This window comes from Dendropsophus ebraccatus, chromosome 15 (genome assembly GCF_027789765.1).
Source record: "Dendropsophus ebraccatus isolate aDenEbr1 chromosome 15, aDenEbr1.pat, whole genome shotgun sequence".
NCBI lineage: Eukaryota > Metazoa > Chordata > Amphibia > Anura > Hylidae > Dendropsophus > Dendropsophus ebraccatus.
Window position 1 is genome coordinate 6,438,165 of NC_091468.1, and position 121,050 is coordinate 6,559,214.

The window sequence follows — 121,050 nt, forward strand, 5'->3', positions numbered from 1 at the left end:
TATATAGATATTATATGTGGATGAAAACTGAAAAGGAAAAGCTAAATCTCAAGCAAGAAATTAAATAATTGTCCGGCATGTGGTCCCCAAACAGTAAGCGGAGCTGTATTCTCCCACTATCATACCCAGCTAGGATGATGACTGCTGTACTATCCTATAGATAAATTACCATTAGTCGTATTATTGATTAAGCCATTTCAGAAGGAATAATTACCCTCATCTGTAATAATTACAGCTTCATTGACAAAAATATAAAGGGAATTCCTCCTCTGTATATATAGCATGCCCATATAGTGCAATTGTTAGGACTGTGCTTGCCGTTATCTCGGTGCATAAGGTGCAACGGAGACTGTGCGATTGGCCATGAGTTGGTGATTATTCTGTGTGTTACTTCCATTAGTCTTTGCTTTAGTTGTCCCTTCCATCTTTTTTAGTTCTTTCTGCACCTTTGCCTTTTGCCCAGTTACTACTTGTCTCTGCCGTGTTACCATCTCCGACATTGTCCTCTGTTTACCTTGTTACCATCTCCGGCTTTGTCCTCCATTTACCTTGTTACCATCTCCGGCTTTGTCCTCCATTTACCTTGTTACCATCTCCGGCTTTGTCCTCCATTTACCTTGTTACCATCTCCGGCTTTGTCCTCCATTTACCTTGTTACCATCTCCGGCTTTTTTCTCTATTTACCTTGTTACCATCTCCGGCTTTGTCCTCCGTTTACCTTGTTACCATCTCCGGCTTTGTCCTCCGTTTACCTTGTTACCATCTCCGGCTTTGTCCTCCGTTTACCTTGTTACCATCTCCGGCTTTGTCCTCTGTTTACCTTGTTACCATCTCCGGCTTTGTCCTCCGTTTACCTTGTTACCATCTCCGGCTTTGTCCTCCGTTTACCTTGTTACCATCTCCGGCTTTGTCCTCCGTTTACCTTGTTACCATCTCCGGCTTTGTCCTCCGTTTACCTTGTTACCATCTCCGGCTTTTTTCTCCATTTACCTTGTTACCATCTCCGGCTTTGTCCTCCGTTTACCTTGTTACCATCTCCGGCTTTGTCCTCCGTTTACCTTGTTACCATCTCTGGCTTTTTTCTCCATTTACCTTGTTACCATCTCCGGCTTTGTCCTCTGTTTACCTTGTTACCATCTCCGGCTTTGTCCTCCATTTACCTTGTTACCATCTCCGGCTTTTTTCTCTATTTACCTTGTTACCATCTCCGGCTTTGTCCTCCATTTACCTTGTTACCATCTCAGGCTTTGTCCTCCGTTTACCTTGTTACTATCTCAGGCTTTGTCCTCCGTTTACCTTGTTACTATCTCCGGCTTTGTCCTCCGTTTACCTTGTTACCATCTCCGGCTTTTTTCTCCATTTACCTTGTTACCATCTCTGGCTTTTTTCTCCATTTACCTTGTTACCATCTCCGGCTTTGTCCTCCATTTACCTTGTTACCATCTCCGGCTTTGTCCTCCATTTACCTTGTTACCATCTCCGGCTTTGTCCTCCATTTACCTTGTTACCATCTCCGGCTTTGTCCTCCGTTTACCTTGTTACCATCTCCGGCTTTGTCCTCCGTTTACCTTGTTACCATCTCCGGCTTTGTCCTCCGTTTACCTTGTTACCATCTCCGGCTTTGTCCTCCGTTTACCTTGTTACCATCTCCGGCTTTGTCCTTCGTTTACCTTGTTACCATCTCCGGCTTTGTCCTCCATTTACCTTGTTACCATCTCCGGCTTTCGTCCCCCGATTGACGGTTCCTGAATACCCGTTCTTTCTTACTTTGTACCTCGCTGCCCCCTTTGGTTCTGACCATCTGCCCGTTTTTGTGACCTCGCATTTGCCTGCCGTCAATATACCTTGCTCGCCCTCTCTGGTGCTGACCCGGCCTGTCCGATTATTATATTCCATGTCCCGTCTTTTGCCGGTGCTTTGTCTGTATTTTGTCTCCCGTATTTTCTCCAGTTTTTACACTTATTTTAGAGATGGGACTGTCGCCCAGTTGTTGAGGTTGCTTAGGACCTGCTCTGCAAGTAGGTAGGGACAGCATGGGGGATAATAGCTCTGGGGTCCAGCTGTCCTGTCTCTGTGCCCCCCTGGGCCCTTACAGCAATACAATTTCTACCGTACATATTTCCAAGTTTCTGCCTTCATTTGGATGGCACCATATGTGTTTGGGCCACATGTACCATGGTAATTGTATTGGCACCGGCACATAAGATTCTGTACACTGTGCAGAAAATAAAAGCCCTAAATCCATAGCCGTAATATGCTTAGGCTATGTGCACACACTGACAAAGGAGGGCAAAACTCTTATTGGGGTGTTTTCCGGGGATGGGATTCCATAGAGGTTTATATAAAAGTATACTTATTAGATGTTACAGTGCACCTTACCAATATCACATAGTGAGAATAAATCCTGGCACCACATGTCCCTAATGTCCACCGATAATAGAGCAATGAAATACCTGCATAGATAGAAGTGCAGTGACACCCCAGTAAACCACCCAGGACCCCTATAAAGTAAAACCACCGATAACCTCAACCATTCAATGTTCCCTAGAATAAAGGTAAAATACACAGTGATCTCGGGATCTCGCGCAGATGTTATATGGTAATAATCTGCTCTCACTGCCAGTTATAAAAAGCACGGCTTAAATTGCAATGAAATTGAAGAGTATTAGAGCGAGGTTATGTAACCTGGACCATTAGAATGAAAAACCCTAAAAAAAAAATACATAAAACAGATAAAAAAATATATAAAAAATACAAACTAAACCTTCCCTGGCGGTAATTATTTTTTCATTACACATTTAATTTGAGAGAAAGTAATGATTTATGTGCGGAGTCGGTCACGGCGGCCCAGCACGCGGCCACTAATAAGGGAACGCCTGAGTGTACAACAGCAATTACGTCCGTCCAGCCGCACACCGACCGGCGCTCAGGTGCAGCAAAGAAAACAAATGCACCCGCTTTAATTATCAGCATTGTGATCCCATCAAGAAGGCTGATGATTAACTCCACGCGGAATCCTGACGCTGTATCCGATAAATAAACCGGGGAACGTCACCACCTCTCTCCCCACCAGGGATGGGGTTTGTACAATCAATATATCGTATTATTATATGTTAGAAAAAAAATTTTTTAGCTATGTCTATGAACAATATTCTCTGTCCCTGTGAGGGTCACAATTTAAAGGGGATCCCAAAGAATTATATTTTAAGAATGTTATGTAACAGTGTTCAGGGTGCAGATACATTGAAAAAATCCTTCACTTACCGTCCTTGTTCCCCCACCCTCACCATCGTCACCATGTCGGACCCTGCATCTGTGTCATTGTCAGCCCAAGGACCTTCCCACTCAGCCAATCAGAGCCTGAGGCAGGATACTACTGCTGCCACTGATTGGCTAAGGGTGGTATTACACTGGACAATTTTTCGGCGAACGATCTTAAATTGTTCCCCCTATTACACAGGACGATCAACGATGAAAATAGGTCCAGATTCTATCAATCGATCAGCGATTTCTCGTTGGTCGTTTAATTGTTGCCTATTATTGTTTAAATCCGAACGATCTATCGATTTTTCGAACGATAAACATCCTATGTAATATGGTCCTAAGTGTGCAGGTCCTTGTTCTGACAACAAACAGAAGCGCTTCGCAGCAGGGGCTGACACTGTGACTCCGCACGAGATCCTGCCTCCAATCACTTTGCATGGGATTGCCTGCGCCCCTCCACTCTTCGTGCCTCTCCACTCAAAGAATTTACAGCAGAGAGCGGAGGGGCGCGAGCAATCCCATGCAAAGTGATTAAAGGCAGGATTTGGCGAGTCCGCACGGGGGGATGTATTCTGCACGGAATCTCAGCGCCAATTCCGTAGTGTGAACGGGGCCTTAGCTAGAAAACAAATTCTCTTTAATTTCTCTATGCAGAAAGCGTCTGCTTAGTGCTGTAAGGGAACGTCACTGACCATTATTATATCCCTGACCCCCCATTATTATTGTCCGGCACATCCAAGGTAGGTAGAGGTTCCTGGCCACATGCTTCTCCTCAGCAGGACTCCGGTATGATTCCTGAATAACATTCCCTGAATATAAATAATAAATTGCCAATCTACCAAAAAACTAAACAAAAAAACAGCCTTTTACACATAGTAATTATGGGCCAAATGGGCTGATTACTGCTCCATATAAAATGCCTAGTGATCAGCTGACAACGAAGCTGGCAAAGCATAGATTGTACAGCCCTTGTTGTCAGCGCCTCTCCCCATATAAACCGGAGGTGTATTCCCAACTATAACAGAAGTGTATAGCTGCAAAACTATCCGGCAATCACCTGTGCAGCCCGGCAGACCTCGGTAATTGTGCCAAAACTTTTGACATGTCTATGCTGGGAACACTTTAAATTCACAGTTACTCAAGCAGTGATGCAGGCAGACATGTGACCTGTGAGCTCTGTGATTGGCTGAAGCAGTCATGTGCTGACGGGCAGGGGACGCGGCAGCACTGGAGTGGACTGTAAAGGGCGATTGGTAATGTGCTTTATTATCATAGTGATAATGATGATGAGTGTCAGCTGTTCCAAATTACTGTTTTGTTTATTTTTTTTACTAATGTTTTACAAATAATTTTAAAGTGAATGTGTCGCCTAGATTTTTTTTAACTGATTGGACTCAAATACTGAAAATCTTTTTTTTTTTTTTTTTTTTTTTACCAAATCAGTTTTTATCTTGTATCAGCTGTTTTTAACAGCATTTGGTGACATGCTTTACAGCAAGACACACGGACATTTCCAGACTCTATACTTTGCATTGGACACATTTGTAAGCATGCTCTGTGACCTCTATGACCTGTACTAAGGCCATTCTACAGGGAGGAGAAGTCTGAGCTTTATTATTATTGTTATTATTTTACTGGTGTCACCTTTTGCTGTAATTCTGTACAGATCACTTTAGTGTCCAGAGCAGGAGAGGTTTTCTATGGGGATTTGCTGCTGCTTTGGACAGTTCCTGACATAAACAGAGGTGGCAGCAGAGAGCACTGTGTCAGACTGGAGAGAATACACCACTTCCTGCAGGACATACAGCAGCTGATAAGTACTGAAGACTGGAGATTTTTAAATAGAAGTAAATTCCAAATTCCAAATTCTGAACCCGGTTGATTTGAAAGAAAAAGATTTTTGCCAAAGTACCCCTTAAAAAAATGTTTAACATAAAAGCTTGACCTAAATATATTTTAGAAGATAAATTCCCTTTACGTACAGCCCCATCAGATCATCTTGTTGTATAAACCACTTCCATCCATATACTCTGAAGGGCATAAATAAATAAATACATATATATATATATGTGTGTCACCTCTAACCATCCACAATCACTGAGATGTAGTAATAGGAGTGGCCAGAAGAGGGCGCATGCTGTTCTCACTGCACCAACATATATGTATAAGTGACAGGTAAAATATATGACTTTATAAGTAGAGCAATAGAAAAGCAACATAAAATAATTGTTCATTGTAACAAGTGGCAATTTACACATGCATTAATTAGCTGCTTACGTAGCATGAAATTCCTGTAAAAGCGCATGCTGCATCTACACCGACGCCTCATTACTTCATCATGACTAATGGGATTGTAATCAACAACACATTCATTAGGCTGCTGTCCTCTATTACATTGCTACCTTTCTCTTCAATAAAACAAATTAACACTTGGTTTCATGGGGAGAATTTTAATGAGTTGTATTCTAGATTTGCATGTTCTAGAGTTCACCTCCATATACGTGAAGGTCCAATGGTGAGATCCCAGAATGCTATATATCCTCCACACTATGGGCTCATGGCTGGACAATTGCTTTCACTAACTAGACACTTGTCCTCGGTTTCCGCTTTGTATTACAATTTCTTGTATTTTGAGTGAAACTGAGCTGCACTACTTCACTGAGGACAAGAGGGGCGCTGTTTCTGGAGGAAAACAGCCTTCTGTTAAAAGTCTACACTATGTCTGGAGGATTTCCCTTTTTTTTTTTAACTAGAAGCTTCTACATAGAAATATGAAGTCTATTAAACTTTCATACAAAAAAAAAAAGAAAAAAAAAAGGTATAACGTTTTATAGCAGCCAGCCCAACAGGTATCAAAAATATGGCAAAATGGAACCCAATGGTTATGCTGGTGCTCCGCATAGTATACAGTCATGTTTAGTCTAATTTAGTTTATTGCTTTATGATCTTTTATACTTTCTATGTCTGGTAGATGCATCACTTGTCCAGTCTATAGTAACATCCCTATGTAATCCAGTCTTATCTGCAGTTCCATGGCTGTAGTCCTGAGGTTCATTTCCTGCTTGTACACTGAATATTATGTATTTCCCCTCCCCCTTCCCTATATTATGTCAGTATCATAGGCTTCTCACCTGTCCGCTCGTCCTGTTTCTGGAAGGATTTAACCAAAGTTCTGACCTTTCATAGCGACATATCAGAGGTTTGCGTTGGTGCGGCAGAACAAAGGGCAGAAGCGCTTTGCAGCAGTTTCCTTTTACATAGATATAAAAATCTATGAGTATGTACACTCAATGGGCTGTATACAGGACACCCAGCACACGTGGTAGAAGGAGGTAAGTGGTGATGCATAACACGTACTGTGTAGCCTCCTGTGTAGCTGTGTACTCTGCCATAACCTTGTGATATATCTTGAGTGAAGTGATACTCGTACTGTGTGGCGTCCTGCGTAGGGTCCCATGCGGTGTCCTGTGTAGGGTCTTGTATAGCATCCTGTGTATCATCCTAGGGTCCTGTGTGGCCTCCTGTGCGGGGTCCTGTGTGGCCTACTGTGTAGCGTCCTGAGTGGCCTCCTGTGTAGCGTCCTGTGTGGCCTCCTGTGTAGGGTCCTGTGTGGCCTCCTGTGTAGCTTCCTGTGTCGCCTCCTGTGTAGGGTCCTGTGTGGCCTCCTGTGCGGGGTCCTGTGTGGCCTACTGTGTAGCGTCCTGTGTCGCCTCCTGTGTAGGGTCCTGTGTAGCATCCTGTGTAGCCTCCTGTGTAGGGTCCTGTGTAGCCTCCTGTGTAGCGTCCTGTGTGGCCTCCTGTGTAGGGTCCTGTGTGGCCTCCTGTGTAGGGTCCTGTGAGGCCTCCTAAGTAGCGTCCTGTGTGGCCTCCTGTGTAGGGTCCTGTGTGGCCTCCTGTGTAGGGTCCTGTGAGGCCTCCATTCGGTACTGGAGAGTAAATTCCATGGAGCAGCAGGGGCCATAGAGTGAGCACAGAGAGATTTGCCTATGTCAGCTCTGCTAATGGAGACATCATGGATGCTACGTCAGAAAGTCTCATGCAGAGCTTGTGGTTCTTTATCTGTATCACGAATCCGCATCTATAAGTCATATTTTATAGTTGGCAATAAATCAGAGAGCAGTTTATTTTTTCCAGACTTTTATTTCTTGGGAGTCAAACATGGCAAACAGGATGACATCAATAATACTGCCACATAGTACTCAGGTTTCAGAAAGTTATACAGATTTGTAATTTACTACTATTAAAAAATCTCCAGTCTTCTAATACTTATCAGCTGCTGTTTGTCCTGCAGGAAGTGGTATATTCTCTCGGTGTCTTCTCTCCGGTGTATTCTCTCCGATGTCTTGTAGCTATTACCCTAACATATCCACAATAGAGAAGTAGCAGCACTCACCACTTTCTTGTGCAAACTGACAGGTGCTTTATTCCAAAGTTTCCATAGCTGCTCAGTAAGGCTGCGGGATGGACGCCAGTGCTACAGCATGGTTAACAAGTGACAGCTGTTTCACGCTACACGTGCTTCTTCAGACCTCTTACCCCAATATGTCATTCCACACAGTGTCTATTGGACTCTGAAGCCTTTATCTTGGTCCTTTACCTGCACTACTTGCTTTCATCATTCACCACTGTTCTGTTTGTTTCAGGAGATTTATGGCCAACGATCAATGTCCTGTATTGATTATTTTAACTGAAAACGCAAATCTACAATGACATGTCCTTTAAATCTATATATATAATATAAGGTGTGCAAATAACTATTCCCAATTTATAGTTTTGCCAAACGAGAAATGTATACATATTATGTGACTTTTGAACTGGAACTATATATTAAGGCATTGGCCTCCAACCTAGACTCTCTACATGTCACATAATTACAAGATATTTGTACTTTGGAGACTCATTTTATCCCAACTTTCTTCTGACAAGTCCTTTAGGTTTTGTTCACACACAGTAAAAACAAATTAATTGCCCCTCCCAAAAGATAAATCACTGGACAAAAAGTGAGAAGCTGAAAACTAAGGCAAAAATACAGCCGTATTTAGAACTGATTGTAAAAGTTGCAGTTTTTTACTATTATAAATATATTTTAAATTATGGCTGTTTTTATTTAAGGCCTTAAAGGGATTTCTCTATATTTCTAACATGATATGGGCAGAGCAGCCACTTGTACACTCCCTTTGATGTCCTATCACACCTGATACAGCTCACTCCATGTTTTGTTTGAACCGGCTTCCATCTGTGATTCCTCACAAGAGGCTTTTGTTTTCCAAATGAAAATGAATCTTAATCTCTCGTTTTGTTGCCGGTGATGTTTAATCCTTCAGGTATCCGGCAGCGCGAGCGTCACATCCACGTTCAGGGTTTATTGCTGTTCAGAAGAAAAGAAAGATTAGCGGCGGAGGTAAGAATCGCTGCGTTACACCCGGACCAGAACAAAGGCGAATACCGCGGAGATAGACAAAAGAAGAATCCAGAAGATTTTATTTATTAAATAAAAAGAAACCCATGAAACCGTATGTATTTATCCGGGACTGCTGTCATTGTACTGTGCTGCTGCTTCTTATATGTGATAGCCTAGATAGATCGCACAGAGGCCCAGATCCACTATTCCCGTATTGGATGGTCAGAAAAGTCCAACAGATTTGGGCAGGTAGGGAAATTACTGTAAGGTTTTTTGTTTTATTATTTTTTCATTGGTTCTTTTTCGTAAAAAAGTGTTTCACTTCCATATTACTGTGAATTCACTCATCTCTAGTCATTTCAAAGAATAGTTCTAGAGGATGTTCCGTTAATATGGAGGTCTCATGGTGAGCACTTCAATCCTGCCTGCTGTGGAACAACACACTGCTCCCTGCTGGTGTGATGATGTGGGGCGGACTCAGAGTCCCCTGCTGGTGTGATGATGTGGGGCGGACTCACAGTCCCCTGCTGGTGTGATGATTTGGGGTAGACACACTGACTTTTATATAAAAAAAAAAATATCTCTGCAATTTGAACTAAAGTCATCATTTTCCAATTTTCTGGATCCACAGAAAATACGGACGATCCTGCGGAGGCGCTATGGATGAATTTTTGCGGATTGCGGATAGAAAATACAGTCGGCAAAGATATACTGACAGAGCTCTGAATAAGGAATCGTCTATCAGATCACGATATTCACTATTTAGCGCTTTTGTGTGAAAATTCTATTTAAATACAACCAGAAATAATTGATGTGAACTGTGGCCTGCCCTAATCTATGCGAAATCCCAAGCACCACAGGTACCAGCTGTATCCTATAATATAAAGCAAAGGATTAGAGACCCCAAAGATAAGCGATAAAAGATATGACAACAAAAGAGAATTTGCTTGTACAGAACATCTCACAAGATTCCTATTACTAAGGACACAGCTGTGACTACATTGCGGCACAACACACGGGCCGCTGCCTGCCGAGAAGCAGAAATAATCCTTTGAACATCAATTGGACAAACCAAAAAATGTCATTAGCTTGTACCTGGTAGTCGCAGAACACCGGTAAACATCATTTACTGAATATTAATACTATTAAATCACATGCAGATGAAACACATAAAAGACTCCCTCTCTCTCTCTGACTTTTTTAGATTGTGATTATTTTTTTTTTCCATTATTTTTTTTAGTTTTTTTGAAAAATAAAATATGGACGGCTTGTCTTGTTTAGTAAAACCCTCTTCTGATCTCGCATTTCCTGAGAGACAAAGCGTATTGTAAAACTGCTCCTGTGTAATTGTAAACTTGGGTTTGAGATGCAAATGATGGCCGGGGCTTCTGCAGATTAGGAAATGAGGACTGCGCAAACAAAACAGCGCTGGATACTTACCAGGATCAATACCCGTCCCCAGCGTGGTTGCTCTATGGGAAATCAGTCGGAACCTTCTGTTTACCACTTCTCTCTTTTTTTGGGATATATTGACTTCATGGATGAGAATTGTAGAATTCTGTAGAGTGGTTTTCTATTGTTATGGTATTTATAACACCTCCGCGCCTTTTGTGTGGTTTTATATGCGGATTGTTGCGCGGCTGTAATGATTTGGCTGCTTTCCTCCACAGCGGTGCTGAAAACCTGCCACATTTATTCTCTCTTATTTGGAGACGAAGTGAAATTCTGATACGTCGACGTCTTAGAGATAGTCGTTAAAAAGTAAAGGCTTCCGAAGTATAGAAAACTATCGCCATCTTCACCGGTGATGATTTCGGAGAAGCAGACGGTCTTGTGGCTCTAAAGATCTTGCCGTTAACGTTATTTCAAACTGGCGCATATTAACCTTGGCAATTATATTTTACTACCTTGTGTTATCTCTGGTTACCAGATGGACCGTCTTTCTACCAAAACCATTCTGCTGCGAGTAAGGTGGTTTTAAACACCTCGTAATGACTGATAATAGACTTTGTCATCCACACGCAAAATCGGTGAATTAAATGTTATGATAATTATTAACCAGTCAGAGGGGCATAAACAGATGCTATTCATGTGTCTCATATTCCCGACTGCAATTAACACCTGTTACCGCTGCCTCTTATGAGCTACTGAACTGTATGGTAGCTAAAAACAAAAAGAAGCAGGACAAAAAAAGAAACAAAAACATAAAAGTAGGATTTTTTTCATCTTTCTTTCGAGGTAACACGTTAAAAAGTTGCAATGTTATAAGTTCTTGCTTTTAGCAACTCTATCACAAATATTACAGACTGTATAGAGTGCAGTGAACACTAAAAAGATCAGATCTGTTGGAGAAGACCACCCATGGTCTAGCCTATGCATACACATACAGAAAAGGCGACTAATGACAGGATAGGACCGCCTACTGGACTCCTAAACACAGAATTATAAGACATTTAACTTAATGTTGTTGTCAGGACAAGACAGTTTCCAGGTATGTGCCCAAGGGGGGGGGGGGTATATTTATATATGTAAAAAAAGACATGCACTCACCTTCCTGGCTCTAACATCACTGCCTGTAATATATCATTTCTTTTTTTTTAATTTTACAGGCTTAGATTGTGTTCCAACACAGTAAAATGCCCATAAAATTTCAAATTCATGAGCAGATCAGCAGGTTAAACAAAACTATTGCACAGTAGACACCGAGGAGGATGGGATGTCTCTTACCTTTCTCCTTGGTGCCATCATGGTGCAGTTAGTCGTGTGTTCCACGGTCCAGAGCACTGCCCGCCCCCATAGCGCCAATCCTTCCCCGGCCAGCTTGCCCGTTTCTAATGATATGGTATGGAGCAGGCTGGATTGGCGCTATGTGGGCGGGCAGTCCTCCTAACGCCCCCCCCCCCCTCTACTCAGTCTCACTGGACCATGGAGCACACGTACCTTACCTTTCTCCTCGGCTTTTCCCGTTCATTAGGGACACATCTGCAGGTTAGATTCATCTCACCTCCTGATAGTTCCTCTTTAATTGTCGTCAATGTAAACTCATCCATTACTGCACACAAGGGAGAACATCTGCCGTTCTAACAGCTGTTAAATTAGAGATACCAGGGCACTGAGAAGAGCTGGGTACATGCAGGCCCAGAAAATGATGCTGAGGTGTGGTGAACTGGCTTGGTGGGTATATAAGGTCGTCTGCACACATAGCTCATGCCGCCATCTTTGTTTAAAAGGGGCCATTTATCAGAATTGTGAAAAGATTATTGGCTTTCAAGGGTGGCGGTATTTCTGAAACTGACCAGTGCTGCGACGGTTAAAGTGTATTATGAGCGGACAATTGTGGCACCATTGTGGAAAAAACTGGTTGGAGAATGGCGGACCACCATAGTACAGCATGAACCAGGGGCTACAAGACGAGCCTAAACTTGGGGTATGTTCACACTAAGGAATAGGCGTGGGATTGCTTGAAATTTCCTCTCCTTCAGCTGTGGCGGAATAGATGCGGAATTCAAGCGGAAAGCAGGGATTAGTCAATTATTTGGGTGGAAAGCAGATTTGCGGCAGAACATTCCGCGTGTAAACAACAGAATGGAAGTTCCATTGAACACAATGGTACATTGCTCTGTACATATTTTACAGGTAGAATACGCACACAGATTGAGCTTGAAATTCTTCGCCTATTCCTCAATGTGAACATACCCTAAGAGCTCAGTGAACCCATTTTAGGAAGAACACAAGCTCTGGTGGTGGCAGCGTTATGGTCTGGCTTTGGTAGCATTCCTGGGGCCCCTTCATCACCATACATGCTGATTGTCTTCCCGGAGCAGATGGAACCTTCTAGCAATGCAAAGTGTCACACAGCTAGAAATGTCCAACATTGGCTTGAAACGCATCCCCAAGGCATCCACATGCGTAAACCATACTGAGCATCTGTGGGACCACCTTGATTGTTGTGTTTGCTCTATGGATTCCTTTCCCACATGAAAGGCTTTGCAGTCACTGTGACACCTACCGGGACGGTATTGCCTCCCTCCCTGCCTGTCTTGCTGCTGTCCGGGCTGCACACGGCAGTTAGTCTGCATAGAAGCTGGTGGCCATAATAATGTGACCTGACTATGTATAGGGCCTCTTTGTGTGTGTGTGTGTAAAGTTAACTGGAAGGGATATCAACATTTCTATTGCTTCTATGTCAGATATACTTGCTTTTTTTAAAGGGCCTTTCATCATAATAGGACACAAACACTTAGGCTAGGTTTGCACTGCGTTTTTGCAGTCCAATTAACGCATATGTTTTATGGGGGGGGGGGGCTGATGCAAACTCCTAACACATTTGTTAAATCACTTTACCAGACACAACCCCAAACACGATGTTCAAACACAGTAAAATAATACCAAAATATGGATGTAACTTTGAGGCAAAAATACTGCCCATTGGGATCAATGGGAGACTGTCTGGCAGTGCACACACCACATATAACAGCTGTAATTGATTACGACCATCCAAAGAATAAACCCGCCCATTAACTACCACCTGTTTTTGAAAAATACTGCTTACATTCTGTTCACACATTGTTTTATTTTTAGTCAACATTGCAACCGTATTTGGCTGTTACTTTACTGTGTGTTGCAGTGGAACATCCACTCTGGGACACTGCAACACACAGTAAAGTAACAGCCAAATACGTCCCAGAGCGGAAGTTCCACTGCTGTTTGGAGTGTGTCACTGTGTCTTATGTACTGTTTAGCACAGCTGTGGAGAGGTACTTGACGGGTTAACTGTCTAATTGTAACCAAGACAGGATCTTCAGTCAGTGGCTAGGAAAGTGCAAATAGCCGAAAACTCCACTGCTCTTGAAAGGTTCCCTTAGGGGTCCCTCTGACGGCTAGCTCTACTGACAAGGTGAAGCCTACATCACTGAACCTGTGTTACTCCATGCCTATAGATAGCAATAGGAAGAAGTTTATACCTGTGGGCATAGATACTCACTCTTAAGCCCCCACAACCGAGTACCTTAGGGTTTAGGTAGGGTTCGCTACTCTAACTAAGTCATGCTGAAGTAACCCAGAGACTATGCCAAGTATAATAAAGCTACTATTCCTTCAGCGAGAAGCCGAGTCTTATTTCTAATTCAACCAGCGAGAAGCTGCAAGTATTTGTCTACGACTATTACAGAGAAAACTGAAGTAGACTATCCCGTATATTGCATGGCATTTGAGAAAAGATTCTATTGTATTTTGCACTACAAAAAAGGATTCCTATAGTAAACTGCTCTTCCTGATTAAGTTAAACAGAGACTCTGTGGTTTCTTACACCTACACCTGCACTACAGAACCGTCCTATTTAAAAATAGTGTGTTGGTATACCCAGGGACCATACCACTCCTGGCCACCGTGACAGGCGCCTCATTGGTACATAACATCTTCCCCTAGCTAAGTCTACCAGGCTCCCGTGGGTCACCACAGTGTGAACATAGCCCAAAAGTCTAGGCCACTACTCTCTCACTGCCTGTTGTCGGTGCTATGTGCAGAGGAGAGAACCGGAAAGAGTCTGGGCTCTGCTTGATATAACTGTGCACCATTGGGGGGTGCTCTGCGGCTATACAGGGAATACACCTAAAAAAAACACAGTATCAGCACTGAAGGGTTAAACTACCAAAACCATGCAAGTTTTAAAGATCTTCTGAAAGGACAGGTAGAGAGAATCTAGAATATAAAAGGTAATATAAGATCCATTATTAGATCTGATCTACTCTCACAGTAATTCTGTATGTCAGCTCTCAGATATTTGTTTCCATCTACAGGAGAGGAGGAAGCATTATGGTCCATCTAGAATGACAGGTATATTAAAACATAAATAAATCAGACTATGGGGCCCGCAACGTCCTTCACATTAGAAGAAAACTGAACTAAGGAGGCGTCGGGAATCCACAACTACAAGAACGTCTCGTGCTTCTGCAATATGTGAAAACCTTAACGTCCATAAAGATACAAGAAGGTGACACAAGAACAATGTGTATGACAATGTATTTACAAGATATTTACACCTATGTCCTGTACATCGCAGATTTAGGCTATGTTCACGCAACGTTCACGCAACGTACAAACAATGGCCGTTGTTGCACTTAAAACTGCATTGATTTCAATGCACAACGACCGGAAATAAATTGACACGTTGATTATTTCCACATCGTACCAAACAATGGCCGTTGTTCAAGACATTGTGTGAACAATGGCCGCTTTTTGCATTGACTACAATGAAAACATTTTTCTATGACGAGAACAGCTGTTGTTTTAATTGCAAATAGGGTCCATACGTTGTGTGAACATAGCCTTACACAGCAGGTGGTTCCGGTCCAGGATGGTCGGGACATTTGCATATAACGCATAGAACCACACACTGTATTTAGTAGTAAAGTTCGGCCTGGAGCAGCGGCTCAATATCCTGTCGAGGTGACATACGGATCTCCATCAATCACTTGCTCGAGAGATATTTTCTAGGTTATCCTCGAGAGAATCGTCTTTTCTGGTAATACCATAGAGATGGAGCACATCGGAATACTGCAAATAATCCTGGAGGCAGACAGGAAGGGGCAGGCGAGATACGTAGTTATTAGACCGTAAATGTTCACTTTTCAAGAGGGAGCGGATCTGAAGCCGGCAAAGATGCATCAGTGATGGGAGGGAAGCTGTGCAAGGGGAACAAAGAAGAGAAAGGGATTCAGAGAGGCAAACAAAACTTTGAGTATTTCTGTAGGTTACAGGGTACGACTAGAGAAGAGCGAAGTCACATTACAAAGGAAGCTAATCGATTAGTTTGCTCGGCCCTCAGCTTATACCCCAGCTGCCTTTGATCTCTGTACCGCCCCAGGCTACTCCGGGTGCCTGGAAAAGCTGGTGACATTTTTGCAGGATGGGATCCAGCTTTTCCAGGCACCTGGGCAGGGAGCAGCACGGAGATCAAAGGCAGCCGGCGTATAAGCCGAGTGCCAAGCAAACAAAGCGATTAGCTACATTTGTAATGTAAGTTCGCTCTAGCCGAACAGGCAGAACTCCAAACCACAGCAAGGAATCGCGCACCGGTCCACCGACAAGGCAAAACACATTTGCAGGTTCCAAAAGCACCAACTGCAACGCGTTTCAATGACAGGGTGCTTGAAATGCGTGGTAGATGTGTTTTTTTTTTGTTTTTTTAGCCTACTAATTTATTTATACGTCTGGGATGAACACAGAGCACCATGTGCTTCACTCCTTTTTGTATGGTTTGGACGTTTACTGCTTGGCTACTCCACAAACCTTTCAGCCATCTTTAAATAAGAGTATGTCAAAGAGGGGAAGTGATGGACGGTTTTGTTTTTTTCTGTACTGCTATGAAACTATCCAACACCACATGAGAACATTCCAGAATTGTGCTGGTAACTTATCTGGGCACTAGAATCATGTAGGTCATACACCCCTAAAGACTAATTCCAATAACAAACAGTACATGTAGCCAACTACCAAAAAGTGAGATGCTATGATCATTGAATACCTGAGGGTGCTCGGATCACACAACTTTTTACAGCTCCTTGATATTCCCTTCTGTTACTGAGATACGTGGGTTTATACTTTGTCTGACAAAAGTTAATAGCCAGATGGGTGGAGCTTAATTTTAAAAATGGGAGCGAATATCAGATCATGGGCGGGATTATCCAGTAATGTATAATGTTTCATTGTCCACGTTACACAGGATATCTAGATTTCTTCTTTTCTTTTTGCCTTTGTTTATTCCTTCTCTTCTTTTTTCCCCACTATGTGATTTCTGGAGCTTTTGGACACTATTGTTATAGTATGTTTGTTCTTTTCTTTTTTCCACTTTGTTTCATTCCAGTATGTGATTTCTGGAGCTTTTGGACACTATTGTTATAGTATGTTTGTTCTTTTCTTTTTTCCACTTTGTTTCATTCCAGTATGTGATTTCTGGAGCTTTTCTTGGACCCTATTATTATATTCCTTTTGTTCTTTTTGCCATTTTTTTTTTTTTTTTTTTTTTTTACAGTATGTGATTTCTGGAGCTTTTTTTTACCCTATTATATTCCTTCTGTTCTTTTTGACAATTTTTTTTTTTTTTTTTACAGTATGTGATTTCTGGAGCTTTTTTTGACCCTATTATATTCCTTCTGTTCTTTTTGACTCTTTGTTTGTTTGTTTGTTTGATTTTTTATAGTATGTGATTTCTGGAGCTTTTTTACCCTATTATTATATTCCTTCTGTTCTTTTTGACTCTTTGGGTTTTGTTTTGTTTTTACAGTATGTGATTTCTGGAGCTTTTCTTGGACCCTATTATTATATTCCTTTTGTTCTTTTTGCCACTTTTTTTTTTTTTTTTACAGTATGTGATTTCTGGAGCTTTTTTTTACCCTATTATATTCCTTCTGTTCTTTTTGACAATTTTTTTTTTTTTCTTACAGTATGTGATTTCTGGAGCTTTTTTTGACCCTATTATATTCCTTCTGTTCTTTTTGACTCTTTGTTTGTTTGTTTGTTTGTTTTTTTATAGTATGTGATTTCTGGAGCTTTTTTACCCTATTATTATATTCCTTCTGTTCTTTTTGACTCTTTGTGTTTTGTTTTGTTTTTACAGTATGTGATTTCTGGAGCTTTTTTGGATGCTATTGTTATATTCCTTATGAATAAAACCTTGAGGTCATATTAATAGTTTACCTTTTAGGCAGAGAAACCATTACATCCCGGCTCTGGCTTTATGCGCTCTCTGCTTTGTCCAATTGATAATTTGGGATTTAACTAAATCTATTAACATTTTTATTGTAAAAACCATGGATGCCAAGTCCTGTACCCTGCTACTTTCAATTATCTCCAACGTTTGTGGTTGAGAAAGCACCGATGCCATTCTCCTCATTCACCTCTATCCTTGCATGACACCTCAGAGTACACATCAAGAAATCCAAAGCCTTTTGCTTCATCCATCACCTGTTCAATGGATATTTTACATAAGGATTATATTTCTCCCCCCCCCCTCCATCGGATTACAGTGTGAGCACATTTATAAAGTTTGGGCTGGATGTTTGCAAGTATTAGACAGTCTTAAACTGAGCAGTTACAGTGTGTTCTGATAGGAGCCAGGAGGTTTATGATTGTCAGGCTTGTTATACAAGCTCCAGCTCCTCGCTAACTTTATGTGCTGACAGGAAACATTGGAAATCATCATTTATAAAGTCTGTCAGTGCTGGACTGTAAAAAAATAAAAAATATATATATAAAATAAATAAAATATTTCTATGCATGCTATTTTTAACTTCAGCAGTTCTAAAACTTATAAGATTCTTGTTGGAAGTTTAAAATTTAAAGAGCACCGGTCACCTCCAGAGCCGGAACATGACTGCAGAGCAGCGGCAAGTCTCCTGTAGATCTTGTAGACGGTTCATAAGGATGTGTTGGGATTCCGTAGCTGCAGGGTGCCCACTATAGTGGCTGAGACATTGCAGGACCAGGTCTCTCAAGCTTATCATTGATTATGCAAAGGCCGTGGGAAGTTTACCAGGTTAGTGGTAAGATACAGGTACATGCCGTCTACGGATTCTGGTAGATCTGAATAAGATTACCAATGTGATTCCCACCATATTTGTAAAACACTTCATTTACCAAACATTACATCTTACCCTATATAAAAGGCTCTAATGTCTTGGCCACTAGATGTCTCACTTCCCTGCAATCTGCTGGTCAATGCCAGCTGTTAGAATTCTCTCTACCTACACAAGAAAGGGGGTGGGGGCTTAGCTAATCCTATGGTGGGAGAGGGTATGCTAATCCACAGGTTCGGAGCTTTCTGGACGTTGCCCATCCGCCTGGAGCACCCGCTCAGCCCGCCCACTATGCAGTCAGATATGTATAATTAGGCCACTTACGGGCTGCTTCTTGCACATGTGCGGTAACAAGCAGCCTAACTATGCATATATGAATAGTGGGCAGGCCAAGAGGGATGGACTAGGCGGCAATGCCCACAATGCTCCTAACCTGTTGATTAGCATATCCAAAATTATGACAAAAAAAAACAAAACAGTGCCACTGGAGTCCTAAGTTAAAAAGGGGCTGGGTGATATCAACAGGTTCATTGGCCCAAACATGCTGATAGTGACGCTTTGATGTAATCTTTTCCTTGCTGTGATCCTCTTAGCTCACAATGCACCCAGAACATCAATAACCAGATTCGGACTGGGCCACCAGGGAGACGGGAAAACCCCCAGGGGACCCCTCCTCATTGGTGGGCTCTGAACAGTGGGCTTACTGTCAGTGGTGTAGCTACAATAACAAGGACCCTCCTAGCTCCCCGCAGCTGCTGAAGTGACAGACTGCTCAGCCAATCCCCGGTCGCGGCAGTCCCATCCTGGTCATTGATTGGCTGAGCAGCCTGTCATTTCAGCAGCTGTGAGGAGCGAGAAGAAGTAAAGAGAACACTGGGATGCGTGGGGAGTTAATTTATGAACTTTATTTTTTTTACAGATTCATCAGCCATCGGTCGCACATTGCTATTACACGTAGCTATTACAAACAGCGATGCACACCCGGCGTCCGATGATTTAAGATCAGGAGCTAAAGACACGACTAGCCGAGAGGAGCTGCCCAGGTGATCGCTGATCGTCTGGGCAGCCCATAGACTATGGCGGCGGTTTCCACGGAGCGGCGGCAGCAGATCGCTGCTATATAAGTCGTTTGTCTTTCAACATACACAGCTTTATGCAAAGTCCCTGTACTAACATGAAAGGTTTGGCGCTGGTTATGTCTTTGTATGTAGGGTGGGCTCTTAGAATTAGTTTCCCTGGTTGGCTCAAGGTAGCCCAGTCCAACCCTGTCAATAACCCTTAAAATGCCGTCCACGGCACTGTGCTCTACATCCTCCCCAGCATGGTGCCATCCTGCTCAGGCGTACATGTCCAGAGGCGCTGACCCCACCAGCACAAAATTCATTCCGTGGCCAGAAGTTTGGGTATCCATAGACACCATGTGCAGCCCCCATTCTGATGTTATTGGGCTTGTGTACAGTACTCACCCAGCGTGGTCATATCAATGGACAGTTCCAGCTGTAGAATGGATTTCACGCTGATCGGGTCAGCATGCGATAAGACAGGTACACGTTATCCGGGATCTTCTCTCAGGTATGACCACAGGAAAGCCTCTTTAAGCTTATTTTGGCCTGAACCTCCCTTTCCTTTGCCCTCTTGACAATATATGGCGGCTTAGAGTTGGATTATCAGACCTTGATTTAGGTAACTTTCACAATGACAATCTATAATGTTACTGAGCTCATAAATGTCTGCAGGACTTCCCGGAGCACACATATCAATTGTTAGGAGGCAAAGCCGTTCCCTGCCACTCCATGGAGTCCTGGGAATAGATTGACAAGTTGCATTGTGTCTCCCCAGGAAAAGCCATTTCACGCTGTTACTTTAATGAGCGGCACAGTTTATAATCACAGCATCCGAGATACTTTCATGTAATTTATAGGAGTAGGGGGGATTCGAATCTCGCTAACAGCTGAGGAGGCAGGTACAACGTGGTGGGCTGGAGACCGCTGAAAACTGACTTATTGCTTTTTGAACACCAAGTCTGCTGAGATATCTGTGTAATAGAAACCCTCAGCTGCATCCAGCTATACCCAGATACCCATCTACCTATGTGACTCCCATCCTCCGGGACCTGCACCTATTCCCTGAAGGGGAATGGGAGTTGTACAGTGTAGCACCGCCCGCTATACATTCTCTGCCAGTAAGGAGTTAAGGAAACGGCACAGTTTGTGGTGCCATGTTGATCCCTACTAAGCAGATCCGTTTTTCCTGCTCTCACCACATCTACTTCAATAAGTGACTGTTCACACTTTCTGAGATTTGCTTAATCTGTCTGACAGACATCAACACTTAAAGAGGTATTCCAGGAAAAATCAAGTTTTCGAAAAGTAGTGGATTGCGGGAGCCCAACCTCTGTACTCCCTGCTGATCTTCATATCAGACCCCAGTATCTGGATTATGAATAGTACGGCACGTGATCTGCAGCTCTATTAATTTCTATGGAGCGAAGGAAAGTGGGTCACATGCAGTACCTGCAGCTCTATTCATCACACAAAATCTGGGGCCCAATATGGAGATCGGCGAGGGGTATGGAGGATGGACCTCCGCAATCTCCTATTTGATTCTTCCTGGAATACCCCTTTAAGACACATGACATCTCTGGCCCCTATTGATCCTTGCATGCTAATCCTCTATGAGCGATACATTGCACTTTTCATTTTTTTGTTTTTGTTTTTCTCCTTAAAAGGACAACTCCCACGAAACATTTTTTTTAGCTTATTTAACACACATTACAAAGGTCTGGCCCCCTTCCCCCACTTTCCGACCCGGGGGGCGGTCCTGTTCTTCTTCCTCCTCGGAGTCTTCTCCTGAAGTGAAAAGGAGAGGAAAAGGCTGCTGGTGCACTTGCGCACCAGCAGCCTATTCATTGGCTGGAGCACATCACATGGCTTCCAGCTTGCTCAGCCCTGATTGGCTGAGCTTGCTGGAAGCCATGTGATGAGCTCCAGCCAATAAAGAGGCGGCCGGTGCGCAAGCGCACTGGCAGCCTTTTCTCTCCCATGGACCCAGAAGTGAGGGAGATCGCAGGATGGCGGCCGGAGGTGACGGAGACGCGGACAGCGGGCAATTTAAGTGGCAATCGTCACCAGAGGGATGGTGAGTATGGTGTGTGTCTGTGTTTTTTGGGGGTTTTTTTGCAGGTCCCGTAGGCGTTGTCCTTTTAAGAACAAGTTTAAAGATGTTTAAGTGTGAAGCGTTGTCAATTTTGGTCCCTGTCCCCATTAGGGCTAACAATATAAATTCACCTATCTGTATGTTTTGGGTTTGGGAGGAAACTCGAGTACCTGGAGGAAACCCATGCTAACACAGAGAGAACATACAAACATGCAAGGCTACAGTGCTAACCACTGAGCCACCATGCTGCCCACTAGCGCTTAGCGGACCTATTTAACTGTTTGGATTTGGCAACGTTCTTCGAATCTCCATGGATTCCCTGCAGTTGCAGGAGTTGGATGCTGCCCTATAACCCATGGCTGTATCAAGGGTTTCCTGGTAACCCCAGGGTGCCATGCAACTTCTGCAGCCACCGGGAATGAAATGCAGACTCACTCAACAGTAATGGCCAGCTCTCTGTTTAGCCCTACGGGGCCACAAAACACTGCCTACTTATTAGGGCTGTTTTCAGGATAACCTCTTCAGGTGGGAATACCCCTTTAAGGCTACGGCTGATCGGTGTACGTCTTCATATACAAAACTACCATTTCAGCCACTGTTATCTCTGCAGCCAAATCGTGTTTAAATTTGCCTGGAAAAATAGAGAACTATTATTTTAGCTGAAAACAAACTTGAGCCGTCAGAGTTCACACGTGGTATTCCATCCTGTACTGTTGTAGATTTCAGTAAATGCCCTGAAGAGCTTTTCCCCCCTCTAATCCGAGGCACAAAGAATCCATCTGACAGTTGTTTGCCTACCGAAATGCTTGTGTGGAATCCAGGTGAAGTGTTCTGTGTGGGTGGACAAGAGCCGCTCCACGTCTGCACGAAGCCTCTTCCAATTAGTGAACTCCAGAGCAAAATTAACAACGTCGTTATTTACAGAAGCGATCCTGCACAAGGAAAATACGATAAGATGTAACACGGAGTCCTGAACGCACTTCATATCCCATCTCTATCCGAAACTGAACGGACAAATAAACATATGAACAAAAGCACTAGAGAGAATGTAATGGAAAGAAGTCATCATTAATACTAAACTTTTCGTCAGCATTGTCCCTGGAGTATCTGTGCTCCATTAAGTATCGGCAGGTTATAAAATCAAAACACTTGAAGCTTCAGGATTAAACTAGAATTTAGAAATTCAGTATTTGAGTTATCGGAGAAATGGTTTTGCATATTCGATTCTGAAAAATTCTTCCACCTCTCCCGTATCCTTTTCTCCTCGGCACCGTTCCTGTGCACTTAGTTGTGTGCTCCCCGGTCCAGTGAAACCATTAGGAGCACTGCCCGCCCCATAGTGGCAATCCGCCCCTGGTTGGCCCGCCCCTTCCTGTTGATAATGAATGAAGGGGGCCGGCCGGGGGCGGATCGGTGCTATGGGGGAGGCCAGTGCTTCTAACGGTCTCACTGGACTGTAGAGCACAAGGCTAACTGTTTTGTACAAAGCAGATGAGCAGAAATAATCAACAATTATTGGAAGTTTTTAGATGCAGTTATTGCTCCACAAGGGAATAATTTTAGATACTTCTACACACTACAGACAGGTCATACAAAATCACTTTCTCCAATAAATAAATTACCAAGTCTAATCATTGTATTTGGGGGATTTATCGTTTAGGACTCAAAACCTGATGTAGTCTTAGTTTAAAGGGAAAGTTTCACCAGAAAATGACTTAATGTATTAAAAATGTTTTTATGTTAAACTGATTTTTTAAGAACTTTTGGTGATTTTTTTCTAATTTTAAATTTTTCTATCTATATTATAAAATAATCTTCAGATCTTGCAGTAAAGCATGTCACTAAATGATGTTAAAACAGCCCAGGCAAGATGGGCATGCCCATAACAATGGACAAAAAGTGAAACAAGTAAAATCAGAAAATTGAAACAGAATAGAATAAAATATTCTAGAATTCTAGTCAGTAAAAGAAAATCTAGGCGACACATTCCCTTTAAATTCAAGCCCAACTGTATGTTGTATCATTTGTAGACTTGTATACTGTTCAGCATTTTGCAGCGGTCCAAAGAACACTTTGCACAAATCAGCCTTGACACCAGCAGTGCCCGAGGTCTAAGGGCTCTGTAGGTCCCTGGACTGGAGGACACTACAGAGAGACCCTCCGATGTGCACAGCTGGCTGGAACATACTTTATGTGTATGTAAAGAGTTTTCACTAACTTTGCAAGGATAAAGCCAACTTTTTAGCCCAAGGATTAGTGTTGAGGAACCACAGTGATTGGTTCATCAATGGGTCTCAGCTGATTTCCCAACCCAGTATCACTTGTCAGCTGTATAAACTATGGAAGCTGTAACTGTATGCGGAGGTGAGAAATGTCCGTCAAAACTTGGCTGTAGTCATGTCAGGATGCGGGAAGAGGTTAAAGAATCCGGAGTCACACATCCAGGTTCAGATTTCATAAATAAATACATGGTGACCTTTTCCAACAATACATTTCCGTGTCTTTTGGGGCTGATGTCTATGAGATTTTAACACTAACTAGAAGTGACATCTGTCCTTTCATCGAGGCAATTGCCTTTTCCTCGGAGATCTCGCGTACATTGTCTGAGAACCACAATTTCCAAGTAACCATCAACAATAACTACATAGAGGATATTGACTGGACCTCTGGAGAACGTTCACTTCTCATTTAGTCGCTCATACTGTGGTTTGATGGAGCTTGGGATTATAGATCTTAGAGAAACATTTTCCATAAAGCTTTAGATATTTAGGTAGCGTCACCTATTATTCTTTTACCACCATAAAGCTCAATAATTGTTACATCTATCAAACTTTGGCTCTTTGCAACTTGAAGTTCTAGCCTACAAATCCTCGAAATTTCAGAAGGTGTCATCCTAAGAGAGTATCCTAAATTTTTGTCTGATAACAGCAAGCTTGTTTACATGTGTAAAGTCTAATAGCCGTCCACTTTGTGTTTTATGATCCATTCTATGAAAACTTAAAAAAAAACAAAGTTCCAGCCTTTGATCCCTGTGAAATCATGGCATTCATGGACCAGGGAGACCCTCTACCACCAATACTGATCTGTTTCCTGGTTCTTGAACCGCACGCACTCCCCAAACATCCGTCCGGCCTCGCCATCACCTCGGCTGCAACGCTTCCGCTCCGACCCGTGCATTTCACCACCCTTCCTCCTAATCCTTTGCTTTCATCCACTCACTCAAGAAGTACGTGATGACGCGCAATAGGGGTCTGAACAGAGCGGGTTAAAAAGGAAAGGCTGCCCCACCGCAATGAATATATTACATGATGAATCCACAAAATGGCGCCGGGACGAGGATGTGTCAGGACGACAGTCAATAGGAAAGTAAAAGAATCCAAACTTCCGGCGGTGGGAAAAGCGAATCGGGATCTGCTGATAGAAGCTGAAATGGCTACACAAAGCTATTACACACAATGTTATTTTATGGGACATGTAAGTATTTACTAAAGCAGATATGTCGGGTCCACAAACCTCCGCCCATTCACCAGCACACTCTCTCCGCGATGTCTTGTACTAAAATGGCTATATACTAGTGTTGAGCGAGTTGCTTGGTTAAGCATAGTGCTCGATGAAGCAACAGGATGCTCGATGCTGGACAGAGCACATCGGGGTGCTTGGGTGAAAGTGGCCGTACGCCCTCAATAACGGACAGCCAAGTGATCAATTGTCAATACACCACCGGAGTTCTAACGTGTTCTGCAGAAACCTATCACTTTTTCTGCTCTCATTTCTGTGTATTTCATTTAAATATCTTCAAGGGACAAAATAAACAAACTAGAAAGCAAAAATGTAATAGGTGAACCAGACACCCTCCGCTCTGCCGGGCAGAGGGTACCTGATTAGATGCTCGAGTCTCCCATTGATTACAATTGAAATCCTTACTCGAATCGAGCACTCCAGTATTGAAAAATACCCGTCTCGAGAAATGAGCACTCGAGCACTTAAATACTTGCTCAGCACTACTAAATGCTTTCCTGTTCATAATGTCCACCTTCACTAAGGGCCCTATTCCACCGGACGATTATCGTTCGCATAATCGTTAACGATCTCAAACGACCGCTATTATGAAAGACCTGAAAACGTTCAATCATTTCCATGGAACGATAATCATTTCTTATGATCGTATTTGCCTTTTTTCTTCGCTATTGCGTTCGTATCTATTGCGGACGACCGAACGACGTCTTATTCAATGCGAACGATTTGCGAACGAGCAACGATAAAAATAGGTCCCGGTCTTATAAAGCGATCAACGATTTCCTGTTCGGTCGTTAATCATTAACTGCATTTCAACCGAACGATTATCGTTAAGATTCGAACGATTTAACGATAATCTGAACGATAATCGACCGGTGGAATAGGGCCCTAACTCTCACATTCTTGTAATCTCATGTCAGCATTATCTGGGGAATGATCCCTTTACCTATCGAGTAAAAACGAAGCTACTTTGAGGGTAAATTATTTCAAATGAATCATTTTAATGGGTCTGTAACAAGGTTTGGGAATGCAGTATGAATTCCGGGGCCTAAAGGTGACCATACATCTTAGACTTCAGACACCCGAACCTGCCGCACATGTCAAAGTCTTTCAAGCACAACAAACGCCATCTTAGTGCTGGGCCATTTACTCTGCAGAATATGAGAGGGGACCCTGTCATACTTGCCCCATGGTCCTGCTGTGATGACTCCTATAAGGGTGGGCAGGGATCAGCATGGACGCTCTGTAGCTACACAGTCCAGAACGCAGTAGATGCTACGCATCTTTCACGTCAAAATAAAGCTTTTTTGCATATTTGGGCTAGAGTAACTCTCCTGTACTATCGGACTAGACAGGCTTGCCTTGGTCCTCAATAGACTTTGGGCACCTGAAAGTCTTTCACTGGTTGTCCCTACTTGAACCAATTTTGGTAGGTACTAACCACCGCATAGTGGTATACCGGTAACAGTCTGTAAGGCCTATCTAAAAGATGTCTGACAAGGTCAAAATAGTGGTGATGGGTAGATGATTGGGTCAAAGTGCTTCACATTCTTACACTTGCCCATTTTTCCTGCTTGCAACAACCTCAAGAACGGATCGTTCCCTGTATCACATGCCTTCCCTTGCACTTCTTTCATTCACTTCCATTGTCAGAGGTTTTAAAGGGGTACTTGCTTCTGCTCTGGACAGTTCCTAACATGGACAGAGGTGGCAGCAGAAAGCACTGTGTCAGACTGAAGAGAATACACCACTTCCTGCAGGACATACGGCAGCTGATAAGTCCTGGAAGATTGAAGATTTTTAAATAGAAGTAAATTACAAATCTATATAACTTTCTGAAACCAGTTGATTTTGGTTGGAGTACTCCCTTAATGTTACAGCTGATCAGTGTATGTGATAAGTTATTAGTAATTATCACTTATCTGTTTAAAGATCCCAATATAAAATGTCACATTCACTAAAAGTGGCTATTTATCTTTCTTTCCCCAGGAGAGTCCAGTGTGGAGAGGGCTGTGACATACACCAGTCCTGAGGAGGGGGTCTAGGTGGTTTGTTGTCCAGAGCGGCTTCCTTTTTATGAAGCAGATAGTGATATCTTGGGCCCTGGGGAGACCGCGCTCCACATGACGCCTGAGCTGTTAATTCTTGATGCTTCCTGAAGCTTCCTCAGCTATATATATCGCTGCTCCAGTCTCTCACCATCTATGCCGCCACTAAAAAGAACTTTATCTGACTGGTATGGTTGCACAGAATGCGCAGATTTATATCATGAAGAGCTAATGACTTCCACACTGCTTCAATAAAATTATGTTACAACGAGAAACCTCAGCAAAGTGACTCCCACTGACTCCCATCCCCACACACACTACCCCACCTGACCCCCATCCCCACACACTACCTCACCTGACCCCCATCCACACACACTACCCCACCTGACCCCCATCCACACACACTACCCCACCTGACCCCCATCCCCACACACTACCTCACCTGACCCCCATCCACACACACTACCCCACCTGACCCCCATTCACACACACTACCCCACCTGACCCACATCCCCACACAAACATACACATTACCACAACTGACCACCATCCCCACACACACACTACCCCACCTGACCCCCATCCACACACACACCACCCCACCTAACCCCCATCCCCACACACTACCTCACCTGACCCCCATCCACACACACACACTCTACCACAACCGACCCCCATCCCCACACACACCACCCCACCTAACCCCCATCCCCACACACTACCTCACCTGACTCCCATCCACACACACACTACCCCACCTGACCCACATCCCCACACACTACCTCACCTGACCCCCATCCACACACACTACCCCACCTGACCCCCATCCACACACACTACCCCACCTGACCCCCATCCACACACACACCACCCCACCTAACCCCCATCCCCACACACTACCTCACCTGACCCCCATTCACACACACACACTCTACCACAACCGACCCCCATCCCCACACACACACAACCCCAACCTGACCCCCCCATCCCCACACACACACAACCCCCACCTGACCACCATGCCCACATACACACACTCCCCCACTTCGACACAAAGTACCCCACCTGACCCCCATCCCCACATACACACACTACCCCACCTGACCCCCCATCCCCACATACACACACTACCCCACCTGACCCCCATCCCCACATACACACAATACCCCACCTGACCCCCCCCATCCCCACATACACACACTACCCCACCTGACCCCCATCCCCACATACTACTACCCCTCCTGACCCCCATCCCCACACACACACAACCCCCACCTGACCACCATGCCCACATACACACACTCCCCCACTTCGACACAAAGTACCCCACCTGACCCCCATCCCCACATACACACACTACCCCACCTGACCCCCCATCCCCACATACACACACTACCCCACCTGACCCCCCATCCCCACATACACACACTACCCCACCTGACCCCCATCCCCACATACACACAATACCCCACCTGACCCCCCCCATCCCCACATACACACACTACCCCACCTGACCCCTATCCCCACATACTACTACCCCTCCTGACCCCCATCACCACACACACACTACCCCACCTGACCCATCCCCCTACTCCTTACCTCAGGCCTCCACACACACACTTACAATACTCATGCAACGGTCAAGGCTGCCTTTGGGAGGTGAAGGAGCGGGCTGTGGTGCCGGGAGACAACACTGGAGGGCGGGTCATGAAGAAGAAGCAAGGTGGGGCTGGAGCATGGCGGCACTGTGGACAGCCATGGCGCCAGCATCCAATGGACATGTGCCGGGTGACATCACAGTAGCTGCATCTAGGCGGTACGTGGGGCGGGGAATACATGGTGGAGTGCACCTGGCTACTGTAATCTCAGCACCGCCGGGGCTGTTCTGGAGCTGGCATGTGGCCGCATACTTTTATGCGGCCGTGTTTCAGCAACCATGGCTGCGCATGTCATAGGTTCACCATCATGGCCCTAAGTCAGTGCCTTGTATGTATTCCTTCAGAGATGTGTTTCAGAGGGTCATCATGTGTGCGCGGGAAACCACATCCACATGTGACGTCCAATAACAACTTACTGTCGCAGATGCTGCATGACTTGGAATCACAGGAAGCGAGCACTGGGGAGCAGGAGGTTTTAACTAACCTCTGCTACCTGGACGACCCCTTTATAACAATAATATACTGGGGCATGTTAGCCTGGATCAGGGGGAAAAAAAAAAAAGTAAACTTCTTTGTCTCTCCAATCTGACACAGTGTCTCAGACTGGAAAGAATACACCACTTCCTGCAGGACATACAGCAGCTGATAAGCACTGGAAGACTGGAGATTTTTCAACATAAGTAAATTACAAATCTGTTTAACTTTCTGACACCAGTTGATTTGAAAGAAAAAGATTTTCGCCGGAGTACCCCTTTAACCGCTCTTATGCACTCATGACAAGTACTATGTGGATGTGGGTGAACAATAGCGTTTCCACCACGAAAATACACGTCCTTCCATTACACCATAGAGAAAACGTCCGTAAACACCAGATACTTAACATTCCTATAGATCCTACGAGATAGAATCCCCCGCCGCAGGTTTTATTCGGTGTGTGTTTTTCTCACCGGCTTTGGCTGACTTGCCGGTATTGTATACATCACGCCTGTCTTAAGCCTTTGCACAATATCCAATTTGCAGACTGTATTGTGACAGGCAATTATTTCAGCGAGTAAATCTTTCCCACTTCAATCTCTAATTTTTCTGTGTGTATTGTGTCACGCTGGAAAATAATGAGAACAATCAGAAGTAAATGGCGCGTCTACCGCCAGCCGAAAATATTACACGGCTAAAAGGTTTATTACTCTGCGCTATTGTTACGCAGACTCCGGGCACAACCTCCAAATTATATGCTAAAAAAAAAAAAAAAAATCCCTCCGTCATCAGCTGAAATCATATTATTACATAACAAATCAGTAGGATATACTTCAATATGCAGATCCTGGGAATATAATACTCAACTCAACACAGTTAAAGGGGTAGTTCAGCAAAACTCAACTGGTGTCAGAAAGTTATATAGATTTGTAATTTACTTCTATTTAAAAATCTCCTGTCTTTCAGTACTTATCAGCTGCTGTATGTCCTGCAAGTCTAGAGAGCAGGAGAGGTCTTCTATGGGGATTTGCTGTTGCTCTGGACAGTTCCTGACATGGACAGAGGTGGCAGCAGAGAGCACGGTGTCAGATTGGAAAGAATAAATCACTTACTGCAGGACATACAGCAGCTGATAAGTACTGGAAGACTCGAGATTTTTAAATAGAATGAAATAACAAATCTCTGACACTTTCTGGTTCCAGTTGATTTGAAAGAATTTTTTTTTTGTTAACTACCCCTTTAAATGGGAACCATAAGCCGATGAAGATGAATCTAAGCTGCCATTCTCCTCCTGGTCTGTTTGGCCTCCCATTCCTCGGGCTCATTACTACAGTGATACCGGGAGGTCGGACAATTATACAGAATGTGTTGTATGCAAAGGATCGGGTAAAGGTCTGATCAGGGCTCAGGGAGCTCGGATAATAAGTAATGGGGCAGCTCATGCGGTTTGAGGTGTTATTAATGGAAAGGAAGATAATTTCCAAGAAGTCATTAAGAAACCAATCTATTCTACACCTCTCAGTGACTATAATATCCCTGCAAACGATACCATGGTGGCAGTGATGAGTACCGGAGACCACCCAGCCCATGTACTACAATTGTTCTTCTCTTCACCTCGGCCTCAATTCTCACCCTACCTTTATGTAAGTTCCAATGTAAAGATACATGGCGGGCAGTGATGCACTCCGCAGCATTTATATTACGATGCATTCAACATGAATTTCCCTGACAATTAGAGGGAGGAATGGAGGGTTGTCCAGGCTGGGGTGAAAACAATAGCAAACATGTACTCACCTGCCTCTATCCCTGATGATGCCTGCGCCCTCTGTGTAAGCACTTCCTGGTCACATGTACTCACCTGCCTCTATCCCTGATGATGCCTGCGACCTCTGTGTAAGCACTTCCTGGTCACATGTACTCACCTGCCTCTATCCCTGATGATGCCTGCGACCTCTGTGTAAGCACTTCCTGGTCACATGCACTCACCTGCTTCTATCCCTGATGATGTCCGCGCCCTCTGTGTAAGCACTTCCTGGTCACATGTACTCACCTGCTTCTATCCCTGATGATGCCTGCGACCTCTGTGTAAGCACTTCCTGGTCACATGTACTCACCTGCCTCTATCCCTGATGATGCCTGCGACCTCTGTGTAAGCACTTCCTGGTCACATGTACTCACCTGCCTCTATCCCTGATGATGCCTGCGACCTCTGTGTAAGCACTTCCTGGTCACATGTACTCACCTGCCTCTATCCCTGATGATGTCCGCGCCCTCTGTGTAAGCACTTCCTGGTCACATGTACTCACCTGCCTCTATCCATGATGATGCCTGCGACCTCTGTGTAAGCACTTCCTGGTCACATGTACTCACCTGCCTCTATCCATGATGATGCCTGCGACCTCTGTGTAAGCACTTCCTGGTCACATGCACTCACCTGCTTCTATCCCTGATGATGCCTGCGACCTCTGTGTAAGCACTTCCTGGTCACATGTACTCACCTGCTTCTATCCCTGATGATGCCTGCGCCCTCTGTGTAAGCACTTCCTGGTCACCACCGATTGGCTGTGCAGGCTCTTCTTTGTACTGCAACAAAGACTAGGAAGTGTTGTGCAGGGAGCGGGCACCGCCAGGGAAGAACATGTTATTGTTTTTACACCACGCTGGCTACATTTAATACTAAAACTATTCCCTGGACAAACCCTTTAACTAGTATTGCCCAGCTTCCAGAACTGGATTAACGGGGTAGTTCACCAAAAAAATGTTTCCTTTAATTTAACTGGTCCAGGGAAGTGCCAGAGATTTCAGTATCTCATGTCTTTCAGTACTTATCAGCTGCTGTGTGTCCTGCAGGAAGTGGTGTATTCTCTCCAGTCTAAGACAGTGCTTTCTGCTGCCACCTCTGTCCATCTCCTGTTCGCCTGACTGGAGAGAATACACCACTTCCTGCAGGACATACAGAAGCTGATAAGTACTGGAAGACTAGAGGATTTTTTACTAGAAGTAAATTACAAATCTGTATAACTTTCTGGCACAGTTGCTTTAAACTAGCCCTTTAAATATGTTTCCTATTAACAAACTGCCTGTATATTCTGTACAGACTGTGGGAGGAAATGACAGAAACGTAATATATATGAGAGCAAGAGACAAACATATAAAAGCGCTCACCATGCAGCATCCAGCAAAGGTGCGGGATCAAGTCCGGCCAGGAGCAGATAGGGCAGCCATTCTTTGTAATGGTTTTTAGATGACCGTTTAAATGCATCAAGTTCGTCCCCAGAAGGCAGCGGGCAATCGTGGCGGAGAAAGTAGCGAAATAAAGGAAAATTGTTGTATTCCAAACAACTCTGTAAATTACAGCTCGACAGCTGGAATCCATATCTGAGGAGAAGTGGAGCCATTACCGAGTGCCTAAAAGAGACCGGAGCAGGTCAGTGCTGGAGGAAAGATTTTTTTTTTACTTATTAATAATAAATCCTTTCTTTCTATACATAGCCCGGAGCCCCGCCCCCATTAGGGCTGACAACCTTATTTATATACAAAGCCCGGAGCCCCGCCCCCATTAAGGCTGACAACCTTATTTATATACATAGCCCCGCCCCCATTAGGGCTGAAAACCTTATTTATATACATAGCCCCGCCCCCATTAGGGCTGAAAACCTTATTTATATACATAGCCCGAAGCACCACCCCCATGAGGGCTCACAACCTTATTTATATACATAGCCCCGCCCCCATTAGGGCTGAAAACCTTATTTATATACATAGCCCGAAGCACCACCCCCATGAGGGCTCACAACCTTATTTATATACATAGCCCCGCCCCCATTAGGGCTGACAACCTTATTTATATACATAGCCCGGAGCACCACCCCCATGAGGGCTCACAACCTTATTTATATACATAGCCTGGAGCCCCGCCCCCATGAGGGCTCACAACCTTATTTATATACATAGCCTGGAGCCCCGCCTCCATTAGGGCTCACAACCTTATTTATATACATAGCCCGGAGCCCCGCCCCCATGAGGGCTCACAACCTTATTTATATACATAGCCCGGAGCCCCGCCCCCATGAGGGCTCACAACCTTATTTATATACATAGCCCGGAGCCCCGCCCCCATGAGGGCTCACAACCTTATTTATATACATAGCCCGGAGCCCCGCCCCCATGCTGCCAGACTCTGCTCATGTGACCAGAGTCTGGCAGCATGGATATATGCATCTCCTATATGTACAGTATATCCTATATTATACATGGAAGAAAGGGTCCATGGCAAATCCAATCCCATAAAACTATGTAATATATTTCCATCACTGCATGAATAAGACGTGTGAGACGTAGAAACATGTTGTATTTTGTACTGAAGTAATGAGGTTTTATGTGGATTGAAATAAAGGACACAGTTTTATAGGACTGGATTTGCCATGGACCCTTTCCTCCATGTATAATATACTGTTGCTCCAGTGAGTCCCTGGAAATCTTCGGCACCACCCAAACTCCAAGCATCAAATAGGGGAAGGTTCACATTCATATTCTCTTGGCACTTCAGGTTGCAGCGGTTCTTTGACCCTTTTTTCATATATTAGTATATCCTATATGTACAGTATATCCTATATCTGCGGTCCGGGTTCGGAGGCCAGCTGTCCGGGCCCCTGCCGCAGCTCAGTATACCTGTACACTGAGCTGCACTCTGCACAGTAACTATGAGCGCTCGTAACGAGCGCTGTTACGGTGAAGCAGCACTGACTGCCATTGGCTCCCTCCCTGTCAGTCACCCCTCACTGGCCACATCGGTCACAAGAGGCCGCTCTCTGCCTCTGGTTTCGGCACTCGAGTGAGGTCACTGCGCTCTAGTGACTGCTGCAGTGCGGCCACAAGAGCGAAGAGAAGACGCCCGGACCCAGGTGAGTATAAGTGTTTGTTTTTATTATGCTATATGGGAGATAGAGCACAGGGGGGGCTATATGGGAGGGGGAGAGCACACAGTGGGGGCTATATGGGAGGGGGAGAGCGCACAGGGGGGCTATATGGGAGGGGGAGAGCGCACAGGGGGGCTATATGGGAGGGGGAGAGCACACAGAGGGCTATATGGGAGGGGGAGAGCACACAGGGGGGGCTATATGGGAGGGGGAGAGCGCACAGGGGGGGCTATATGGGAGGGGGAGAGCACACAGGGGGGGCTATATGGGAGGGGGAGAGCGCACAGGGGGGCTATATGGGAGGGGGAGAGCGCACAGGGGGGCTATATGGGAGGGGGAGAGCACACAGAGGGCTATATGGGAGGGGGAGAGCACACAGGGGGGGCTATATGGGAGGGGGAGAGCGCACAGGGGGGGCTATATGGGAGGGGGAGAGCACACAGGGGGGGCTATATGGGAGGGGGAGAGCGCACAGGGGGGCTATATGGGAGGGGGAGAGCGCACAGGGGGGCTATATGGGAGGGGGGGAGCACACAGAGGGCTATATGGGAGGGGGAGAGCACACAGAGGGCTATATGGGAGAGGGAGAGCACACAGAGGGCTATATGGGAGGGGGAGAGCACACAGAGGGCTATATGGGAGGGGGAGAGCGCACAGGGGGAGCTATATGGGAGGGGGAGAGCGCACAGGGGGGCTATATGGGAGGGGCGAGAGCGCACAGGGGGGCTATATGGGAGGGGCAAGAGCGCACAGGGGGGCTATATGGGAGGGGCAAGAGCGCACAGGGGGGCTATATACTACTGAGGGAGCACACAGGGGGCTATATACTACTGGGGGAGCGCACGGGGGGGGCTATATTCTACTGGGGGAGCACACAGGGTGGCTTTATACTACTGGTGGAGAGCACAGGGGGGCTATATACTACTGGGGAAGCGCACAGGGGAGCTATATACTACTGAGGGAGCACACAGGGGGCTATATACTACTGGGGGAGTGCACAGGGGGCCTATATACTACTAAGGGAGCGCACAGGGTGGCTTTATACTACTGCGGGAGAGCACAGGGGGGCTATATACTACTGGGGAAGCGCACAGGGGGGCTATATACTACTGGGGGAGCAACAGGGGGGCTATATACTACTGGAGCAGTCACCACTTTGTACCTAATTTCAAAGGGCTGGTGAGAGGAAAAAAATGCCAGGTTTCCCGCTAATAAGCATCAATTCTGTATTTAAATAGTTCAACAACGTTTCTGAAAAGTAACAAAACACGTTTCCTACTGATGTTCAGCTCGGACCTTCCCCTGACAAAAGACCCCAGTAAGCGGACCTTCACTAAAAGCCGTTGAGTACCCCTGGCCTATATTTATACCCTATATGTACAGTATATCCTATATGTATATCCTATATGTACAGTATATCCTATATGTATATCCTATATGTACAGTATATCCTATATGTACAGTATATCCTATATGTATATCCTATATGTACAGTATATCCTATATGTATATCCTATATGTACAGTATATCCTATATGTATATCCTATATGTACAGTATATCCTATATGTATATCATGTATGTACAGTATATCCTATATGTACAGTATATCCTGTATGTATATCCTATATGTATATCATGTATGTACAGTATATCCTATATGTATATCCTATATGTACAGTATATCCTATATGTACAGTATATCCTATATGTACAGTATATCCTATATGCATCTGTACAGTCAGTTTCCCTTTAAACGAACCCACTCATAATACACAATGTAAGAATGGATCTTGCAGTCTCTGACACAACACAGAGGGGGATTTATAGAGAGGTGCACACATACTAAGAGGGGGGATTTATAGAGAGGTGCACACATACTAAGAGGGGGGATTTATAGAGAGGTGCACACATACTAAGAGGGGGGATTTATAGAGAGGTGCACACACACTAACACAGAGGGGGGATTTATAGAGAGGTGCACACATACTAACACAGAGGGGGGATTTATAGAGAGGTGCACACACACTAACACAGAGGGGGGATTTATAGAGAGGTGCACACACACTAACACAGAGGGGGGATTTATAGAGAGGTGCACACACACTAACACAGAGGGGGGATTTATATAGAGGTGCACACACACTAACAGAGGGGGGATTTATAGAGAGGTGCACACACACTAACAGAGGGGGGATTTATAGAGAGGTGCACACATACTAAAACAGAGGGGGGACTGTGTCATACTGGAGAGAATACATCACTTCCTGCAGGACATACAGCAGCTGATAAGTACTGGAAGACTGGAGATTTTTAAATAGATGTAAATTAGAAATCTGTATAACTTTCTGAAACCAGTATTCTTTGTTTGCCGGAGAACCCCTTTAAAAGGGAACCTGGCGGGGGGTTGGGCGGCCTTTACCCCGGCATGGGGGGTGACAGGTTCCCTTTAACTCAGATACAAGACACCAGTGCTGCAACACAACAAACCACTTCAACCATCAAGGGTTAAGTAATATTTTTCTTTTTTTATCTTAAAAGAAATTCTGGAAAACCCACTAATCCATCAGCAAGCCGGTCCCATGGTTGAATTATTTCTTATTTTGAAGTTTCATGTCCATTTAAATAACCTACAAACCTATTAGAAAAAGACATGACCCTAATCTGGTCCCCAAACTACATTAAAAGTTACCACAAGCCATTAAGATTTACTCACTAGCAATGGATTGGAGTTAAAAGCGGTCGGGCAGGAACTCACGTAGAATCACAATAAATTCTGACTCTGGTGTTTGTTATTCCGTTCACACGCCGCTCTGCCCTAAATAACAAAACGCCGCTAAGAAAACCGGCCACTGGCAGCCGATAGATTCCAGCAATCATACCTAATGGCGAAAAAACAAACAAGAACAATGACGCCCGGTGACAGGTGGGGAGACCAACCAGACCTCAACTCATTTCATTCCTCCGGTTTAAAATCATTGCGAGAAATGTGGCACATCCGGACGTCGTCTCTTCATTATTAAGTAAGAACTTGCGAAAAGATTTAGTGATGACTTGACAGCTTAGGATCTCGAAAAGTTGAGCGAACATTAGCGTCACAAAAAAATCCAAAAACATTAAAATAATCTCTATGTAGGCAGCATGCTGACCGGCTATCAAAAAGCACAGAAGACAACAACAACAACAACAGCAGCAGCAACAACAACAGCAACAACAACAACAACAGCAGCAGCAGCAGCAACAACAACAGTAACAACAACAGTAACAACAACAACAGCAGCAGCAGCAACAACAGTAACAACAACAGTAACAACAACAACAACAGCAGCAGCAGCAGCAACAACAACAGTAACAACAACAACAGCAACAACAACAGCAGCAGCAGCAGCAGCAACAACAACAGTAACAACAACAACAGCAACAACAACAGCAGCAGCAGCAGCAACAACAGTAACAACAACAGTAACAACAACAACAACAGCAGCAGCAGCAGCAACAACAACAGTAACAACAACAACAGCAACAACAACAGCAGCAGCAGCAGCAACAACAGTAACAACAACAGTAACAACAACAACAACAGCCTACTACTTATCTATCTTTATTAAGTCATTCACTGTAGACCAGAGAGAACACGCTAATGATGTGCGGGGATTCTGGGAGCCATGCTCCAGCTGATACACTGTAAAATACTATACAATAAACCTTAAGCAGTGCTTCATTGCAAAGCTCATGCATAATTTATACAGGGAGCTGCCAGAGAATACGCTGGCTATTATCCAGGCCTACGTGTTCACATGTGCAACCAAGGACTTGGATGAGTTCCTGCCTCGAGCAATTTCAAATCATCCACAGTCTGACCAGAGAAACATTAACTATAATAGGTTGGCTATAATGCAAATGCTTTCATTACGGGGGAGATCTCGCTTGTGCGCTTGCTTTTAGAAAGTGCACTTTTTTTAGGTACTCGCTAAGAATGTTTTTGACATTTTTTTTCTCCTAAATGTGAATAATAGAGTGAGGTAACTCAATGCATTCTTCTTATAAGTCAAGATGTAGCACGGCTAAGATAGGGGCCTATTCCGAAAAGCGATAATCGATTATCGCTCCGTGGAATAGAGACAATGATCGCCGATGATCGTGTTATCAGCTGATCGTTAATTTAGGTTCAAACCTAAAATCATCGGGCACTGACCGCGCATCGCTATGTGGAATAGTGGTGCGTGGCAGGCAACCGACGATTTCACAAGCACCATGCTTTACCTAAGCATGTTGCAGGTCTTCTCCTTCGCTCCTTCTTTCTCCCAGTCCCGCGCGCAGCAGCAGCTTCAAAGCAGCCTGTCTTAGCTGACAGACCGCTCAGCCAATCACTGGCCAGCACCAAAGCTGCTGCTGTGCGCGGGACTGGGAGAAAGAAGGAGCGAAGGAGAAGACCTGCAACATGCTTAGATAACAAGAGCTGCAAGGACATCAGTAACGATGTTTATTATTTCTGGTTGCTTTAATAAAAATTCAACATATCCCTTAGGGTTGTACTGAAGTTGTCACCGCTTATTTCGACCCCTGTCTCCAGGGAGGTTCCCAATCTAGTTTTACAAACTTACATACATAAGGGTTATTTTCCGCCAGTTAAAGGAGTATTCCAACATTTAAAAAATAAATTACCATATTACTGGGGCAGTCAAAAAAATAGAAAAACAAAATATTAACCTAACCCAGCTCACAGCTCCCATTGGGCTCCTAGTCTTTTCTGCCAGGACCGGAACTTGGGAGAAGAACCAATCTGCTCAGCCAATCACTGGCCAAAGTGATGTCCCGTCTTGGCCAGTGATTGGCCGAGCAGGCAGGTTCTGTTCTATGCTCATGGGGGACCAGAAAAAGCCTAACTGGAGCCCCACAGGGATGAGTCTGCAGGTAGGGAAGTTTATAAGCTGTTTTTCTATTTTTATACGGCTCCAGCAATGCAGAAATTTAGAAATAAATGCTGCAATATGTAAGGTTTAGTTCACACACAGTATTTTGGGCCTATTGAGACATAACACCACTGTATTACAGCTCAAAACCAAACGAAAAGCAAAAAAATGCTAAAAACAGACCAACTGGCTTTTGGTTTTATTTATTTTTTTTGAGTGGCTAAAAGACTTTGTGGTAACATAACGCTGAGCGCAGGGTGCGGAGTGTAAGGATACTTTGGGCTTTGACAACGCCACCTGCATCCCAGAGAAAAAAACTTTTGTTTGATCTCCTGGTGACTGCTCTGGCAGCGGCCCTCGTGGCCGGCTCTTCTCAGCACATTCCAGACTGATAGCCTCCCCGTCTCCTCCTCTCAGCTACGACTGACTGCTCTATTAGTCTCCTGACTAAGGGCCATATTCCACAGTAATGATATCGGCCGGATCTGCCCCATTTGGCCCGATTCGGCAGATTATCGTTCGGTGAAATAGAGAGAACGATCAGCCGATGATCGTGTCATCAACTGATCGTTCATTTAGGTCCAGACCTAAAATCATTGTTCCCCCATTGCGCATCGCTACGGTTGAATAGCGGTGCACGGCGGGGGAACGAAGATTTGACAGCAGCAGCATCATCATACATTACCTGTCCAGGCTTCTTCTCCGCGCTTCATCCCCGGGTCCCGCACGCTCTATCTTCAGAATGGCTGAGTGCTCTGTCAGCTGACCGGCCAATCACAGGCCGGGACCACCGCTGCCTGTGATTGGCTGAGTGTGGCCTGTCAGCTGACTGGCCATTCAGAAGATAGAGCGCACAGGACCCAGGGATGAAGACATTGCGGAGAAGAAGCCTGGACAGGTAATGTATGATGCTGCAAGGACATCGGTAACAATGTCGTTGCAGCCCTCGTTCAACGATCAGGCCGTGGAATAAGCCCAGTAAACGAGCAGCGATCTAGCAGATCGCCGCTCGTTTACATTGTTGATCGGGCCCTCCTCGGCCCGTGGAATAGGACCCTAAAAGCTGCAGCTGCCAATCATAGCTGAGAAGTCCGTGAAGCCCTCCTTATATAACACAAAGAGTCCACCTTCTGGGCACTTGCTGTAGGGCTGATCAGGACATTACACAACGTTTTTGTTAGTCATGTAGGTTCCATTATCATCACACTCCCTTGTCCTCCGTATAGAGTTGTTGGAAGTTTTGAGCGCTAAAAACTACTGATAGGCTTAAAGTATACCACGCTCCTGGTCCTCTCCCTGCTCGTTCTCCCTATTGGTATGGCTGTGAACACTCAGACCCGGACTGATCAAAACTTTTTAACATGTCTCTACAATGTCTCTCTGACATGTCATAAGTTTTTTGAAACAATAATGACACTTTAAAGTAATCTTAGGGAAGCTTCACACACACCGCAGCGGATTTTATACTGCAGATCCGCAGCAGATTTGATCTAAATAAATGAACACAGCATCAAATCTGCTTCAGATCTGCTGCAGATCCTGTACATGTGAATGCACCCATAGGGTGCCTTCACACCTACCGACTCGCAGCGTTAATAACGCTGCAAGTCGGCTAGGTCCTGGCAGATCACTGTCATTACATACACGCAGTGGTCTGAACGACCGCTGCGTGTATGTAAATCTGCCGGCCGCTTAACCCCTTCTGATGCCGGCCGCCTCCAGCTCCACTCTGTATACATTACATGTCCTCGCTCCACGGGGTCCCGGCGTCCTGCTCTCCCGCCCGGCCAATCAGTGTGTTGCCCTGCCGCAGCGACTGATTGGCCGGGCGTGAGAGCAGGACGCCGGGACCCCGTGGAGCGAGGAGGTATGTATACAGAGCGGAGCGGGAGGCAGCCGGCATCAGAAGGGGTTAAGCGGCCGGCAGATTTACAGATGAACGACCGCTGCGTGTATGTAATGACAGTGATCTGCCAGGACCTAGCCGACTCGCAGCGTTATTAACGCTGCGAGTCGGTAGGTGTGAAGGCACCCTTAGGGTGTTATTACACGGGCCGATGAAGGTCCGATAATAACTGTAAACGAGTGCCGATCTGCTAGATCACTGAGCCTATTACACGGCCTGATTATCGTTTAACAGGGACATTGTTACCGATGTCCTTGCAGCCCTTGCTTAACTTTATAAATTACCTATCCATGCTGCAGGGCTTCTCTTGCGAACTTCTCCACGGGTCCCACGCACTCCAGCTTCAGAGCTGCCTGTCGCAGCCGACAGGCCGCTCAGCCAATCCCTGGCCGCGGCGGTCCCGTTAGTGGCCTGTCAGCTGAGACAGGGCGCACCAAAGCTGCAGCGCGCGGGACCCGGGGAGAAGACCGCAAGAGGAGCCCTGCAGCCTGGATAGGTAATGTATATCGTCGGCAGCCGGCCGCGCACCGCTATTACACGTAGCGATGCACGGTCAGCGCCAGACAATTGTAGGTTCAAGCCTAGATCAACGATCAGCCGATGATCGTTGTCACCGGCTGATCGTTGTATTTATTACATGGAGCGATAACCGGCCGAATCGGGCCAATTCAGCTGATTATTGTTCCGTGTAATAGTACGCTTAGGGTAGCTTCACACACACTCCGTATCGCAGCAGATTTTCTTCTGTGGATCAACAACAGATACGATCTAAATAACTGGACACAGCATCAAATCTGCTGCAGATCTGCTAAGGATCCTGTACGTGGGAATGCATCCTTGGGCTATGTTCACACAACGTATATTTTCGTAAAGGCATGTATATTTTACGAAAATATACATGCCTTTGCTGCCTATAGGATCCTGGCCAGAGCGTATACACATAGGGGGACATGTATCATGTGGCGTATCTTTTTTTTTCGGCAGAAAGAGCCGATTTGCGAATATTTTATCTGCAAAACAGCCGATTTGTGAATAAAATATTCGCAAATCGGCTCTTTCCGGTGGGTACGCCAGGGGGGTGGGTAGGGGGCGGAACGGGGTCCGCGCGATTCAGCATTTTTTTCACTTAAAGATACGCCGAAAACCTACTCCAGCCCTCAGCTGGCGTAGGTTTTCGGCTGTGCGCACTGGAGCGCACGGGATTTATGTAGAGGCAGTCTGCCTCTACATAAATCTCCGTAGCGCCGGAGATGCAGGGACATTTTTAAGTCCGGCGTAAAAAATGTCGGACTTAATAAATGTCCCCCATAGTATGCGCTCCAGCCGTGATCCCTAGCGGCGCCGCAGACAACTGACATGTAAGTTTTCTGCGGCTGCTGTTTATTGGATAGCAGCCGCAGTAAACCATGTCAGTGCACAATATGAAGTGAGCAGCTGCAAGCTCCATAGTGTGCAGTGAAGAGTTCTGATGCGGGCGTGCACGGATGCGCCCGCATCAGAACTCTGCAGCCGAAAAGATCATCCGGCCGGTACTGCAGTACTAGATGGGATGATCTTTTCATAGACCAGCCGGGTCGTGGAACGGCCGGTCTCTTACTGTGCGAACATAGCCTTACAGTGTACAATTGGGGGCAGGGTCCTTTCTCCCTCTATGTACCACTCCGTCATTTACTGCATTTATGTTCTTTCTTGACTTTATCTTACATTCTGTACATCTGCATTCTGAATGTTAACTCCTTATGATATGTACCGCACTCTGGAATCAAAAGCACTTGATTATTATTATTAATAATAATAATAATAATAATAATACTTAGAAATTGGATAGGCAACAGAGTGCCTAGAAGTAACCAGCACAAACATGAAAACATACAAGCTCCATAAAGATGTCAACTGTGGTCACAGTTAAAGGGGTACTGCAGTGATTTTTTTTTTTCTTTCAAACCAACTGGTAACAGAAAGTTATAAAAATTAGAAAAATTTTTCTATTAAAAAAAATCAAGTCTTCCAGTACTGATCAGTTGCTGCATGTCCTGCATATGTGTCTATGACATACAGCAGCTGATAAGTACTGGAAGACTGGAGATTTTAATAGAAGTAAATTACAAATCTCTCACTTTGTGGCACCAGTTGATCTGAAAGAATTTTTTTTCCGCTGGAGTACCCCTTTAAACCCAGGACCCCTATACATGCAACAGTGCTAACCATCAAGGCATAAACCACATGACAACAGCATATAAACAAACTGCGCTATCAGAATGCACAAATGTAACTATTCAAAATGCAAAAAAATAAATCGCTCTGCTACATGTGTAAACCTTCGATACAAATGGCAGAGGCGGTCTGCGCTGTAACCGCTATTTCCTTCCCCCCTCTCTATATCCTGATACTATCCCAATTTATGCAGCCAAAAGAAGGGAAGAGCATCAAGCAGCTGTCACACCACCAAATGAAAAGTGAAAACCTTCTGCAGGAAAGCAATGTGACTAGGTGCCTATATGAGGAATTCTAACTTCTTCATTTGTGCCGAGCCGGAGACAAGTGCGGTAGCAGTAAGAGGGGGGGGGGGGGGGGGGAATTGTCAATTTAGCATCGGGCTTCATTCAATTACAGCATTATGTCAGGTTCCAGAGACGGCGAGAGTTGATAACGGCGATTGGAAAAAGTAGGAACTTGAATGCAATTATGTTTTACAACCGTGCTCACCAGCCGGGCTCCCCCAGGAATACTTACCTGCATCATTTATCACTGCTGAGACCCAGAGAATCTATTGATGACCGGCCTCACTGCAAATGATACACTCTTGTTTACTTTTTAAAGGGTCCACTCTTCCAGAACTTTGGAAGGATCATTTTTAGGCTATGTTCACACACACTACTTTTTTTAATCACCATTGTTTGCAATAAAAACAGTGGCCGTTCTTTTCAGCCTGGGCAGCACTGCATTGACATCAATGCAATGCCGCCCGTTCCAAGCAAACACCGCACTGACAATGGCAGCAAGACAGGATGGACTTTGCTGCGGGAAACTCCCAGGCCACTACCCTTAAAAGATAACCTCGGTGACCACCAACTAAAGAGCTGAAGGAGTGATGGAGTCCAGGACCAGGTACTCGTCCTCTGTGGTGGAAGTGCAGGATTGCAGGATGCAATGTTAGGACGTAGTCCAGACTGAAGCTGAGCTGTAACTGGGAATAGACTGAGATCCAAATAGCTGGAAGATCGCTATGAAGTGGTGGATAGCCAGGGGGCACAGACATGGTTGCTGACTGACAACAACTGAGCAAAAAGGTGAGGAGGTGGAGACTATATATACCTTCAGGAGAAGAGAATGCCAGAAGACTCCAGAGCCTGTGGCTGAGCTTATAAATGCAGGTGGACAGGCACATGTCTGCCACTAGAGGGAGCCCAATCCTCCAGGAGGCCAGCTCAGAGCAAGAGAACATGCCAGAAGAATTATTATAGAAGAAGATTATAAAAAATAAAAAAAATTAAAAAACCTGTCAAAAGGCCCTATTACACAAAATGATTATCGGTCGTATTCAGCAGATATCAGCCGATAATAGTCTCGTGTAATAGAAGACAACGATGAACAATGTCGGCTGATTGTTGTCTGTCAACATGTTAAAAGAAAAATGACTGATAGAAATGATAGCAACCGCCGCTTTCTTCTATGGGCTGCCCGGACGATCTATCAATCACCTGGACAGCCCCCTGCACCCGATCGCTGCCGACACGTGTAATAGCACCAGCAGCAAGCGGGAAATGAGATGCAAGCACGGGCTGACATCGCTCATGTGCTCCTCAGCATCACCCCGTGTAATAGGGGCTTAAGAATACGCCAGATTTTTATCAGTAACAGTGTATGGACCCTTTTACATTGGTGATGAGTGTTCCTAGATGACACCTGCAGAGGTCAGCCATACATCCTATGGATATTCCATAAATGTCCACATGGAGTCAGAACACAAACTTAGAGAGGAACTATTAGCAGGTTAGACAAATGTAATCTGGTGACAGCTTCCTAGTGGGCACGGGGCGCTGAGGAAGAAGCTATGTATCTTGACTGTTCCCCTTTAAGCCAAATAACATACATTTATATGTAAACACATTATAACACAGCACCTACTCACCCTTTCTGGATAGCCATACACATTGGGCTTTTACATCCGAAGAGCGGACACTCCTGAGCCTGTGGGCTGTAGCCTCCGGACAGTAACATGTCCAAGCACGGCACGTGGCCTCCATATACCGCAGAATACACCGGACTCACTTCATCCTTCCCCGTACTACATACACGACTTGTGACCGGCAGTAACATCTCAAGGATCCTAAAAATACATTTCCAATAAACGTAGGTAACAAAAGAGTGAAAAGACATGTTCCAACAACCAGTAGAGACAGTGAAGGCGACATGTGGAGCGCAATAAACATATCTCATACAGAGTCACAGTCATATAGGAGAGCACTACGGCAGCAAACATCCATTATATATACACGGTCAGGTGCAAAATCTAACAGGGTGGAGAAATTTAGAAGTGTAATTGTGTGTGCTCAAACATAACTTCTGATATATTGCTGCCCATGGTGAGACTAACAATTCCCTCCATACTTGCTATTATCTATTCAGTCTCCTTCCCCCAGTTCTGAGCTTCTGCTTTTTCCTGAAGACACAAAAATCTGTGTGTGAGCCTCTCTGTCTCTCCCTCCTCCCCTCTCCCTTCTGAGACAGATGATGTAAACAAGTCCCTGGCAGGCTGTATCTGCAACATTGTAGCTTCTTTGTTATGCTAGGATTAATCTTAGGTCAAGTTACTGATGAACTCACTGTGATTAACCCTCTCAGCATTACAGAGAAGCTACAATGTTGCAGATAAAGCCTGTCAGGGACTTGTTTACATCAGAAGGGGGGAGGGGGAGGCTCTGCAGAATAGTGCAAAATGACCAACTAACCCTTTCCCAATCCTAAATGACTGACAGCTATCAGTATCAGTGTGCATACAGGGAGTTGTCAATCACTGGGTAAAACCGCCCACTTGACTATTTTGCCCATAAAGATCAGAGATTGACAATAAATGCCAATTTATCTTTAAACCTTTCCCACAAAACCCACATACATACATTACACCCAGTATACTCCATAGGCTGAAGTGGGGAACAGCACCAGAGCCTATGGGCAACCCCAAACCCGCTAGATCAAAAAAGGTGCCGGGAATTGTAATTCTTCAAAAGCTAAGAGGGCTGAAGGTTCCCCATTCCTGGCTTAGGGGGTAACATCTATGTACATGGCCACACGTGATGCCACATGGATGTGATCTCATGTAACATAGATTCTGAATGTGTATTATGTTCCAATAAAATCTTATACAGATGTAGAGAACGAGTCCGCTCCTCTTCCTATTGACATTTAAAGTCTGTATCAGTAAATCATGGGGCTTCAGAAGCTCTAAGAGTCCTATTGCCTATAGAATCCTTTACACACAGAGACCATAATAACACTGTTATTAAAGGGGATGTTCACAAAATTTTTTTCTTTCAAATCATCCCAGCAAGTGCCAGAGATTTGTAATCTACTTCTACTAAAAATCTCCTGTCTTCCAGTACTTATCAGCTGCTGTATGTCCTGCAGGAAGTGGTGTATTCTCTCCAGTCTGACACAGTGCTCTCTGCTGCCACCTCTGTCCATGTCAGGAACTGTTCAGAGCAGCAGCAAATCCCCATAGAAAACCCCTCCTGCTCTGGACAGTTCCTGACATGGACAGAGGTGGCAGCAGAGAGCGCTGTGTCAGACTGGAGAGAATACAGCACTTCCTGCAGGACATACAGCAGCTGATAAGTACTGGAAATTTTGAGATTTTTTTTTTGTTATAAAAGTAAATTACAAATCTTTGACACTTTCTGGCACCAGTTGATTTAAAAGAAACATTATTTTTGGTGACATACCCCTTTAAATACCCCTATGTCATATCGCTGTGGGGTGCTAATGATGGTTATTATTTAGCCAGGTGTTTACATTTCCACGCTTTTTTTTTTTTATCTCTGTGACCTTAAAAACACATTTTGTAAATCTCTTTGCCAAAAATTTAAATGAAATCCTTCTATCATTAAATCGCTATCAGCGTCTTACAACACGAGCCCGTTACTACGCCCCAAATGATTCCTGTCCATTAAAAAATATTCAGTCGGAATGTAGCGGAAATTACAATTTTACAAGAAACAATGACATTTTCTAATGACCTTATGTGATTACTAAACCCTTTGATTACACCCAGATATCGGACGCCTTACTTGCTCCGGCCCATTTGTGCAGCTGCGTGGATGGGCCGCTGCCAGCAGTCATCATTGCAGTACAGGTTTGGATCAGCTCCCGCAGACAGTAACAGCTCGGCACATTTCTCGTGGCCTTCCTGAGCGGCGATGAATAATGGAGTCGCCTTGTCCTTGGCTTGGCAGTTGACATCGGCACCTGACACATTATACGGCTTTTAATAGAAAAGCATTTGGAAATCTTTTGCGAAAAAAATTAGCTTGATGAACAAATATTGCCGCTTTAATGAAGCCGCCATGCTTAGCATATGGCAACATCAATTTTATTTTCACTTAAAGCGGATTTACTATATTCGCTAAGCTGCAAAATATTTAGATGCTATAGACAAGCAGAATAACAAGTAATTAACGTATGGTACCTATTGTCCTAAAGGGACGGCAGATTTTGAAAATTCTTTTTACAATTATAGAGCTAGAAATTTATATATGTACAAAAATCAACAGACAATCTTAGGCAGCAAAAAAAAAAAAAAAAAATTAATTAAAATAAAACGAGTTTAATATAAGGTTATTTTAAAAAATATGGTAAAAAAAAACCAAACAAACAAAAAAGTGCAAAAACGCGAAAAACAGGGATCTTTTAATGCAAGTGTGAATGTGGCTGGACCATCTTGTTCTGCCGTTCATATACCCTCTGCTGGTTGCACTGCTATCTAAGGGTTTTTTTTTTGTTTTTGTACCTGCATGCAGTAGCCTTCCTATTACAAATACAGCACCAAATCCATCCTAAGGGTAGCTTCACACGTACTGGATTTGAACCAGATTTCACACTGCGAGGTTGCAGCGGAATCCACTGCTGATCCTGGTACTATGATTTTCAAAGGGGTTTTATACCTGCAGCGGAATTTTCATTCCTGCAAGTACTGTATGTAACCCGGCCCCTTTAACAGCCCGCAGCATACATTACCTGCTCGGCGCAGCGGCTGCATGTGAGGCTCCCGGCTCCTGACAGTCCCGCCGCAGTCACTGATTGGCTGAGCAAGACTGACGAGAGCCTCACATGCAGCCGCGGACGAGCAGGTAATGTATGCTGTGGGTGGTTAAAGGGGCCTGGTTACATACTCCTATGAAAATTCCACTGCGGGTATGTAACCACTTTGAAAATCACAGTACCAGGATTCACAGATTTTGCTGCAAACCTGCAGCGTGAAATCCATTGCGAATCCGGTACGTGTGACGCTACCCTAAAGGAAAAGTTTGGCCCTAGCGGAAATCTAACAGGCGGCAGGGGCAAACAAGTCCTTCCTTACCTCTCCCCATGCCCACCATCCACCGTGTGACTCACTCTGGGACCCCTGCCAGAAGGCATCCCCCCTCCCCAAGTGATGATGTCACGACTCAGGGGAAAATGTTGTCCAGTCTGATGGACAGCCAGCTCACCGCGTCCCACCCCACTCACTAACTGGCTAACATTGGCAGCACAGGAGATCCTGGAGCAGCGACCCAGCGCTGAAGAGGCAAGGGGAGATGTGAGTTAATACCCTTTTGTTATTTTCCCCTGTGCCCTGCATTAATAAAAAAACAAAAAACAAAACACAAGGCCAACAATCCCCACGATACGACAACAACAACAACAAAAAAAAAAATAGAAAAAATATATTGGCACTTACTCCTTTAGCGGTGAGTGCCAATATATTTTTTCTTTTTTTTTTTCATTTGCAAAAAAAAAAAAAAAAATGCAATAAAAATAAACTCAGGTGTGCGCGCACCCTTACGACTAGTTCAGCTCTGCTACATGAGTAACATACTGTACATTGTAATAATTAAAAAAAAAAAGCTGCAATATGCTTTTTGTCTAGGGAAGTATTTGGAAGCATGAGATTGCGGAACTCCTGCTGGGGACGCGGTCCGTGTCTGCCAAAAATCTAATATAGAGGAACGTGTCCCAGGGGCATATAATAGGCCACACACGGCTGAACGCTGCACGTGCTCTGGTGCCATCAGCACATTTACTGGTGTGTGAAAAGATTTCTCCTTTAATATAAATCTTTCTGATTAATAAAAGTTGTGGATATATAATAAAAAGATACAAAAAACCACACACACACGGGTTTGTGAGGCTCGGGCTCCCTGGCAGCATCGGCCCCGCTGCAGCGTGTGCACAGCAGCATTTTAATGCGGAGGAATCAGCTCTTTTTAATCTTCTGATAAATGATGGATGATCTAAGCCGACCCAGCAAGTGCAGCATATGTGGAGGGCTACGGCTACAAGTATGATTGAAAGGCAGCTCTGCATCTGGAAGAGCTAATGCAAGCCTACAGGTCGTGAATTATGCTGCCTGCATTCAAATCTGAGCGGCTGCGATAAGTGATGATGCATTGTACAGGAGTCGCAGGGAAGGCAGGGGAAGGATTTGGCGTATTTAGCGCTATAGGAGGCTGCACCGAGGTCATTTACAATTCCTGGAAATGAAAGCATGCAAAACCCAAGGAGAGAAAAAAAAGTCTGTAATATATAAAAGCCATTCACAGGAAGAGCGTACTGTGAGGATTTCCGAGCAATGTACAGATACTATGTATTGTATCATCTGCGGCAAATACGGCCAGTGTCAGGGAATGACAATATCCTGCTTACTTAACAAAAATGGGACAATTGCCTTTTTTCCATTTTTCTTTTTGTTTCTTAATACATTTATATAGTCCGATTGGTACCGAACCCCTCAGCAGCTCACACCATAAAGAGCCATTAAAAAACCTGGAACACCATCAGCTATGGCAAAGGTTATTGATGGCAGCGGGTGTCACTGTTCAGACCCTCTGAATCACGCTGATTCTGCAGATCATCCCTCGTCTATTAAAGACAACAATCAGCTAATGAGAGTGATCACGGGCCGATTGGGTCTTTAGGTCCTGACATAAAATCATCAGCCGCTGACTGCACATCGCTACGTCTAATAGTGATACATGGCTACTAGAGATGAGCGAACCTCCAGCATGCTCAAGTCCATCCGAACCAGATTGTTCGGCATTTGATTAGCGGTGGCTGCTAAAGTTGGATAAAGCCCTAAGGCTATGTGGAAATCATGGATATAGTCATTGGCTGTATCCATGTTTTCCAGACAACCTTAGAGCTTTATCCAAGTTCAGCAGCCCCAGCTAATCACATGCCGATCAATCGGGTTCGGATGGACTTGAGCATGCTGGAGGTTCGCTCATCTCTAATGGCTACGTGTAATAGTGACACATGGCTACGTGTAATAGTGACACATGGCTACGTGTAATAGTGACACATGGCTACGTGTAATAGTGACACATGGCTACGTGTAATAGTGACACATGGCTACGTGTAATAGTGACACATGGCTACGTGTAATAGTGACACATGGCTACGTGTAATAGTGATACATGGCTACGTGTAATAGTGATACATGGTGTAATAGTGATACATGGTGTAATAGTGATACATGGCTCCGTGTAATAGTGATACATGGCTACGTATAATAGTGATACATGGCTACGTGTAATAGTGATACATGGCTACGTATAATAGTGATACATGGCTACGTGTAATAGTGATACATGGCTACGTGTAATAGTGATACATGGCTACGTGTAATAGTGATACATGGCTACGTGTAATAGTGATACATGGCTACGTGTAATAGTGATACATGGCTACGTGTAATAGTGATACATGGCTACGTGTAATAGTGACACATGGCTACGTGTAATAGTGACACATGGCTACGTGTAATAGTGACACCTGGCTACGTGTAATAGTGACACCTGGCTACGTGTAATAGTGACACCTGGCTACGTGTAATAGTGACACATGGCTACGTGTAATAGTGACACATGGCTACGTGTAATAGTGACACATGGCTACGTGTAATAGTGACACATGGCTACGTGTAATAGTGACACATGGCTACGTGTAATAGTGACACCTGGCTACGTGTAATAGTGACACATGGCTACATGTAATAGTGATGCGCAGCTGACAGCTGACGATTGTGTAAAAAAATAATAAAGTTCATACGCTCCCCAGTGCCTCTGCCCAGTCTCGCAGATGCTGGTGGGATTGAAGAGCCGGCCTGTCACTTCAGAGGCCCGCTTTGCAGTACTCGCGGTGGCTGCGGGGATCGGGCAGAAGACAGGACGTTACCGGGGAAAGGCATAAGCACTAGGGAGCGCGGTCAGCTATGTATGAACTTTAATGTGTAACACTAGGCTGCATGGACATCACTAACTATAATATTATATATATATATACACACACACACACACACACACACACACACATTTACAACCCTTGCTGCACAATGGTCGAACCGCGCAATAGGCTCAGTAAACCAGTGGGTATGTGGGTATATTCAACAGGCCCATTGTAAGTGAATGGAGTAACAGCTCAGTTCTAGCACCACTCTAGTCAAATGGGGGGGGGCGCTGTTCTCTTATCGGTAGCAGTCCCTGCGGTCAGACCCCCCCACTGATCAGATGCTGTATACATAAGTTATGATCTTGAGGTTTTAGGGAGTTAAAGGAGCAGTCAGGGGTCGGACATTTTTTTTTCCAAAAGAGTAGGAGAGGAGGTGGCTGAACAAGATGCACTTACCTCCCCTGGCTCCAGCACTGGGGTTCGCTATCCTCCACTCCGGTTTCCCGGCCACTTCCTGGTCTGAGCGAGGACCCAGGTTGTGATGTGTCAGCCCCACTCAGACAGTCATTAGCTGGGGAACCAGAGCGGGGAACAGCAGACCCCAGCATTGAAGCTGGGGAGGTGGGTGCATGTTGTTATGTACAGCCACCTCCTGTCTGACTCTTTTGAAAAAAATCTTCAAACCCCAAACTTCCCTTTTAAAACACCGCTCATCCAGTAAGAGAAACTGTGTACAGAAAGTCATAACCACCTTTGTTTGTTTCCTACATAATAGACTTTTTCTCTTTTATTTTCTACAAGCTTCATAAACCTTTATATGGGAGATCAGCCGCCATTTGCGGCGGTGTAGATCACATTATATGACACATTAAGTGACTTTTAAAGAAGCCGGTAACAGCCTGTGATTCCCGCACTTTATCACCATAAATATTATGGAGAGCGGCTGTAGCCCGGCCTCAGAACAGGGGGATGTAAATTACATAATCAATTTGTATGCAAATATAAGAGTTATCAAATAAACCTGCTTAATCTCTGGACTCGCCTCCAGTCGTCGTCAAACACTTAACGTTATCTCTGTTTGCTTTCAGGCCTGGAATAATGGCGCTGCGCACCTGGAAGGAGGCCAGGTAGTCGCAGCAATGCTGATCAATAAAATACATAGCAATTTCTTGTGTCAACAGAATAAGACTGTGGATGTGCAGCCGCGCACAGATTCCCAACCTGTTTTTATACGGAGCGAGAGGCTTGGCTGAAGCTCGGGTCTTTATGTCCTCCATGTTGGGCCAACTGGTTCATTACATGGGCCAGCTGGTTTTAAAAAGTGGGAGCGGGTCCCAGCCGTGGCAAAACATGGGGACAGCGGACGACACGTGAGATAATTCAGCTTCTTTATGGCTTCAGCTGAAATCACTGTTTACCAAGGATATCAAAGGGGGTTTCCAAAATTTGTACAAATAAAGTTTAAAAGGCCATGTACAAGTTTGCAACCACTTTTGTTTGTTTTTTTACACACTTCATCAAAAAGGAAAGATAGGAAACTTTACAATAGACTTTAATTACAAATGCCCTATTGTTTTCTTTATACAGCACCTAGGTAGACTATGTTTCTCCATGGTAAAAGACACTAAGGCTAGGTTCACACCCATTGGAAAGAAGAATGAAATGCCAGCGTATACCACAGAATGTCCCTGCTGGACCTCTCATTTATATGGGCCGATTTTGGTATAAAAGAGTCCACCTTCTGCACATTTGCAAGTGTACACATTTTTATGGTGGAACTCAAAAGTGCGGCCAATCATGCTTCAGTCCCACGATAAAACAGTATAGGTCACTTTAATGCAAATCCGGCACACAGAAATGAATAAGTCCAGTGGGGACATGCTGTGGCCACATGGTGTTGGGTTGCCAACATACACAAAAGAAATTAGGTTAGTTAAATAGGCATTGTTACCAAAAATCATTTGGGGTCTGAGTGATCTGGTCACTATTGATCAGGAGAATAAGCTTAGAGTCAGTGCTCAGCATATTCTCTCCTGGATCTGTATCACATGACAGTCCCGCATACAAAAACACAGAGCGGGAAAAGAGCAGCTTGAACACTCAGACCCCGGCCAATAAAAACAATTTTTTTTTTACACTGCACTACAGTATATCTGATCATTTTCCATTTTTTTATACTTATATATATTTAGTTAGTTAGGCGGAAAAAAAAGAAAAAAAAAAAAAAAAAGATGCGAAACAGAAGGAAGTAAGACTACAGGGTCAGACTACAAAGTTTGTAGTCTGTTACTATGGAGACACATAGAAACTTCATAGAAAAACCTGCAGGAAGCTTCTGATTAAAACGTTTTTTTAAACTGCTTCATTTTTAACTTCAGATGCACAGAGAATAATTAAACTGATCAAACTTCTTTTGTTTAATGTCATAAAAAAATCAAAAGGCTAAATTTAAAAATGCATGTTCCATCTGTAAAAAGTTTACCTCGCCTGTCAATATTTGTTAATTTTTATTTTACAGTAATCAAATAAAAAACAAAAAAGGAACAATTAAGAATTTATTTTTATTATTATAAATATCCATATTCTGCACCTGTAGGAATAAAATATGCAGACGTGTGAATAAGGGTCTATGTGAGATCTGAAGATTTGATCATTTCAGCTCGAAAAATCGAGCGTTGCTATAATTAATATTTATTACAATGAATAATTTCAGCGCTCACGCTCAATGTTCAATTCTCAGAAACGTTAGATATCTATACCTGTAATAAACTAAACCCTGTGATGCCTGAAACCTTCCGGGCTCCTTGTCTCTAATGTGTAAAAATTACTCCTGCCTTCTAGACCTTGGGTCAAGTGATATTATGAAGGAGATTCATCCTACAGACGGATGTGGCTGGAGAATCCTGGGAGCTCCGCACCGCTATAAATCGCTTTACTAACCTTTGCTACCAATCACATTTACTATTTGTTCCAGGAAACATTTCTACATCATGTGTCCTATTTCTCTGCTTTTTATAGATCTGCTTCCTTTCATTCTGTTTTTGGTTATTATTTATATTGTTATACCATTTGCATTATAGGAGTAATGCTGCTAATCTATGTGGACCGTGAGGCAGGACAAGGTCTATGGACCCTTATAGGGGTTGATGTTACATTTCCTGCAGATCAGCCTAGGTAGGATTATTTTTTAAGGCTGTGTTCACAATTTTTTCATCCATTTAAAAAAAAAAAAAAAAATGGAAAAAAACCCAGATGCATTTAATTGACTTCCATTATAAGAAAACAGAAAGAAAGCACATCCGTTTTTTCTTGGTTGGTTGACCGCGTTTTTTGTGTACGTTTAAGAAAATAGATTTTTCATAATGGAAGTGAATGGAGAAACTGATCAAAACGAATCCACACAAATGCATCCGTTTCTTCCATCTGTTTTTGTAAACACAGATGAAAAAAAAAAAAAAAAACTTAGTAGCAACACAGCCTGCCTTAATTTTTCTATTAAAAAACAAATTGGGAATAAAATTAGGATGCTTCCTTACAACAAATACACTATTTTCCTGCTTTAATGTTTATTGAAATAAATTACAACAATGTGTGCTAAATTTCCTAATAGATCTTTATTGTGGTAGTACCTATGTTTAATAAATATATATAATATATATATATATATATATATATACACACATATATACACACAAATAGAGGAGTAGAACTGCACTGTGTGGACTTGCAGTCAAAAAGCTTCCAGCTTGAGGGTGCACGACTCAGGTAACTTCAAAGTAGTAACGTAGAAAGGGAAGAGACAGCACTCCGAAATAAAGTGGAGGTGTATTTTATTCACCCAACACGTATGGCAACGTTTTGACTCTGCTCTAGAGTCTTTCTCAAGCTTGAAAAAGACTCTAGAGCAGAGTCGAAACGTTGCCATACGTGTTGGGTGAATAAAATACACCTTCACTTTATTTCGGAGTGCGGTTTCTTTCCTTTCTACACATTATATATATATATATATATATATATATATATGTAGATATACACATACATAGAGGGCTCCAAATCCCCAGCATGGATCTGAGTCTGTAGCCACCACTAGAGGGAGGTTGGGCACTGCACTCACTGAACTCCACTGTATGCTGCCCCTAGTGGTAGATGCAGGCAGTGAAAACGTTACTTGTCCTTTCAGGTAACTTCATAGGATAAGTTGTCATGTGTGGCATACATGAGGAGTAGCACCATTTCTGCTATCATATCAATTGTATGAGTCATTTTTCACCAGATTTCCACTCTGTAGACTGGTGGGTAGAGCCTTACATCCATGATACATTGTGCACACACACACAGAAAAGTCCTTGCTCCCTTCTATCTCCAGTAAAGAAGCAGCAGCAGCTTGGAGGACATGTTAAAGCAACACTGAGTAGTGTAAGCTGTCAATACAACACTCACTACAAGCTGCAGCTATGTCTCTATATCTCTCTCCAGCTACTCCCGCCGCCTCCTTCTCTCTCCATAGACTGCTATGCGCTGCATAACCTGACAGATTTAAAGAAACTTTATGGGTGTGACAAAAATTGACAGGGAACAAAAGGAAAACGGGCAGCTTCCAATGCAGCAAAGCTGCTGCTCCAGAGTGTCCAGCGGAAGTGCCCAGATCCCTTGTACACAGCATGCTGCAGTCAAGTGCAGGTGACTAATGAGGCAAGTGATCTGCCTGGAGCATTGGGGTGTCAATGAGGAGGGTATGCTGGGCACTGTTTTTCTTCTCTCTGCCCCCAACAATACATCAAGCCCAGAGAACCCCATTATGTGGATTTTCAGAGTCGTGAGTTTAGAGGGGAGGAGGATAAATGGAAACAAAAGTCCCTGTTCTACCGGCCAATTTGGAGGAGCAAAAGAGCGGCGACCGGTCAGATCAGCGCTCTCTTGCTCCTCATTCACCGCTCACTGCTGCAGCTATTACATGCGCCGACAGCAAGTGGCTAAGAGCAGGGGGGCCGTGAGGAGCCCATAGGAGATAGGGACATTCTGCTGCCACTGCTCCTATCACGCAGAGCGACAGCCGGCAGACAGACACCATCGTTCTGGAGGGGGGAGGAGGGAGATTAGTCACCAGCAGAGAACAAAGGATTACACAGCGGGAGCTGCATGAAAGCTGGTATTCAGAGGTCAGAGAGGTCAGTGCTGACTTCAGAGGAGATAGCCCATTGATGTAGCTGTAAATTAACTCTTTGTTGTCCTGTTTTGGTGCCTCATCTCCCTCCATCCCTCCCCTCTTGATAAGAGAACCATGAAGACAGGGGGGAGAGCGTCAAACTGCTTTTTCATGATAAAAAAGCATTTTTAGGCTAATAAACCCAATTATAAAGTTTCCTAAATTTGCCTGTTCTATTGATTTCTGCCAAAATAAATGTAAACGACAGTGACACGCTAACGTCTTTCAACATGTTGAAAGACAGCAATAGCATCAATCTGCTACCATTGCTCCGTGTAATAGAAGTGGGACAGCAGACCGCTGTTATCTCCTATGGGGGCCCCCACTGCTACCATCTCCCCGCAGCCTCCTACCACACTTACCCGCTTGCCTATAATCATTGCTAATCGTTCACTGTAATTCCAAATCATTCCTTCATTTGCTAGGATCAGATGAAGTAACCGATAGTAATAACTAACGACTATCGTTGTGTGTAATATGGTGGACGCTCTGGTTTCCAATCGTCACTTCGTCCAATAGGACCCTTAGATTTACTTTTATTGAAAGTCTGTAGAAACACCAGGTTAGGGAGACCCCCCTCCAGCCTCTGGCAATCGATGGGGAGATCACCTCTCCTATAGTACCGCACTCCTTGGCATTCGATAACGTTGTATAAGATGAGGTATTAGTAAGTACCGTGTTCTGTGTCACATGTATTAGTCATGTAAGGCGGCATCTCTATCTGACAGTCTCCGGGTCGGCTGGTAGAGATGCTCAGGAACACAAGTCTACTTCATCTGTCACAATTTTCTGTCTGGCAGAATATCTGAGACAACCATTAAACTTCTTATCACGGTTGGCATCCTGGTATTTCCCAATGGCTTTCTATTATCTCAGACCTCCTCATTTTACCTTTCATTCTCCATCCTCCTGTTATTACTTCTCTCTTACAGGGGCTGAATTGCCTGTCATAGCCGTCTTATCAAGTGTCTGGGTTATAAAATCCCATTATTGAATATACAGTGTCATGGGGAGGGGTACGAGAGGAAAGAAGTAAAGATGGCACAAAGGAGAAAGAGAACAAAATAACAAGTGTCCGGCTGAGTAGCCTCTCTTCCTTTGCAATGGATGCGTCCAATGTCTCCCAATGCAATAGGTTTGGATGTTTTTTTCCATTGCAAAAAGTTACTATACAAGTAGAATCCTCCTTTAGGTCATGTTCACACATGGTTAAACAGTGGCCGTTTTGTGACACGGCCATGTCACAGGATGGCCGCTGCAGTACCGGCCAGGTGACAATCACTTCAACTTAACTGGAATGAGGGCACATTCGGGCGTGCCAGCACTCCAATAAGCCATAGCACTCAATGTAAAGTACGTCCGGGAGTTGGGGACCATGCTTAACATTGTGTGCACAGTCTATTTCCTGCGGCCGGTGTTCACTGAATGGGGGCCGCAAAAAATAGTCAGTTTTCTGTGCGGCCGCATGAAATCCCAGCCGCTGTGTATACAGTAGGTGTTGATGTGATTGGTTGCTGTCATTAAACAAAGGCCGTTGTTGCAAACCAGCAACATTGGCCATTGTTTAATTTAAAAAAAAATACATAGTGTGAACTTGGCCTTAGAGTGTTATCGTCATTTCATTTTTATTTTTTGCACAAATACAAGCGATTACAAGTACACTGTAATAGGTTTTATTAGGCAAAAAAGCCTCTTTCTGTCCTCAAAAAACTGTTTTGCAGCCTCCCCCTCCCCCCTCCTCACTTCTTATCTGCTCATTATGAGTGGGTTCAGACTACAGAATTCTCACGGATAAATTCCGCAGAATTCCGTTGCCTGTACGCGCTCACGGCCGCGCGCCTTTTCGCCGGCTCCATAGACACCATTCTATGGGCCGGCTGATTCTGCATTCCGCCGAAAGAATTGACATGACAATTCTTTCAGCGGAATGCGGTGTCTATGGAGCCGGCGGAAAGGCGCGCGGCCGTAAGCGCGTACAGGCAACGGAATTCCGCTGCATTTATCCACGAGAATTCCGTAGTCTGAACCCGCCCTATCAGGCAAAGCTAATTTCATTACAGATAAGCAAAGTGAAGACGGGTTTGCAAGTCCATTATAACCTATGGAGGACGGAGGGGCCGAGGGGGATGAGTGAACAGGGAGAGCAGGGAAGCAGCTCCTGCAGTTTGGAGACTGTCTGGGCACATAAAACGCTGGATCCACAGGTCAGAAAGGTCAGTGCTGGTCTGGGATCTTGGTGAGATAAGATTGCAGGATGATGTGCTGTGCAGGGATGCTTTTTCTCCCCTATATGCTCACTCACTGCCCTCGACCTCTCCCCTCTTAATAGACCATAATGGATACAGATAAGTCGGGGGGGAAGAGCTGCAAAACACCTTTTCTGAGTACATAAGGAAACTCTTGTGCTTAATAAAACCTATTACAGGGTTTCTTAAAAATCACTTGTACTATTGATTTCTGCAAAAAATAAAATACATTTAAATGACAGATTACACTTAAAGGCTGGGTTCACACTACGTATATTTGAGGCTGTATGTTTGAGGCTGTATAGCAACCAAAACAAGGAGTGGATTGAAAACACAGAAAGGATCTGTTCACATAATGTTGTAATTGAGTGGATGGCCGTCATTTAATGGCAAATATTTGCTGTTATTTTAAAACAACGGCTGTTATATTGAAATAATGGAAGTTATTTACCGTTATATGGCGGCCATCCACTCAATTTCAACATTGTGTGAACAGATCCTTTCTGGGTTTTCAATCCACTCCTGGTTTTGGTTGCTATGAGGACCTGACATGAGGACCAAATACTGCTGCAAATATACATAGTGTGAACCCAGCCCCAATCATTGGTTCAGTCTTGTTTTCTATAATCACAGACATGACGGTATTAAATAGCAGTGTAATCTAACGAGCGAGGAATGAATGATGACCTGTCTAGACCCATAAGCCTGGTGCATTTTTAATGACCGCAAGAAGAAAAAAAAAACTATGAAAAACTAAAAAATACATTAGCTGTAGATATGGCGCCTACGGTGGCAACTCTATGTATTTAATGCAAGCCATAAAAAATAAATGGCAGCAAGTAGCTAGCTGCTGTGAAAACAAGCAAGCCATTTGTGTGGAAGAAGAGGCGCATTAATGATGTATGACGGAGCCTGAAATATTCATACCGGGGGTGGGGGGGGCTGTTAAGAGTTACGATGGGCTACAAAAACATCTCAGGCATGGTCATTTGTTTCCGGATTATACATCTCTATCAATAGGAGATACAGCGCTGCATGGTGCTTTACTTTACAACTTACCGAGGAGAGATGTTACATAGGTCACTGTATACAGCCGCTATACGGCATCTCTGAAGCCGGGGTGGAACCCATCAATCACTTGTCTTATGTGCGACACAATGGACAGAGATGAAAAACTCGCAGATATCAACCTCTAAAGCAATATGGAGGTTTGCAAATGACGGAAGCAGATGAAATCAAGAACAAGGGCCTACACTGGTATATAGGGGAGGGGGGAGGGGTATAGGCTCAGAGCCAAGAAACGTAGCCAATTCAATAGTCCAAAATATATGGAAGTCGAAGACGCAAAAGTATGGAAGGAAAAGTATTGTGTGTTTTGGAGCCATATCGGTAACAATCTGCCCCATTAGGGTCCTGTTAGACTAAGCGATTTTTATCGATTAACGATAAAATGATGCAAACAAGATAGTTTATAGTTAGCCTGAAATCGTTCCCAATATTACTCGGAATAATAATTCTTCAATAAATCATTTGTTTACCTCATCTGATCCCAGCAAATTAAGGAACGAAGTGGAATTACACTGAATGAAAAAAAATGATCATTTGATGGTCGTATTTAAATTCAACCAATATAACGATAATTCACACAATAATCATCCCAGGTAATAGGGCCCTTATTTGAAATAAACTACTGATGTCTAGACCAGGGATGGGGAACCTTCCGCCCTCCAGATATTGCCAAACTACAACTCCCATCATGCCGGGGCAGCCGAAGGTTCCCCATCCCCTGTCTAGAAGAATACCTTGCTAGTCCTAGTGTTGGACTGCTGGTTGTATCCATTCCTTAGATCAGACTATAAGCTGAGGGAGCTGCAACCACTACATTCTATATATCTCCAAACATTCTAAGGAGTACCTGACATTTAGAAAAACCTTTGACCTTTGTTTTAGAGACTTAGAAGCACAGTGGAATCTAGCAGCATCCAGTGAATGTGCAAAATGCAAAACCTTCCAGGCTTCTGTCCCTTTGTCAGGCAAAGAAGCTGAAACATTGTTGCTATGTACTCAGCTACGCAATAAAAGCCTGGAACTTTTTGCACACTACTGGATGCTGTTGGATTCCATTGTTCCTCTATGTTGACAAGCTGACACTTGGGATTGCTGGAAAACTAGCGTGCACCCCACCTCACCCAGCCTATTGGTGAGCTATGGTCTACAGGGCTGTGGGACTGACATAATAGGAGACGGAAATGGATCAAAGGAGCAACAGAAACTTCACACTAGGATGTAAGGTATATAAGGCACCAGGGTATCAGGTATATATGGCACCAGGGTGTAAGGTATACACGGCACCAGGATGTAAGCTATATACAGCACCAGGGTGTAAGGTATACACGGCACCAGGTTGTAAGGTATATACGGCCCCAGGATGTAAGGTATTTACGGCCCCAGGATGTAAAATATGTACGGCCCCAGGATGTAAGGTATGTACGGCCCCAGGATGTAAGGTATGTACGGCCCCAGGATGTAAGGTATATACGGCCCCAGGATGTAAGGTATATACGGCCCCAGGATGAGAGGTATATACGGCCCCAGGATGAGAGGTATATACGGCACCAGGATGTAAGGTATATACGGCACCAGGGTGTAAGGTATATAACTATATAATAGGTGAGTATCGGTCCTCTCACCATGGATGTGTACTACTCCTATACTTGCTGATCTACTCACCATGAGTTAACAGTAAGCATAAGCTCTCGGGTTTCCCATACTGCGCTGCTATAAATAAAGGTGTGATGCCAAAGTCATCCTTACACTCCTTCTCCACTCCGTTCTCCAGCAGTAGTTGTATAAGGTCGGTGCGTTCCTGGAAGTACAGACATAGAAATTAGTCCACATTTCACAAAGTAAATTAAAAGGGGCAGGAGCCATTAAATCAGGCGGCCATGACAGCGCATAAACAGGTCTGACTTTTATGTGTTCTATACGTCTTGTCAGGTAGTTTCCTGATATTAGTATTAATGAATAATATACTGGCGGAGTATGAAGGATATATGATATATACATTTTGCTGGGGTCCATCTCAGAATTAAAAAGCTGTGTGAGATGTCACAGGTAGCCCTAGTAGATAAAATTAATAAAAATCCAAAATAAAAAATAATATATATTATTATTTTTTTCTTTTAAAAGGTGAGAGGGGGGCTCACTTATTTGCTCTTTGGGCTTTATGTATATCACCCCTACACCACAGAGTTTCCACACGTCCTGGTATCCGGTCCAACTCAGTAGGAAACTGGATAAAATGGGTGGATGAACACAATGATGGACTGCCAAGCTGGCTGTACCACTACAACAGGTCACTGCCAACAAGGACCCGTGCAAATAATCAATAGAAAAGAACAAAACAAAGAGAGGACTGTGGTGCTCTAGGTCAGCGATATCCAAAAAGCTGTGCTTGAAAAACTCCAAAATCATAGAAACAAGAAATTTAATTGTGAAAGCACAGAGATATGACATGTTTCAGGGGTCTATACCTCCTTCATCAGATTCAGAAAAGTGCATGGCACTTGCAGGTTTAAAGGGAATCTGTCACTAATTTATGTGCCGCCTTAAATGATGGCAGCATAAACTAGTGACAGAAATGCTGAACAGATCGGTGTATTACTTATATCATTCTGTTCAGCTGTTCTCCTAATATGCAGAAGAATAGGATTCTTGCCACACCACTCCCCCCGCCCTCCAGCTGCTGACTGACAAGTGACTGCCTATACACAGCATGGATAGATAACTGCCAATCAGCAGCTGGTGGGCGGAGTTTTCTGCTTCTCATGAATATCCAGGACTACTGGGCTCATGCACATAATGGAGAGAACTACTTATTGTCCATGTTATTGTGTAGGAGATCTGGGAGTGATACATCATCTTATCCAGTTTCTCTTTCACTACTTTATAATATCCTGAGACAGGACACCATAATCCTCAAAGAACTGCCAAAGGGGAGAACCTCTGGAGTGGGGGGGGGGGGGTGCAGTTATGACATCATAGTGACATATAGTAAACAAAGTAAAAGATAATCCAACAATGTGGTAGGGTATTAATATACAGATATACATGCAAAACACCCCTACACAAGAGTCCTTAGACAGAGATATTAGCACAGAGAGCTATGTTTGAGACTTGCAGCCCAACGGTAGGCGGTTTCATTGGTAACACAAGTTTTTGAGCAGATCTTTTTGAATAGCACGGACCTACAGCGGTACATTCCTCTTTTTGTATGGAGACAGAGCTCTGGTTACATGTGCAAGTAAGTGCCTACTCAGTCAACCCGTCTGCCACAGTACTCACGCAACTCTGTCAGTGAGCGGCACCGTTGGAACGGCAGCAGTGGGAAACCACAACAGGTGAGTATGAATTATATAATTTTTTTTTTAAGCACAAAAATTTATCATGAAACAATGCGTTTAGGAGGCCCCCTCCCACATTAAACAAATATACTGCATTTTACTTCTCTCTCTGACCAACAGAATAGAAGTATGGAGTTAAAAGGATTATATATCTCTACAAAAACATGGCCACTTTCTTCTAGAGACAGCACCGCTCTTGTCTCCAGATCAGGTGTGGTTCAGCATGTGTTTCCAGAAGGCGGAGAGAATTAATCTGCCCCCAGACAGGACCCTCCCATACACATCAGATGGTTGTGCTGCAGGTGTGGCCATATTTATTCATATATAAAGTAAAGCAGTGTTTGAGATTTCCTGACCCGTCCACTACAGGGTTAAACAGTTGGTCAAGCTCCACACTGTCACACACAGCATGCTTGGCTTTCCGGACAATGTTTTGCAGCGTACCATCAGTGAAGCCTGGTGTAGTGGATTCCATCCAGAACAAGAATGTGACCCGTTTACATTGGCTTTATATTTCAGCAGCAGCCGGACGACCGCTTCACATCCGTTCTCCACAGCTTGGGAAAAGAAAGGAAAGGTTAATACAGTGATATATTATCAACCTAAAATACACAACTACAGGATAGTTAAAGGAGAACTCCGGCGATAATTTTATTAAAGTATTGTATTGCCACCCAAAAGTTATACAAATCACCAACCAATATACACTTATTACGGGAAATGCTTATAAAGTGCTTTTTTTCCCTGCACTTACTACTGCATCAAGGCTTCACTTCCTGGATAACATGGTGATGTCACTTCCTGGATAACATGGTGATGTCACTTCCTGGATAACATGGTGATGTCACTTACTGGATAACATGGTGATGTCACTTCCTGGATAACATGGTGATGTCACACCCTGACTCCCAGAGCTGTGCGGGCTGTGGCTGCTGGAGAGGATGATGGCAGGGGGACACTGAAGGACACAGGGCACTGGAGGGACACTGAGCATCTCTCTGCCACCATCCTCTCCAGCAGCCACAGCACCCACAGCTCTGGGAGTCGGGTCATCAGCATGTTATCCAGGAAGTGACATCACCATGTTATCCAGAAAGTGACATCGCCAAGTTACCCAGGAAGTGACATCGCCAAGTTACCCAGGAAGTGACATAGCCAAGTTACCCAGGAAGTGACATCGCCATGTTACCCAGGAAGTGACATCATCATGTTACCCAGGAAGTGACCTCACCATGTTATCCAGGAAGTGACATCATCATGTTACCCAGGAAGTGACCTCACCATGTTATCCAGGAAGTGACATCACCGTGTTATCCAGGAAGTGACATCATCATGTTATCTAGGAAGTGAAGCCTTGATGCAGTAGTAAGTGCAGGAATAAAAGCACTTTATAAGCATTTCCCGTAATAAGTGTATATTGGGGATTTGTATAACTTTTGGGGGGCAATACAATACTTTAATAAAACTTTTTGCCGGACTTCTCCTTTAAAGCAAATCTGGATCCTTGGTGTCAGTCACAGTACAGGGAAGAAGTTGGTGGAATTTGTTTGGTGCAAACACCCCTTCTGGAACACCGGTCACGTTCCCCTGTGCTTGATCTGAAAGTAAAGAACTCCCGACACTGGTGCACATGCAAATTTAGGCTTTTATTCACGTTTCGAGGGCACTCAAAACACTTTGGGGGACATTTATCAAAGGGTGTAAAATTTAGACTGGTGCAAACTGGCCACAACAACCAATCACAGCTCAGCTTTAGGCAGTGCTGAAAGGAAAGCTGAGCTGTGATTGGTTGCTGTGGCCAGTTTGCACCAGTCTAAATTTTACACCCTTTGATAAATCTCCCCCTTTGTGTGTGATTCAAAGCCTAAATTTGAATCTACACAAACAGAGCCAGGACAAGGAGTTTGGGTGCCCTAAGCAGAGAAGGCAAATGGTGCCCCCCCCCCCAAGAGTATAGCCCCTACATACAGTATAGCCTCCTGGCTGCCCCCACATATTGTATAGCAGGGATCCCCAAGCTATTTACACAAGGGGCAAGTTCACTGTCCCTCAGAGTGGTGGAGGGCTGGACTATATAGCGCTGCTATATCTGGTCCGCGGGGAGCTGTTGCCGCTTGAGGATGACACTGTCTCTGCCCATGAGGAAAAGGTGGAGTGGAGGATCATATTGCTCATCTGTCTCTGGTCTGGGGGGAAGAGCATTGGGGTGGCTTAGGATGGTGGAGTTGTAGTTCTACCACAGCCACACAGGTGCATGCTGGGAGCTGTAGTTCTTCCTCTGCCACACAGGAGCATACTGGGGGCTGTAGTTCTACCATAGCCACACCGGAGCATGCTGGGAGTTGTTGTTCTACCACTGCCCCACAAGAGCATGCTAGGAGCTGTAGTTCAACCACAGCCACACAGGAGCATACTGGGAGCTGTAGTATTACCTCAGCCACACATGAGCACGAATACACACACACACACACACTTCATTAGCACACACATTACACTAACACACACATATACTCACCCACAAAGTAGTAGCAGTGGAGGATGACACTGTCTCTGACACTGTCACTGATGACACAACTCTCTCTGTGTGGAGGGGGACGGGGGTTGTCTCTGCACTTCTCCCCTCTTCTGATTGGCTCCGGATGGCATGTGACATTGGTCAGAAGCTTTACTTAGGCTCCGGAGCCAAGCAGAAGAGACGAGGAGAGCAGGTCCTGCTGCTGCGGGGCTGGAGCCCTCAGCAGCTGGGGACAGAGCGGGGAAGGGATGCTGCCACGGGTGAGGTCAGGTGGGGGGGATTTTAACTTGAGCATACAATGTGCCCCCTGTAATTCAGCAGGAGATGGCACCCTAGGCCATCGCCTACCCTTTGTCCCAGCCCAGTACACCAGTGGCGGGAGTCCTCTACATCAAGATCAAGCACAGGGGAACGTGGCCGGTGTTCCAGAAGGGGTGTTTGCGCCAAACAAATTCCACCAACTTGTGACATCAATAAACATGGAATACAATAGTTGTAAGTTGTTAAACATAATAAAATGTAAAATATCCAAATGTACAATAAAAATCCTGACAAACATAATAAATTAAGCTGTGCTATCTTATAATAACTTATACCGCACGGATTCTGCCAATTCCCCTCTAAGCCTTGCTCTGCCTCCCTATGCTGCGACACTATAAAGCCTGTGCACACTGCCGCCCTCAGCGTTCAATCTAATTCTCCTTAACCAAATGCAAACAAACTTATTAGGAAACACAAAGATTCCCATTACCGGGACTCCATTTTATTTACATTAATTTCCATTCCATTTCCATTGATTTTATATTTCATCCTCCTTATCGTGCCGCACGGCAGCCATGTCCGCCACCGCCGCTGCTGCCATCACTCAGTGGTAGAGCGGCGCTCTGTAATTAGCCGACAGATAAGAAGCATCCCCCTGTAGTCCAGGCCTCTAAGTACATTGTAAACCTGTAATGCTGGGGAAATAAATAGACTGATAGCAGGAAGACGAGCGCTCGTGGCTTTTAAACAAATGCAAACTATTTATTAACAAACATCCATCAAGAAACCCAAGACGCCGCAAAGAGGTACGAAGGGAAGAAGGGAAGAGGCTCATTTAAAAGGAGAAGTAAACACGCAGAATAATTACATTAGATTATATTATGTCTGAGGTCTCGTGATGTAGAAGTTTATTGGACGTGTGCTTGATGGGATTTGTCATCGGAAAGCAGCTAGAACAACGGATCAAAGGCTCAACGGAATAAAAGATCCATCCGGAATAGAATAATAGTAAAGGTAACAATAGCGCTCTGTCCACACAATGTAAAAATCAGGCTAAACAATGGTCGTTGTTGCAAAATAGCAGCTGTTATTAAAGGGGCTGTTCACCAAAAATGCCAGAGGTTTGTACTTAACCCCTCATAATAATCAAAGGAATGGACTGGACAAGGGCGGAGCTGAGCTATGGGGGGGCGGGCACTGCTACTAACCGTCTCACCAGACTGTGGAGCAAACTACTAACTGCACCGAGGATGAAGGTAAGAGACATATCATCCTCCTCTGCATCTCCAGAAGTGAAGTCAGAGACGAGGCAGGGCTCAGGATCCGGCTCAAAAATCACTTATCAGTAGTAACACACAAGGAACAAGAGTCAGAGGAGAAAAAGGAAGCTCAAACACCAGGCAAAGCACAGGCGGATAATTCCTGACAACCAAATAGACAACCAGCTCGGACATCTTTGGACACTGGATGGACTTATAAACTATCGCAAACGAGAACTTCTGGGAACAACCTGAAATTGTTCACCATAACACACAGAACGATAGACTTAAGTTACAATCATTATGTTGTCTTTACACGGAACGATTATCGGTCGAATTTTCGCAATAATGATCGCATTTGAGCAATAATCAGCACGTGTAAACACAGCAAACGATCAAGAGACAAGCGAGAAATTGTTGATTGTTTGTGATCTTCAACATGTTCTCAAATAGTCGTTGTCGTTGGCTAAAGATTTGCAGATCGCTTCGTGTAAACAGTCTTTAACCAATTTACCCTATGTGTGAGATAGGCCGAAGTGATCTTAAAACGATTGTAATAACGATTTCTCTTACGAATTTTCTAACGATTTATTTGTCTAAACGTTGATCGTTATAAAAACAAAGTTGCTGCTTCAAAATCGTTAAACGATCAATTGGGCGAATTATCGCTCGGTGTAAACGCAGCATAACAGGCTCAGTAAGTAAGCGCTAATCTAGCAGATCAGCGCTTGTTTACAGTATTGATAAGGACGCCATCAGCCCATGTAATAGGACCCTAACTTGTGATGTTATTGCTTGTGCTGAGAAGAGGAGGATCAGTGTTTAGCATACAGATGTGCGGCCATGTCTGGTTTTGTTCTGCTCATTGAATTGCATAAGGTGTGGATGGTGTGTACGGTGTTGTATGGTGTATACGGTGTGTACATGTTCCAGCATTCTGAGATGCAATTTTGCAAAATGTCATAGCCGGACAGCCCATTTACTTCTTAATGCCACATAGCGTGTATATATATATATATATATATATATATATATATATATATATATGTGTATATCCCAGTGAAGCTGCAGTTGTACTGAGTGGGTTCATGAGGCCGGATACAATATAACCGGAGACAAGTAACATGCACACATAGAATGGTTTATATCCATGCTCACAACTTGTTAGGATCTCCCAGCAGGCCAGAGAGCCAACGTCTGGATTATTACTGTAAAAAACACAAAAGACACAACAACTTTTTAGAGGATTTTGCTCATTTATGTTGCCCCCCCCCTCCTCCAATGTATTAAGCTTCTGGGAAGAGTTCTTAAAGTTGATGAAGTGATAATGGAGACGGCTGTGAAGATTAGCGAGGACTTAGACTGCTGAACAATAACATTTATTTATATGGTTATAAACACAATGCCTTTAATTTAAAATTCTATAAAACACATTACGTCTCAGGATTCGTTGCCTTTTCAGCAGATAATCAGAATTTGTGGATTTGAAAAGACTGTATAATCCGGGCGGCCCCATCTATTAACTCTAAACCCACAGAATAAGAGAAGGAAGGTCTGTGCTGCAAACCAACATGGCCAGCGCTCCCGCCAGCTGGGGCTATGACCCCTTGTACTGGCGGACTCCTCATAAGAGACCTCAGTGCCGTCCCATCATACAGAGGGAGGCCCCCTTCACACGTCCGGAAAATCTGTCCGGATTTCCTATCAGGAAATCCGGACGGATTTCCGGACTCATAGACTAACATTAGACACGGACACCCTTCCGGATTTTTCCGGAAGGGTGTCCGTTCCGGAAAATAGGACCGGATTTTTTAGATCCTGTCCTATTTTCGTCCGGAAATCCGGCACGGACGCCCCCATAGAAGTCTATGGGAGCGCCGGAATCACGGGCATTTTCCTGATGTATATCAGGAAAGTGTCCGCGATTCCGGACTGGTAGAGAGCCAGCCCCGGCCGCCGTCCGATCACCCGCACACCCCCATCCCCCCCGCACCGCACCGCTCACTCTGCCCGGCACTACAGATCCCCCCCCGCCGCCGCCGCCTAACCCCCAGTACCTCCGCCGCCCCCGTCCCCCCGCCCCCGCTGCCGCATCTGACCCTCTCCCCCCCCCCGGGAACTCACCACCGGGCCGCCCGCCGGATGCTCCGCACCTCCGACCGCCGCCGCTGCCCGGACCTCAGCACTGCACTCTGACCCGGACCCCAACCTCGCGGCCCCGACAGAGCAGGATCCGGGACAGGTGAGATTACCCCTTAGGACTACTACTCCCTCCATGCTCTGCTGGCAGGCCATGATGGGAGTTGTAGTTCTGCAGCCTGTGGCCATCCAGGTTGCAGAAGTACAACTCCCATCATGGCTCTGCTGGCAGGCCATGATGGGAGTTGTAGTTCTGCAGCCTGTGGCCATCCAGGTTGCAGAAGTACAACTCCCATCATGGCTCTGCTGGCAGGCCATGATGGGAGTTGTAGTTCTGCAGCCTGTGGCCATCCAGGTTGCAGAAGTACAACTCCCATCATGGCTCTGCTGGCAGGCCATGATGGGAGTTGTAGTTCTGCAGCCTGTGGCCATCCAGGTTGCAGAAGTACAACTCCCAACATGGCTCTGCTGGCAGGCCATGATGGGAGTTGTAGTTCTGCAACCTGGATGGCCACAGGCTGCAGAACTACAACTCCCATCATGGCCTGGCAGGCCATGGTGGGAGTTGTAGTTCTGCAGCCTGTGGCCATCCAGGTTGCAGAAGTACAACTCCCAACATGGCTCTGCTGGCAGGCCATGATGGGAGTTGTAGTTCTGCAGCCTGTGGCCATCCAGGTACACGGGTACCTGTGATTTATGTTGGCATACTAGACAATATTATCTCATCAGGAAATCCTGAAGGTTTTTCCTGATGGTTTCCTGATGGTAAAAACGGATTACTGTCAGGAAATCCTGATACTATCCTGATGACATTTAAGGTCTCCTGATCAGGATTTCCTGACAGTAAAAACTGACACGGACGTGTGAAGGGGGCCGGAGTCATCCAGCTACTGTAATACAGATGTTACTGCAGCACTCTGCAAATGCTACGCATGGGAGCGTTGAGTATGATATATTTAAAAAAAAACAAAAAAAAACCATGGCTACTTTATTGCAAAGGCAGCCCCACCCCTGTCCTCAGGTTGTGTGTGGTATTTCAATTTAGCTCTATTAACTTTAAAGAGAATCTGTCAGCTAGCGGGCTCTACCTAAGGTGCTGAGCGTGTGTGCTGTACTTGGCAGTCCCCTAGTGAGCATGGTGCTTTTTGATAATTGTTTTGTGCCGTGGGTTATTCACAATTGCATATCTCCTACTGTACTGAAGAGGCAAAGAGGAGTTGTTTGTGCCACACTCAGGCACTCCTCTCCACTCCTTCTTCCTCTCCACTCCTTCATGAATAATCAATGCTGCCCGGCCTCCTGCTGGCTTAGCTGTCAGTGAGTGTCTCTGATTGCAGATCAGTCCTCTGTAGGCAGGTTATGTCTGAAAGAAACACTCAGCTATAGTTAACCTCTTAAGGACATATACTGTCTCTTAAGGACATAGAAGTCGGTAACTGCTGTGATCTCGACTGCTATCTGCAGCACGGGACCGCGGCTATTAGCGGGAGCGGGCTAATCGCCGCTCCCGCTAATTAACACCGTTAGATGCAGCTGTCAAACATGACAGCTGCATCTAACAGTGTTATTTGCAGCCCATCCCTGGTGTCTAGTGGCAGGATCCCCCCCCCCCCTCCCATGATGCGATCGTGGAGGGGGGGATCCCTTGGTCTTACTGGGAAAGGCCTCAGAGTCGGAATGACGCTGATCTCGGCTCGGTATTTTATTGCAATGGTCTGCAGCAGACCAAAGCAATAGAGCACCGATCTCATGGATTGGTGCTGTTATATACAGCTACACTGATCTCTATAAGAGATCAGTGTAGTTGTATTAGAAGTCCCCCAGGGGGAAGAACCCTAACCCCAGGGGTGAATAACCCTAACCCCAGGGGTGAATAACCCTAACCCCAGGGGTGAATAACCCTAACCCCAGGGGTGAATAACCCTAACCCCAGGGGTGAATAACCCTAACCCCAGTGGTGAATAACCCTAAACCCAGAAGGACTTCTAATTAATGTATAAGTGAAAAAAAAAAAAGTCTTCATTAATAAAAAAGAAAAAACCTCCCCTAATAAAAGTCTGAATCACCCCCCTTTTCCCATTTTATAAATAAAAATAAATAAAAACAAACAAATATGTTTTGAATCGCCACGTGCGTAATCGCGCGAACTATTAATTTATCACATTCCTGATCTCGCACGGTAAACGGCGTAAGAGCAAAGACCCACCAAAGTGCAAAAATTGCGCGGTTTTGGTCACATCAAATCCAGAAACATCAAGGTACCAATAGAAAGAACACATCATGGCACAAAAATGACACCTCAATCAGCCCCATAGAGCGAAGGATAAAAGCGCTATAAGCCTGGGAATGGAGCAATTTTAAGGAACGTGTTTTTTCTGTAGAAGGTTTTAATTTTTTAAAAGCCATCAAATAATATAAAAAAATATGCAGGTTGCATATCATTTTAATCGTACCGACTTGAGAAACATGTATAACATGTCAGTTTTTCCATACAACAAACGGCGTAAAAACTAAAAAAAAAAAAAAAACAAAGAAAAAGAATTGCGTTTTTTTTTTCAATCTCGCCGCGCGTATAATTTTTTTTCTGGTTGCGCAGCATATTTTATGCAAAAATTAAGTCTGCCATTGCAAAGTACAATTATTGACGCAAAAAATAAGGGCTCATGTGGGTTTCTAGGTAAAAAAAAAAAAAATCCTAGTGCAATGGCCTTTTAAACACAAGGAGGAAAAAACGAAAACACAAAATTGAAAATTGGCTCTGACCTTAAGAGGTTAGAGCTGTGGTCTAGGGGTAACTCACCTGTCCAGAGACCTGCCAGCAGCTCATTCTCTCGTTCAAATCCCCTGATGGAAATAAAATAGATGTCTTTGTTTTGTTTTTGTTTTTTCTCATTATTGTATAATTTTTAAGGCTAGTTTCACACACAGTGTTTTTGCTCAGTATTTTGCAACCAAAACCAGGAGTGGATTGAAAACACAGAAAGGCTATGCTCACACACTGTTAAAATTGAGTGGATGGCCGCCATTTAAAGGCAAATAATTGCTGTTATTTTAAAACATTGACCGATATTTGACATTAAATGATGGCCATCCGCTCAATTTCAACAGTGTCTGAACATAGCCTTTCTGTGTTTTCAATCCACTCCTGGTTTTGATTGCAAAATACTGAGCAAAAACAGTGTGTGTGAACATAGCCTTAAAAATGATACAATGATGAGAATAAAAAAAATACCTCTATTTAATTTCCATAAGGGGATTTGAACCAGAGAATGAGCTGCTGGCAGGTCTCTAGACAGGTGAGTTACCCCTAGACCACAGCTCCAACACATTTAGGATAAGAGATTCAACTACAGTAAAACCTCGGTTTCCGAACACCTCGGAGTTCGAACAATTTGGTTTTCGAACTAAATTTCCCCCTGAAGTTTTGCTCGGTATCCGAACAAAACCAGGGGGATAACTGTCAGCTGAACTGATGTTCAGCTGACAGTTAGAGGTGTTCGGAACACTGAGAGGCAGGAGCGGGCGGCTATTTAAACTTGCCGCCGTGCTCCTGCTCCAATCAGCTGCGGGGAACACCCTGTAAAGAAGTGGGGAATCCCATCATAATGATGGGATTCCCCACTTCTTTACAGGGTGTCCCCGGCAGCTGAGAGGAGCAGGAGCACGGCGGCAAGTTTAAATAGCCGCCCGCTCCCGCCTCTCACTGCGGGGACAGCCTGTAAAGAAGCCGTCTCCCAGCGCTGTCCTCCTGTCTCTCCCCACCAGCCCCTCCGCCGGCCCGGAGCGCTGTACACCCCTATAGACTGCGGCGCGCCCGCAGCCCCGCTCACCAGCTTCTTGCTCCCGCTGCTCCCCGCCGCCTCTGCAGACTCTCTCTTACCCTGCAGAGGCGGCGGGGAGCAGCGAAGCAAGAAGCTGGTGAGCGGGGCTGCGGGCACGCCGCAGTCTATAGGGGTGTGCAGCGCTCCGGGCCGGCGGGGGGGCGGAGGGGCTGGTGGGGAGAGACAGGAGGACAGCGCTGGGAGACGGCTTCTTTACAGCCTGTCCCCGCAGTGAGAGGCGGGAGCGGGCGGCTATTTAAACTTGCCGCCGTGCTCCTGCTCCTCTCAGCTGCCGGGGACACCGTGTAAAGAAGTGGGGAATCCCATCATTATGATGGGATTCCCCACTTCTTTACAGGGTGTCCCCCGCAGCTGATTGGAGCAGGAGCACGGCGGCAAGTTTAAATAGCCGCCCGCTCCCGCCTCTCACTGTTGCGGGGGATGTGGAGTGTTTTTGCACTCTGTGGGCCGGGTGCTCTGCACCTGACCCACGGAGTGTAAAAACCAATTAATCACATTTACATTGTTCCCTATGGGAACTTACAGCTCGGTTTTCGAACTGCTCGGTTATGGAACAGCCTTCCAGAACCAATTATATTCGAAAACCGAGGTACCACTGTATATCCAAGTATTAATTTTTTCAGACATAACCTGCAATCAGAGACACTGGCTGACAGCTGAGCTGGCAGGAGGCCTGGCAGCATGGATTATTCAAGAAGAAGGGGAAGGAGTGGTGAAGTGGCCAGAGTATGGCACAAACAACTCCTCGTTGCCTCTTCAGTACAGTAGGAGACTTGAGATTGGTAATTTTCCGCGCAGCGGATTATGTACAAAAAGGCACCATGCTCACTAGGGGACCGCCAGCTACAGCACACTGTCAGCACCTTAGGAAGGGCCCGGGAGCTGACAGATTCCCTTTAATGGAAATGGACTGCAAACCCCGACACTCAACCTGAGTAACGCTGTTTATAGAAGAAAGTGGCCATGTTTTTCTAAACCTGGAATACCCCTTTAACGCCATATTTACTGTAGCTGTAATATTGAGGATCATAGCACGCATGGGGCCCATAGCCAATGTTGGCCCACCTGGTATACATAAATCTTCTGGCTTCCAATGGGTTTAAGTTGGTGTTAAACTAAAGAACAAAGTCTAAGAGGACATCCACACATCTGCAAATTTGCAGCACAGCCCAGTTTCCCTGCTGCCGGCATAATACTGACTCATCATGCCGGATGGGAAACGAATCCATTACATTCCCTCCCCGTACATAAGGGCCACAAATTTACAGATAAGTGCATGCCCCTAAGGGATTCCCTAGTTTTTGTCCTTTACCTGAATCTGGACTTCGCTGTACGGGACCCTCATAGTGACAGCTGAGTATCTAAAGTTTTTTCAGAATTAAAACTATAACCATTTACTGAGGTTGCATTTAAGAATTTTTCACTTTGTTGCCTGAAAATGCATTTGTAACATTTACAGCATATAATTTGGGGCAATAAACATATGCTAGGGGAGGGGGTTGGGGGTCTGAGCACTGCGGTCCAGCTCTTTAACCCACTAGCCTGCCAAAGAGAAGTCAAGGTTCAGAGGTCGGCTCTAGGGATAAGCGAACCTCTAGCTCACACAGGTTCGTCCATAACCGAGCGTGCAGCATTTGGTTACCGGTGGCTGCAGAAGCTGGATGCCGCCCTAGGGGGCCCTGGTGGATACAGACTATGGCCTATAGCTGTATAAAGGATTTCCAGGCAGCCCTAGGGGGTCCTGGTGGATACAGACTATGGCCTATAGCTGTATATAGGATTTCCAGGCATCCATCTTCTGAAGCCTCCAGTAACCAAACGCTGCACACTTGGGTTTGGACAGACCTGAGCGTGCTCGAGGTTCGCTCATCACTAGCCAGCTCCCACCAGCTAGGAGAGGATATTAGTATATTCTGCATAGAGCTGGCAGCATCCAAGGGAAACGGAATGGGCAAACAACCCAAGAAAACACCACGCCACAGCAGAGTTTAGCGATTTGTGCCAAGATCCCTGGGATCCATATACTCTGGGCAATCCCTGATATTTGGAAAAAGATCCCTTCACAATTTTATTCTGAAATGTGGAGAAAACCATCAGTAAGTACAGAACTTCCCTGCAGCGCCCCCACAGGTAAATGTATGTATTACACAGAGTCCATCTAAATTCAATAGATCAGTATAAAGTAACTCAGGTCCTCCGGAGCCAGCGGCGCTCTTTGGCGAATAGACGAAGGACCGGTCATTAAACTCACATACAGGAAGGATATAGAAATAGAAGTTTCCTATACTAGACACCCCCGAGGAGTAAAGTACTGCCGGCTCAGCCACTTGGGGGCAACTTTACATCAGCTTCTCGGTTTACTGCAGTGGCGAGAGCCAACTATGCTGCAAAGGTGACCCCAATGTTTTTGTCAGGTGGTTCCCCCATCAGCAAGTTAGTTCCAATCCGCACTACGGCTTCCATGAACGCAGAGTTATTTCTTCCAACAAATGTGATGGTGGGCTCCGACCCAAGTGTGAACATAACCTCAGAGAAAACTGCATGCAATATGGCGATAACTGAATTCTCAGTGTTTTTTATTCATAGTACATACATAGATACATAGTATCATGGAAGCACGTCCCCCCCCCAGCTATCCTTCTGAAACAGAGCACTGACTAGATACAGTAGTAGAGAGCAGGAGTGGCAAGCTGGTAAAGAGGTACTCTAGCTAAAACTTTCTTTCAAATCAGCTGGCTACAGAAAGTTATATAGATTTGTAATTTACTTCTGTTAAAAAATCTTCAGTCTTCCAATACCTAGTAGCTGCTGTATGCCCTGCAGGAAGTGGTGTATTCTCCCCAGTCTGACACAGTGCTCTCTGCTGCCACCTCTGTCCATGTCAGGAACTGTCCAGAGCAGGAGAGGTTTTCTATGGGGATTTTCCTTTGTCATGGACAAAGGTGGCAGCAGAAAGCACTGTGTCACACTGTATAGAATACACAACTTCCTGCAGGACATACAGCAGCTTATACGTATGGGAAAACATTAAATTTTTAAATAGAAATAAATTACAAAATATAAAACTTTCTGAAACCAGTTAATTTGAAAGAAGGAAAAAAAAAATCACTGGTGTACCCCTTTACTACAAACATTGGCTATGAGAGCGCAACAAAACCTGTCTGTATGTAAAATAAAAAAAAATAAAAAAAAACACCCTGCCTGCTCCTGTAGACTACCCGCATCTCCTATCTGCTCATCTGTGAGGGAAGCTTCTGCATGCCAACAGGAGCCGATAAATGTCATTCCCAGCTCCCCCCGGGGACCAGTCATTCCAGCTCTGTAATTAACTAAATATTCTTTGCAGAAGTCATTTTGTAAATTGCATGTAGGGAAGAAGCGGAGTCCAACCTGGCCTAGGTAACGCCTGGCTGGGATCTATAGAATAGCTGATGAAGTCAGGCAATCTCCAGGCTGCTATGCCTCAGAGCCAGCTTATGCAGAAGGGCGAGAGATAGGAGGAGGTGGGAGGGATGTACCTGGCTCTATACCTGATCAATGCCTGTCATATACAACTTATTGATCTCATCAGCAATGAGCACGGATGAGTTTATTCATTAGGAGACACAGACGGAGGCTGAACACAAAGAAGTCATTGTTACTGTATCTCCCAACTTGCTGCTTTGTGTCCTGACTAGTGATGGAACATTAGCATTGCTAGAATGCAGCAGAGGCTTAGTGACAGTGCCCCCTGCTGGTGCCAAGAGAGAATGCAGGCGAGATGGCTGATGATGGCTGCGATAACGTGAGGGCTATAAACAGCAATTCGATGAATAAACAGGGACGGACTGGGGACAGCCGTAATACATTCATACGGGGACGCCGCTTATGTATGTGCAACGGGAAAGAAGGATTAGAAGGTGGAAAGAAAATGTCAAAATGCAGAAATCCATTAGCAAATGTGAACACGGCGAGTGCAAAAATGAAATGAAATTAGGCTCTATTTACATTTCCCCATCAATTCATTTATTATTCCCCCTTTGAAGCGCTCAGTTTTGGACCATTTCATTATAAAATGGTGTTTTTTTTTTTTTCTCTCGCTCCATACTGGCTCAGGCTCATGGTTACAGTGACACCGAGTGGCCGTTGTGTCTTAGTGTAACGTCAGGACGGCAGAGCACAAGTGGCCGCTTTCCTCTGGCAATTATTCCCCCGGCTCGCCAGCCGTCTCCCACACACTTAAAATGACATTAAGACTCCATTCATAGAAGGACGCCAATGCAAACAAAGCAGGATAGCGTGATAATAGATGGAGGCAGCGCAGGCGGGGGACTCTGACCAGAAATATATGCAAAAGCTACCTGCACACAGGTCGGGTATGCTAGGGATTCCGCAGGTAAAACCTAAAATGCACAGTATTAGAATAGCATATACTACACGCGAAGAAGGTTTTTAAAGGGGGAGTTCACAAAAAAAAAAAAAAAAAAAAGAAGAATTCTTTCAAATCAGCAGCTGATGAGTACTGAAATACTTTTTAAATAGAAATAAAACTGTGGAGTTTGAGGAGCAGAAAATCTGCACAGTACAGCGGGGATTGTGGTGTACAGGGGCAGGGACCCCCGGTTATCCCTACACTCCCCACATAACCGTGTCCTTCTGCTGGCTGTATGTAATGACGGGTCTGAACAACCAGACAAAGCTTCTCATATATTACTGGGACATGACAAAAGTAACATACAATAATGCTATAACTTTAATAGGCAAGTCAAACTGTGCAACAAATTTTCACAACACGTCACAGTGGATTTCACGTTACACGTTTCTCACAGGGAAATCTGCTCCAATTAGGATTACTATTAAAGTCTATGGCACTCAGTCCATTCGGTCAGTGGATTTTTAGTCCACTGCGAGAATAAAGTCCATTGCCTTGTAAAGCTGTGTAACACATGAGTAATTGTGTTGCTGGCATAGTAAAAAACAAAAAAAAAAACAACAAAGAAGCCATACTTTCCTGTCCACACTTCCCTGATGCCCGTCACTCCGGTCTCCTGCGCTGAGAATGGAGCACCATAGACTTTAAACAGTGATCAGTGTGGCAGTGGATTCCACTGCAAAAAACTCACTGTGTAAAATGCACTGCAATACAGGACTTGTGACCGGACCCTTAAAGCAGGTTCTTCCCAGAGTAGCTGTGTCCCTCAGTAGTATATAGCAGTTACTTTTGCCCCTCTCCTCTTTTGCTTCTAAAATCGTTAAATGCTCTTATGCAAACTACTTGCTTAAAGGGGTAGTGCGGCGGTAAAGAATTATTCACAGACTAACACACATTACAAAGTTATACAACTTTGTAATGTATGTTATGTCTGTGAATGGCCCCCTTCCCGTGTCCCACCACCCCCACCCGTGAACCCGGAAGTGTGGTAGGGCGTTGCTTGGGGCCGCGCCCCTCCCGTCCTGCCCACTATGCATATTCATAACTGCATAGTGGGCTCTATACACGGCCGCAACACAGAGAAGCAGTCCAGTCGGAGACGGTCTACTTCCCGCGCATGCATGAATCCCCCGGGCCGCCGCCGATCCACCCAGAGGTTCCTCAAGACGTAAGTATAAAGTCTATCTTATGCTTACGTCTTGAGGAACCTCCGGGAGGATTGTCAGGAGCCTGGGGGATTCACGCATGCGCGGGAAGTAGACCATCTCAGGCGGGACTGCTTCTCTGTGTTGCGGCCGTGTATAGAGCCCACTATGCAGTTATGAATATGCATAGTGGGCGGGATGGGCAGGACGGGAGGGGCGCGGCAATGCTCTTCAGCCACGAGCAATGCCCTAAATGCTCTTAAGCAAGTAATTTGCATAAGAGCATTTAGCGATTTTAGAAGCAATGCGGGGGAGGAGAGGGGCGAAAGTAACTGCCATATACTACTGAGGGACACAGCTACTCTGGGAAGAACCTGCTGATAGTGCCGCTTTAAAATAGAAACTGTCAGCTCTAAATTACTATAAATAAACCTCTGATGAGCCTGCGCCAGGGAACGAAACAGGTAGGACCTTTTCTGCTCCCTGGATAACCCCTTTAAGATGGTACTTTAGTTAGGAGGGAAAGAAAGGCAAAAAGAGAGGGAAAGGAAGGCGAAGAAAGAGGGGGAAAGGAAGGGAAAGGAAGGGAAAGAGAGAGGGGGAAAGGAAGGGAAAGAGAGGGGAAAGGAAGGGAAAGAGAGAGGGGGGAAAGGAAAGGAAAGAGGGGAAAGGAAGGGAAAGAGAGAGGGGGGAAAGGAAGGGAAAGGAAGGGAAAGAGAGAGGGGAAAGGAAGGGAAAGAGAGGGGAAAGGAAGAGAAAGGAAGGGAAAGAGAGGGGGAAAGGAAGGGAAAGAGAGAGGGGAAAGGAAGGGAAAGAGAGAGGGGAAAGGAAGGGAAAGAGAGAGGGGGAAAGGAAGGGAAAGAGAGAGGGGAAAGGAAGGGAAAGGAAGGGAAAGAGAGAGGGGAAAGGAAGGGAAAGAGAGGGGAAAGGAAGGGAAATGAAGGGAAAGAGAGGGGGAAAGGAAGGAAAAGAGAGGGGGAAAGGAAGGGAAAGAGAGAGGGGAAAGGAGGGGAAAGGAAGGGAAAGAGAGAGGGGAAAGGAAGGGAAAGAGAGAGGGGAAAGGAAGGGAAAGAGAGAGGGGAAAGGAGGGGAAAGGAAGGGAAAGAGAGAGGGGGAATGGAAGGGAAAGAGAGAGGGGGGAAAGGAAGGGAAAGAGGAGGGAAAGGAAGGCAAAGAGAGGAAGAAAAGAAGGGAAAGAGAGAGGAGGGAAAGGAAGGCAAAGAGAGGGAGAAAAGAAGGGAAAGAGAGAGGGGGAAAGGAAGGGAAAGAGAGGGGAAAGAGAGGGAGAAAGGAAAGCAAAGAGGGAGAAAGGAAGGGAAAGAGAGGGGGAAAGGAAGGGAAAGATGAGAGGGTAAAAAAAAGAGGAGAAAAGGAAGTCAAAGAGGTGGAAACAAAGGAAAAGAAGAGGAGAAAGGGAAAGAGGATAAAAAGAAGGGAAAGAGATGAGAAAGAAGGAAATAAGGGCAAAGAGAGGGGGGGAGGGAAGGGAAAGAGAGGTAGAAAGGGAAGAAGGAAAGAAAAGAAAGGGGGAAAGCAAGGACAATAGAGAGGGAAGGGAAATGAATAGAATGGAAAGTGAGGGGGGGAGGGGTGAAAAAAGGGAGAAGCAAAGTGGAGACAAAGAGCATAGACTATCATTTTCAATAAAAATAGTGGGGATTCCATGAAGAGAAGCCCACCTCTGACAAATGGAGGCTTCCTTTAACACCTGTGAGGCACATTGGCTTTTGTACCGTCAGAAAGCAGCACGACGGCATCAGAAAAGCATTCGGCAGGTAACAAAAGCCAAGAAAAGTTTTAGAGCTGAAGTTCCCCCGACAATTTGAGGAGAGGAGCTATTTACAATGACATAACGTGGGTAGTCACTTAGCAACCTCTCCTAGCTGATAAAACTTTAGAATATGCTGCTCAATTAATGACATAAATGTTAAGGTAATGTATCTGAAATAACAGGCTTTCGCACGATGTTCATTTAGGAAGAACAATGGCGTGCAGCGTGCGGCAAGCACCTGGCACAATCCGGGAGACGGAGCCTTTTAATGATAACAGAGAACACATTGCGTTGCTTACTTTGTCAAGGCAGAGACTTCTCAAGGAACACATCACCCACAGAGAAGACTGGAAATTACCATTAAGCTGCGGCTAGATAAACTCTGGAGGTGGACTACGTGCGCAGTCGGCATTTTATGCATGAAAGATGAGCAATCTCTATAATTTAATACAGAACACCAAACTAAAACCTCAGGCAGCTCATTGGAGGGGTAAAACATCACATACATAAATCATCCCAGGCCACGGCGCCCCCTGGCTGTGTAAGTATTTATTAGCTTTAAAGGGCTAGTTCACCCCAATTTGTTTTCTTTTAAATCAACTGGTGGCAGAAAGTGCCAGAGATTTGTAATTTACTTCTATTTAAAAAATCTCCAGTCTTCCAGTACTTATCAGCTGATGTATGTTCTGCAGGGAGTGGTGTATTCTCTCCAGTCACACAGCGCTCTCTGCTGCCACCTCTGTCCATGTCAGGAACTGTCCAGAGCAGGAGAGGTTTTCTATGGGGATTTGCTGCTGCTCTGGACAGTTCCTGACATGGACAGAGGTGGCAGCAGAGAGCACTGTGCCAGACTAAAGAGAATACACCACTTCCTGCAGGACATACAGCAGACGTAATAGACATAAATTACAAATCTCTGGCACCAGTTAATTTGGAAAAAAAAAAATGGTGAACAATCTCTTTAAGGGTATAAACCCACACACCGTATATGCTGCGTATTTACTGCTGCGATACGCAGCAAATACGCAGCAGATTAGATCTAAATAACTGAACACAGCATCAAATCTTCACCATCAAACTGCTGCGTATTTGCTGCGTATTTGCTGCATATACGGTGTGTGGGTTTGTACCCCAAGACCAGTTCATAAGTTGCCATCACATAGAAATATCCAAAAAGAAAGAAGGGGTTTATCCAGAACTAAAAAAAAAAAAAAAAACGGCTGTTTTCTTCCAAAAACAGCATCTACCCAGTCCTCAGGTTGTGTGTGGTATTTGCTTCATTCACTCCAATGGAACTAAGGTGCAATACAACCTACAGAATTACTGTTTTTGGAAGAAAGCTGTCATTTTTTTTACCCTGGTTAAACCCTTAAAGGGGGATTCTAGCACTAAATTGTAATTCTTGCACTCGCATTGCAAAAACACATAAATAAAATATTATTATTATTATTATTATTATTAAGATATTGCTGGGAAATGGCCTCTGTCTGGCCCCTGACATTATCTCTTCCTCCTGCTTCTTGTTCCCAAACACTCGTCCAGTAAGCAAGAAGAGAAAAGAACAAGACCAGTGGGGCAGCAGGGGACCAGGGCTAGGTAAGTATGGGAGTGCGGGTCCTGATCACCTGAGCTTACAGTCTGTGAGGAGAGGGTTCGAGACAAAAGTGCCTCATTGCTACAATGGTCGGGCCATGTATTATACATAGGATAATAATGCAGGTAAAAAGGGTGAATTAACCAATGCCACTAAGTACTTGGAGTGGGGGGGGGGGGCAGTTAGGTAACTATAATAAGTTGCTTAAAAAGAAGATTTTCCGGGGGTCCGTTTGAAGGTTTGGGGGTATTGGGAATGAGTCGGACATTGTTGTGTTATGCATTTCAGGGAACGGGTGTAGGTAGGGCGGTAAACAGAAATGAGGGAGGAGACATAGGAAATTATTAGGTGAGGGGGATTTTTTATTAATATAAAAAAAAAATATATATATATATATATATATATATATATATATATATATATATATATGTAAACCTCTATATACACAGCACTGATCCATTAGATCAGTGATACATTGCTCGGGCTGCTGCAGCCCAGAGCAGTGTATTGCCGAGCCAGGATCAGCGTCTGTGCAACGCTGAGGCACGGCCCGGGCAGAACAACGGATCTTTCCCCCGCAATCGCATCATGGGGGGGGGGGGGGGAGATCTGGCCCACTAGACACCAGGGACATTGCATTAAAATGCAGCTGTTAGGTTGTGCAGCTGTATTTAAATGCTTAATGAGCCGGCACAGTGATGGCACCGTGTTGACTTATAGAGACGGAAGCAGCGCCGCTCAGTCTGGGGTCTCAGCACGACCCCTCTTTAAACTCCCCTCGGGAAGCAAAGGGGTTAAAGGGGTTTTCCAGCGCCACAAAACCATGGCCCCTTTCTTCCAGACATAGCACCACACTTGTCTCCAGGTCAGGTGCGGTTTGCAATTAAAGTGACACTGTCGCCCCCTTTTTGCATTCTGACTCCTTTACACAGGTGTAATGGGTAAATTTTGCAGTTTTCATACCTTATATTTCATCATACATCATGGTGCTTGTTCCAGTTAAGAGTGATCTTTTATCATCTGTGGATTGTGCCACCTGGGTGGGGCTTCTGAGCCAAAGTGCCACTTATGCCCGCCCACAACGACACCATAGACCCAGTCCCTCTGCGACGCCGCAGCCGTCTAGGCCCCGCCCCCTCGGCAGCCATTGGAATGGGTCGGCCTAAAGGTCTAGGCCCCACCGCCTATAGGTCGGCCCAAACTAATGGCAGTCGAGGGGGGCGGGGCGTAGTCTACAGTGGCGACGTGGGCAGTGCTAAGTGGTGCCGCATCCGTGAAGCCCCACCCAGGTAGACCAATCCGCAGATGATAAAAGATCATTTTTTTACTGGAACAAGCACCATGACATATGATAAGGTATAAAAACTTCAAAATTTACCCTTTACACCTGTGTAGAGTCATAAAAGTAAAGTCATAATGCAAAAAGTGTCACTTTAAGCTCCATTCACTTCAATAGAACTAAATTACAAAACCTGCACCCAAACTGGTGACAAGAGCGGTGCTGTCTCCGGAAGAAAGCGGCCATGTTTTTGTAGCGCTGGATAATTTAACCCTTTAATCAAAATCATTTGCAAACCACAAAGCCTTATGTGAGTCAGATACAGATATATCTAGTCCAGCTAAATTTACCCTTTAACTCTTTGACTACATTGTTCATCTGCTGAGCTAAGTAATCCTGTCGAGCTGCACTACATAACTAACACAGCTCTGCTACATCAAATCACAAGAAAAAAAGAAATATCTCATATACATACATATATTATATATCCCCCTCACCTAGGTGCCTGCGGCTTATTCTGGTTTGCACATAGTAGTCTCTTGGATGAACCGCGTCCGTTATCCTGACAGTAAATTTACAGTTACAGGCTTTCGTGCTATTAGTACAAATCGGGCAGTAATAGAAAGACATTAGCGGCGCTGGAGCCCATTCAGTAAATGTATAGCGGCACCAACTTTTATTGCAGTGACAAACCAAACATGGCGGCCCCGACGCCCCATTAATAACATAGATTTGTTTTCCGTGAGCCGACGAGACCCCGCGCAGCAGTCACATCTTTTATAGAGAACCATGTTGTCCACCAGATCATTGATTCATAAATTGTAACATAAATTCTCAGGCCGGGACTGTACTTTGGGTGCAGGGTTGGGGCCGTTGTACATCTCTGCGGCATGCGCTTATTATTGCGGCTATTATTAAACCTAAGTACTGCGCTGGGCGGGAATACTGTTCTGTAAGTCCAGGGAGAACTCCTGCCGATTCTTGGAAAAGAAAACTAAAAAATTTAGACTAAAAAGAGATTTCTTTTATTAAGGAACATGCTTGGAGAGATCAGCAGAACCTCACACCTCACATTACAGAGAACACGGCTGCGAGTTCAGAAGAGAAAAAAAAAAAAAGAGAAATAATGCAGTAAAATCAATTAGCCTGTAAGACCGGGTTCACACAGTGTGTGCAGCAGCAAATCCCCATAGAAAACCTCTCCTGCTCAGGACAGTTCCTGACATGGACAGAGGAGAGAATACACCACTTCCTGCAGGGCATACAGCAGCTGATAAGTACTGGAAGATTGGAGATTTTTAAACAGAAGTAAATTACAAATCTTTGGGACCAGTTGATTTGAGAAATGTAGTACTCACTCATCTCTATTAATAATGTAAGAGAATGCAAGTACGGAGAACGGGGACCTTTTTCAAACAATAAAATTGTTAACGCATAAACTTGTATAGGTGTAAGTAGCTATAATAAAGACGATTGTTTAGATGAGGAGACCCCTTTAAAGTGGAAATCCAGTAAAAATTACCTTTTGATATGTCACACAAGATTAAAACGAAAACGTCTGATCTGGGAACATCAGTGAACGCCGTATGAAAGAGCTTTATAGTGAGATCAAACTACAGTGACGCGGCTTACAGAGACTGCGACTGGAAATCAAAGACAAAAGCTACTGATCCTAATAGCAGGAATCTGTGACTGCTGCTGAAGGCATAGTTGTCAACAGTCCCGGTTTTGCCGGGACTGTCCCAAATTCGACAGGGCAGTCCCGGCAAATTAAAGGGGTAGTGCGGCGCTATACAATTATTCACAAAACAACACACATTACAAAGTTATACAACTTTGTAATGTATGTTATGTATGTGAATGGCCCCCTTCCCAGTGTTTCCCCCCACCCACGCTAGACCCGGAAGTGTGGTGCATTATACTCACCGCATCTCATGTCGTGTTGTATAACTTTGTAATGTGTGTTTTTTTGTGAATAATTGTTTAGCGCCGCACTACCCCTTTAATGCCCCTCGTATATCCCGGCAAGCCCCGCCCCATGATGTCACACTCCGCCCCCATAGTGGCCCCCAATGCTAACTATAAGCATAATTAAAGTAAATCTGGCAGTAATGACTGGAGGCTGTATATTCTACCTCCATCCACTAGATGCCGCTCTCTCCACCTTCAGGTCCTGGCAGGGAAGACACTCCTGCCTCTGGGCTAGAAGACCCTGAGGGTAATGAAGATGGGTAGTGACTAAATCCCATACTGTAAAGGGACCTTGCTGGGGGCGGGCACACAGTTCCCAGACAAGCCCCGCCGCGGACGGATTTCATTGGCTGCTCCACTCCTGGCTTCCTAGCAGTCAAAATCAGACCCTTCCGGACCCCCAACCCTAATCTGAATGTTTAGTATTAGGGTTGGGGGTCGGCTTAGGGTTACGTCCCACTGATTTGTCACCTTCTAACCCTCCCCACAGCCCCAACTCTAACCCGAACCCTCCTAATTAGCACCAACCCCGAGGGTTAGGGTTGTTGTGTTGGAAGGACATAGTTAAGTCATGTAGTAACCCTAATCCGACCCCCAACCCTAACCCTAATACTAAACATTCGGATTAGGGTCGGGGATCCGGCAGGGTCTGATTTTGACTGCTAGGAAGCCTGAAGTGGAGCAGCCAATGACATTTGGCCGGGGCGGGGCTTGCTTGGGAGCTGTGTGCCCGCCCCCAGCGAGGTCCCCTTATGGTATGGGATTTAGTCACTACCAATGAAGATGGCCGTGTGCTGCAAGGAGCAGGTAATGGTGAGGAGCCCACATGAGGGGATTATGGTGGAGGAGGAAAAGCTATATATACTGGTGTGAGAGGAGAATAGTGATCAGAGCTGTGACTGGTATATACTGTATACACAGCTCTGAGTCTCCCAGCCTCTCACACCAATATATATAGCTTTATATCCTCCACCATCATCCCCTCATGTGGGCTCCTCAGTATATACCAGCAGTCTCACACCACACTGTATTATACTGGTGGTATACTGAGGGGCCCACATGAGGGGGATGATGCTAAAGGTAATAAAGCTCCAGTCACTTCCCAGTCTGCCCCAGCTACCCCAGTACGCCCCAGTCACCCTCAGCTACCAAGGTTTCATGGGGCCCTATGCAGTTGTTTGCTATGGAGCCTCATGACTCCTAGTTACACCCCTGCCCCTCATCTGTTCCTGTACTACTACCAGGGCCAGATTAAGGTTGGTGGAGGCCTTGGCAAAAAGTTTGTTGGGGGCCCCCCCATTTTTTTTTTTCCAAATACATCCCATACAGCAATCTATACAGGTGGCTACTTACTGTAGCAGACTTAGCACCTACCCCTCCTCACTCCTGGCTGTGTGGCTCAGCATCCTCCTCTGTTTTGCATGTGATGGTCACTAGAGGCTGCAGTCCAGAGGAAGATGCCAGGCCCTAGAGACAGGACGGGGAGGGGTGTGTTCCCACTTTGTGTTTATAATACATAATGCGAGAACACAGCACTTCAGTACTCTCTGTGCTCTCTTGCCCCCTGTGTTAGCCCCCACAGCAGCAGATGCAGATGTGAATCGCTGAAGCAGGGCTCCAGATAGCGACCAAAATGGTCGCCAATGCGACTGAAATTTTGCAAATGGCGCCCAGATTTATTAATCTGGGCGCCATTTGCGACTGGCCCCGGCAGCGGCGCGCTGTCTCTTTAAGTCCGGGCCCCCGGCTGATGCGCAGCTGCCGGGGGTGTCCCGTCCTATCCCCGGCAGCGCAGCGCATCAGTGAGCTGCCTGGGGCCCTGACTTCCGGCACAGGAAGCGCACGTCAGAGACGCTTCCTGTGTCAGAAGTCCCAGCCCCGGCGTACAGGGAGCTCACTGACGCGCCGCGCTGCCGGGGACAGCACCTGAAGAAGAAGAGGATCGCCGGGGGAGCGGGTTGTCAGGTGAGTTTGTGTGTTTGTTTTTTTTAAATACTGCTTAGCATAGAGGAAAGGGGGGGCATCTATAATGGGGGGAGAAGAGGGGCCATCTTCAAGGGGGGGAGAGGGGGCCATCTATAAGGGGAGGGGGTATCTATAAGGGGGGGAGAAGAGGGGGCATCTATAATGGGGGGGAGAGGGGGCATCTATAATGGGGGTAGGAGGGGGCATCTATAATGGGGGGGAGAGGGGGCATCTATAATGGGGGGGAGAGGGGGCATCTATAATGGGGGGGAGGAGGGGGCATCTATAATGGGGGTAGAGGGGGTCATCTATAAGGGGAGGGGGTATCTATAAGGGGGGGAGAAGAGGGGGCATCTATAATGGGGGGGGGAGAGGAGGCATCTATAAGGGGAGGGGGTATCTATAAGGGGGGGGGAGAAGAGGGGGCATCTATAATGGGGGTGAGAGGGGGCATCTATAATGGGGGGGAGGAGGGGGCATCTATAATGGGGGGAGAGGGGGCATCTATAAGGTGAGGGGGCCATCTATAAGTGTAGGGCAAACTGGCTGCAGACACTGGGAGATAGATATATGCACAATTATTATTATCAGGGCCCCTCAGGTGTCTGTATTGTAGGGGGTCACTTGCATTAGTCACTAGGTGAGAGATATATCTATTTATATACACATCTTGTGGGGGGTCACTATGGCTGCAGTCATAAGTCTAGCTCAGTATGTATAGACTGTTGCAAGCTTTTAAAGGGAACCTGTCACCCCCGGTGACGGGGTGACAGGCTCCCAACCCCCCGTTAGAACCTATACTCACCTCATCGCGCCGGGTCCCGCTTCTGAAGATGGTCGGGTCACGGAGATCTCAGCCGCTGCAGCCCGACGCGCACACTGAGAGATGAGTCCAACGCTCATAGAGAATGATGGAGCGCTGGACTCTCCCGTCATTCTCTATGAGCGTTGGACTCATCTCTCAGTGTGCACGCCGGGCTGCAGCGGCTGAGATCTCCGTGACCCGGCCATCTTCAGAAGCGGGACCCGGCGCGATGAGGTGAGTATAGGGGGGTTGGGAGCCTGTCACCCCGGCACGGGGGTCGACAGGTTCCCTTTAAGTTCAAGTTCAGAAGAGTAAGCCTCATTAAAAGGCTAGCCAAGTGAGGCTGAAGTACTGAGTCAGACTGTATATGGTTGTCAAGTTGCAAGTTTCCATGTTGAACGTTTTCAAACTAAGAAAAGAAAGAATCTAAAGGAGGAGGAGGAGGAGGAGGCTGCTGCCGCGGCCTCTGCACACAGTAAGTCCCATGTAACATAACATTAATTTTACATGGTTTAAAATGTTGGCGACCAAATATTCGATTTGGCGCCTAAATTTTTCAGGTTAGGAGCCAATGGCTCCCAGGTAAATTTTTTAGTCTGGAGCCCTGTGAAGGAACCTGGACGTGCAAGTTTAAGTCCCATCTGCAGTTCCCAACCATGTACACTAGCTGAAGCAGTAAGGAGCAACCAGAAAGTACTTAAAGGTTGTGTATAATATATAGCGGATATGGTACATGTGAACGTACCATAAGGATTAAAATACACAGCTGTGTGCAGCCCATGATATGGCATATATAGCCTGTGTGCAGCATATGACATACATAGGATATACACCATATGCTGCACACAGGCTATATACCATACACTGCTCTCAGGCTATATATCATATGCTGCACACAGGCTATATGTCATATGCTGCACACAGAATATATACAGTATATACCATATGCTGCACACAGGCTATATGTCATATGCTGCAAACAGACTATATACAGTATATACGATATGCTGCACACAGGCTATATCTCATACACTGCTCTCAGGCTATATATCATATGCTGCACACAGGCTATATCTCATACACTGCTCTCAGGCTATATATCATATGCTGCACACAGACTATATATCATCCACTGCTCTCAGGCTATATATCATATGCTGCACACAGACTATATATCATCCACTGCTCTCAGGCTATATATCATACACTGCACACAGACTATATACAGTATATACCATATGCTGCACACAGACTATATACAGTATATACCATATGCTGCACACAGGATATATACAGTATATACTATATGCTGCACACAGGATATATACAGTATATACCACATGCTGCACACAGACTATATACAGTATATACCATATGCTGCACACAGACTATATACAGTATATACCACATGCTGCACACAGACTGTATACAGTATATACCATATGCTGCACACAGACTGTATACAGTATATACCATATGCTGCACACAGACTATATACAGTATATACTATATGCTGCACACAGACTATATACAGTATATACTATACGCTGCACACAGGCTATATATCATACACTGCACACAGACTATATACAGTATATACCATATGCTGCACACAGACTACAGAATTATTATCTCATGCAGTTTTGCCACAATTTCAGCTGATACAGTAAAACTCTGCTATTAAAAAGCAGCGTGTGTTTTATGGCAAAGAGCAATATTTCCCTTTTCACTTCAGGGTTCCCTACCAAATAGTTTTCTACAAAAAACAAAGAAAAAACATGTAATTCAGTGACTCACTGAATGTAGGTATGACTGTATGTAGGATCCTCTGCTGTGCTCCCATATAGTAATAATGTCCCCTGTGCCCACATATAGTAATATCTCCTGTTGTGCCTCCGTATAGTAATAAAGTCCTCATGTTGTGCCCACCTATAGTAATATTGCCCCCTGCTGTGCCATCATATAGTAATAATGTCCAGCCCTGCTGTGCCCCCTGCTGTAATGTGCCCCCATAGTATATACCCCCTGCTCTAATGTGCCTCCATAGTATATAGCCCATGCTCTGATATGTGTCCCCATACATAGTATATACCCCTGTTCTGATTTGTGTCTCCATACATAGTATATACCCCCTGTTCTGATATGTGCCCCCATAGTATATGCCCCCTGCTGTAATGTCCCCTTACATAGTATATGCCCCCTGCTCTGATATGTGTCCCCATGCATAGTATATACCCCCTGCTCTAATGTGCCCCCATAGTATATACCACCTTCTCGAATGTGCCCCCATAGTATATGCCCCCTACTCTGATATGTGACCCCATACATAGTACAGTATATGCCCCCTGCTGTAATGTCCCCATACATAGTATATACCCCCTGCTCTGATATGTGTCCCCATACATAGTATATACCCCATGCTGTAATGTCCTCCATAGTATATACCCCTGCTGTAATGTCCCCCATGGTATATATACCCCTGCTGTAATGTCCCCCATGGTATATATACCCCTGCTGTAATGTCCCCCATGGTATATATACCCCTGCTGTAATGTCCCCCATGGTATATATACCCCTGCTGTAATGTCCTCCATAGTATATACCCCCGCTGTAATGTCCTCCATAGTAAATATACCCCATTCACTCATACTCACCTGATCTGGGCGGGGGATGGGTCTTCTCTCTTCTCTCCTGGTTCCTTCAGCCTGGCAGCCGCTGTGACAGATCGTCCAGCAGGCTCTGTGACGTCACCTCCCTGCTGCAGCTGGAGAAATCAGGTTTCCTACCACTTGAGGTCCCGTCGGTGCGCTGTCCTCTCCTCAGTGAGGTCAGAAGGGAGGACGGGGGTGGGGGGGTCGCAGCAGGAGAGTGTTGTTCGGGACCTTCCAGGAAGTCTCTATCAGGGGGAAGTCTGAGGAGCCTGCCGGGCGGGAGACAGTTAACCCTACACCCAGGCCTGTATTTAGAGTTCATGCTGCCCTAGGCACTTTGCATGCTGAGGAGCCCTCCCACCCCCACCCCTTCCCCTCGGCACTGACAGGTTACCTGCATGGTGTATACTGGGTGCTGGAGGCCGGCACTCCAGCAACCAGTACTACTGAGCGGCACCCCCCGGCTGGCAGTAGTACTAGGTACTGGGGTGCCGCTTTGCTTGATGCCCGCTCTTCTCATCAAACAGACGTGATGGAGGAAGGAAGGAGGCCGGGAACTTAATTTGGGGACCGCTTCTGTCCAGTGTCGGACTGGGGCACCTGGGGCCCACCAGTATAGAACCAGTGAAATGTGACATGCTGACCCGCTACTTTCCTGGATTCATCTGTATCTGTGACAAATCCCTTGTAAATAACATTTTCAGTCAAACTAAAACTCAGGGTATGCTGGGAGTTGTAGTCTCTGAATAAATCACTGTGTGCAGAGTGTCCTGGTGGCTGCAGTCTGTGGGTGACTACCATCAGCCCTGAAGGTCCAGCAATACATCTGTCTACAGTTATGAGAGGATTGTACTGCTGTACTACAACTCCCAGCATATCCTGAGGGCTGCAGACTGTCAGTACATGCTGGGAGTTGTAGTGCCTGCAGCTGTTGTAGTTGGGTACACTGGATGCTTTGTGGCAGATCAGAATACATAGATCTGTGGGGGCTCAGTGCAGGGAAGTGACCCCAGAACATCACTAATAGGGGACGAAGCTGGGGGGCAGGGAGAGCAGCTGGGGCGACCGGGGGAGGGGGAGAACCTGGGGAACAGGGGGAGCAGCTGGGGCAACCGGGGTAGGGGGAGAACCTGGGGAACAGGGGGAGTAGTTGGGGTGACAGGGGGAGAAGATGGGAGGGCGGCTGGGGTTGCAGGGGCAGAAGATCGGGGGGCTGGGGGAGAAGATCGGGGTAAGCTGGGGTGGCAGGGGGAGAGGATGGGTGGGGGCAGCTGAGGTGACAGGCAGGGAGGGAAGAGGGAGCGGTCGGGGGGCTGAGGGATCAGCTGGGTGGCAGGGGGACCAGCCGGGGGTCCGGGGGATTAGCCGGCTGGCAGGGGGACCAGCCGGGGTTCAGCAGGGCGGCAGGTACAGAGGCAGGCTGGAAAGGTCTCCCCCATGCAGGGCCGGCGTGAGCTTCCGGTACAGACAGGCCGGAAGCTCACAGTGCAGCCCCGCGATGCCCGAACTTCTTCCTTGCTCAGCAGCGTGCGTGTGACGTCATCACGCCGCTGCCAAACAGGAGAGAGGTTCGGGCATCGCGGGGCTGCACTGTGAGCTTCCGGCCTGTCTGTACCGGAAGCTCACGCCGGCCATGCATGGGGGAGACCTTTCCAGCCTGCCTCTGTACCTGCCTGATCCCCCGGCCGACCCATCGCACCCCCCCCCCCCCCCAAACCGCCCGGGCGCGGACGTTGGCGCCGGGGCGGCGAAGGGGTTTAAAAAAAAAAAAAAAAAAAATAGCTCCGGAACTCCCCTTCCGGGTTTCAGCTGGTGGGGGCCCCCTAATGGTGGAGGCCCAGAGGTACGTGCTCCTTGTGCCCCCCCCCCCCCTTTAATCCGTCCGTGACTACTACTGTACTCCTCATCTATTCCTGTACAGCTATTACACCCCTTATCTATGCCCTTTTCCTTTTGTGTAGTTCTGACTGTACTTCTAACTGAAAAATTCTAGGGGAAAAAAAAACAACCCAAAACACTGGTGACGAGCCACACCCCATAAACACCCCTTTTGATATACAATTCTTTATTCTTCCTACAGTAACAAACTTACCGATAATTTTTAGCAGACAGAGCCCCCTGCTCCATCTATTCGTCCCTTTTAGTATTATTTTTCTTAATTTTTTTTTTTTGTTTTTAAATATAATGGAAGTCAATGGAAAAACAGATGCACACAAATGCATACTTTTCTTCGATCCGTTTATTCTTGCAAAAACGGATGAAAAAAACTGAAAGGTAAAATGGTAGTGTGAACCCAGCCTTAGCCAACAAACTGGGCATGTGGCTGCATAGAGAGGACTACTTAGCTCAAGAATATAATGGAGAGTACTAAAACTCTTTTGTTCAAACGCAAAAACATAGAAAGAAAAATTGCAGATTCAACTTTCTTAAATCTATGACTGACAACTTAAAGCGTACCTGTCATTTCAGGGTCATTTTTCTGAAAACAATAAATATCTATAATACAAGCCATTTAAAGAAACTCTGTAATAGGTTTTATTTACCAAAAGAGTTTCCTTCCGTACTAAAAAAAAAGCTGTTTTCCTAGCTCCCCCCTCACTTCAGAAGAAACAGGATTTCTGTCTCTATTGTGTTCTATAGAGAGGGGAGGAGCTGAGAGGAGTGAGTGAGCACGGAGCAGTCCTGCACAGCACAACACCCTGCAATCTTCTCTCAGCAAGCTCCTAGATAAGCACTGACCTTTCTGACCCCTGAATCCTGCGTTTTAGGTGCCCAGACAGTCTACAAAAAGCTGACCTTCATGTCTCTTCTTCCTGCTCCCTCATCTCCCTCAGGCCCCTCCCCCCTCCATAGGATATAATGGACACAGCAGAACCCGTCTTCACTGACTTTTCTGTTGTGAAGACAGATTTGCCTGATAATGCAGAGATAAGAAGTCAGGGGGTAGCAGGGCCGGCTTTAGGGTAGATGGCGCCCTGTGCAGAATATTCTTTTGGCGTTTGTATGTCACTGGTCGCATCTTTTCTGCTGACCTCAAAGTCATTGTTAATGGTTCTCAGGTCTTTCAGTGTAAACTCTGATGTCAGTATATAGATACAAACGTAAATACGAATATTAACAGAAGATTTATGAACACAATTACAATTACATTAACGACCTTCCATAGCGATTTATCTAGTCTAAACACCTATCGTTAAACGGAAAAAAAATCTGCACTTGTCGTTGGCTAAACAAGCGCTTTATCTGCGTGTCTAAAAGGACCCTCACATGTCTCTCTTTATTGTTGGTGACATTGCTTCCATCATGTCCCCCCTTTCCATATACATATAGAGAATTGGGGGGGGGGGGGGCATATTTTGGCAGGAAAACAGCCAACCATGTGATATTAGGGCTAACAATTACAGCTGCAAAGCGGATATGTGTGAGAACTAATGGACAATTTACTACTGGGTTCGCTATAATAGTCAGGTTTTTGTGAATAGCCATTTAAATCTACAGAAATTGGACGCCGGTTTCTATATGGCTCCCTATTTTGACAGACAAATGTCAAATACGACGATGATCCAAGTAACGGTGTAAAGTGATACCAAAATTGCAGGGATGGGGAACCTTCAGCACTCCAGCTTTTGCAAAACTACAACTCCCATCATGCCTGGATAGACAAAGCTTTGGTTGTCAGGACATAATGGGATCTGCATGGCTGGAGGGATAAAGGTTCCCCATCACTTATTTGCCTCTAGGCTCCTCTATACCTTACCTAGGAAGAGCGGCGTGGTGTCATCATTGGTGAGGTCATTGGGGTCGGCGCCCGCTCGCAGCAGGATCTCACAACATCCAACGCTCCCACGTTTAGCAGCAAGATGCAGAGCCGTCTCCCCTTCAAATGTCTTCGACTTTACGTACGTCCGGGACGGAGCTGACGGGGCAGAATTATATTGTATTAGGTAAATTTACATAGGATGGAATCTGAAGAACTGCACTGTCCCTACTGGGTGTAAGTTATTGCCAGGCAGGTCTCACCAGGGCTAAAGCTGCAAGCTCTATACATGTATCATCATGGGAAATTAAAGGGGTTGTTCACAATTTTTTTTTTTCCTTTCAAACCAAATGGTCCCAGAAAGTGCCAGAGATTTGTAATTTGTTTCTATTTAAAAAATCTTAAGTCTTCCAATACTTATCAGCTGCTGTATGTCCTACAGGAAGTGGTGTATTCATTCCAGTCTGGAAAGCAGGAGAGGTTTTCTATGGGGATTTGCTACTGCTCTGGACAGTTCCTGACATGGACAGAGGTGGCAGCAGAGAGAGCACTGTGTCAGACTGGAAATAATACACTACTTCCTGTAGAACATACAGCAGCTGATAAGTACTGGAAGAATGGAGATTTTTTTTTTTTTATAGTAGTAATTTACAAATCTCTGGCACTTGCTGGGACCAGTTAATTTGGAAGAATTTTTTTGTGGTGAACTACCCCTTTAATGCAGGAAAGGATTCATCCTCCATCGCTGCAATAACAACACAGATTCAGCCACTCAATGAAGGATGGGGAAATGTTTGCTGAGCCGCTGCTGTGTACGGGGAAGATAATGGTCACATAATAGCAATAACTATACAACCCTCCATGTGACAATAACACAGTGATGAAGCACTCAGGACTCATCCGCCTCTCTCCTCCCTGTAAGTGGAGATGCTGGGAAAGCTCATCAAACAGGCCTCACAGGAGACAGAGGTTATGTTACCAGGATTATGTACATGTCAGTCAAGATTTCTAGGTAAAAACTGCATTATTATATCCTTTAAAGGAAGGGGAGGGCTTGGCAGGAAAAAAACTGTACATAAATCCCTTTAGGATCCTTTTACACATGCAGATTTATCTGACAGATTATTAAAGGGGAACTATCAGCAGGTTAGAGGAATCTAAGCGTGGGATATGTCCCTATTGCACAGGAGACGCCGAGGAGGATGGTAGGTCTCTTATAGTATGTCTCTTATAGTGTCTCTTATACTAGGTCTCTTACCTTCATCCTTAGCGCTGTCCTCGTGCAGTTAGTAGTTTGCTCCACAGTCCGGTGAGACCATTTCTAATGATAATAAATAGACGGGCCAGATGGGGGCAGATCGGCACTATGGGGGCGGGCGGTGCTCCTAATGGTCTCACTGGACTGTGGAGCAAACTACTAATTGCACTGTAACGGCACCGAGGAGGAAGGTAAGAGACATATCTTCCTCCTCGGCGTCTCCTATGCAAAAGCGGCATATCAGCAGGTTAGATTCCTCTCCCTGCTGATAGTTCCCCTTTAAGGCCAGTTTCACACAACGGATTCGCAGCAGATTTCATGCTGGAGTTTGCAGTGAAATCTGCTACAATTCCCGGTACTGTCAGGTTCAATAAGGTAACATACTCGCAGCGGAATGTTCATCCCGCTGCAAGTATGTAAACGCTGCCCCCCATAACCAGCAGCGGCCCGTGTATATATTACCCATCCGTGCTCCGGCCTGCTTCTGTGCCTCCCGTCTGTCCGATTGTCACGGCCGCGGCGGCGGCCCGGGCCCCGGGCCGCCCCCGCGACTCCCCACTGCCCCATGCAGCAGCCGGTGTCCGTAGGCAGGGACCCGGCGCTGCTGTCACTTCAGCCCCGGGGGGCGCCTTACCTCTCCACGCTCCTGTCCGTCGCTGTGCCGGCCGGCGCGCGCGTCCCCGCCTCCTAGGGCGCGCGCGCGCCGGCTGTCTCAGATTTAAAGGGGCAGTGCTCTCCTAATTGGTCCATGTGCACAATCACTCCCTATAAATTCCAGCCCTGCCCCACTACAGGTGTTGGAGCCTCTACATGCTTCCCATAGCGTTTGGCCCAGCTCCCTGTTGTTCCTGATACCTGTCCGCTACCTGGTCCCTAGTCCTTGTTCCTGATTCCTGTCCGCTACCCAGTCCCTACTCCTAGTCCCTGGTTCCTGCTTCCCGTCTCTCTGCTGTTCCTGTGTTCAGCCTGTCACCTGCGGTACGCTTACACGCCACTGTCAGTACCTGCTCCTGTCACGCCTCGCCTGCCGTCACCAGCAACCAAGCCAGGGGTAGCGACCTGGGGGTCGCCTGCCGCAGCAAGTCCATCCCGCCTTGCGGCGGGCTCTGGTGAAAACCAGCGGCCCCTTAGACTCCGCTCCCTGGTGAGGTTTGTGCCATCGCTGGTGCCGGTCCAGTGGATCCACTACTCCGGGCGTTACAGTAGGCTCCAACCATGGATCCCGGCGAGGTGCCTGATCTCCGTGACGTCGCCAGAGTGGTCGCTCAACAGGCTCAACAGATCCAGCAGCAGTCGCAGCAAATCCAGCAATTGACTGCCGCCCTACAGCAGCATACTACAGGCCAGCGCCCACCACCACCTGCAACCACTTCGGGACTCCGATTGGCCCTCCCGAATAAATATGGAGGTGATCCCAAGTTGTGCAGGGGATTCCTGACTCAATGCACAATGCATATTGAACTGTTAAGTAGTCAGTTTCCCACCGAGCGCTCTAAAGTGGCCTTTATCATCAGCCTATTGGAGGGTAGAGCTCTGGCCTGGGCCACGCCACTGTGGGACCGTGATGATCCTGTTGCTGCCAATCTCCGGGCCTTCCTGGCCGAGTTTCGCTCCGTCTTTGAGGAACCTGCCCGTGCCACCTCAGCCGAGACTGCTCTTCTCAACCTCTCACAAGGGAGCTCCTCTGTCGGTGACTACGCCATCCAGTTCCGCACCCTGGCAGCTGAATTGGACTGGAACGAGGCCGCCCTATTAGCCACCTTCAAGAAGGGCCTTTCCACTCGAGTGAAAGATGTGCTCGCTGCCCGAGACCTTCCTACCTCCTTGAACGAACTCATTCTACTGGCTACCAGAGTCGACACCAGGTTTTCAGAGAGAGAGGAGGAGGTCCGACAAGAACGGCGTCTGAGTCTGCCCCGTCGCCATCCTCGGTTGGCACCGGTATTCCAAAATCCCGTTGCTCCTATGCCCCAGTCGTCTCCAGAAGTTCCTATGCAGGTGGATCGAGCTCGCTTGACGACTGAAGAAAGGGCCCGTCGACTAGAGCTGAATCTCTGCCTATACTGCGGTGGCGCTGATCACTTTCGGCAGAGATGTCCCCAACGTCCTCAGCGTCCGGGAAACGCTCGCACCTAGGTCCAGTGGGAGAGGTCTCCCTAGGTGTGAATGCCACCTCTCCAAGATTGACTATGCCAGTCTCCATCCAGACACCCTCAGGGCAAGTTCTCCAGACTACTGCCCTCATCGACTCTGGCGCTGCTGGCAGTTTCATTTCCGCTTCGTTGGTCCAAAGATGGCGGCTACCCGTGATACAGCTAGCCCAACCCCGGTCTATCTCTTCGATCACGGGCGAGATTCTTACCGAAGCTGTGCACTGCCAGACTGAACCCCTAGTCCTCCAGGTGGGCGCCTTACATCAGGAGAGGATCTCCTTCTACGTCTTGCGCCATTCCTCTTCCGCCATCTTGCTGGGTCTTCCTTGGCTGCAATTACATACCCCTAAGCTGGACTGGAGAACTGGGGAGGTTCTCGGCTGGGGCCAGGACTGTCCAAATAGGTGTCTGAGACCTCCTCAACCCAAGTGCTCTACGAGGTCACCTGCTAATGCCAAGCCTTTGTCTGGTCTACCGCACGAATACCAAGACTTTATTGATGTCTTCTCGGCCAAGGAGGCAGACTCTCTACCACCTCATCGGTCCTATGATTGCCCTATAGACCTTCTTCCTGGAACTTCTCCCCCACGTGGTCGAGTATACCCTCTCTCTGTGCCCGAGACGGAAGCCATGTCCTCCTACATCCGGGAGAACTTACAGAAGGGCTTCATCCGTAAATCCACGTCTCCCGCTGGCGCTGGATTTTTCTTTGTGCAGAAGAAGGACGGTTCCCTCCGCCCATGCATAGACTACCGGGGCTTAAATAAGGTGACTGTCAAGAACCGCTATCCTCTTCCGCTAATCCCAGAACTATTCGACCGTCTCCGTGGAGCTAGGATCTTCTCCAAGTTGGATCTCAGGGAAGCGTATAACCTGATCCGTATTCGTGAAGGAGACGAATGGAAGACCGCTTTCAACACCAGAGATGGGCACTACGAATATCTGGTCATGCCATTTGGCCTATGCAACACCCAGCGGTCTTCCAGGAATTCGTGAATGATTTATTCCGCGATCTCCTCTATGTCTGCGTCATTGTCTATCTTGACGACATCCTGGTCTTCTCCCACGACCAGCAGACCCACGTGTCCCATGTACGACAGGTTCTACGGAGACTACGGGCCAACCGTTTGTATGCCAAGTTGGAGAAGTGCGTTTTCCATCAGCGCAGCCTGCCGTTTCTTGGATACATTATCTCTGACCAGGGCCTACAGATGGATCCTGCCAAGCTCTCAGCTGTTCTCCAGTGGCCTCGTCCTGAGGGACTTAGAGCTATCCAACGATTCCTTGGATTTGCCAACTACTATCGGCAATTCATCCCTCACTTCTCTACCCTGGTTGCACCCATAGTGGCTCTCACAAAGAAGAAGGCGGATCCTAGACGCTGGCCTCCCGAGGCCGAACATGCCTTCAATAGCCTAAAGTCTGCCTTTGCTTCCACTCCTGCTCTAGTTCGCCCGGATATCTCCAAGCCGTTTTCTCTTGAAGTTGATGCTTCCTCTGTGGGCGCCGGAGCAGTCCTCTCGCAAAGAGACACATCAGGCAAGACCAGAACCTGCGGGTTCTTTTCTAAGACTTTTTCCCCTGCCGAGAGGAACTATACTATAGGAGATCGGGAACTCCTGGCTATTAAGCTGGCACTGGAGGAGTGGCGTCATCTCCTAGAGGGGGCTAAACATCCCGTTAACATCTACACGGACCACAAGAACCTCCTCTACCTCCAATCGGCTCAACGCCTCAATCCTCGGCAGGCCAGGTGGTCCCTCTTCTTCTCTCGGTTCAACTTCACCATTCATTTCCGTCCAGCCGAGAAGAATATCAAGGCCGATGCGTTATCCCGAGCATCCGATGTTCTGGGGCAAGAGGAATCTCCTCGACACATAATACCTCCCGATCGCCTAGTACCAGTTGCCACTTCTACTCTGCAGCAGTTGCCTCCCGGTAAGACTTATGTGCGCCCCGCACTCCGTAAACGCATCTTGAAATGGGGTCATTCCTCTATGGTGGCCGGGCATCCGGGAGTTCTAAAGACCGGGCAACTGATCTCCCGCCACTACTGGTGGCCTAGCCTACTCCAGGATGTCAAAGACTTGGTGGCGTCCTGTACCATCTGTGCCAGAAACAAGTCCTCTCATCAAAGACCTGCCGGCCTACTTCAGCCCTTGCCAGTTCCAGACCGCCCCTGGTGTCATATAGGCATGGACTTTGTCACAGACTTACCTCCATCTGCGGGTAACACAGTCATCTGGGTTGTCACGGACCGCTTCTCCAAGATGTCCCACTTCGTGGCTCTTCCTGGATTACCATCATCCTCTCGCCTGGCCCAGCTGTTCTTTCAGCATATCTTCCGCCTCCATGGTCTTCCTCTTCATATAGTCTCTGACAGAGGCTCACAATTTGTCTCCAGATTCTGGCGTGCTCTCTGCTCTCAACTCCAAGTGAAGCTGGACTTCTCTTCGGCCTATCATCCCCAGACCAATGGGCAAGTGGAGAGGGTCAATCAGGTCCTTGGCAATTATCTTCGACATTTCGTCTCCGCTCGCCAGGACAACTGGTCCAGTCTGCTTCCTTGGGCAGAGTTTTCCTACAATCATCTGGACTCGAGCTCCACAGGCAAGTCACCCTTCTATGTGGTCTATGGACGTCACCCTCGTCCTCCTCTGCCTCTCTCTCCATCCTCTGAGGTCCCAGCCGTGGAGGAGTTGTTATCTGACCTGCAGTCAATCTGGGAACAGACTCGACAATCTCTGCTCAAGGCATCTGTCCGCATGAAGGACCAGGCGGATAAGAGAAGAAGACCCGCCATGAATTTTCTCCCTGGTGACAAAGTCTGGCTCTCGGCCAAATATGTCCGACTCAAGATTCCCAGCTACAAGTTGGGTCCTCGATTCCTCGGTCCTTTCTCGGTGCTAAAACGCCTCAACCCTGTCACCTACAAACTCCGCCTACCCCCTACGATGCGGATTCCAAACGCCTTCCATGTCTCCCTCTTAAAGCCAGTGGTCCTCAACCGGTTCTCCGATAAGGCTTCGCTCTCTGCTCCACAAGCCGTCTCTGATGACGTTTACATTGTCAAAGACATTCTGGCTATGAAAACTGTCAGAGGGAGACGATCCTTCCTAGTGGACTGGAAAGGATTTGGTCCTGAGGAGAGGTCCTGGGAACCCGAGGCTAACATCCTGGACCAAGACCTCATCAAGAGGTTCCTACAGGCCAGAAAGAGGGGGAGGCCAAAGGGGGGGGGTACTGTCACGGCCGCGGCGGCGTCCCGTGCTCCGGGCTGCCGCCGCGACTCCCCACTGCCCCATGCAGCAGCCGGTGTCCGTAGGCAGGGACCCGGCGCTGCTGTCACTTCAGCCCCGGGGGGCGCCTTACCTCTCCACGCTCCATGTGCACAATCACTCCCTATAAATTCCAGCCCTGCCCCACTACAGGTGTTGGAGCCTCTACATGCTTCCCATAGCGTTTGGCCCAGCTCCCTGTTGTTCCTGATACCTGTCCGCTACCTGGTCCCTAGTCCTTGTTCCTGATTCCTGTCCGCTACCCAGTCCCTACTCCTAGTCCCTGGTTCCTGCTTCCCGTCTCTCTGCTGTTCCTGTGTTCAGCCTGTCACCTGCGGTACGCTTACACGCCACTGTCAGTACCTGCTCCTGTCACGCCTCGCCTGCCGTCACCAGCAACCAAGCCAGGGGTAGCGACCTGGGGGTCGCCTGCCGCAGCAAGTCCATCCCGCCTTGCGGCGGGCTCTGGTGAAAACCAGCGGCCCCTTAGACTCCGCTCCCTGGTGAGGTTTGTGCCATCGCTGGTGCCGGTCCAGTGGATCCACTACTCCGGGCGTTACACCGATAAATCTGTCTGTGTAAACGCACCCTTAGAGGGAAAATATCTTGTGGTGGTAAAAATGATGAAAACCTGTTCCAGGTGCACATAAAAGCCCCATTCATACATATAAGAAAGAAAACATAAGGAGCCTTCTGTAGTAATAATGAGGGGAATATACAACCGCCATCGTGTACACAGAACAAAGCAGACTAGACAAAAAATACACAAAAAAATTCTAAGGCCTCGAAACCAGCAGAATATTTGGCGATTAATCAGAAGGCGGCTACAAAGAGAAGGAGCCCAGCGGGGCGTGTAAGTGGCGGATCAGCCGGCTCCTCTACCTGAATGGATCAGCAGCTGTAAGCAGCGGGCGGCGTCCGAGAAGGCGGCCTCATGGAGCGGCATCCATCCTCTGTTATCAGCCACGTCCACGCTGCTTCCTCCTCTAATTAGTTTCCTCAAAGATTTTATATCCCCTCGGCGGGCGGCGTGTCCGACTGTAGAACATCTGTCAGTATACGCCTCCGAGAAGTCCATCTCCGCCTGTAACACAAGAAGAAGCTCAGGAACAAAAATGGTGACGGAGAAGAGGCAGTTAAAGGGGTTATCCAGCGCTACAAAAACATGGCCACTTTTGCCCCTCTCTCGTCTCCAGTTCAGGTGGGTTTGCATGGAGCTCCATTCATTTCGATGGAACTGAGTTTCAAACCCCACCCAATCTGGAGACAAGAGTGGTGCAAAAGTGGCCATGTTTTTGTAGCGCTGGATAACCCCTTTAAAGGGAATCCGTCCCCATGAAAATGCTCCCTAAGCTATCGGCATCATGTCATAGAGGAGGAGCCAACAGATTGATATATATCCTTATGGGAAAAGATTCAGTATAACTTGTAATTTATTGATGGAAATCTCTGATATTTCCTGGCTAAAGAGTCAAGTCCATTGAGTGACTCCGCCCCCTGGACTCCTTAACATAGAATGATCAGGGATTTCAATCTACGTGTTACAAGTTATACTGAATCTTTCCCATAAAGATATATATCAATCTGCTCATCTCATTCTGCTCTATAACCTGATGGCGATAGATTACTTGTCTTGGTGATGGGCTCCCTTTAACAATACCCGGCAGGCGCTGGAATAACCTAGAACGTGAGGGATGACAGGTGGATGGAGCAGGGAAGCTGAAGCCATTTACCACTAAGGCGGCCTTATTCCCATGTTCTGTGATTACGGTCCGTGCACGGACTCGGACTTGGAGTCACAGAACTCCCGTCATCAGGGATCATTATAATACCGGGAGCGCCTCACTCCATTCCGTATTCACAGACCATGGGGATACGGCCTCAGGCTGGGATCAGTTATTTAGATCGGATCTGCTGCGGATCCTGTACAGGTGAAGCTACCCTTAGGCTGTGTTCACACTGCGTCTTTGTTCACATTTCACGGTTTCCTTATGTTTATTATATAAAAAGTCTTAGAGAGCTGTGTGGCAGTATAGAGCAGAGAGGAGTGTATGATGCAGTGCAGGCTGTGATAATGGAGGTCAATGGGAGACGGACTGTACCATATATACTGCAGCGTCTGTTACTATACAGTCATAACAGTGTGAACACAGCCCTATATACAACAGACAGATCACACACGGACATTATTTAGCGTTTCTGCTGCAATTTTTAAGGCTATTTTGCAGTGAATTGTGCAACAGTTGTAAAAATATCATGTAAATCGCATCAATAACGCAACATAAACCTAAACTGCATGTGTGTCCACAGCGTAGCCACATATACACAGATTACACACCCGGCTCTGCTACATGGTGACCCCACACACTCCCACGTACATTACGTAGCGCACGTTACCGGCCTATGACGTCACCGGAGTTACCTGAAGCACCCGGCTCATTCACGATCCCGCGCTCTTCCTTACATCACGTGACGGAATCAAACCACGCCCCACCGAACCGGCCCTCACTATACAACCTCTTTTCCCTTGCTCATCCGTACCTCAGGTCATTACACCGAAGCCTTAGCACGTAGACATTACCGCTTCGTAAAATTTCTCTCCCGTACCCTATCGCATACTGTTCGTTGTCAGAAAGCAATAAAGTTGGTTCAAAGTGTTTTTTTTATTAGGCAGCGACCCCGTAACGCGCACTACATTTCCCGTGAGGCATTGCGGAAGCACGTCATTGGACGGACAGAACAAGGAGGCGGGGCTTAATGACAGCCCAACTGTTGGCTCCGCCCACATTGGCCGCTGCCGGCCGGCAAAATAGGGAGAGGTCGGGGTGGAAGCTGTCACCGGTGATCATGTGGGTGTTCGGGTACGGCTCCCTGATCTGGAAGGTGGACTTCCCGTACGAGGAGAAGCTGGTGGGCTACATCACGTGTTACAGCCGGAGGTTCTGGCAGGGCAGCACCGACCACCGGGGGGTCCCGGGGAAGGTAAGAGCCGGGGAGTCACGGTCCTCCCGAGTCAGCAGGGTCACCGCGGCCATTGTCCCCGTCACCCTGCCTGCTCTCTGCTCCGCCATAGGCTGCTGATGGTCAGTGCCCTGTATATTGGCGGCTATAGGCGGCCCGGGTCAGCTGACCTGCTGCATTGTCCGTTATCTATAGATACATTGTAGCCGGGGGGTCCGTTATCTATAGATACATTGTAGCGGGGGGGGTCCGTTATCTATAGATACATTGTAGCCGGGGGGGGGGGTCCGTTATCTATAGATACATTGTAGCCGGGGGGGGGGGTCCGTTATCTATAGATACATTGTAGCCGGGGGGGGGGGGGGTTCGTTATCTATAGATACATTGTAGCCGGGGGAGGGGGGGTTCGTTATCTATAGATACATTGTAGCCGGGGGGGGGTCCGTTATCTATAGATACATTGTAGCCGGGGGGGGGGGGTCCGTTATCTATAGATACATTGTAGCCGGGGGGGGGGGGGGTCCGTTATCTATAGATACATTGTAGCCGGGGGGGGGGGGGTCCGTTATCTATAGATACATTGTAGCCGGGGGGGGGGGGTTCGTTATCTATAGATACATTGTAGCCGGGGGGGGGGTCCGTTATCTATAGATACATTGTAGCCGGGGGAGGGGGGGTTCGTTATCTATAGATACATTGTAGCCGGGGGGGTCCGTTATCTATAGATACATTGTAGCCGGGGGGGGTCCGTTATCTATAGATACATTGTAGCCGGGGGAGGGGGGGGGGTTCGTTATCTATAGATACATTGTAGCCGGGGGGGGGTGGGGGGGGGGTCCGTTATTTATAGATACATTGTGGCCGGGGGGTCCGTTATCTATAGATACATTGTAGCCGGGGGGGGGGTCCGTTATCTATAGATACATTGTAGCCGGGGGGGGGTCCGTTATCTATAGATACATTGTAGCCGGGGGGGGTCCGTTATCTATAGATACATTGTAGCCGGGGGGGGGGGGGGTCCGTTATCTATAGATACATTGTAGCCGGGGGGGGGTCCATTATCTATAGATACATTGTAGCCGGGGGGGGGGGGGGGGGTGGTCCGTTATCTATAGATACATTGTAGCCGGGGGGGGGGGGTGGTCCGTTATCTATAGATACATTGTAGCCGGGGGGGGGGGGGGCTTCCCGTTATCTATAGATACATTGTAGCCGGGGGGGGGGGGGGGGTCCGTTATCTATAGATACATTGTAGCCGGGGGGTGGGGGGGGGGTGGGGGTCCGTTATCTATAGATACATTGTAGCCGGGGGGGGGTCCATTATCTATAGATACATTGTAGCCGGGGGGGGGGGGGGGGTGGTCCGTTATCTATAGATACATTGTAGCCGGGGGGGGGGGGTCCGTTATAGAGATACTTTACCGAATAGGTTACAGAACTTCTTAAATGGGCCATATATATATATAATCACTGATTCAATTTTATTATTTCCTTTTCTAAGTGATTATAATATATACAGTGGTGCCTTGGATTATAAGCCTAATTCGTTCCGGGACGGCGCTTGTAATCCAAATCCACTCTTATACCAAAGCAAATTTTCCCATAAGAAATCATAGAAATGCAGACAATTGGTTCCACACTCCAAAAATAATGATTTATTATTCTGAATAACATGTAAAACAAATGAAACAATGAGAAACAGCTGAATCTGTGATAAGTTACTGTACAGTATAGCAGCATGTGGTATATAATGTATAGTAACTGTATAACCCTGATAACACAGCAGCAGGATATGTGATATATAAGTTACTGTACAGTATAGCAGCATGTGGTGTATAATGTATAGTAACTGTATAACCCTGATAACACAGCAGCTGCATATGTGATATATAAGTTACTGTACAGTATAGCAGCATGTGGTATATAATGTATAGTAACTGTATAACCCTGATAACACAGCAGCTGGATATGTGATATATAAGTTACTGTACAGTATAGCAGCATGTGGTATATAATGTATAGTAACTGTATAACCCTGATAACACAGCAGCAGGATATGTGATATATAAGTTACTGTACAGTATAGCAGCATGTGGTGTATAATGTATAGTAACTGTATAACCCTGATAACACAGCAGCTGCATATGTGATATATAAGTTACTGTACAGTATAGCAGCATGTGGTATATAATGTATAGTAACTGTATAACCCTGATAACACAGCAGCTGGATATGTGATATATAAGTTACTGTACAGTATAGCAGCATGTGGTATATAATGTATAGTAACTGTATAACCCTTGTAACACAGCAGCAGCTGGATATGTGATATATAAGTTACTGTACAGTATAGCAGCATGTGGTGTATAATGTATAGTAACTGTATAACCCTGATAACACAGCAGCAGCTGGATATGTGATATATAAGTTACTGTACAGTATAGCAGCATGTGGTATATAATGTATAGTAACTGTATAACCCTGATAACACAGCAGCAGCTGGATATGTGATATATAAGTTACTGTACAGTATAGCAATCAGCATGTGGTATATAATGTATAGTAACTGTATAACCCTGATAACACAGCAGCTGGATATGTGATATATAAGTTACTGTACAGTATAGCAATCAGCATGTGGTGTATAATGTATAGTAACTGTATAACCCTGATAACACAGCAACAGCTGGATATGTGATATATAAGTTACTGTACAGTATAGCAATCAGCATGTGGTATATAATGTATAGTAACTGTATAACCCTGATAACACAGCAGCTGGATATGTGATATATAAGTTACTGTACAGTATAGCAGCATGTGGTATATAATGTATAGTAACTGTATAACCCTGATAACACAGCAGCAGCTGGATATGTGATATATAAGTTACTGTACAGTATAGCAATCAGCATGTGGTGTATAATGTATAGTAACTGTATAACCCTGATAACACAGCAGCAGCTGGATATGTGATATATAAGTTACCATGCAGTAGTGGAGAGGATGGGAAACACAAGGGCTGTCAGAGACTGCAGGGAGCATGGAGGAATGAGCAGGACAGATGTGGGCACATGCATGCAGCGCTCTCTGTCCGGGGAGAGAGGGGTTACAGCTAAGGAGAGATTACCTGCACAGTCCTGTCCCCTGATGTAAGCCCCAGCCTGAAGTAAATCTGCTATGATTTGGAAGGTGAGGGAGACTTCCTGGGTCAGAGTACAGGGCTGTAGACCCCGCTATGCAGACCATGCCCCTCCCCCACTCCCCCTCCCACCCAGTACAGGGAGCTCTTAAACCAAAGCAATGCTCTTACACCAAGTCACTATTTTGAAAAACTGTGAGCTCTTAAACCAAGGTACCACTGTGTGTATGTATGTATGTATGTATGTATGTATGTGTGTGTGTGTGTGTGTGTGTGTGTGTGTGTGTGTATATAATATATAATATACACACACTATGGATGGATGGAGGAGGACTGTACCTGCCTGATCCCCGGGGGGGGGGGGGGGGGGGGGGGGGGGGGGTGACGGCCAATAATCAGCCACAGCTGGGGGGGGGACAGCCAGTGGGACTTGGTCAGCTATGGAGAAAAGACACCATCATGCTGGGAAGATTTGGAAAGTAATGGGAAACGGTCTTGCTAACAGCTGAAGGGTAAGGGAGGCTGTGCTGAGCCTCAGGATGCAGCCTCCTCCCTCCCCCACCCTCTCTGCCTTCATTGACATACACAGCTCATAGTCCAGCACTGCCACATGCAGTTTACTTAGTCAAAGCAGGGGAGGGAGAGGCTGCATCCTGGGGCTCAGCACAGCCTCCTTGACCCTTCAGATTGGAGCATGATCTGGAGCTGACAGTAAAGAATCCCTCCAGGAGAAAGGATTTCCTCACCAGCCATTAATATGATGAGAGTACACAGCTGTCCTGCCCCCTTTCTTACTGACTGGTTCCATTGCTCTGATGACACTGGTTCCAGTCCCTGCTGGTTTACATGTTACCTGGTGTTAGTGCCCAGCATGATGGGAGTTGTAGTTTTGTAGCTTTTGGAGGTTTGGGAACCCCGTATAATGGCCCGTATGACTGTACACTAAGAGCCTCATAGAGAGAGCAGGGAGGCAGCTGTATATCCCGTCCATGTGCTCCTCAGCTGGATTCTCTACATTATTTACATCTTTTACACTTCTTGCTGGTTCAGTGTCTGCACAGGAGGGACTGTCATTGCACCAGATACTGTACAGAATATACAGACCTGAGACTCTCCCAGAATGCCGTGTAATAATATTTATCCCATAATAATATCCATTGTAATAATATTCATCCCATAATAATAATATCCAGTGTAATAATATCCATCCCATAATAATAATAATATCCAGTGTAATAATATCCATCCCATAATAATAATAATAATAATAATAATAATATCCAGTGTAATAATATCCATCCCATAATAATAATATCCATCCCATAATAATAATATCCAGTGTAATAATATCCATCCCATAATAATAATAATATCCAGTGTAATAATATCCATCCCATAAGCTCAGAGTTATCATTGAGGTTGGTAGCACAGAGTCGCTGGTTCTGTGATAGTCGGCAACCACTGTGGAGGTGACAACCGGTCTGGTTTTCTGCTGCAGTGATGAGGAGATGTGGGGACCCGGACTGGTACCAGTGTAACATGGGGGGCTGTGCCCAGTCACCCCCCATGGAATTAATGGGAGCCATGGAAGGAATTCCTGCAGACTATGGATGATGTAGCACATTGTACCTCTGTGTCGGCCCTAATCTCTGCTGTTCTTGGAATGTTCTGTAACTATTCTATTTACACCGAGCTGCAAGCATGATTCAGCAGAAGGAGGGGAGAATTATGTAGATAATGGCACAGGGCCAGGCACAGGATCAGGCACAGGATCAGGCACGGGGCCAGGCACAGGGGCCAGGCACAGGGGCCAGGCACAGGGGCCAGGCACAGGGGCCAGGCACAGGGGCCAGGCACAGGGGCCAGGCACAGGGGCCAGGCACAGGGGCCAGGCACAGGGGCCAGGCACAGGGTCCAGGCACAGGGGCCAGGCTCAGGATCAGGCATTGGGGCCAGGCTTTGGGATCAGGCACAGGGCTAGGATCAGTCACAGGATCAGGCACAGGGCTAGGCTCAGGATCGGGCATTGGGGCCTGGCCTTGGACCTGGCCTGGTGTATACAGGTAGATTGTACAATGTCTGCAGTGCAGACCGGGGGGCACATCATGGTTCCTGCTTGAGGTTCTGGATTCTTCTAATACCCCACACCGTAAACGCGTCGGAGCAGAAGACAATATGGCAGTTCTGTAGAAGACGCTGTATATGGGATCCTTGTGTCTTGAGACAATTTACATTAAATGCAGTTCAGTAACTACAACCTGACTCCGCTGTGGGCCAGATAGGGCCGACCTGTGGAACATGATGGATTCAGGAGGATGTCAGGCTGATCGCGGAGTCTGGAGACAGTCCAGGTTACACTAACAGTCGACTTCAAAACAGAGTTTAGAAAAAACAGGAATAAGTGAGGGACCTGTCCTAGTCAGATCCCACTCCCCCCGACCACTCCCCCCGACCACTCCCCTATATTATAGAGATATAGACCGCGCTCTCTGCCACAGATCACTCACAATGGAGCAGGATATGTTGTGCTGAATTCAGCGGCAGAACCTTCAGGTGTGAACAGTGACTGACGCCGCTCCTGTGGGTTCAACAAGGACTCATATCATGAGACCCCCCCCCCCCCCAATGTTCCCTCTAAGGGTTCTATTTAACGATTAACGACTAATGATAAACAATCACAAACGATCAACGACATATAAACGATTTTTCGATCGTTGCCTGCAATTACACAGAACGATTATTGTTTAAATATTTTTTTTTGCACGATAATCGTCCTGTGTAATAGCGCCCTAAGCTTCAGCCACAGCTGAGCGGAATGGCAAGAGAGCGGAGCAATGGTCGGCAAAGTTGGGCAAATCAAAAACTTTTATTATGCCCCTTATAGATTCCCCCCCCCGTATTATCCCTCTTATAGATGGCCCCCCCCGTATTATCCCTCTTATAGATGCCCCCCCCCGTATTATCCCTCTTATAGATGCCCCCCCCCGTATTATCCCTCTTATAGATTCCCCCCCCCCCGTATTATCCCTCTTATAGATGCCCCCCCCCGTATTATCCCTCTTATAGATGCCCCCCCGTATTATCCCTCTTATAGATGCCCCCCCCGTATTATCCCTCTTATAGATGCCCCCCCCGTATTATCCCTCTTATAGATTCTCCCCCCCTGTATTATCCCTCTTATAGATGCCCCCCCCCGTATTATCCCTCTTATAGATGCCCCCCCCGTATTATGCCCCTTATAGATGCCCCCCCCCGTATTATCCCTCTTATAGATGCCCCCCCCGTATTATGCCCCTTATAGATGCCCCCCCCGTATTATCCCTCTTATAGATGCCCCCCCCGTATTATCCCTCTTATAGATTCCCCCCCCCGTATTATCCCTCTTATAGATTCTCCCCCCCTGTATTATCCCTCTTATAGATGCCCCCCCCGTATTATGCCCCTTATAGATGCCCCCCCCGTATTATCCCTCTTATAGATGCCCCCCCCGTATTATCCCTCTTATAGATGCCCCCCCCCGTATTATCCCTCTTATAGATGCCCCCCCCGTATTATCCCTCTTATAGATGCCCCCCCCGTATTATCCCTCTTATAGATGCCCCCCCGTATTATCCCTCTTATAGATGCCCCCCCGTATTATCCCTCTTATAGATGCCCCCCCCCGTATTATCCCTCTTATAGATGCCCCCCCGTATTATCCCTCTTATAGATGCCCCCCCGTATTATCCCTCTTATAGATGCCCCCCCCCGTATTATCCCTCTTATAGATGCCCCCCCCGTATTATCCCTCTTATAGATGCCCCCCCCCGTATTATCCCTCTTATAGATGCCCCCCCCCCCGTATTATCCCTCTTATAGATGCCCCCCCGTATTATCCCTCTTATAGATGCCCCCCCCCGTATTATCCCTCCTATAGATGCCCCCCCCCGTATTATCCCTCCTATAGATGCCCCCCCCCCGTATTATCCCTCCTATAGATGCCCCCCCCCCCCGTATTATCCCTCCTATAGATGCCCCCCCCGTATTATCCCTTTTATAGATGCCCCCTGTATTATGCCCCTTATAGATGCCCCCCCTGTATTATGCCCCTTATAGATGCCCCCCTGTATTATGCCCCTTATAGATGACCCCTTGTATTATCCCTCTTATAGATGACCCCCTGTATTATCCCTCTTATAGATGCCCCCCCGTATTATCCCTCTTATAGATGCCCCCCCGTATTATCCCTCTTATAGATGCCCCCCCCTCCGTATTATCCCTCTTATAGATGCCCCCCCCTCCGTATTATCCCTCTTATAGATGCCCCCCCCTCCGTATTATCCCTCTTATAGATGCCCCCCCCTCCGTATTATCCCTCTTATAGATGCCCCCCCCTCCGTATTATCCCTCTTATAGATGCCCCCCCCTCCGTATTATCCCTCTTATAGATGCCCCCCCCTCCGTATTATCCCTCTTATAGATGCCCCCCCCTCCGTATTATCCCTCTTATAGATGCCCCCCCCTCCGTATTATCCCTCTTATAGATGCCCCCCCCTCCGTATTATCCCTCTTATAGATGCCCCCCCCTCCGTATTATCCCTCTTATAGATGCCCCCCCCTCCGTATTATCCCTCTTATAGATGCCCCCCCCGTATTATCCCTCTTATAGATGCCCCCCCCTCCGTATTATCCCTCTTATAGATGCCCCCCCCCGTATTATCCCTCTTATAGATGCCCCCCCCGTATTATCCCTCTTATAGATGCCCCCCCCTCCGTATTATCCCTCTTATAGATGCCCCCCCCTCCGTATTATCCCTCTTATAGATGCCCCCCCCCCGTATTATCCCTCTTATAGATGCCCCCCCCTCCGTATTATCCCTCTTATAGATGCCCCCCCTCCGTATTATCCCTCTTATAGATGCCCCCCCCCTCCGTATTATCCCTCTTATAGATGCCCCCCCCCTCCGTATTATCCCTCTTATAGATGCCCCCCCCTCCGTATTATCCCTCTTATAGATGCCCCCCCCTCCGTATTATCCCTCTTATAGATGCCCCCCCCCTCCGTATTATCCCTCTTATTGATGGCCCCCTGCACAGCAGATTAAAAAAACACACGCACGCTCCCCCGTCACTGCTCTCTTCTCCTCTTCTGCCCCCCGCTGATGTGTCGCCCCCTGGAGGTTACCTTTGCGGCGCAAACATCAGGAAGCTCAGTGTGCGCCGGGGCTGGGAGTGTCCCTAATACAAGCTCCCTGTACCGGAAGTCCCGGCCGGCGCACACTGAGGTCCCTGATGCATGCGCCGCCCGGGAATCCCCCAGGGAGCGATGCTTTAGCCGGGGGCAAGATTGCCTCTTGCGACCACAAGCAAGACAATACTTGCGGACACAAAAGGGAGAGGAGGGGAAGGGGGGGGGGGAGATCTCGGGCTGAGCGGGTGGCTGGAGGCAGTAAGCGGGGCCTCCCTGTCAGCTGCGCAGCTTAAAGGGAACGTTGCCCCCCCCTCACTCCAAAGTACAAGGGGCTTTATGGTATGGGGCGCTGGGATCCAGGGGAGTAAAGTGTCATCCAGCCAGCACAGCTTACAAACGCGGTGTGTCCCTTAAATAAATTGTTCTTCTCCTTACCCACTAGATCCCAGCCCCCCATATGACCTCATGTATTAATATCAGACCCCCAGACCACACAAGAAAGACAAAATTGATATTTAATTGGTGCGGACCCAAACGTCCTCCATGTCTTCTCATATATACTCACATTCTGATGCCTAAACCCTAAAGGGGTACCCCAGTGAAAAACATTTTCTTTCAAATCAACTGGTGTCAGAAAGTTATAAAGATTTGTAATTTATTTGTATTTAAAAAAAAAATACAGTCTTCCAGTACTTATCAGCTGCTGTATGTTGTGCAGGAAGTGGTGTATTTTCTCCAGTGTGACAAATTGCTCTCTGCTACCACCTCTGTCCATGTCAGGAACTGTCCAGAGCAGCAGCAAATCCCCATAGAAAACCTCTCCTGCTCTCCAGACTGGAGAGAATACACCACTTCCTGCAGGACATACAGCAGCTGATAAGTACTGGACTTGAGATTTTTTTAACAGATATAAATTACAAATCTCTGGCACTTTGTGGCACCCGTTGTTTTGAAATATATTTATATAATTTTATTTTACTATTTATTTCGTTGGAGTACCCCTATAACTATGGTGTATTAGGCTAGAGCATGCTGGAGAGGGATACAACATGGAGTCATTGTATTCTGTTTCTCCCTGTAAGCAAATAACCTGGTTTTCTTCTCATTTCTTGTAGCCTGGAAGAGTTGTCACCCTCGTCGAGGACCCAGAGGTAAATCCAACCTACACACAGCGTATAGTCTAGAGTCTGAAGCCGTTTTACCTCTTGTTTATGGTGTATGCTTGCCGTGGGTTACGTTGCAGATTCACTGCGCCATGTCCTATTGCTATACCTATGGGGTTCGCATGAGGAGGCCGGTGCGGTGCTATATGGATTCCAGCCAATGGGCAGTAGATATGGCTGCCGATGGAATCTGATGATCCCAGATGTGGAAGGGGACGAGCACTGACCTTCAGGGAAGCCACCATGGTACTAGAGAACTAGCTCCCCATACAGTACCCCCCTCAGTCCCATGTCCGGGGACCCTCCACCAGCCAGAACTGATTGAACTGTACTGATTGTAGGTTCTTGCACCTAGAGGGGTTAGGACATGTTCACATTAACCACATGGTTTTACTACACGGCACTTGTCACGGTAGCCTGGAGTGGTGTAGGACCCACCCCGGACAGTTTGGCCCCGCAGTGTGTGTGTGTGTGCAAGGAACAGTCCAATGCTTCAAAAGAATAGTACAGTTTCCTTGTACTGCACTATCTTCTTTCTAGGAAAGTACTTTAGTAGAAGCGCAGTCCAGTGCAATACAAAAAGGAGACAATCTTGTAAGTGAAACAGATCACTGATCTCAGGGAGACCAGCCAAATGACAACACTGCCAGCTGCTAGTTAAAGCGCTCAATGCAGTGACATCCTAGGTGCATTGCTCCCTGGGAAACCTGATAATGCAAAAGAAGAGTCCTGTATTTTGAGACTCTTCAATGAGGCTCCACGGGCTCTTCTTTTACAATCTTGTAAGTGACTGAGGTGCTCGTAGGTGAGGTAGAAATAAGGTGCTTTGGAGAAGAAAGACCCTTGCAGTAGAGAAAATAGAGAAGAGGGGGGGGGGGGGCCCTGACGGGCCTTGTCCAATGTAGAAGTGTACTCTGCCTGAAACAATAGAGGTGTAAAGAAGAGAAATAGAGAATACCCACGGATGAACTCTAGTCTAACCACCCTCTGCCCCCTAGTTGCAGGCTACCCATCCTAGGTGATAGTACAAGCTCCAGGCCTTCTTATCTGAGCTAAGCTGACTTCCAAGACTTCCCGGTTATCCATCACTGCGCGGTGGAATACGTAGACTTTCCGTACCTTTGTTCCACTGGGGTCAGTTCCTGTGACTCCTGTGGTAACTGCCCTGCACTTAGTAGAGAGGTTCCTGGCATGGACAAGGTGTTCCCTGTGCAGCTTCTCTCCACCCGTACAGTTCTAGCATTGCATTGTGGTTCTGTTTCTCATAAGAAAGAACTGTGGCTGCTTGCTTAGTTGTGTCCATGTCAGAGGACCTGGCCAAAGCCAGGCCCTGGCTTGGCTTCAGCAGAGACTTGTATGTGTTGCTTTCTCTTACACTGAATACAGACTAACTCCTCCCACCAGGAACTAAGTCCTAACTACAGGGGTCTGTCTAACCCTGCCTGTGATTGGTGGGCTGTGTGTGTAAACAGAGAGAGAGAGCAGAAGATAGGGTGAAGGAAGGAGGGAAAGCTCCTGCACCTGTGAGTGGGTAAAGGACAACATGTGACACAATAATTAACCCTTAGTCTCCTCCAGCTGTGCATAGAAGAAGCTAACAAACACAGTAGTGACACCTAGTGGCAAGAAAACTAACTGCAGTGGATACCTCATCCCCACTTGTGTGAACCTGAGGGAGTTACCTCACTCGGGTGCAATAAAGGTTTAGACACCCGTACCGGGTCACCACACACACATGTTCCGGATTCATGGGCTGTCATGTCATCATGTGAGTATGTAAAAAGTGGAAGAATGGCAGCAGCACAAAAGTCCTAACAATGTAACAATGCAGTCGTCCCCCAAGGCCGGATCATAGCAGTCAATGGAGAATCCAGCAGAAGCCAAAGGACGTCAGCAATGTCCTCAATGGTTCTTTATTCAGGCGTGAAAACTTACACACAGAGGAGTTATTCACACTGGTGCATCGAGTCCTGTGACTAATGATTCCTATAACCAATCCCTGCTATACATCAGCCCATATATAACCAGCCGTATATATAAATTATAACACATAAAAGAGAAAAAACCATCAGAGAGGAGATCCGGGGACTCCAACAAACTCCAGCGCCGACCAACAAGGGGAAATATGACCGAATGGCAGCCATTCTACTGGGGACGTATGACCGAGCGGCGGCCATTCTACTGGGGACGTATGACCGAGCGGCGGCCATTCTACTGGGGACGTATGACCGAGCGGCGGCCATTCTACTGGGGACGTATGACCGAGCGGCGGCCATTCTACTGGGGACGTATGACCGAGCGGCGGCCATTCTACTGGGGACGTATGACCGAGCGGCGGCCATTCTACTGGGGACGTATGACCGAGCGGCGGCCATTATACTGGGGATGTATGACAGAGCGGCGGCCATTATACTGGGGGAGTATGACCGAGCGGCGGCCATTATACTGGGGGAGTATGACCGAGCGGCAGCCATTATACTGGGGGAGTATGACCGAGCGGCAGCCATTATACTGGGGGAGTATGACCGAGCGGCAGCCATTATACTGGGGGAGTATGACCGAGCGGCAGCCATTATACTGGGGGAGTATGACCGAGCGGCAGCCATTATACTGGGGAGGTATGACAGAGCGCCGACCAACAAGGGGAAATATGACCGAATGGCAGCCATTACACTGGGGATGTATGACAGAGCGGCAGCCATTATACTGGGGACGTATGACAGAGCGGCAGCCATTATACTGGGGACGTATGACAGAGCGGCAGCCATTATACTGGGGAGGTATGACAGAGCAGCAGCCATTACACTGGGGACGTATGACAGAGCGGCGGCCATTATACTGGGGGAGTATGACAGAGCGGCGGCCATTATACTGGGGAAGTATGACAGAGCGGCAGCCATTACACTGGGGATGTATGACAGAGCGGCAGCCATTACACTGGGGATGTATGACAGAGCGGCAGCCATTATACTGGGGAAGTATGACAGAGCGGCAGCCATTATACTGGGGACGTATGACAGAGCGGCAGCCATTATACTGGGGACGTATGACAGAGCGGCAGCCATTATACTGGGGACGTATGACAGAGCGGCAGCCATTATACTGGGGACGTATGACAGAGCGGCAGCCATTATACTGGGGACGTATGACAGAGCGGCAGCCATTACACTGGGGACGTGTGACCGAACGGCAGCCATTACACTGGGGACGTGTGACAGAGCGGCAGCCATTACACTGGGGGAGTATGACAGAGCGGCAGCCATTATACTGGGGAAGTATGACAGAGCGGCAGCCATTATACTGGGGACGTATGACAGAGCGGCAGCCATTATACTGGGGACGTATGACAGAGCGGCAGCCATTACACTGGGGACGTGTGACCGAGCAGCAGCCATTATACTGGGGACGTGTGACCGAGCGGCAGCCGTTATACTGGGGGACGTATGACAGAGCGGCAGCCATTATACTGGGGACGTATGACAGAGCGGCAGCCATTATACTGGGGACGTATGACAGAGCGGCAGCCATTATACTGGGGACGTATGACAGAGCGGCAGCCATTATACTGGGGACGTATGACAGAGCGGCAGCCATTATACTGGGGACGTATGACAGAGCGGCAGCCGTTATCCGTGATAACGTTAACATGATCTATATAGCTATGATATGTATACATACTGTACTGTGTATGTATGGATAGATAGATAGATGGGGTGGGCATCAGTGCCGCTGGCTGTGTAATATGACGGTGTTCATGGGCCGGTAGTCAGGTATGTGGGCAGTATAATAGCAGATGGAATGTAATAGTCATGATGTGCCCACTAGTAGATAAACACAAGCACACGCAGCCCGGGCTGATTGTTTTTTTCCCGCTGGTTGTTCTGTCACTTTCTGTGTGCTTTACAGTTCATTAAAGTTGTCCTTATTGCACATTATCCCTCCCTATGTCCAGCGGTGACCGCAATTGTTTATTCAGATATTAAGCCTCAATTGTCATCACAGGAGCCGGCTTCAGGCCTCACCTTCCGCTTATTTTATTGGGGTTTTTTTTGTTTTGTTTTCTTTACATTTTTGTTTTATGTAACGTCCACATAACAGAGTATAATAGCGGAATATATACAGTAAAACAGTGTATTCTGGATGATCAGATGTTTGGGATTACGGGATGGTCATAGAGAGGCAAGTACAATGAAATACAAACAATTCTATTTATTTATTTTAATTGAGTAAACCCCCACAGTGTAAGGGGAAAAAGTAAGTCATCTATTCAATCGGTAGCCATCAGCCGCTCACACATAGCGATGCACAGACGGCAAGCGATGATTATAGGTCCGGACCTAAAGACTCGATCAGCCAATGATGCTTGTCTCTATCACAGGAAGCCATAATTGCCTGATTCGGCCAATTATCGCTCCTATGTAATGGGGCCCTTACAGTTTTATGTCTGCTAGTCACCAAGCAATGACCGGTCACAAGAAACCAACGCCTCTATCAGCACAAGTACAGTGTTAGTATGTTTACCTTTTAAAGGGGTTATCCACCTAAGAGCGAAAAAATGAAATGCTAGCCGGTCTTACTCACCAAGTCCCCCTGAGTATTTGGAGCCGTCTCCTGTCATTCTAGCTGCTGCCATTACTGAGATACAAGTTTTTCTAAAAGGCGATCTATATCCAAGATGGCGGCGGCCAGGAAACTACATTTCCCCTCATGCATCTCCGATTGGTCCATTTATGTACTCCTCCCCTTAGCTTTCTTTCCTGCCCACTGCTGACATTACTATTGCACAGTAAATACAGGAGTGTTTTTTTTCTCACTAATTTTGCATCATATCACCCCAGTATGTATTCCCTACTAGCTGATGATGTAGCAGAGCTACATGTACACGGTGTAGCTATAACAGGCATCTGTTTACCGGGGGGTGGGGATGTAGTGTAGGTTTAGATCTCTGCTTTTTGACTGTGAATGAAAACATTCTAGTTCCATCCAGACTCTAAGAACATCTATAACACTTACAATATACAGAGCTGTGACACAAACACAGGTACATATGCCTGCATTCACTGACAGCAAGCAGAGATAGAACTAAAACGTTTCATATTACAGAAACCTAGGCTCAGGGACACATGTAAGTTTATGGAAGCAGCACAGGTGCATGGAGATGATGCAAATAATGTCTCTAAACATCAATAGCTAACCCGGCCCCCAGAGAGGAGATCACAGTTCCTGTGTCTATAAAGGGTGGATGGAAGAGGGAGCTAAGCATGGTCAGAGTGGACCAAAAGTAGAGGATTTTAGACATCCAGAAGTGATAAGAATCAGGAAAAAATAGGTAAAGGGTGCAAGGTTGGTTATACATGTGTATCAGACGTAGGGTGGTATTGGGAAGGGGGATTGTTTAGAATATTGTTTTTGTTGCCCGGACAATCCCTTTAATAGTCTCCTTCCTTTTTTCCCAGGGCTGTGTATGGGGTGTCGCTTACAGACTCCCAGAGGGAAAGGAGGAAGAAGTGAAGGCCTACCTGGACTTTCGAGAGAAAGGAGGCTACCGGACTACCACTGTTGTCTTTTACCCAAAGGATCCATCGATAAAACCATTCAACGTTCTTCTGTACATCGGCACCTGTGACAACCCCAACTACCTCGGACCTGCTCCCCTCGAAGACATCGCTGAACAGATTATGAATGCTGTCGGGCCTAGCGGAAAGAACACAGAATACCTGTTTGAACTCGCAAATTCACTCAGGAACCTTGTGCCAGAAGATGCGGACGAGCACCTCTTCTCCTTAGAGAAGTTAGTGAGGGAACTTTTAGAGAGACACCAAAATGTAAATTGTCTATAAATCTTCCGCCTTCCCCCCCAGGATCGGAGCCGCACGGTGTCCTGCTTTATTGATGCGTTGCTTTTATGGGGATAGCTCTATTTTATATGAATTGTTTTTAGTGCTTTTATTTTCTTTTGAAGCCTAGTATTTATTATGGCCGCCTATTAGAGGGTAGAGAGTTTCTTAGGCCGCCATCACATGGGTTGCGGTACTGTAATGTGTGAACACGGCCTGTAAACTAAGGACAATAACAATCGGTCACATTCTGCACATATATTAGAACTGGTTAAAGGGGTCCTCAGGGTCTGAAAACCCATTTCCATGTACACTACTAGAATCAATAGACGGGGATTCTTTGTTCATGATTCGTAGCTCTTGGTGTGTCAGTCTGGCTCCGGAGGACCTGTCCTCCCATTGATACAAGTGGTCATTCTGTAATACTTGCTGTCCCCTGTGGTGGCGCTGCAAAGAAATTTGTAACAGATTACAGCCGATCACTGCAAGCAGGTACTCACCAATACAGAGCATCCCTTCAGAGAAAACCTATGGCTTGAACTTAAAGGGTATTTCACTCAGGTAAAATACACCTTGAATCATCCCTCTCCTCCTGGAGACTAACAATTCCTTTCATACTTATCTATTCAGTCTCCTTCCCCCAGTTCTCAGCTGCTGCTTTCTGCTGAAGTCACAGAAAATTGTGTGTGAGCTTTTCTTTCTGTCTCCCCCTCCTCCCTTCTGAGACAGATGATGTAAACAAGTTCCTGACTGGCTGTATCTGCACTCTGTAATGTTGGGAGAGTTAGAGCCCTATTACATAGAGCGATTATCACTCCGTGACTAGAGACAATGATTAGCCGATGAAACAATCATCGGCTGATTGTTGCTTTAGGCCCAAACCTAAATTCATCGGCCGTCGACCAGGAACACTGTTTACATCAGCTGTCTTAGAAGGGTGGGGGGAGGAGGGGGAGACAGAGAGAAAAGCTCACACACAGATTTTTGTGTCTTCAGCAGAAAGCAGCAGCTGAGATCTGGGGGAAGGAGACTGAATAGATAATAAGGAAGGAATTATTAGTCTCCACGAATGGGGGGGGGGATGATTAAGGCTACAAACCCACTTGGCGGGTCTGCAGCGAGTCCCCTCGCTGCCGATCCCGGCCCTGTACTTTTAATGGCAGACTAACACGCAGCAGGGATGTACATCCCTGCTGCAAGTTTGTCCGCAGCCCGCCCTGTTAACCCCCCGGCCGCCGGAGCTGATACAGTACTTCACCTGATCCCGGCTCCGGAGCGGGGACCAGGTGAAGTATATGCTCCAGCCAGCGGGCCGCCCGTTCGCCCCCCTGCAGCCTCGGCTGCCCCATTCCCCGGGGCTGCAGGGGGGGGTGTCGTGCGAGTGATCGGGGCTGCGGGGGGGTCCCCGCTCCAGCTTGCTTGAAGACACCGGGAACCGCCAAAGCAAGCCGGGATCAGGTGAAGTATCAGCTCTGGCGGCCGGGGGGTTAATGGGGTGGGCTGCAGACGAACTCGCAGCAGGGATGTACATCTGCCATTAAAAGTATAGGGCCGGGATCTGCAGGGGACTCGCTGCAAACCCGCCAAATGGGTTTGTACCCTTAACATGTATTT

The 121,050-nt window shown here is 46.3% G+C and overlaps 2 protein-coding genes across 8 annotated transcripts; one reads left to right on the top strand and one right to left on the bottom strand.

Annotated features, from left to right (window-relative positions):
- Positions 1-14,489: 14,489 nt before the first annotated feature.
- Positions 14,490-103,866, bottom strand: ASB3 (ankyrin repeat and SOCS box containing 3). 6 transcript variants are annotated; one of them, XM_069954779.1, is made up of 10 exons: positions 103,705-103,866; positions 102,046-102,247; positions 94,475-94,633; positions 63,554-63,666; positions 61,437-61,572; positions 47,117-47,294; positions 44,962-45,159; positions 32,258-32,500; positions 22,195-22,328; positions 14,490-15,348 (listed from the first exon to the last, which is right to left on the bottom strand). In XM_069954779.1, the coding sequence occupies exons 2-10, from the start codon at positions 102,239-102,241 to the stop codon at positions 15,131-15,133; spliced, it is 1,575 nt and encodes a 524-aa protein (XP_069810880.1). In that variant the 5' UTR covers positions 102,242-102,247; positions 103,705-103,866; the 3' UTR covers positions 14,490-15,130. The 6 variants fall into 6 exon arrangements, with proteins under 6 accessions (XP_069810880.1, XP_069810878.1, XP_069810881.1 ...); XM_069954777.1 differs by having other exon boundaries at positions 103,586-103,866; XM_069954780.1 differs by lacking the exon at positions 103,705-103,866 and adding an exon at positions 103,542-103,612.
- Positions 103,692-119,462, top strand: CHAC2 (ChaC glutathione specific gamma-glutamylcyclotransferase 2). Of its 2 annotated transcripts, none has more exons than XM_069954783.1 (3): positions 103,692-104,145; positions 113,552-113,587; positions 119,056-119,462. In XM_069954783.1, exons 1-3 carry the CDS (start codon positions 103,921-103,923, stop codon positions 119,437-119,439), a joined length of 645 nt encoding a protein of 214 aa, XP_069810884.1. In that variant the 5' UTR covers positions 103,692-103,920; the 3' UTR covers positions 119,440-119,462. The 2 variants fall into 2 exon arrangements, with proteins under 2 accessions (XP_069810884.1, XP_069810885.1); XM_069954784.1 differs by lacking the exon at positions 103,692-104,145 and adding an exon at positions 104,152-104,246.
- Positions 119,463-121,050: the final 1,588 nt, after the last annotated feature.

Excerpts from the sequence above, each read along its gene's own strand:
- ASB3 (XM_069954777.1), bottom strand. Across the intron at positions 94,634-102,045 it reads ACAGCTGCTGATCCATTCAG|CTCCGTCCCGGACGTACGTA; the intron begins GTAGAGGAGCCG and ends CTGCCCCGTCAG. Across the intron at positions 32,501-44,961 it reads TGTATGGCTATCCAGAAAGG|GCACTCGGTAATGGCTCCAC; the intron begins GTGAGTAGGTGC and ends GGTCTCTTTTAG.
- CHAC2 (XM_069954783.1), top strand. The coding sequence starts at position 103,921 with ATGACAGCCCAACTGTTGGCTCCGCCCACATTGGCCGCTGCCGGCCGG. Across the intron at positions 104,146-113,551 it reads ACCGGGGGGTCCCGGGGAAG|CCTGGAAGAGTTGTCACCCT; the intron begins GTAAGAGCCGGG and ends CATTTCTTGTAG. Across the intron at positions 113,588-119,055 it reads CCCTCGTCGAGGACCCAGAG|GGCTGTGTATGGGGTGTCGC; the intron begins GTAAATCCAACC and ends CTTTTTTCCCAG.